Here is a 144,179-nt window from a genome sequence, read left to right on the forward strand (position 1 = left end):
TGTCACTTAACCCTCCATTGCCCCAGGTACAAACTTAGATTAAGAGCCAACTAGTGACAGAAAAAGTACCTGCATATAATATATGTAAACTGCTTTCGTTGTACCCACAGAAATGCGGTCTATCCAATCCATGACCCTTTAGCATAGATAAAAGTGGAAACTGTAAATTTAAATAGATAGTCCATATGTCCAACATGTTTCAGCACCACAGTGCCTGCTTTAGGGCATTTAAAAAAAATTGTAGACAGTAATTCCATCATATTGCACATAAGGCTTTCTCAAATCCCAGACATAACTTTAAAAGAGGTCCCCCTAGGACTAGGGGGCATGCGATGAAGCTACAATGTAGTAAATTTAAAACGAATCAGAGAAAATTTTTCTTCACTCAACGTGTAATTAAAATCTGGAATTCGTTGCCAGAGAATGTGGTAAAGGCGGTTAGCTTAGTGGAGTTTAAAAAAGGTTTGGACGGCTTCCTAATGGAAAAGTCCATAGACCGTTATTAAATGGACTTGGGGAAAATCCACTATTTCTGGGATAAGCAGTATAAAATGTTTTGTACATTTTGGGGATCTTGCCAGGTATTTGTGACCTGGATTGGCCACTGTTGGAAACAGGATGCTGGGCGCGATGGACCTTTGGTCTTTCCCAGTATGGCAATACTTATGTACTTATTTACAATGGGGGTAATATTCAGCCCGCATATGCGGTTTCAGGCATCGAATATCTGGGTTTGTGCGGCAATCCGGAAGTTAACTAGACACTGGTCGATATTCAGACCAGTGCCTGGTTAACTCAAGTGAAAGCCTGGCTCTTCTCCCAAGCCTTTAATACATGCAGCAGCTGACTACCCACCACTCTGCACCTGGACAATCTTGCTGCAGACCCTGTAGCAGACCAGTTCCTCATATCTTGTTCAACTGTGCATATAAACTGCCATATCTTTAGCCACTTATTTGTTTATCCCAATAACTTTGTATTTTTCATCTTGTCCTATCTATGTGTCTCAACTGCATTTGCCCCCCTCAGTTACCTATTAAGATATTTGATTGCATTGGATGGAGATAATATTTTTTGTATTGTAAGAACAGCATTAGCATCATATCTATGTTATTTGAATACTCTAATGGGTGCCTGTTAGTGTTTCATTTATATTGTGCTGAAAACATATCCATCTCTTTCAATTGTAATCCCCCAGTGAAGTAATCCAAAGAACTCTTCAAAGGTGAGATTCACTCATGATTATATTCATCTTTGGTCTATGATTATCGAACTTCTTTAGGGCAGCTCTCAATTTCTAGAATGGAAACAAAAGGGGGAAATAAAGCACAAATATGTCAAAAAATGTTTCAGCAAAAAACACTTAATATATGTTATACAAAATTCAGTGGCTGAGTGGCCTAGTGGTTAGGGTGGTGGACTTTGGTCCTGAGGAACTGAGTTCAATTCCCACTTCAGGCACAGGCAGCTCCTTGTGACTCTGGGCAAGTCACTTAACCCTCCATTGCCCCGTGTAAGCCGCATTGAGCCTGCCATGAGTGGGAAAGCACAGGGTACAAATGTAACAAAAAAAAAAAAGACACAGCTCTCAATTGCAGAAATTGTGAACTTTTCTTCACTCTCCGTCCATATGTCAGCACTTACATAACTAGGTTCTGAAGTGACAAATGATAGACGTGTACATTGCCAAGTGACAATGCAGGAGATTTGCATACCTACTGCCTCCATTGTATGCAAATTTATCTCATGTATATTCATTAATCCCTTGTATGAGCTCTCCTTTTTTACTTTGGTCACACGATTAGACAAAATAACACTCTAATGACCATTCAATCATATATTAACTCCTTTAATTACAACAAATATGTACAACAATCTTTTTGATTGAAGTCGAATAGCCCAGTTGGGATACAAAGAAGTTATTGAGGGAATTAAGCATTACAGGAATGTAAGAAGTTAATTCTTCTTGGAAAAACCAGGGAGAAGTGCAAGCACGAAATTGACTGATTGTATCGTATGGAAGGTGTATAAGCAATTTGAGATACTATCACTGGGGCGTCATGAACCTCAGTAGAGACATTGCGTAGTACATCTACAGGTTGGAGTAACAACATGAAAGAATATCAATAATATTGTTTTGTAATTGCAATTGTCCGGATAATACTTGGTCCCCATGGTACTAGGTTTGTGATGAAGAATAATTGAATGCATGAGTTAGATGAATGCAAGCATCTGAACCATAACATGGAGTAAAATTATTGAAATAATAGAGAAAAGATTGTTTTACATATTTGTTGTAATTAAAGGAGTTAATATATGATTGAATGCATATTCGTTAGGGATATCCTAAAAACCTGATCTGTTTGCAACCCTTGAGGCCGGACCTCCTGCATCCCTGGTCTTTCATAAGTGCCTAAGGTGCCCAGTCATAGAATCAGACTACTAGGTTCTCATTCATCTAGGACTTTCTCCATAGATACAGGAGATCAGGCCTTTAGAGTAGCTCTCTTAAGTGTCTGGTGAAAAAAATCAAGAGTAACGATGTAGGCATAATTTACAAACTAATATTTTTTTCAGCCCACTTACAGTCATTTTATGGTTCACCATTACTATGGGGAAGTTTTGCCAGAATTTCAAGTTGGATTTTCATAGACTGCATGCTTCCGCTTCCACTTCTGCCCAGACCATATCCATCATCCGTTGTCATTAAGTCTTTGGCTTCCTTCAGTGCTGTTTCCTTCTGCTGCTGCTGCTGTTCTTTCTCAATCATACGATAATTATAATAGTTCATGACGAAAAGAAATGTCCCAGCAATCAGCATAACAGCTCCACATTTATAAAACATGTACTTGTAGTCACTAAAAGTGTCTACAATGATTCCTGTGAATCATAAAACACAAAGGTCATTTTTAAAATTCAAACAAAAAAATTGAAAAGGACAAAAAGATGGATAATTGAGGTTGAGCTCATAAACTTCTCCCATCAACTGGGTATTTATCATTCAATGGAATGAAGTTTCCTAGATTGTTGGTCCAAGATCACTTGATAAACATTTACAGAACAGCTGTGGAAATCACTTCCCTGAACAGTATTATTAGCAACACCTTCACTATCTCAGATTGTGACACAGTAAACCCTGGCAAACATTTAATCACCAACTAATGGGCAAAGTTTGCAATCATAATCCTCCCGCTATTTTAACTGAAGCAGACAGCATTTAGGCAAAATACCAGCCCTCGCAGTTAAAATGAAACAGGGTATTCTGCGGTGGCACTCGGATATCTGGTTTCAGTACCCACCTGGAAGTGCTTTCTGATTAGCAATCATATTCAGACCACTAACCAAATAGCTTACCAGATAAAGCTGGGACAGCCTTTCTTGCAGTCCTAACTTCATCTGGCTTGTTTTCCGGTTAGTGGCCTGAATATGGCCACTAAGAGAAGAATTCTATAAATGGCACTCAAAAATGGGCAATGGAAAAGTTCAACACTAAGCCCTATTCTATAAAGGATGTGCGCCCTTTATAGAATAGCGCTTAGCACCAGTTCCCACACCCAACTCTGAGTGCCAGATTTATGACTCCTGAAACCTGGTGTAAATCCCGGTGCCCAAGATGGGTGTGGAGACTCATTATTTATAACACTGTGTACAACCTTTGGAGCACCCATGACCTTCCCATGCCCCTCTCATGGCCATGTCCCCTTTCGGGTTGCACGTTAGGGGGTTTAGGTGCCCAGTGTTATAGAATAGTGCTCAGCCAGATGTGGGCATAAATTCTAACTGGTGCCAATTAATGTCAATAATTGGTTGTTAACATCCAATTATTGATGGTTAACAGTTTGTTAGCCAATTAAGTTGCGTGCACATCTCGACAGCATGCCCAAATTTGGGCACCATATATAGAATCTAACTGGATAACCTCCTCCTCCATGCAAGTTCCGCCCACAGACCTCCCTATCTCTGTGCAGATAGTGCCAAGGTGTTCAGAGGAAACATTCAATGACACTGCCCGGTTAGTTCAAAAAACAGAGGAATGCGACCTTTGCAGAATTGGTAAAGGGCACAAAGACAGCAAAGGTGGTCTAGGAAGAAGAAACAACCAATGATGCAAGTTAAATATTTTTACTGAAGAAGGACCCGACTTGGCCAAGTTTTGACAATAAAGCCTTCATCAGGGGTCATTAGATTCTTCAATAATAAATACAATGGACACACGATAGGAAACAGTCATCTGTGAATGTAAGGACACTGGTCACACAGAAGAGGTTAGCAAAACTGGATCCTTCAATAAAAATATTTAACTTCCTTCATTGGTTGTTCCTCCTTCCTGGCCCACCTTTGCTGTTAGTGGTACATGGGTAGAGTATGAGTTGGGTCCTAGGTGTGTCTCTGGAATACACACATAACTTATAGAATATCGTAACATATGCACATTTTAGGGCACAATTAGGTGCCAACAGTTACAATTGCCATTGACTTGGCATACCTGTTGATGCTTAACTTTATGTGCAACAATGCCGACTTATGCTAATATTACTTATTTATGACATTTATATCCCACATTATTCAAATAGGATTCAAGTTCAATGTGGCTCACAATATAACAAAAGTAGAACTGACAAGGTGTTCTGATTACATAGAACAAAGTAGATAGATATAAATACAACATAACTAATAGCAGAATAACATCGCATAGCATTGGGGTGCCTAAATCTTGGCACCAATGTATAGAATTGTCATCATCCCCCTAATTCTATAAAAGTCACCAAAATTTGTGGAACACATATTTGGGTGCACACCCAATTTGCGCACGCAATTCAATTGAATAATGAGCTAATTAGTGCCAATAATTGGCTTTTCTAACAAGAATCATTGGAACTAATTAGATTTAATTGGCATTTACGCACCTAAAATTTACATACGATCTGAAAAGGGAGCATGGAAATGGGAGGGTCATGGGCATAACAGGGGCATTCCTAAAACTAATGTGTGTTGTTATACAATAGCAGGATACGCACCTAATATAGGAGTGAATATTTGCACGACATTTCAGTTGGCGCAAAAGGCTGTGCCTAAAGTTAGGTATAAACACTATTCTATAAACCTCACCTAAATTTAAGCGCAGCTTATAGAATAGCGCTTTTTTCAGTACTAATGTGCCATATACAGAATCTAGCCTCATAGGCTTTAATAAAGCTGGACATCTACATGTCAGTGAGTGGCTTGTTTGGACCTGGGCTTTGCACCAGTGAACATGCGTATCTCTCTGGTGTTAAAAACCACCTCAAAATTCTTCTTTAATCCTCAATTGGTTATTTCTGAACTTCCAGTTTTATGAAATCGGTAACTTACATATGTAAATCCTGGCACTTATAGGATGGAGAATCAGCACTTAACCTGAGCAACTGAAAAACCACTTTGTTATACCCACCAAAGGCGGTATAGTAAATAGAAATATTTATTTAGTTTTTGTTCACACCTTTTTTAGTGGTAGATCAAGATGAGTAAATAGAAGAAAGTAGAGGCGTATCATCTACATCAGGGGTCATATAGATAGCTCTAAACAAACAATATAATAAATATATATTCAAAAAAACAGATATCACATCTATAGAAAAACCAGATAATGAATATGTATAAAAAAACAGATATTACATCTATGGTATATAAAATATGTGTAATGCCTATCCATATGACCCCTGATGTAGACGTACGCTGAACACGGACCGTGTGGGTCCCTTAAACAATTGCATCAATAAAGTGTGTCTTCATAATATCTCCAGTGGTGGAATTGTCTTTTGATCAGCTTCTACTTTCTTCGGTTTAGTCTTCCTGATATAGAGGTTTTGTCATGTTCATGTTTTAGCTCAAGATGAGTTACATTCAGGTACACTGGGGTATTTCTCTGTCCCTGAGGGGCTCACAATCTAATTTGTACCTGAGGCAATGGAGGCTTAAGTGACTGCCCAAGATCACAAGGAGCAGCAGTTGGTGCAAGTGGCTGCACCTAAAGATAGGCTTGAGTCACAAGGGTAAGCGCTACTCTATAAACCGCATCTAACTTTAAACGCGGCTTATACAATAGTGCTTTTTTTTCCAGCACCAATTTTTTCATCGTTCATGTATAGAATTCACCTCCTTGTGTGCTACCAGATACAAGTGTACTTAGTAACATGTATATGTATTTTATAAAGACTCGACCATCTTTAAGCCTTTGTAAAATACCTTGTTTATTGTAAACAACCTGAATTGAATGTCTCTTGGCCTACCTAGCCACTTTGGGCTTTTTGTCAAACAAATTCTTATTTTCCTCCCTTCCTACCTTTCAAGGACCATAGAAACAGTGGTACTTATACATGTAAAATGTCTTACCTCCAACAGGTGGCCCAAACAGAAGTGGGAAGCACTCAGATAAAGTTACAATCCCAACAGCACTTCCAAAGCGTTGTGCTCCGACAATATCCATTAAGGCTTCAAACAACAAAGCACACACCATACCAAAAGCTAGACCAAAAACTGCAGAGTAGATTACTACACCTGTATAACTGGAAGTAAAGGGGCACATAAGGTGACAGAAACCATTAAAAATAATAGAAAAACTTAAAAAATATTGAACTCTTGGCCTCATCCACTTGATATTTGCAATCAGTCCAGTAGTAGGTCTGGAAATCATATCAACTATAGCCAGCACCGACAAGAGGAAGGCCGATGAATATTCATCAAACCCAAGATGCTTTCCATATTGCACTAAGAAAACAATAGGGACAAAAAACCCAAAAAACAATATCACATTTCCAAAAAGGTATATTAAGAAACCTCTGTGTTTAAGAAGTGAAAAATCAAGATATTTATTCAGCTTGTCACAACAGTTTCCTTTCTCTCATTTTTGTTTGCTGTCAGTAAATTAGTGGCTTGAGCACCGTCAAGTTTCAAGGATCTTTCCTGGGCTTCCTCTTGAATATATTTGCTTATCTTCTTTTTACTGTTGCCCATCGTTGGTTGAATGGGTCTGAAGAGGGCGCCAGCCACACAACAGTTCAATAAGATTCCTCCCAATATTAAAAAACTACCCCGCCAGCCAAATAAATCAAAGAGAAACTGATTGAAAAGAGCAAATGTACAGAGCAGCACAGGGCTTCCTGCCATGGCAAGACCAATAGCCCATTGGCCTTCGGTTCAAGAAGTATTTCCCAATGATTATCAATGAAGGCTGTAGATTGAAAGAAGGCCAAGACCTGCAGCAAAAGAACAGAAGCTTTAAAGTCATCCAAAATTTATAGTGGAGTCTGTAAGTGCCAAACAATATAAACAAGTCATCAGCTTTTAACTACATGTGTGTATGCTTTTGTGAGTTCAGGGACGTATTCCGTCCACTGACCAGACAATTAGTGTAGCTTTATCTGGATATCAGGTTGAATATCCACCAATATCTAGATATGCCAGTCTAAATTAATTTTTATAGGAATTTTCTTGCATTGAATCCATGTGAAAGCACAAACGTTGGGGCCCTTTATAAGCAGCTTACAATGTGGCCTGCTCTATCCCCAGCGCGGATCTTTCCCACGTGCTACGGCCACTTTTAGTGCTAGCTGGTAATGGCCAATTTTTCTATTTCTGAAATAATGGCCATGCGCTAATTTTCCCATTAGAGCATGGCCATTACACGTGAGCACTTAAGGGCCCTTTTACTAAGCCGTGGGTAGGCTCTACGCACATGCAGCACATGCCAAAATCAGACTACCACAGGCCAGCGCACCCTCCTGGCTCTAATTCCAGATTTGGCAACACGCCCATAATGCCTGGATGAATTATTTATTTCCTCCTAGGCACGCTGGTTCTGACGGCAATTGGCAACTTGGCACGTGCCAACTATTCACCGTGCGTTGTAGTGCATGAGCCTTTACCGCTATATCAATTGGTGGCGTTAAGGGCTCAGGCCCAGTTTTGGGCATGCGCTGCTTTCATATTTATTATTACTAGTAAAAAAGGCCGTTTCTGACACAAATGAACGGGCACTAGCAAGGTTTTCCTTGGAGTGTGTATGTTTGGGAGAGTGTATGTGAGAGTGACTGTTTGAGAGTCAGAGTGAAAGTGTGAGTGTGTGAGAGAGAGAGTGAGTCTGGGTGTGAGTGTGTTTGTGAGAGAGTGTGTGTGTGAGAATGAGAGTGTGTGCAAGTGTTGTATGTGAGACACAGTGTGAGAGAGAGTGTGTGTATGAGACCAAGCGGAGTGTGTGAGTGACTGTGTGGCACATAGAGAGTGAATGTGATACAGTGTGAGACAGAGTGTGTGAGAGTGAGAGTCAGAAAGACATTGTATATGAGAGAGAGAGTGTGAGCCATGCCCTCCCAATCCATGGCCATCTGTCCCCTGCCCCCTCCATTCATCCTTTTCCAGCAATTCCCCTCTCTCCCTGAGCCCTGCCCTCCAATCCATGGCCCTCCCTGTTTCTCTGTCACCTGCCCCCTCCATTCCTCCCTATCCAGCATTTCCCCTCTCTGCCTGAGGCCTGCCCTGCAATCCATATCCATCCATGCCCATCTGCCCCCTCCATTCATCCCTATCCAGTAATTCCCCTCTCCCTGAGTCCTGCTCTTCCAATCCATGCCCATCCATGCTCCTCTGTCACCTGGCCCCTCCATTTTTCCCTATCCAGCATTTCCCCTCTCTGCCTGAGGCCTGCCCTGCAATCCATATCCATCCATGCCCATCTGTCCCCTCCATTCATCCCTATCCAGCAATTCCCCTCTCCCTGAGTCCTGCCCTTCCAATCCATGCCCATCCATGCTCCTCTGTCACCTGGCCCCTCCATTCATCCCTATCCAGCATTTCCCCTCTCTGCCTGAGGCCTGTCCTGCAATCCATATCCATCCATGCCCATCTGTCCCCTCCATTCATCCTTTTCCAGCAATTCCCCTCTCTCCCTGAGTCCTGCCCTTCCAATCCATGCCCATCCATGCTCCTCTGTCACCTGGCCCCTCCATTTTTCTCTATCCAGCATTTCCCTCTCTGCCTGAGGCCTGCCCTGCAATCCATATCCATCCATGCCCATCTGTCCCCTCTATTCATCCCTATCCAGCAATTTCCCTCTCTCCCTTAGTCCTGCCCTCCCAATCCATGCCCATCCATGCTCCTCTGTCCCCTGGCCCCTTCATTCATCCATTTCCAGTAATTCCCCCCTCTCCCTGAGCCCTGCCCTCCCATTCCATGCCCATCCATGCTCCTCTGTCCCCTGCCGCCTCCATTCATCCTTTTCCAGCAAGTCCCCTCTCTCCCTTCCATGACCCCCCCCCCTCGCATCCATGCTCCTCTCTCTCCCATGTCCCAGCCTGGCCCGCCCTCTTCTCCCCCCCCCCTTCGCATCCATGTCCCCCCCTTCGCATCCATGTCCCCCCCTTCGCATCCATGCATCCCCCCCCCCCTTCGCATCCATGCATCCCTTTTTTTTTTTCTTCTTCGTTTTAACTTTACCTCCGTGGCGGTTCGTGCAGCGAAACGTCAGGGAAGGAGGCGGCGCTCCCGACGTCTTGCTTTCCCTTCGCTGTCTCCCGCCTTCTTTTGAAGGCGGAACACAGCGAAGGGAAGGCTAGACGTCGGGAGCGCCGCCTCCTTCCCTGACGCTTCGCTTCCGGATTTGTTTGGTTTGAGGCGAGGGCGGGGCAAAGACGGCTGGCTGGCTTGAAGGCTTCACACCACGAATCCGGCGCGAACCCTTCAGCCTGGGAGTGACGTCAGATGGCTTCATGGCTTCAAGGCTTCAAGGCTTCAAGGCTTCAGGCTTCAGGCTTCAAGGCTTCACAGAACGTTGTCCTCAGAACGTTGAGGGTGCGTTTTATTATATTAGATTTATTACATTTGTATCCCACATTTTCCCACCTATCTGTAGGCTCAATGTGGCTTACATAATGCCGGAGAGCTGTTTGCAGACTCCGGAGTAAACAAATACAAGGTGATGTTGTGGAAGGAAAAGGTTCATGTTGTAGGACCACATAAAGGAATCGTACAACGGAAGAGTTATCTGATGGCCATTACGAACTTTAGTGTTGTTGTGTCGCTGAGATCAGGCGTTTGTTGGGTCAGTAGGGTATGCCTTTTTAAACAGGTGGGTCTTAAGTGATTTTCTGAAGTGTAAGTGGTCGTATGTGGTTTTCAAGTCTTTTGGTAGTGCATTCCACAGTTTTGTGCTGATGTATGAAAAACTGGATGCGTAAGTTGATTTGAATTTGAGTCCTTTGCAGCTTGGGTAGTGGAGATTTAGGTACATTCGTGTTGATTCGGATGTGTTTCTTGTTGGTAGGTCAATCAAGTCTGTCATGTATCCCGGCGCTTCACTGTAGATAATTTTGTGAACCATAGTGCAGATTTTTGAAGGTAATGCGTTCTTTGATTGGGAGCCAGTGTAGTTTTTCGTGGAGGGGTTTTGCGCTTTCAAATCTTGTTTTTCCGAAGATGAGTCTTGCTGCCGTGTTTTGAACTGCACTTTTCTCGTCCCATTAAAAAAAACATTTTTTGTAAATGTGGTAAAAACTGGCCTGGTGCGCACCTAATACACGTGTCTACACTACCGCAGGCCACGTTTTACCATGACTTAGTAAAAGGACCCCTTGCTGACACCGAGGGCTCCCATACTAACTACGCGCTAATCAGTTAGCACACGGTGATGTAACTGTGCAGATTAGCACTGGACATACCTACCCTCCGCCCCCAGACTCAGCCCCAGTGCTAAAAAATATTTTCTAATTTTTAGCGCATGGGAAGCGTGTGCCAAACAGAAAACTACCGTGGGACGCCTGAGCGCACCCCACGGTAATGCCTTCTACCCTGTGGTACACACGTGTTAATGCTTATAACAGCTTAGTAAAAGGGCCCCTGTCCTGTGTAAGTAAATAAAATAAATTTATGTGCCCAAATGGTACATAACTGTGGATGCAGTTATAGAATCGCCCTTCACATTTCTAATTTTGAAATTAGGCTTCTAAATGATTCAAAGAAGAGGCTAAAGAGGTTAGGGCTCTTCAGCTTGGAAAAGAGACGGCTGAGAGGGGATATGATTGAGATCTATAAAAATCCTGAATGGTGTAGAACGGGTAGAAGTGAATCGATTTTTTTCTCAGTCTTTCCAAAAGTACAAGACCAGGGGACACTCAATGAAATTACTGGAAATGCTTTTAAAACAAATATAGGAGGAAATATTTTTTTCACTCAATGAAGAGTTAAGCTCTGGAACTCTTTGCTGGAGGATATGGTAACAGCACTTAGGCGTCCTTCTATGAAGCTGCGGCAAAAGGGGGCCTGCGCTGGCGTTGGCGTGTATTTCGATGAGTGCTAAAAGCCCCTTTTACTGCAGCAGGTAAAAGGAAGTTCTTTCTTTTTTTCAAAAAATGGCGCCGCACAGCCATTTCGGGGATGAGCCACTTACCGCCACCCATTGAGATGGCATTAAGGGCTCCCGTGCTAACCGGGCATGCAATGCAGCACTGCCCGATTACCACGGGTACACACTGGCGCTACAAAATTGAAATATCTTGCAGCGCCAGAAATGGCATGTGCTGGGGGAGGGAACTACCGCTGGCTGCAATGGTAGCCTGGCGGTTCTTCCCTTCTAGCGAGCGGTAAGCCCTAAATGATTCAAAGAAGAGCGACCAAAATGATAAAGGGGATGGAACTCTTCCCATATGGGAAGAGGAAAGGCTGAAAAGGTTAGGGCTCTTCAGCTTGGAAAAGAGACAACTGAGAGGGGATATGATTGAGGTCTATAAATCCTGAGTGCTGTAGAACAGGTAAAAAAGAAGGGCGATGAAATGATAGCGGGGATGGGAAGACTTCCCTATGAAGAAAGACTAAGGAGGCAGGGCTTTTCAGCTTGGAGAAGAGACGAATGAGGGGAGACATGATAGAGGTATATAAAACTAGTAAAAAAGGCCCGTTTCTGTTTGAAAGGAAACGGGCGCTAGCAAGGTTGTTTGTGAGTTGTTTTTTTGTTATGAAATAGTTATAAAAGTGTTGTAGTTGTAATCAGAAGGAATGTATTTTTAGTTTGTATAATGTAGATGATGCTCCATGTTTTTTGTGTGTTTTGTTTTCTGTGTGTGTATGTGTGTGTTTGTTTGTGTGTGTGAGAGAGTGTGTGTGACAGTGACTCACAGAGTGTGAAAGACTGTTTGTGTGTGTGTGTGAGAGAGAGAGAGAGAGTGTCTGTGTGTGACACAGAGCTTCAGTGAGCCAAACTGTGTGTGTGTGTGTTTAGCCTAAACAGTTTGGTTTCCAATTCTCAGGGTGTGTGAATTAATTGCCCCCCCCCCCCCCCTTCCATTCGTTGCTGCACTTGTGACTGTTACCCTGGTTAGTGTCGTTTTCATTTTGCAGCTGCCTGTCAGGTGCGATGCCCCCCTCCCGGCACCATCCCACCCACGGCGATGCACCCGGCCGCAGCCATCCCACCCACAGTGCCCATCGCACCCACCTTCGCGTTGCTTTGGCCGGTCGGGGGACCCGGAACCCCGCCAGCACAAGTCCTTTGTGCTGACTACGGCATCATCTTTGGCATTGGTAGCCTGTGCAGGGCGGAGTTCTGTGCATCTGACGTCCTGCACGTGCAGGATGTCAGACGCACAGAAGCCCTGCATGCACAGGCTAGGAACGCCGAAGATGACGCCGTAATGAGCAGACAAGACTTATGCTGGCGGGGTTTCGGGTCCCCCGCCGGCAAAGCAACGTGAAGGTGGGTGGCTTAGGAGGGGGTTGTTGCGGGGGGGGGGGTGTTGGAGGTCCTTGTTTTGAACTGCAGCTTTGAGGGGGGTCTACGAATATGTGGGAGGGGCTTGAAGTTTTTGAGGTTTGGTGCGCGGGGAGGGGGGGGTATTGGATGTGGGAACAGTGGTCTCTGGAGTCATTTGCACTCCGGAGCTTTGGAGGTGCGTCCCCTTTCCGCGGGCGGGGGGGGTGTTGGATGTGGGAACAGTGGTCTCTGGAGTCATTTGCACTCCGGAGCTTTGGAGGTGCGTCCCCTTTCCGCGGGTGGGTCGGCAGGGGGAGGAGTACTCCTCCTCCCCCTGCGTGGGTGCGATCCGTTTGTTTAGTTGCCTTTTTTTTCCTACCCTTGACGTCATGACGTTTGACGTGAGGGCGGGGCACGGGTCAGTGGGGTGGCTTCACCACCATGAATCCACGAACCGTTCTGGGAGTCTGACTGACTTCAGTGACGTCAGTGTCCTCAGAACGTTGAGGTTGCGTTTTATTATAGTAGATAATGAGTGGAGTGGAACAGGTGGATGTGAAGCGTCTGTTCACACTTTCCAAAGATACTAGTACTAGGGTGCATGCGATGAAACTACAGTGTAGTAGTAATTTAAAACAAATAGGAGAAAATGTTTCTTCACCCAACGCGTAATTAAACTCTGGATTCGTTGCTGGAGAACGCAGTGAAGGCGGTTAGCTTGGCAGAGTTTAAAAAGGGGTTGGGCGGTTTCCTAAAGGACAAGTCCATAGACCGCTACTAAATGGACTTGGGAAAAATCCACAATTTCGGGAATAACATGTATAAAATGTTTGTACGTTTGGGTAGCTTACCAGGTGCCCTTGACCTGGATTGGCCGCTGTCAGGGACAGGATGCTGGGCTCGATGGACCTTTGGTCTTTTCCCAGTATGGCATTACTTAAGTACTTATGTAATTTTTTTAGTCTTTCCAAAAGTACAAAGGCCAGGAGACACTCAATGAAATTATGTGGAAATGCTTTTAAAACAAATAGGAGGAAATATTTTTTCACTCAAAGGATAATTAAGCTCTGGAACTCTTTGCCGGAAGATGTGGTAACAGCAGTTAGTGTACCTGGGTTTCAAAAAGATTTGGAGAAGTTCCTGAAGGATAGGGTTACCATATGGTTCCAGAAAAGGGCTGAATCTGTCCTCTCTTTTCTGGAGCCATATGGTAACCCTACTGAAAGAAAACTCCATAGTCTGTTAATGAGATGGACATGGGGGAAGCCACTGCTTGCCCTGGGATTGGTAGCATGGAATGTTGCTACTAATTGAGATTCGGAATGGAATTGTGCTACTTTTTGGAATTCTGGAATCTTGCTACTATTTGGGTTTCTGCCAGGTACTTGTGACCTGGATTGGCCACTATTGGAAGTAGGATACTGGGCTAGATGGACCATTGGTCTGACCCAGTTTGGCTATTCTTATGTTGTTATTGTTATTTTGAGTTTTTCAGTGGAAGTAGCACCTCTTGCTCATTTTTAGGTTTGTACAATAAAAGCTTGAGTTCTTCTCACTGGCCAAGTTAGCATGGAACAATGAGACACTCTCTCCACCACACAGAAAATAATGACAGTGGAGGCAGGGTAGAAAAATTATCAATTAAAACTCCTTATTAACTGATCATTAATTTTGAGAGTGACACAAACCTAATTTAATATAATCTCATCCTATTACCGTTAATTAGCGTCTGATGGCTTTCAACTGACTGTTCATCTCACCGACTGGCTAGTAAAATTGCTTTATTTTATGTTTCTAGCAATTTTATGCTGAAATCTTACATCTAAGCCATTTTTTTCCTGGTTTGCAGCCGCTTTAATGGGGCTCTTGAGGCCTACATCATTAAAAACAGTTAAGATCAAATTTCTGCATTTTCCCTTGGCAACAGTTTTGTTTGCTACCATAAAAGAAAATGTGAGGGTGACACCGGCTGGATAAGACAAAAAAAATCATTTACAGTAGTAAGTCTGAATAGGTGAAATATTTTGCAGTTAGTTATGGAAGTGGCTGTATAAGCTGATAAGGAGGGGCATAATCGAACGGCGCCAGTCATCTATATGGGCAGCCATCCATATGACTGGCGCTGCAAAAGGCGGTCCCGAACCATATTATCGAAAAAGATAGCCGGCCATCTTTCGTTTCGATAATACGGTTGGGGCCGGCCAAATGTCAGAGATGGCCGGGTTTGAGATGGCCGGCATTGGTTTTTGCCGAAAATGGAAACCGAGTCCGGCCATCTCAAAGCCGGCGAAATCCAAGGCATTTGGTCATGGGAGGAGCCAGCATTTGTAGTGCACTGCTCCCCCTGACATGCCAGGACACCAACCGGGCACCCTAGGGGGCACTTCTAAAAATTAAAAAAAAATAATAAAAATAGCTCCCAGGTGCATAGCTCCCTTACCTTGGGTGCTGAGCCCCCCAAATCCCACCCAAACCCCACTCCCCACAACTCTACACCATTACCATAGCCCTTATGGGTGAAGGGGGGCGCCTACATGTGGGTACAGTGGTTTTGGGGGGGGGGTGTTGGAGGGCTCCCATTTACCACCACAAGTGTAACAGGTAGGGAAGGGATGGGCCTGGGTCCACCTGCCTGAAGTGCACTGCACCCACTAAAAACTGCTCCAGGGACCTGCATACTGCTGTCAGGGAGCTGGGTATGACATTTCAGGCTGGCATAGAGGCTGGCAAAAAAAGTGTTTTTGGGGGGGTGGGAGGAGGTTGGTGACCACTGGGGGAGTAAAGGGAGGTGATCCTAAAAAAAATGGACCAAGTGAAGCTGGCGAAATGCTCCTCAGAGCCGGCTTTCTTTTCTCCATTATCAGCTGAAGCTGGCCATGTCTTAACAACGCCCCCATCCCGCCTCCCATACCCTTCTGAAACGCCACCTTTAACTTTGGTCGGCTCTGCGACGGAAAGCAGTTAGAGCTAGACAAAATCGGCTTTCTATTATACCGATTTCGCGGGCTTCAGGAGATGGCCGGCCATTTCCCGATTTGTGTCGGAAGATGACTGGCGATCTCTTTGAAAATAAGCAGGAAGGGTAATTTTGTAAAACATATTCTTGTGTAAAACACTGATTTATGCACATAAAAGGCATCTTATAAAGGAGCCCTTTTACTAACCTGCACCAACACGTGCCTAACACAGCTTAAAATGGCGTACCGTGGTATGAGCACAGGCATCCTGCAGTAACTTCCAAATGTGTATGCATTAACGGGCCCTTTTACAAAGCTGCATAAGAGGCTAGCGTGTACAGCATGCATCAAATTGGCATTACCGCCCAGCTAGCGCATGCACCCGGTGGTAATTCTGAGTTTGGCGCAAGCCGAAAACACGTGGTAGAAAATAATTTTCTATTTTCTACCACAGGAGTGTTCCTAGCGGTAATGAGCAGTTGGTGCGTAATGGACGGCTATTGCATGGGTAACCGTGAGGCCTCAACAGGTGGCGGTAAGGGCGCCTTCTTAAAATGGCCACATGGGGACACAAGATGAAGCTAGAATATGGTAGAATTAAAACAAATAGGAGAAAGTTTTTCTTTACTCAGCATGTAGTTGGACTCTGGAACTCGTTGCCGGAGAATGGGGCAGCGGCTGGCCTTACGGAGCTTAAGGGGGGTTTGGACAGATTCCTGAAGGAAAAGTCCATTGAACATTATTAAAAATATTTTTTTTTTGGGGGGGGGGGGTTGCCAGGTTCTTGAAGCCTGGATTGGCCACTGTCGGAGACCCCTTGGTCTTTCCCAGTATGGCGGTGCTTATGTGCTTATGGTAAGTGGTTCACTTACGATTTAGTACTAAAGGATAAGAGCATACAGTATATAATATATAAAGCAGAAAAACTTCTCTTGTATACACTGCAAGGTATCCTGGTGGACTGAAGATGGATTGTGCTCAGCTCAGCATTACTGATTGGTCACGCGTGCCTTGATACAGCTCACGGTAGCGAAACTTTGACCACAGTCGGTGTGACTGACTTTGTTTGCACGTTTTGCCTCTATTGCAACCCAGAAGCTAAGTGTTTTCTTTATGTTTTTGGACCGGTCCTCTCATAATTAGAACTTCCTATGGAGTTTTGCAAGAGTTAAAAGTTTTTTTTATGCCGATGAAGAAGTTGGACCCATTTATTTCCTCTTTATCCTATTAACATATGTAGGGTGGAGGTTGGGGCACAGAGGCTTTTTCCCTTTCTCGGATTTTGCACTCCACAGGAATACTAAAGTGCATTACGTGTATACAAGCAGTGGCATTCCTAGGTCGGCTGCCACCCGGGGCGGATCGCCGCTGCGCACCCCCCCTGGGTGGAGCAGCGTCTGTCCCTCCAGGGTGCAGCACAACATCCCCCTCTCGGCGCAATGACACCCCCCTCCCTGGCGCATCAAGCCCCCCCCCCCCTCGGGTGCATTCTTAGCTGCTGGAGGGTGCAGAGAGCAGCTGCGCGCCTGTCGGCTACACTGGCTCCCTGCTCCCTCTGCCCCGGAACAGGAAGTAACCGCACGGCTGCTCTCTGCACCCCTCCAGCAGCGTGCACCCGGGGCGGACCGCCCCCATCGCCCTGCCCTTGCTATGCCACTGTATACAAGAGAGGTTGTTGTGCTTTATGTAAGTGGTTCACTTACCACGTGGCCATTTCTTTTTGAGAAAAAAGAACAGCCTTTCACCCGCCGTCGTAAAAGGGAACCTCAGCGCGCATCAGAAACAAGCTCCGACGCTAGTGCAGGCCCCCTTTTACCACAGCTTAGTAAAAGGGCCCCTCTATGAACAGGTAGGCCCAGACTTTTCAGTAAAGGTCCCCCTATGGGGATATTTGATAAATAATGTTCATACTCACAAAAATATTTAAAGTGGTGAAGGCAAGAAAGAAAGATGATACCACACAGGGCGTAGCCAGACTTCGGCGGAGGGGGATCCAGAGCCCGAGGTGAGGGGGCACATTTTAGCCCCCCCGGCACCACCGACCCCCCCGCCATTGATGACCCTGCCGCCACCACCAACTTTGGCCCCCCCTGCCGATGACCCTCTCGACCCCCCCTCCTGCCGCCAACCCACCGTCGCCTACCTTTGCTGGTGGGGGACCCCAACCCCCGCCAGCCGAGGCCCTCTTCTCTCGCAAAAGGCTTCCTTCTGTTTCTGACATCCTGCACATTGTACGTGCACATTGTACGTCAGACTCACAGAACGAAGCCTGTACGTGCAGGACATCAGAAACAGAAGGAAGCCTTTTGCGAGAAGAAGAGGACCTCGGCTGGCAGGGGTTGAGGTCCTCCGCCAGCAAAGGTAGGCGACTGCAGGTTGGCGGCGGGAGGGGGGGTTGAGAGGGTCATCGGCAGGGGGGTCCAGGGCCAAATCTACGGGGGCCTAGGACCCCCTGGCCCCACGTAGCTACGCCACTGATACCACATAGCCTTTGTACACAGCTTTAGTTCAGGCAGTAAATACCTGCAAAGACTCCAATGCAGATGTAGAGCTGTAAAATATTTGTGCAGAACGATGCCGAAATCATCCCTATCCCACAAAGAAGCCCTCCAGTGATGACCACAGGCCTGCTGCCGTACCGATTCACTAACATGCTGCTAACGAGACCTACATCAAAATTTAAAAGAAAATAGCTTTTTAAAATATGTCACGACTATCATGGCACATTACTTTATACATTGCTTTTTCTAACGTACTCTTTTTGATGCATCTTGTGTGTACTGTGCACATGTAAAAGGTTAGGAGGACAAAGCCACAAGCGTAAGACGATAGAGCTTCATTTGCATAATCCGATGTGATATTTTATATTAGATGCAAAAATAAAATAGAACTTTCTGTTTAGCATTTTTATTTTTTAAGCGAATGAAACAGCCCCTGGCAAACCAACAAACTGTACTATATTTTTTATGTAGAGAGATCTGACGGGTATCATGCCTTTTTTGTACACATGTAATCCGGACCCCCTGCTCTGGGAAGCTTGATCTTTAGCTTTTAGGTGACAGAGTTCCCCTTTTTCCTGTAGTCGAGCCAGGAGAATGTCAACCACCCCGGAGCAAAGGGACAGGATAGTTCACTATCCTCGTCCAAAGTCTATGCTAGAGATGGGAGGAAAAAAACTAATTTGTTGGGCTCGGTCAGATTTGAAAGAAGCAAGCTTCGGTGTTTAAAATAAATTTGTTTTATTCAGTTAAAAGTTAAACAAAACAGGAAAATATAACTCTTTAAAAACCCTAAATTAAGATCCCTTATTTATGCTACAATATCAGGCTATTATTATACAGCAATGTCAGATTCATTCAACTTGTGCTTTTGTTGTCAACAGGTACCCTTCACCTCTCAGCTGCAAGATATCAGATAAGTATTATCAAATTAACTCTCACTTCTAAGAAAAAATGTGGAATAATGTTTCTCTCAAATTCTCAAAGTTTTCAAGAATTGATACTTTGTGTCAACCTCTTTTGGTTTTTCAGAATTACACTTAACCCTCCCGAAGGATCCAGGTAAGTACCCCTCTTTTCTACCCTTTTCTTTCTTTTTGAAAGTCACTTCCCTTTCAGTGCGTAGCTCAATCCCACTTCTTGCTTCACACCAAAGGTCTTTCTTGCGTGGGGGCCTGTTGTTTTTAGATGATGCAGCGTCATCTGTGTCTTCTTCCTAACCTATCTTAAATAACTTAAACGGGAGCAAAACCCTAGCTCCTTATCTATATTCCAGATTTCCTTCTCCTGGTGACCTTAACACTTTCTTTATTAAGGAATACTGGGACTCAAACTAGCTTAAAAAACAAAATAATCAAACTTCCCTATCTTGGATCCCTAATCTATGTACTTCTCGTGCCCTATTCTATTAGAGGAGTATCGGGATGTTTCAGGTCTTTACTCATCACACGCTTGTACTAACCTACTCCTACTCAGTCAAACAACTTTCAATTCACATCTTATCACTCAATAGATATATTTTCAATAATCATTTAAAAAACATTTAACACGCGAACTTCAAAGCATAAAATCACACACTCAAACAAATTCTAGTAAGCCTCACCCCAACAATCCTATTCCCAATCTCCCCCCCCCAACCTTAAATTTCCTAAAAATCCCTAAACCCCAAAACAGTAATACAATCACCCCTTCTCCTTTTATATTCCTTCACTGAACTCCCTTTTAATCAAACACCCCTTCCCAATCCTATCCTAACCTAACTATCCTCCTCTACCTCAATCAATATCCACTCCCACAACATGCATCCGCTCTCTCCGCTGTACCAACTCCTTCTGCCAACTGCCAGAGACTCGTCTCCTAGGATACGGAACCCTCCGGCAGCATTCCGGCCACCCCTCAGCCAATCAGATACTTCCCTCAAAATTCTAAGCTTCACTACTGACCAACGGAATGTTGGCCAGCAGTGCTAACTCTCCATTTTAATCAATGATTTTCCATAGGAAATAATAGGAAAATCATATAATTAAAAACCCTACTAAACATTATCCAAACTACCCCAAAATTCCCATATATAATAAACCTACCCCCTACCTAGCTATATTTTTTAAATTTAAATTTAACCCTTTAAAATACATGCCCTAACATCTTCCCCCAAAAACCCCTTTTAAAATTCCCCAAAAATAAAACTCACCTCAAAATTCAATCACACCCCCCTCTACCTACCACGTCGAAATTAAAAATTTAAACAACAATTAACTCCTTAAAACCAGCACCCCTCCAAAAGACCCCTTTAAAAAATTAAAATCAAAAACTAATCTGACAGAAAAATCAAGAAAATATCCTGAACCCAAATATGCAAAAAAAAATTAAAATCCGATAAACCCCTGATTTTTAAAAAAATAAAAAACGTAATTTACACAATTTAAAAATAATTAAATTGAAATTTTGGGTCAACGGACCCCTTACCTTGTCGCTGATTTTCTCCTCACCCGATGACTATCATTGGTTCTGGTCCCGGACATCCCAGTCCAAAAACGGAGCCAAAACCGAAAAAAACAAAAAAAAACCTCGGAGCTCCGTCCGAAAATTTAGGCCCCGGCTTGGGCCTAAACGGAGCTCCGGTTCAGCGCACGGCCCCGATCCGTGCATGTGGCGTGCACCCCGATGGGAGCGCGCCCGCACGTTTTCCACAGCGCCGGCCATCTTTTTTAATCTTCGGGCCTCAGAACGGGCCTCTCCCACTTCTTTGGCACCTCAGCGCCCACAATCGGACCTGGCCCCATCTCTCCTGGTCTGGGGACGTCCCCGATCGTCCCTGGACATGGTAAACAACGGCGCTGTCTGCCCTATACACAGGCCCGCGCCGCCCAACCCCCGAAACGTTTCCCCCCCCCCCAACTCCCGCTCTCTAAAACGGGCCTGCCATTGACCCCGAAACCCACGGCCATCCAAAATTACAGCGCTGACCCCTGCAACGCCACCGACTCACCAGGACAGCCCCCAGGGCCCCAGAACAGCCCAAAAGTCTCCTGAACCCGTGCTGCCTGTACCTGCGGCACCTGGAGCTCCCCCCAGGTGAGTATTAAATTTTTTCCTCCTTTCCCTTCCCCTTTTCTTTTCTTTAACCCCTTAGTTACACACAAATAACATGTTAGTTAGGAATGCATACAAATAAACACTACAATATATTTTGCTTTGTGTTTCCTTTACTTAGTGTATCTTTAATTTCATCTTGTTTGGAGGGGGGTTGTTGGGTTGGTGGTTTTTTGTGCATGCTATTTGCAAGAGTCCAAAGAACTTCAAATGGTTGTTCATTATGGGGGTCTTTTACAAAGCTTCGGTAAGCCCAATGCGAGCTTACCGAACAATAAATCGGGACTACTGCCGGCCCAACGCAGTCTACTACTACTATTAGCATTTCTATAGCGCTACAAGGCATACGCAGCGCTGCACAAACATAGAAGAAAGACAGTCCCTGCTCAAAGAGCTTACAATCTAATAGACAAAAAATAAATAAAGTAAGCAAATCAAATCAATTAATGTGGACGGGAAGGAAGAGAGAAGGGTAGGTGGAGGCGAGTGGTTACAAGTGGTTACGAGTCAAAAGCAATGTTAAAGAGGTGGCTTTCAGTCTAGATTTAAAGGTGGCCAAGGATGGGGCAAGACGTAGGGGCTCAGGAAGTTTATTCCAGGCGTAGGGTGCAGCGAGACAGAAGGCGCGAAGTCTGGAGTTGGCAGTAGTGGAGAAGGGAACAGATAAGAAGGATTTATCCATGGAGCGGAGTGCACGGGAAGGGGTGTAGGGAAGGATGAGTGTGGAGAGATACTGGGGAGCAGCAGAGTGAATACATTTATAGGTTAGTAGAAGAAGTTTGAACAGGATGCGAAAACGGATAGGGAGCCAGTGAAGCGACTTGAGGAGAGGGGTAGTATGAGTAAAGCGACCCTGGCAAAAGACGAGACGAGTCCTTGATGGTAGTTCTGCCACAAGCCCGTCATTTCCAGGGGAAAAAGAAAACACATGGAAATGACTTGTGTGGCAGTAACCTAGCAGTAATCAGGCATCGCTGCACACTGCCCGGTTGCCACCAGGTTACCATGGGAGCCCTTATCGCCACCTCAATGGGTGGCGGTAAGGGCTCCCAGCCGCGTGGCCACGCGATGAGTTTTCTTACCGCATGGCCATGTTTGTCCGGGGGCTTTTTACCCACTGCGGTAAAAAGGGCCCTGGAGCCCAGGAAAAACGGCCCCACCAGTAGCGCAAGGCTCTTTTTCCCACAGCTTGATAAAATGACCCTTGTGTTACATGGTAACATAGTAAATGACGGCAGATAAAGACCTGTACGGTCCATCCAGTCTGCCCAACAAGATACTTTATATGTATACCCGAGCTTGATTTGTCCTTGCCTTTCTCAGGGCACAGACTGTAGAAGTCTGCCCAGTAATGTTCTTGTACTAAGTTCTGAAGTTAACATCGAAGCCCCTTAAAATTTATACTCCAGCCCATCCCTATCTATTCAGTGATGATCAGGGCATAGACCGTTTTGTTTCCCAATTACTGGCGTCGCCACCCAATCTCTGCTAAGATTCCGTGGATCCATTCCTTCTAAACAGGATTCCTTTGTGTTTATCCCACACATGTTTGAATTCCATTACCGTTTTCATTTCCACCACCTCCCGTGAGAAAATGTTCTTCATTTCACAAGGACTCTAACACAACACAGGAAATGCTGAATGACTGCATTCCTATTTATCTCTGGTGCAACACAAAAAACATACAATCTCCTTAGTTAAAAGGGCCATTTGGCTCACTCAGGACTCAATTTACTATTTGTAGCGCCGTGATTTCATTCCGGCGCTACAAAATAGGCATGATGGTTGCTGTCCCCTCCCCCCCCCCCCCCCCCCCCCCCACACACACACACAAAAGTGAGAATGAAAGGGATACCAAGCTCTACGACAGCATCAAGTATTGTGAGCATTCTGAGCAAAGCAGAAAGCAGATCTGAAGAGTTGCCTAGTGGTCAGTGCAGTGGACTGTAAACTGGGAGGGACCCCAGGTTGAATTCCCTCTTCAGCTCTCTCCCCCACCCCGCCATTTTAAAATAAAGAGTTGCAAGAGGATAAAACTGGGTGCCCTGGTTTACAGTCCCCACACTGACCACTAGGCTGCCCCTCTGCTCTGCAAGGACGCCTGTGTGGCCATTTCTATAAAAATGCTGTCAAACAGACATCCTTTTCCCTGGATTTTTGTCGTTCCTAATTTCAATGGTTTAGTTTATAAGATGGTTGTTCATTTTGGACATTCTTATGCATATTCAAACAGGAAACACCGACGTATTTCCTGTTCAAAAATGGCTGTGAGATGGACTCTTTTTTTTAGTGGATGTTAGGAACGGGACATTCCAATTCTGACTTGGACGTACTTTCGAAAATACATTTTTATAAAATAAGCTCATTCCTGCTCTATAAATCTAGGTGCCCTGCTCTAAAATTAACCCTCTTGTTGCTGAAGGCAGCTGCTTGTGCCTAAATCCAGGCCTCTGAGTGGCTAGAAAACAAAATGTTACAGTTACAACAAAGGAGAATTCATATGATTTTGGAAATTAAAGGAACGCAAGAAAAACTGTCATTTGGGCCTATTACAGGTTACTTAGTGGTAAAATCAATTTTAATCTCTTCCCCCAATAAATGCAAACACTGTACGACCTCACTATTTACCATTCAAGACTAGCTCCTGTACTATTTAAATGGATATTTGATTGGATGCATATCATATCTGTATTCATTATTTGTTAGCACATTAATGTTATATCAAGTGATCACAGCTCATGGCACAAAGATTGCAGTAGCTTCCGCCGCTATTTCATTTATTATGCTGTTCAATTAGCACTTTGTTCAAAGCGATTCTAATTTGGGTTTTCAAAATAAAGCGTTCCTGTATAACAAACATGGAGAACCAAACTAACACTCTTAGGAAGCCTCCAGTTTTTGGTCCATTACCCCTTGCACCAATTATCACTCCCAGAGCTTCAATCCCATTCCACAACATTCACTACCCTTTGATTAAAGAACTTGCTGTTGTACTTTCAATTTCTCACCATATTGCTCCTGATGTTGCAACGCTCAATCTAATGCTCATTACTAGACAACTAATTAAGAAAGAACTATGGGATCTATATTCAGCGGGACTTACCCAGTAGGAATGACACCTATCCAGAGAAGGCCCACTCACCAGGTCCTTAACTAGATTGTCAGATACATTATCCAAATAGTGCCACTGAAAATTTGGACAGACCACCTCAGCACAATTGGGTAGTGCTCAGAAAGGCTGGGGACAGAGCTGAGGTGAAGCCAAGAATCACCTGGTTAACGGCTCAAATTCAATTAAGACAGCGAAGAGAATTTATGCGGGCTGCAAAGTCTCTCTATTAAAAAAGTTCCAGACAGTCCAGAACACAGCCGCGAGACTGATTTTGGGTAAACAACGATTCGCACATGCACAGCCTCTGCGCTACAACCTCCATTGGCTACCTGTACAGGAACGTATCACTTTTAAAATCTGTGCTTTAACCCATAAACTTATCTATGGGCTTGCCCCGGACTATATGCTCAACTTGATTGATCTTCCACTAAGGAATTCTGTGCCTGCTGTACGGTCATATCTTCAACTACATTTTCCTAACTGCAAGGGCGTCAAATACAAGATGATTTTTTCCTCTTCTTTCCGCTATTGTTGCCCAAAATTCTGGAATGCTCTGCCAAAGCACCTCAAATGCAAATGGACCACATCCTCTTCAAGAAATTGCTGAAAACTTACCTCTTTGTTAAAATGTACTCTCCTAGTTACTCTGCTGATTAATATTTCCCAATACATTCCCCATCTTGCCTAGTTTTCCACTATTAGTTAATGCTCCCCTTGTATATCCTTTGTTCACTTATCTGTATCTTCACAATTGTAATTTTTCCTAATTTTCTGTAAGCCACATTGTGCCTGCATGTGTGGGAAAATGTGGGATACAAATGAACCATAAATAAATAAATAAACAAACACAGAAAATGATGGCAGATAAAGACCACATGGTCTGTTATTTCTGATCTCCTGGGGTAAGGAAGTCCATACAGATGGCTCTATATAACTAAAAGATGTTCACTATCCAGCTTATTTTTGAAAGAGAAAAACGCCTATAGTGCGACCTAAATCGGGAGATAGACGTTTGTCTCGCAAAGGCGCCCAAATCGGTATAATCAAAAGCCGATTTTGGGCGTTTCCAACTGCACTCCGTCACGGAAACGAATAAAGTTGATGGGGGCATGTCGGAGGCGTGGTGGAGGCGGAACTGGGGCGTGGTTATCAACCGAGGAGAAATGGGCGTCTTTAGCTGATAATCGAAAAAAAAAGGCATTTTACCGCGATTTGGGTCACTTTTTGGACCCTTTTTTTTCACGAACAAGTCCCAAAAAAGTGCTCCAACTGCCCAGTTGACCACTGGAGGGAATCGGGGAGGACCTCCCCGGACTCCCCCAGTGGTCACTAACCCCTTCCCACCAAAAAAAACCCCACTTTAAAAACTTTTTTTCCAGCCTGTATGCCAGCCTCAAATGCCGTACCCACCTCCATGTCTACAACACAGAAGAAACCAGTCTTTGCAGAAAAACAATTGCCAAAAACAGCGAAGATGACACCAAAAAGGGAAAAAAATAATAAAAAAATAAATATCAACAAGGAAAAAATTAAAAAATAAAAAATAAAACAAATAGAAACCAAAAATAAAATCAAAAACAGACGACACAAAAATAATGATAAAACTTTGAATTTATTAAGGTGATATGACTCGACACAGCTGTGTTTCGGCCTAGCTGGCCTGCATCAGGAGTCTGTTACACCATGCACATATTCTCTGGTTGTATCAATATTTATGTAAAGAATGTTCTGTCAAATGATACCTTATTGCAATAACTCAACCTTTAAAAAGGCTGTGTGCACAATCTTGCAACAATTGCTATGGAAAACTGTAGCTGGAAAACCTTCAAATGGATTTTCAGTGAATGAGAGGCTGATTCACTGCTACTCTAGTTTGAAGGTTTTCTATGAGACAATAGATCAAGCCAATGACTAGGGGTACTTCTGTAAGGTTCATAACATGGAATGTGGGGGGCATAACCACCCCGATAAAACGGGCTAAGATCCTAATGGTGCTGAAGAGGCATAAGGCAGATGTAGTTTGCTTGCAGGAAACCCGACTGTTGGCAGAACACCAAAAACTGAAACACACTTGGGTGGGTGAGGTGCATGCCGCCTCGGCAGAGGGGCAGAGGAGAGGAGTGGCCATTTTGGTTAGAAAAGGCCTAGCGGCTAAGTCACAGTTAATTGAAGGGGATCCTCAGGGGAGATATGCGATTGTTCATTTATGGTTGTAACATAAAGAATATTTGGTGGTAGCACTATATGGGCCTAATCTTTATGATAGACCCTTTTATGACCACATAGTACAGCTATGCCTTCCTCACAGATCCCTGCCATTGCTAGTCCTAGGAGATTTTAACTGGTAGTGGATCCCTTATTAGATTGCTCATCGCCCAGGCGAGCTAACAGAGGAGGGCCAGGGTCGAGAGCTCTCACACAGTTTATGCACTCACTCAATACAGTGGATGCGTGGCAGACTTTACACTCAGACGAACGTGACTTCACACATCTTTCACGTGCCCATGGCACCCTGTCACGTATAGATGACATATTAGTAGACTGGAGATTGTTTCCACAAGTGAGAGCAGCGGAGATTGGGCCGGAGGAGATAACAGATCATGTGATGGTGTGGATAGACCTGACAGGCCCAGATTCCTGTCAGAATAGGGCAGGATGGCGTTTCCCCTCCTACCTGGCTTCTGACAGAGAATTCAAACAATATATACTAGAAAGATGGGAGGAATATGTGACATTCAATGAGGATTATAAGAATCGGCCCTTTATATTTTGGCAGGCTGCTAAAGCAGTTCTGCGGGGAGCAGTGATGCAAAGCGTGAACGACGAATCACGGGGCTATAATCAATTTGGAAAAAAGATTTCAAAAAGCAAAGCGCAGGTATGTTCACTCACCAAGTACCTATTTTAGGGAACAAATGCAGGTAGCGCAATTAGCATTAGACACACTGCTCCATGAGAGAGCTTCCAGAGCATTAGTGTTTAGGAAATATAAATTGCAGAGATATGGAAATAAAACAGGGGCCTTGCTGGCACGTATAGTTAAAACTTGGGGAGGAACCAGAGTGATTGCAGCAGTAAAAGACCATGAGGGCAACATACAAAATAAGAGCGAGAGGGTAGCACAGGTATTTCAAAAATTATTTTGTGCCATGTACGAATCGCAATCCCCCCCTCCCCTCTGAGAGAAGTGGAGGAGTACTTAAACAATGCTGGAATGACCCGACTATCTGAGATAGAGGTGGGAAAGCTTAACAAACCTATTAAGGGGAAAAGAGTTGCAAGAAATAATTACATCCCTGCCCACTCACTCCGCTCCTGGTCCAGATGGATTCACTAGTGAGTTCTATAAAATGCTGGGCCCGTCAGTGATAGGGACATGGCAAGCTTACTATGAAGAGGTGGTGGAGCTCGGGGAATTCCCTGCTTATGCAAATGAAGCTTTAAATTACTTTACTTTTAAAACCGGGGAGACCTGAGGTACAAGCAGATTCTTATAGACCAATATCCCTAATAAATGTGGATATAAAAATCTTGGCCAAATTGCTGTCTAACAGATTACAAGATTACCTGCATGGGTTAATTGAGCCAGAGCAGGTAGGGTTTGTTCTTAATCGACACTCAGTGGTGAATGTGAGACGCTTGTTGTTGGCAATGGCACAATGTCAACATACAGTCTCTGAGGCAATGCTGGTCAGCCTGGACGCTGAGAAAGCATTTGATAAAGTGGGATGGGAGTATATGTTTGCAGTGTTGCGATATATTGGTATACGGGGTTGGGCGTACCAGGCAATACAAGCACTCTATTCAAATCCCAAAGCCTCTGTGTTGATTAATGGAACAAGAACTCGGCAGTTCCCTATAGCACGAGGAACAAGACAGGGCTATCCCTTGTCCCCAGCACTGTTTCTGCTCTCAATTGAACCCCTACTAAGATGCTTGAAAACGGAGAAGGGAATAGCTGGGGTACAGGTGGGGGGGGGGGGGGGGGAGAGTGAAAACACTGGCATTTGCAGATGTTCTTTCGATAGTATCTACTAGCCCAGATTCCTCCCTGCCGACATTACTAGACAAAGAATCCCAATTTAGCAGTATTTCAGGATTTAAGGTTAACCTGGAGAAATCACACATAATGCACTTGCAGCCAGAGTTAACTATCCAGGGGGCTGAGGATTTCTCCTTGCAGAGAGCAGAGGCGGTAATTAAATATTTGGGTGTGCAAATCCCCCGAGATTTGTCCCGACTCTATGAATTTAACATTCAAAAGCTGTTAGTTGAGACGGCAATAAAGCTGAGGCAGTGGCAGGTGTTTCCTATTTCCCTCTTAGGGCGTATAGCATTGTACAACATGATGATTATACCGTGTTGGTTATATGTGTTTCAAGTATTACCACTGTATCTTACTAACAAAGATGAGAGAAAGTTGAATGCAATGTTACATAATATTTGAGGCAGGGGAAGAGACCGAGATTGCCCCTGGATACGATGCAAATTCCAAGAGACTATGGAGGCCTGGGCTTGTTGAGTGTGCAACACCTAACAACTGCTTGTGCCATGCGCCACATTAATGACTGGTTTCACAATACTTCAGACTTTTCAGCAACCAACATAGAACTGCGGCTGTTTGACCCTTACCATTTCAGCAGCTCATTACACGGGCTGAGCAGTGGTGTCTCCTCTGCTTTGAAAATCTTCAACATTCTGCAACCCGCTCAAAAAGCTTGGAAATGGGTTTGTAAACTGCACCACTTCTCTCCCAGAATGACTCCATACTTGGCACTGTGCGGGAACCCAGACTTTCCACCGGGACCCCTTTACAAAACATTTGGAAGATGGAAGGGTCAGGGCATAATATACTTACAACAGATAATTTCCGAAGAGGGGAAACTCAAACCATTTGCAGAACTTCAAAGACTCCAACTGCTGACGCTGAGGGACTATTTCCACTACTGGCAACTGCACCATTACTTGACTAGTTTGCCGTGGGAGGCGCTGGCAGAGGATGTACAAGAGGAACTAGCCACGGCTTTCTCCCTGAACTCCCAGCAAAAGATCCCCTTGATGTTTCACCATAGACACATCAAAGATACTAAGCCAGAGTTGGATTATGCAAAATATGCTGGGGAATGGGGGAGAGACCTCCTAGTTGATGTGACTCCAAGTTTGTTCAAGGAACATGTGCTAGCTTTACGTCAAGTAACTCCACTGTCGTCACATTGAGAACTACAATACCGTTTTGCTCTTAGACTCCACATCCCACCACGCCGGGCATTCTACATGGGCACGTCTCCGGATGGTGCTTGTCCTAAATGTAAGGGGGATGGAGCGACGTTGGGTCATATGTTTTGGCACTGTCCAAGAGTGGCAAGGTTTGGAAAAGCCTTCTTAATCAAGTCTCCAGAATGTGGGCGGCGGATTGGTACTATTCCCCACTACTATTGTTTGGTAAGCCCAGTCTGAGCCCTCCAAAGCCAAAGGGATAAATAGACTTTGTGAAACGAGCTACTATGATAGCAAAGAAAACTATACTTTTGGACTGGCTCTCCTCAGGCGGACCGTCAATTCAGAAATGGAGATTTCAGATGGTGACACTTTTGCGCATGGAGAGACTGATGTTCCAAGAGAACTCACATCCAGAACTCAAAAATTTCCAAACAGGGTGGGGCTCATTTTTGGAGACGCTTCCTCCTAGCACCCAAAGCCAATTGTTGAATATATAGTGTGTTGAGAAATTAGGGATATCCAGTCTATTGAACATAATAGAAAGGAAGAGTGGGATAGGTTTAAGAGAGGGGTGGGGTGGGGGTGGGGGGCAGAAGGGGAAGGTATAGGTGGGGGGTAAGAGGGGAAGGGGGGGGAGTTGTTGGAAATATTGAAAATGGCTCAATACACAATTGTTTGCAATGTTCAAATTTCATGTACTGTATGTATTGTGGCATTAATAAAAATAATTTAAACATAAAGTTACACAATCAAAAGTAACAGTGTGCAATGGGAATGCTGCATGGCCACAGGATCGTTTTTGTGAATAATAATTATCTAAAAACTCTTTTGGTACAGTTGACATTAAAGGGCTCATGATAAAGTGCTGAAATCATCCAGAGGAAAAGCATGGAATAGTATCTAGTGTATTTAAAATAATTAGAAATTCAAATTATGTTTGCTGAATAAAAGAGGGGTGGGGTATATAACTCATGCAGATTCATTGTGTGGATCCTGAAAAAAACAGACTGGTTAGTGCTACTTTGAGACTTATGGAATACTAAAGCTCATTAAAATTGGTCAACTGTGAATAACTTATAGAAAAATTAACTGCAATCCCACATAATTTTATTTAAATTTTAACCTTATGTTTTTTCACAAGCACAGCATCATACACACACACACAGCCCCCCAACACACGCAAAGAAGCTGAAATGTCAACATTCTGCATGTGTGTGGTATGGGGGGGGGGGTGAATGAACATCATTGGCCAAACAAACCCCCTCCCCCAACAGACAAATTTTGGCTCTTTTCAGTAGTGTTTATACATAGCCTACTATGAATTTAAATCAACTTTTATATGTAAACAATAAGCAAAAGCATGCAGTGCATTTTGAAACATAGAAGTATAGAAAAATAAAGGCATATAAAGACTATACAGTTGGTCTGACCATTGCTGTAAGCTGTAAAGTCACTTCCTCTCCCCAGTGGCTATAAAGTGAGGATTGGGAGTCAATTTTGACAGTACCTTGAGGGGTGGGGGCGGTTTGCAAACTTAGTACACACAGAGGGGCATAATCGAAAGGGACACCCAAGTTTGCTGAGGACGTCCTCGCAAAACGTCCCGGTGGAGGGGGGGATGGGCCTGGGTCCACCTGCCTGAAGTGCACTGCACCAACTAAAACTGCTCCAGGGACCTGCATACTGCTGTGATGGACCTGAGTATGAAATTTGAGGCTGGCATAGAGGCTGGCACAAAATATTTGTAAAGATATTTTTTGAGGGTGGGAGGGGGTTAGTGACCACTGGGGGAGTAAGGGGATGTGATCCCTGAGTCTCTCCAGTGGTCATCTGGTCAGTTTGGGCACCTTTTGTGGCTTGGTCGTAAAAAAAACAGAACCAGCTAAAGTCGTCCAAGTGCTTGTCAGGGACGCCCTTTTTTTTCCATTATGGGCATCCTTCTCTTTTGAAAATGAGCCCAACAGTATGAGTTTACTTAAGCATGCCCTATATACATAAAACTCGCACACGATTTGAAGAAATTTATGAATGGAGAAACTATATTGAGGATAGTGATATTTCCATCATAAAGATGAACTGTCTCCACTCAGTTGTGTTCAGTGCTCATTTCATGGTGTACTCAGAACAAAAGCCAAAAGAAGGTTCTATTTTTCTTTGATTTTTGGTACTTTAAAACATGGCCAGCATTGTGTTGTGTTAAAGGTGGAATTCCATAGCCACTTCCCAAAAACACTACACCGGTTTGGAGCCAAATCTGCAATTCACAAAATTGGACTAGGTCCTTATATATTTAAACACCATCAAATAAAATTTTTTAGATACTAAAATCCATGCTGTTACAGGTGCACACCCAGTCAATCCAGGTTTCAGGATATCCACACTGAATATGCATGAGAGATTTGCACGTACATCTATATTATGGACACCCCTTATGGACATCCTGAAGACCAGAGTGGCTGGGTATGTGCCTACAATTTTAATCTCATTGGATCTCCTTTGATTGCTATTATAAAACAGTGGTATTTGTTCCTATTACTCAAGATCCACCAAAGAGTCAGATCCCCAAGATCCTGCCAGTAAACACACGAGAGATTTACATGCATCCTACTTCCACTTCTATGCAAATCTCTCTTATGCATATTCATTAGCAATATTCTGAAAACTTAACGCATTGGCTGCCCTGGAGGACTGGCAGTGAATGCCACTGCAATATAGTTTTAGAACATAAGAAAGGCCATACTGGGTCAGACCAATGGTCCCTCTAGTCCAGCATCCTGCTTCTAGCAGTGGCCAATCCAGGTCAGAAGTACCTGGCAGTATCTCAAACAAGATATAGCGGAATTAGAAAAGGTTCAAAGAAGAGTGGCCAAAATAATAGAAGGGATGGAATTCCTCTCATATGAGGAAAGGCTAAAGAGGTTACAGCTCTTCAACTTGGAAAAGAGATGGATGGGGGGGGGGAGGAGGAGTATGATTGAAGTCTACAAAATCCTGAGTGGTATAGAACGAGTAGAAGTGAATCGATTTTTTATTTACTCGTTCCAAAAGTACAGAGACTCTGTACTTTTGGAACGAGTAAAAAAAAAAATCGATTCACTTCTACTCATTCTACACCACTCAGGATTTTGTAGACTTCAATCATAATCCCCCCCCCCCCCCCTCATCCATCTCTTTTCCTCATATGAGAGGAGTTCCATCCCTTTTCTCATTTTGGCCACTCTTCTTTGAACCTTTTCTAATTCCGCTATATCTTGTTTGAGATACAGCGACCAGAACTGAACACAATACTCAAGGTGAGGTTGCACCATGGAGCGATACAGAGGCATTATCGTATATTCCCAGTCCTCTCTCTTTTACTGTAGGCAATCTTTTTTATGCATGTATTTTAGAGATACCCTAAAAACCTGAGCCCTTGTTAAAAAGCCAGTTATTAGCTCATCACTCAATTAAATCGTGAATGCCCAAATTTCTGCACGCAGTTTTTGGCAACTTTTATGGAATTAGGGATTTATGTGTATGTATGTACCCTGCCCACATCCCACCCAAACTCTACCCCTGTGAATGCTCCAAAGTACGTGCCATCACTTCTAGGTGTGTACTTACAGAATACACTTGTGTGTTCTTTGCTGTTGCATTGTGGGTCCATCTGCATACAGCTTTGAGAATGAGCCCCATAGGAATAAGTACTTTGGGTTAGGGAATGGGCATAGACTGCACCTGTCACTTTACACAGAAGTAGTCACTGGACATTATTTGTTAGCTGGGAAGATTATACAGAGCAGTAATCACAGCTCCAGAGGTGTAGGTAACTAACATGTGTTATCTGATGTAGAATTAACAGACAGCAGCTACTTTTTCTCTGTGTTATCCACACAAGAGCCCTCCCAAAAAGGCTGGGAATGGCCCTAACCATTAACTCGGAATTTTTACAGTAACTGTGTGTTAATTTTGGCAGTTACCATGCAGTAACTGTAAAACCTTAATACAGTGCGGGCACAGTTTGTCCATTTTTAACTATAAAAAGAAAGGTTTAGAATTAACTCATTCTGAATAGCAAGTGCATCTCTTGAAAACCAGATGCAAAGGGGGTAATTCTCTACTCAGGTTGCTGGGATGAGGCATGCTGATTAAGCTCATTTTTGAACAAAATAAAATTTTCATGCTTTCTTTCATTCCCGTTAAAAATGAATGCTTCTCCCCATCAAATGCTACTAAAATGTCCCGTTTCATTTCCAAGGAATGCTTATTCTTACTCCTCATCTCTGTCATTGAGTTCCTGCAGACTACGCCGGTCTTGTATGTTAGTTCCAGGAAGGGGGTCCCTGTAGTAAGCCAAGCTAGAAAGCGACCATCGCTGCAATTAGCATGTGGGTTTGCCACGTGTTCTGGCCACATTCTAGAGTGGCTGAAAAACAGCCACGTTTCTTTTAATGGCCACGTACTAATTTCCCCATTAGCGCATAGCTATTACTGCTGGAAGCCCTGCAACCTATTTAGGAGTTGGAAAGGGTAATGTGCCCATGCTACCCGATTATATTTTCTACCACAAGGATTGGTGTACGCTGATCACAGCAATACCACTGGATACCTCAGCATGCCCCACAGTGGTGCTGCTTTGGTGTGCGCTACCCCTGCGGTAAAAGGACCAAGGAATTATTAAATATGCAAATATTGTAAGCAGCGATCCATACCCACCATGGAAAGTACAGACACTGTGTCATGGGCATGAGTCAATCCATGGGACTCAACACTGATCTTTGCCAGTAGGAAGGGAGAGAGAGCCGGGAATCTCAAGGGCTGATACATCAACTGTATTTGCATGTTTGAATTGCCATTAAACTGATAAACCCCTCTAATAAAGTAGTGATAGTAAAGGTAGGAAATATACTGAACTTTTGAAGGTCAAGTCCTCTGTGCTTGTCTTTTAAAATAGCAATTGCTGTAGTGAGCTGCAGTACAGCACTTAGATGTCCAGGTGACACACGACTTTGGATTTGGACTTAGTCACAAAGCTTTATCACTTTGTCCTTTGGTTCTGTTAACAAAGTCACCCATGAGGAATAATGAAGTGGTAGAAGACAAAGAAGTAGAGAGAAATAGTGTGGGGGGGGGGGGGGGAAGGGGGTTGCCAGAAAGCAAACAGGCAAGCAAACCGCAAGATCCAGAACTGCAAAATGATAGGACAGACCAGCATGTTAGAATTAAACAAAATGTGACAGTATTTCTGTTTATCGATGGTGAATACATTTTGTTTAATGCTAAGACGCTAGGTTTTTTGCTACATTTTTATCTCCTTTAAGAAGTCCTTCAGCCAGTTGCTAAATCAATTCCAAAGATAATTTAATGATTAAATGTTGTCCGTCCCCCCCCAGAAAAAAAAAACAAATCTAACTCTGTGTTGAATGTGGCTTAGATGTCTCCCTGCTGAATGATTGGACATTTGGACTTGATCGCAGTCCACGGGATTGAATATAGGTAACTTACCAGAAATACCTTCTGAAAATATTTAACAGGAATTACGACTTTAGCACTAACATGAATCAGAACAGAACTGCTCCTTTAGTGATAGGAATAAAGAGAAGTGTTATAAGTGGAAACCAAGATGCTAGTTTTGAGATCTCACTTCCTAGCAAAGTGGACATTAACTTCAGAAATTTTAGTACAAAAATAATGCTGGGCATATCAAACTGGGGTATACATATAAAGTATCACATACCATGTAAAATGAGTTTATCTTGTTGGGCAGACTGAATGGACCATTCAGGCCTTTATCTGCTGTCATTTACTACATTACTATGACCTGTTTGAAGGAATTCAAGTAGAGCAGCTGAGGTACAGCCATTTGACTCTGCACATCAGCTGCTCCATTCAACTAGCCTAATCTGAACCAAGGAACCCCCTCAGTAAGTCCTGAGGTGGTTTTCACGAGCTGAAGGTGTTTGATCTCTTCTAAGAGAGGGGAAGGAGCAGAATAACAAAGCTTGTGAGGTTGACCGCAAGTTGCATTATTCATTTGCCACTGGAGTTATTAAATTGCGGTACTGTGCTGATTACTTACTCCCACGGTACACGAGTTGTGGAAAATGCAATATGTAACCACAGTTTAGCAATTTCTCTCACCTCTCCACCAACTGTGGTTAAACTTCAGTTGAACAAATTGGACGCAAAAAGCGATAAGCAGTTAAATATCAGGAAATCTGGCATCACTTCACTGTTAGGAGCACAGTAAATAAGCCCACCAAGGTAGAATGGTTCCTGAAAACCTGGGATTGCAACACTGGAGAAAATGACCTCAATTATGAGAGCATCCATTTACGTTTCAGGATCTTTGGTGTCTTTTTCTATCATATATGGATCTCTAAGAAGGACAAGGGGAGCTATGAAATGTTCCTTTTGTATTGCTCCTTTTTGGGCACCTTTCCATTCTCTTTTTTTTTTCTTTTGTGCAGTTTAATACAGCACCTGTGGGGTGGCAGTGGGTGGCCAATTAAGAGGGGTGTTCATACCCTCTTTGTGCTCTCCTTCAAGGGTCTGGTATGTCAATGTCACTGTCACAATCACACATCCACCCTCCCTTTGATCACAATCCCCCAAGTTCAACACCCCAGTATATAAGCCCCCTGCAATCAACATATCCTACTATGTAGAAACCATCTACTGATCAGCAACCAACCCATGATTTATACCCCCCTTCAATGACCCCCCCTCCACCACACACATCAGCCTCCCAATCAGAAGCACCTCCAGTTGATCCCCCCCCCCCAAACCAGCTTCAGAGCCCCTCTCCCCAGATCCCCTGGAGGTGGCCTCTTGTGGTCTAGTGTCCACAGACAGGAGAAGACTCAGCTGCATTCCTGTCCTGTCCAGGCTCTAAAATGCCAGCGATTACTGCTAGGGGAGTCATTGATGGCATTTTGGAGCTGGCAGAGAAAGGGACAGGAGCAGAGCAAGTTCCGCACATGCTCGTGAACACTAGAGCACTAGGAACCAACTCCGAGAACATCTCGGGGGTGGCTATGGGATCCCAGGGCAGGGGGGGGGGGGGCTTGGAAACAGGTTGAAGGATTGGCTCCAAAAAAGGTGAACCATCCAGGGAGGGGGCGCTTTGGTGGGGGGATGTTGATTGGGAGAGGGTTTATTGCAGGGGGAAGGGGTTATGGTGGAAGGGGGATGGATGGTTGTGTGATTATGACACTGACCTCAGTGAAAGAGAAATGTGATCAAGGGGTAGCCACTAGCTAGTAAGATACTGTTAGAAGGTTAGGGTTCTTCAGCTTGGAGAACAGACGGGTAAGGGGATATGACTGAGGTCTATAAAATCCTGGTCTGACCCAGTATGGCTATCTTATGTACCACAATTTACTGTCATTTGGCCTACACTTCATGTGAAAGGGCAAATTTAACTTGATCTACAGCTTTGCTGACACTGATGTGTAATCTCTATTTCATTCAGGGAACACACATTTAGATTTCAGTCCTGTCCTAGCCTGACCTACAACAACTCCCATCCAAGTTCGAGGAATTTTACACATTATGCTATGTGTAAATACCATTACATGTGCATACCATGACTAGGGCTTCTACAATAACTACCACCGTCTCTTTCTACATGAAATAATTCAGTTTTCTGAATAACCTACCGTATTATTTTAGTTTTCCCACTTACCACCACCATACATAAAGGCCAACATAATGGAAGAAATCCATGCAATCTCGCTGAAAGATGTGTTGAAGACAGTCTGGATTTCTTTGAAGAAGATGGTTATAGATCTTGGAAGAGAATATGAAAACCCAATGGAAATAAAAGCTCCACATACAACGACCCATCCCCAGCCCCCATCCGGAGGGGTGTAGCCCAAGTCTGTGGCAGCATGAGGTGGCATAATTAGAATCTGCAAATCGAAGCGTAGGATGTGATCAAGACTTCAGCACAACAAGCACTTTGGTTAACATTAACTTAAAAGGCAATTTGTTTCATTATATTTCCAAAAGATAGAACAGTAGAAACAATGGATTTTAAAAAAAAAAAACCTTTTTCTATGAACTGGATATTATGTTTATTGTCTGACTTCCAAAAAACTGTACAAAATCAGATTTCTAAAAAAATAAAACTAAAAGGACTTTTAACTGATGGTTTCTTGCTACTGATAACTAGAATCTGACCACAATCACTATTTAAATCTGTATGTTTGGCAGTAGGTTGAGATCCTGGGGAACCAGGTTCAATTCCCTCTGCAGCTCCATGTGACCCTGGGCAAGTCACTTAACCTTCCATTGCCCAGATACAACAGTAGTACATATTTAGATTGTGAGCCCAGTAGGGACAGACCCTAGTACCTGTAAATGAAAATGTAAACCAATATGATAAAAACTTAATGCTGAAAACTGTAGAGTTGGCATTTAAAATGGATCACAACTGTAACTGGCTATGAGTTTTCATTCTCTTTTCTTGAGTCTGAAGGAGAGAGAGAGAAACAACTTGAACAGTATAAAACCTGTAACCGCTAAGATTAAGGCTGGTGTGACTTTACACAGCACTTTTACATGAAATACAACAAAACTAAGTTTTATTAAAAGAAAATATGAGGGCAAGAAACCTCAGTATTTTTCACTTTACAAAGGAAAGCTCAACATTCTGGAATCTTATACCCATGCCAGATTCAGGAAGCTGTGTGTAGTTGAGATGCAGACAAAGTAAGTCCAGACAGGAGAAAACTTACCAGGACCTCCTGTTTCGTCTTTCCCAGATACGGACAGTCATTTAGAGATGGAAGAAAGCAGAAGAGGGAAAGTTTAGTAAGGTAAGATAACTCCCTTTGAAGAGGTAGAGCCAAAAGGGGTGGAGCCAAAGTCACCACTTCACAAGGAACGCAGCTCCATGCAGGCTGCTGAAGGCTTTTATTCACAGCCAATACCAGAATGAAACTAATCACTAAGCAATTCAGGTGACAGATCTAGGAGGGCTGGAAAGTCCAAACTTACTGATACAAGTGGGAAGCCACGTATTCTTTGTAAGATACCACAGCTTTGTGTGTGTTAAAGTTTGTGCATTAAAAATTTGTAAAAAAAATTCTGGTAATCAATAGAAATAGAATAAAATAAAACATATGATACCTTTATTTATTGGACTAACTTAATACACCTACCCCACCCCTTCCTCATCCTGTCAGACTGTCACTGAAATACTTAGATGTTTCACTTATATATGCTGTTACTTATCAACATTTGCTTATTTCTGATCTGAGGAAGGACTACCTTCAAAAGCTAATCAAAATATGTATTGTTAGTCCAATAAGAAAGGTATCATCTTATTTCCTTTTTCTCTGATTTATTTTATTCTGTTTCTATTGATTACCTTTAAAAGTGGACTAACACGGCTACCACATCTCTCTACTAAAAAATTCTGAAAATGAGCTAAATCATGATCCTACACCTATATCAGAGAAAATCATGTGTTCTGCTTGGATTGTTCACATCTCTTGCCAGCAGGGGGAAAATGTTTAGAATCCAGATATGGATACATACTTAGTAAGCATTTTCCTATAGATACAGGATGAGAGAACATTTTGTTAGGATTGATCACAGCAGGTGAACACTGGGACAGACCGAAGGTCCCTCAATCCAGCATCCTGTTTCCAACAGTGGCCAATCCAGGTTACAAGTACATGGCAAGAGCCTACTACTACTACTACTTATCATTTCTATAGCACTACTAGACATACAAAACAGTACAATACATTTTATGTTGCTTATCCTAGAAATAAGCAGTGGATTTCCCCCAAATACATCTTAATAATGGCTTATAGACTTTTCTTTTAGGAAGCTATCCAAACCTTTTTTAAACCCTGCTAAGCTATCTGCTTTTACCACATTCTCTGGCAACAAATTCCAGTAATTACATGTTGAGTGAAGAAATATTCTCTGATCTGTTTTAAATTTATTACTTTGTAGCTTCACTGCATGCCCCTAGTCCTAGTTATTTTTGAAAAGAATAAGCAAGCAATTCCAGTGGCGTAGCGGGGGGGGGGGGCTGCCACCCGGGGCGGGGTGGTTCGCCGTTGCACCCCCCCCCCCGGGTGCAGCACGATGACACCCCTCCCCTGTCCAGCTCCCACACCCTACCTTTAAAAAGAATGTCGGAATCCAAGGCGAGGCGCAGCCCCTCGCGCCTGCCCTGCACGTAAAAGAAATGAGGACCGTCGGGCCTTCTCTCGCTCTGTCTGTCCCACCCTTGCGGAAATAGAAAGTTGCGTCAGTGGAGGGTGGGACAGAGCGAGGGAAGGCCCGACGGTCCACATTTCTTTTACCTGCAGGGCAGGCGCAAGGCGCCGCCCCTCGCCTGGGATTCCGATATTCTTTTTAAAGGTAAGGTGCGGGAGCTGGTCGGGGGGGGGGGGTGTCGATGCGCCAAGGGGGGGAACTGGCAGGGAGCACTCCCCCCAAGCTGACACCCGGGGCAGACCGCCCCTCCTGCCCCCACCTTGCTATGCCACTGAGCAATTCACATCTACCCGTTCCACTCCACTCATTATTTTATAGACCTCTATCATATCTCCCCTCAGCCGTCATTTCTCCAAGCTGAAGAGCCCTAGCTGCTTTAGCCTTTCCTCATAGGGAAGTCATCCCATCGCCTTTGTACCTTTTCTAATACCACTATATCTTTTTTGAGATGCGGTAACCAGAATTTTTTTTTGTTACATTTGTACCCCGCGCTTTCCCACTCATGGCAGGCTCAATGCGGCTTACATGGGGCAATGGAGGGTTAAGTGACTTGCCCAGAGTCACAAGGAGCTGCCTGTGCCTAAAGTGGGAATCGAACTCAGTTCCTCAGGACCAAAGTCCACCACCCTAACTACTAGGCCACTCCTCCATTCCTTGCACACAGTATTCAAGGTGTCGTCACACCCTGGAGCAATAAAAAGGCATTATAACGTCCTCATTTTTATTTTCCATTCCTTTCTTAATAATACCTAACATGGTATTTTTCTTAGCCACTGCCACATCCTGAGCAAAGGGTTTCAACATATCATCAACGATGACACCTAGATCCCTTTTCTGGTGACTCCTAATGTGAAATCTTGCCTCACATAACTATAGTTTGGGTTCCTCTTTCCCACATGCATCACTTTGCAATTGCTCACATTAAATGTCATCTGCCATTTGGATGCCCAGGCTCATAAGGTCCTCTTGTAATTTATTTATTACTAGCCGTTGAGCCCGTAAAAACGGGCTGGTATTGGGTTTTCCTTCCCCCTCCCTCCCCCCCTCCCTGCGAGGTCGCCACCGCTACCGTCCCCCCCCCCCCCCCCCACCCCCAGAGTTGCCGCCATCCCTCCACCTGGCCTGGGCCTTCTCTCCGCTACTAAACTTACACATTCATTCGCCGGAACGCAGCACGCACATCAGCTGAGCTGCCGTCGGCCCTTCCTTCTCTGCCTGTGTCCCGCCCTCCTGTGACGTAACGTCAGTGAGGGCGGGACACAGGCAGGGAAGGAAGGCCGACAGCAGCTCAGATGATGTGCATGCTGCGTTCCGGCAAATGGATGTGTTAGTAGCAGAGAGAGGGCCCGGGCCGGGTGGGGGGGAGGAACGGTAGCGGCGATCTCAGGCGGGCGGGGGGGGGGCGGTATCAACCTCGGCGGCGCAGTTTTCCTCTCTGTCCCACCCTCATCATCACGTATTGACGCGGGGGCGGGACAGAGAGGGAAGTCTCTACTGCGCATTTGCGAGTGAGTCGGTCACTCGCCGTTTATATGTTTGATTACATTTGTACCCTGTGCTTTCCCACTCAAAGCAGGTTCACAATCCTCTTGCAATTTATTAACTTTGTGTCATCAGCAAATGCAATTACCTCACTAGTTGCTCTAGATCATTTATAAATATGTTAAAAAGCAGTGGTCCCAGCACAGACCCTGGAGGAACCCCACTACCTACCCTTCTCCATTGAGAATACTGACCATTTAACCCTATTCTGTTTTCTATCTTTTAGACAGTTTTTAATCCACAATAGAACACTACCTCCTATCCTATGACTCTCCAATTTCATCTTTCATGAGGTGCTTTGTCAAATGCCTTTTACCTTTGTCAAAGGGGTTTGGGCTCAGGGTGTGAGGTAGCTAAATTCCCTGGAGAAGAGTGGTTCAGGGCAAGATGTCTCCAGGAGTGAGGCCCTGATACAGAGGTCAGAGACAGAACAGAGATCTCCTGGAGGGAGGGCTCCCAGGTAAAGAACCTTTCCTAAAGTGTGGCTGGGCTACTGTACCTGTAGGGGAGAGCGGCCCTAGCTCAGAGGCTTGCACCCTATAGAAGCCCAGGGACTGCATGAAAGAGGAACTGAAGGCTATGAAAGTGTATCTTTATTTGCTATGAGGACTCCAGGTACTGAGCGTCAGAGCTGGAGGCAGCCCTAGACCTACGAATGAGTAGTTGGAACGGTATTGAAGCAGCTGGAAGTGGTAGAGAAAAAGGAATAATTGGGATATTCTGAAAACTTAAACCCACTGGCAGCAAATATACAGTGGGGGAAATAAGTATTTGATCCCTTGCTGATTTTGTAAGTTTGCCCACTGACAAAGACATGAGCAGCCCATAATTGAAGGGTAGGTTATTGGTAACAGTGAGAGATAGCACATCACAAATTAAATCCGGAAAATCACATTGTGGAAAGTATATGAATTTATTTGCATTCTGCAGAGGGAAATAAGTATTTGATCCCCCACCAACCAGTAAGAGATCTGGCCCCTACAGACCAGGTAGATGCTCCAAATCAACTCGTTACCTGCATGACAGACAGCTGTCGGCAATGGTCACCTGTATGAAAGACACCTGTCCACAGACTCAGTGAATCAGTCAGACTCTAACCTCTACAAAATGGCCAAGAGCAAGGAGCTGTCTAAGGATGTCAGGGACAAGATCATACACCTGCACAAGGCTGGAATGGGCTACAAACCATCAGTAAGACGCTGGGGCGAGAAGGAGACAACTGTTGGTGCCATAGTAAGAAATGGAAAGAAGTACAAAATGACTGTCAATCGACAAGATCTGGGGCTCCACGCAAAATCTCACCTCGTGGGGTATCCTTGATCATGAGGAAGGTTAGAAATTAGCCTACAACTACAAGGGGGGAACTTGTCAATGATCTCAGCAGCTGGGACCACTGTCACCACGAAAACCATTGGTAACACATTACGACATAACGGATTGCAATCCTGCAGTGCCCACAAGGTCCCCCTGCTCCGGAAGGCACATGTGACGGCCCGTCTGAAGTTTGCCAGTGAACACCTGGATGATGCCGAGAGTGATTGGGAGAAGTGCTGTGGTCAGATGAGACAAAATTGAGCTCTTTGGCATGAACTCAACTCGCCGTGTTTGGAGGAAGAGAAATGCTGCCTATGACCCAAAGAACACCGTCCCCACTGTCAAGCATGGAGGTGGAAATGTTATGTTTTGGGTGTGTTTCTCTGCTAAGGGCACAGGACTACTTCACCGCATCAATGGGAGAATGGATGGGGCCATGTACCGTACAATTCTGAGTGACAACCTCCTTCCCTCCGCCAGGGCCTTAAAAATGGGTCGTGGCTGGGTCTTCCAGCACGACAATGACAAAAAACATACAGCCAAGGCAACAAAGGAGTGGCTCAGGAAGAAGCACATTAGGGTCATGGAGTGGCCTAGCCAGTCACCAGCCCTTAATCCCATTGAAAACTTATGGAGGGAGCTGAAGATGCGAGTTGCCAAGCGACAGCCCAGAACTCTTAATGATTTAGAGATGATCTGCAAAGAGGAGTGGACCAAAATTCCTCCTGACATGTGTGCAAACCTCATCATCAACTACAGAAGACGTCTGACCGCTGTGCTTGCCAACAAGGGTTTGCCACCAAGTATTAGGTCTTGTTTGCCAGAGGGATTAAATACTTATTTCCCTCTGCAGAATGCAAATAAATTCATATACTTTCCACAATGTGATTTTCCGGATTTAATTTGTGATGTGCTATCTCTCACTGTTACCAATAACCTACCCTTCAATTATGGGCTGCTCATGTCTTTGTCAGTGGGCAAACTTACAAAATCAGCAAGGGATCAAATACTTATTTCCCCCACTGTACTTTTGGTGATAATGAGATTGGAATTATAGTGTGTGTTTTCCCTTCCCTGTCTGTGGTTGTTTAATTCATTTGCTGTATGTTCAAGTCATTTTTATTGAAAATACAAAACTCAGATACAGTTACATGGGTTATTTAACACAGTTCCCACTGACGTTAAGCATCCAAGAATAACTAAACAAGTATGCAAAAACCTGCAGTTCAACTCTTCTATCCCTTCCCCCCCCCCCCCCCCCCACTTTGCTTAGCACATGACATTCTACCATCTTAACAATTCCCCCCACCTCCTCTCCCTCCCCATCCACAGCCCATTAGTATCCTTCATCCTAATTAGAAGTTTAGCAAATAGCTTCTGCCTGCTGAGGGAAGAGTAGCCCATAACAGTTCCCACGTTTCACGAAATTTGCGGCCCAGGGCACTGTCAAAATCCACAACGCCGCACCGGTCTAGTCGCATGTGATGAATTAACTGCGACCTCCAGGCTTGGGCCATTTGTTGTAAGTATAAAATGCATAATAATGAAACTTTAAAATAAAATAGAATATGATGGTTAAGTTCTTAGTCCCCCACTCCTAATTTTGGGATTGTTTTGCTGGTCTATGACAAAGTCTGGGGTCTAGGAATGCAGTTAGGATTCCAGTTTATAATGAGAGATTCGATCACAATGGTCACTCAAAAAGCTTATTTGCAATCTATGGATCCTGTATTCGTCATGATAATCTGGCAATTATGAAAGCCAATAGCAATTTTAACACCTAAACTAGCATAATGCAACACACCCAGAAAGTCAGATATCCACATATTCTACAAGAGAGGCACTGCTTGCAGATCTGGCTCCTGCATATTCACTGTGGATATCCTGAAAACCAGACAGGCTGGATGGGGCACAAGGACTGGCCTGAGAAACCCCCTTTTTTAACACTTTTCTATAGGAGTGGCCTAGTGGTTAGGGTGGTGGACTTTGGTCCTCAGAGAACTGAGTTCAATTCCCACTTCAGGCACTGGCAGCTCTTTGTGACTCTGGGCAAGTCACTTAACCCTCCATTGCCCCATGTAAGCTGGATTGAGCCTGCCATGAGCGGGAAAGCACGGGGTACAAATGTAACAACAAACAAAAAGAAAATAATTTCAACATCTACAACCTTGGAATTCATTCCCAGTCCTTGAGGGCAACCTCTAGCCTCCTTTATACACAAATCTCTTTCATGCATATTTTTTTGAGGGATATCCTAAAAACCTGATCCCTTGGCTACTCTCTGACTGGGCATTAAATACGACCCTGGTCTACAAAATGATGCACCATTTCCCCACTACTGCTGGATGGAAGGATCATATCACAGGTACACCAGTAGTATTCAACCCAATCTTCAGGATACACCTAGCCAGTCAGGTTTTCAAGATACTTGCACTGAATGTGCATGAGCTACATTTGCATACAACAGAGATAGTGCATGCAAATTTAACTCATGCGTATTCATTGTAGATATCCTGAAAACCAGACTGGCTAGGTGCGGCCCAAGAATCCCTGTATTACAGTAATGCTGAAAAAGTCTGCAGTGGCTACAAGTTGCTAGTTTAAGCTAATGCTCTTGAATTTCACAACCAGGCCTGGTTTAGGCTACTTAGGTTTTCACAATATCCACAATGAATATAAATGAGAAGTTTGCATGCAAATTGCTCATACATAGTTATTCTGGCTATTTTGATGAGTCTTGAGGCCTAAGTTGAGAACTTTGTTAAGCTGAGAATACTCACCATCCCTGGTCCATCCACATTAGCTTAGGCCTAGCAAGCATGTGTGGGGAGTGGGGGGAAGACTAGTGATGACCCCTCCAATTACATAGCCATCTCCCACTTACACAGTCAAGTATATTCCATTTTTACTTCAGTTATGTATAATTCCATTACCATAAAAGTAAAAATATAAGACCCCCCCCACCCTAAAGCAGAAGACTATCAGGTGGGGGAGGGGTGTGGGAGTAGACCCAGATGCTGGACCGTTGCTGCTTGCGAGGGGCTCACAAGCAGAGGTATTTCCGACTCAGGGTTCAGGAACCTGCAATACCAGGCTCCCCACAGGTTTGCCGAATCCCATGGGAAATCAAGGTGCGGTTAAAAGGCAAACTTACCGCACCTTCACGAATTCCCCCCTCCCCATGGCGCGACATAGGCATTATAATAGTTTTGGAATGGTAAACAAAAATGAGGACGTTATGCCTTTGTATCGCTCCATGGTGCAACTGCACCTCAAATAGTGTGTTCAATTCTGGTCACCATATCTCAAAAAAAGATATAGTGGAATTAGAAAAGCGACAAAAATGATAAAGGAGATGGGACGACTTCCCTATGAGGAAAGGCTAAAGTGGCTAGGGCTCTTCAGCTTGGAGAAAAGACAGCTGAGGGGAGATATGATAGAGGTCTATAAAATAATGAGTGGAGTGGAAAGGGTAGACATTTATTTATTATCTCATTTGTACCCCACAGTTTCCCAACAGTGTCAGGCTCAATGTGGCTTACAACACACCACAGAGGCAGACGCCAATGCAGTAAAATGAAGCTAATACAGCAGAAAACCTACAAGAGATACTGGGGAAAAGTAGGAATGGATGGAAGGAGTAGGGAAACTTTGAGGGAAGAGGGATGTGTCCAAATGTCTCTAGATCGATGCGCTTCCAGCAGTGGAGACACATGAAGAGGCCGTGGAATAAGCACTTCCAAATAACAAGGGCTTCAGAGATTTCCTGAAAGTTAGATAAGCGGGGATGGTTTTTATGGTCTTCGACAAATGAGGAAGGAGGTTGCCGGCAAATAACAGCTGACCAGCGTCGAAGACGGGGCTCCTCCTCAGAAACACGGAAACAGAAGTAGAAAAGAGGCAGCGCTGGGAACCACTCTCAGGCAGCGAAACTCCAGTAGGGATCAGCTGAGAGGAAGGAGGTTGCTGGCCAACAACAGAGGTTAACGGATACGAAGGCGGGCACCTCAGGGAAGGCCCGCTGTGCGGGAAAAGTTAACAGCCATGCAGACTCGCTGGTCGTGTGGTTGGAAAGGCTGAAAGCAAACCATGCATCTGTTCACTCTTTCTAAAAATACTAGGACTAGGGGGCATTCGAAGAAGCTGCAAAGTAGTAAATTTAAAATGAATTGGAGAAAATTCTTCTTCACTCAACATGTAATTAAACGCTGAAATTCATTACCATAGAATGTGGTAACGGCGGTTAGCTTAGCGAGGTTTTTAAAAAAAGGTTTGGATGGCTTCCTAAAGGAAAAGTCCATAGACCATTATTAAGATGGACTTGGGGAAACTCCACTGCTTAATTCTGGGATAAGAAGCATAAAATGTTTTGTACTTTTTGGGATCAAGCTAGATATGTGAGACCTACTACTACTACTACTACAAATCATTTCTATAGCACTACCAGTTGTACGCAGCGCTTCACAATTGAACATGAAGAAAAGACAGTCCCTGCTCAAAAGAGCTTACAATCTAAATCAGGACAGACAGACAGGACAAATGATAAGGGAAGGACAGACAGGCAAAGGGGATGGCAGCTGTTGGAAACAGGATGCTGAGCTTGATGGGACCTTTGGTCTGTCCCAGTATGGCAATACTTACGTACTTATATCTTGTTTTGCATCTCTCTCAATTATTCCTAGCATCCTGTTTGTATGAAAAAATATTTTTGGGCTTCCATCATACTAAAAAGTTTGGGACGCACAGCCCTAGTTAGAAAATGCACTGGAATACTACTACTACTACTATTTAACATTTCTAAAGCGCTACCAGGGTTGCGCAGTGCTGTACAATTAACAAAGGACAGTCCCTGCTCAAAGGAGCTTACAATCTAAAGGACAAAAACTGCAGTCAATCAAGATTGAGGCAGTCTAGATTTCCTGGATAGAGGTACAATGGTTAGGTGCCGAAAGCGACATTGAAGAGGTGGGCTTTGAGCAAGGATTTGAAGATGGGTAGGGAGGGGGCTTGGTGTATGGGCTCAGGGAGTTTATTCCAAGCATAGGGTGAGGCGAGGCAGAAAGGGCGGAGTTGGCGGTGGTGGAGAAGGGTACTGAGAGGAGGGATTTGTCCTTTGAGCGGAGGTTACAGGTAGGAGCGTAAAGGGAGATGAGGGTAGAGAGGTAGTGAGGGGCTGCAGATTGAGTGCAGCATTTGTAGGAGAAGCTTGAACTGTATGCGGTACCTGATCGGAAGCCAGTGAAGTGACTTGAGGGGTGATATGAGCATATCGGTCTAGGCGGAAGATAAGACGCGCAGCAGAGTTCTGAACAGATTGAAGGGGGGATAGATGGTTAAGTGGGAGGCCAGTGAGGAGTAGGTTGCAGTAGTCAAGGTGAGAGGTAATGAGAGAGTGGATGAGAGTTCGGGTGGTGTGCTCAGAGAGGAAAGGGCGAATTTTGCTGATGTTATAGAGAAAGAAGCGACAGGTCTTGGCTGTCTGCTGGATATGGGCAGAGAAGGAGAGGGAGGAGTCGAAGATGACTCCGAGTTTGCGATAGATGAGACGGGGAGGATGAGGATGTTATCGACTGAAATAGAGAGTGGAGGGAGAGGAGAAGTGGGTTTGGGTGGAAAGACAATGAGCTCAGTCTTGGCCATGTTCAGTTTCAGGTGGCGGTTGGACATCCAGGCAGCAATGTCGGATATGCAGGCCGATACTTTGGCCTGGGTTTCCGCAGTGATGTCTGGTGTGGAGAGATAAAGCTGGGTGTCGTCAGCATAAAGATGATATTGGAAACCATGAGATGAGATCAGCGAGCCCAGGGAAGAGGTGTAGATTGAAAAAAGAAGGGGTCCAAGGACAGATCCCTGAGGAACTCCAACAGAGAGCGGGATGGGGGTGGAGGAAGATCCATGAGAATGTACTCTGAAGGTACAGTGGGAGAGATAAGAGGAGAACCAGGAGAGGACAGAGCCCTGGAACCCAAATGAGCATAGTGTAGCAAGAAGAAAATTATGATTGACAGTGTCAAAACGCGGCGGATAGGTCGAGGAGGATGAGGATGGAGTAGTGACCTTTGGATTTGGCAATGAACAGATCATTACAGACTTTAGTGAGTGCCGTTTCTGTCGAATGTAGAGCCGGTCCCTCCCAGTCCCACCCCAAAATGCCTAACGAAGATAATCGGGAAAATAAGTATGTGCATGTATATATGCTAGCAGTATTGCAAGTGTGTAAATATCTTGTGTACAGATCTCAGCTTAAAAAGAAACATTATTCTGATCTAGTGAATTAAGTTCTTTTCTAAGTAGCGAACACACAAAATGTGCCCACAGCCTAATTAAAATCTAATATCCTTTAATCTCAAATAAGATGGTGTTAGTTTAAATGAAAGACTTTTACAACTTTAAAATGGGTAAGTCAATTTTTCAACAAAAAAAGTTTCACTTTATTATACGAAACATGACATAACATCAAGTAAAAATGCAAAATGTGCAATTATGGCAATGTTAACAAAAAAAAAAAATACACAATACACACAGTTGCCCTCATAGGACTACAGTACTTACTAACAAACCTGAGCACTGAACATTTAATGCTATTTAACAGCTGAAAGACATAGGGCACACTTAAATATGCAGGTAAATGTATCAATACTCCAAGAGCATAAAGCCTTGTTAGGGTACATCTGAAAAAAAATTGCTCAAAACAGGAAAACAGATTTTTAAAGAGAAATTACAATTCACCACCTCCAAAATAAAAATCCTTCCTGCAGCTCGGGTTAAGAATTCTGATGCAAGCCAAACCCACACTTTCAAATGCATACTTTGCCATGGTTTTGAGAGAGAAAATACAGTTTTCTATGAACTATCACAACATTATTGTACCTTTGGTGCAGTTACATTGCTTCATATTGTGCAACTTCACTTTTAAAAATTTGAGGCAAGTGCAACAATCCAATTTATTTTTTCACTTCAAAGTGGCAAAATGTTCTAGCTTTATTACTGTTCAAAGTTATTTGTGCATAAATTCAGTATAGTCTGCTCCCACATTAAGTTTCAGGCTTTCAAAATACTAGAGATATCATCCAGCTCAAAAATGACTCAACAAAATGGATCAGCTCATACTTTAGTGCAGTTTAAGTGAATGAACAAATTCACTGCAGAATGAACCACAGTGTTTTTACACAACACAGCACCTGTCAATTACTAATTCAATATTCTAGTTCCTGTTTTCAAGTAAGATTATTGAAAAAAAATATGCCTAATAAATAAATACAGAAGATTGTCAGAAAGCAAGAAATTCTAGTAAATATTCAATCTTTTAAACATAAGGGAAAAAAACAGTAAAAATTCATTTACATATGAACACAACACTGTGTAACAAAGGAAGGGTGCTTCAAGGTTTGCAGCTGCAGAGCACTACAAAATTATTAAAAGGTGTCTATAAATGACAGATGAAACTGAGAACTGAAGCATTGGCTTTCACATCACTTAACAGATTTACACACAAAAAAACAGCCATTTCATCCTTACTTCAAAATTTCATCAGCATTTAACATGAAATAATTTAAAAACCAGGATGAAAAATATGTACATAAATATTCCTAATAAAATGCAATCAGACATCCCAGTGCTGAAACCTGCACAGAGAAGGTTGCTTTCCCCTTAAAAAATGGAGTCTTTCTATGATGAGGTATGTGATTTAGCTGGATTTCTTTTATTAGTTGTTTCACAGTATTATCTATTTTGTGCAAAAGGTACAAAAAAATAAGTCACTTGCTGCAAAAGCTCACCTGTCATGAAAATCAAACCATACTCTAAGACAAAATGTTGTTCAACGCTCCTGCCAGTATCAGGGGCGTAGCCAGACTTCGGCAGGAGCAGGGTCCAGAGTCGAGGTGAGGGGGCACATTTTAGCCCCCCCCCCCCCACCCCCCATTGCCGACACCAAGACTTTAACCCCCCTGCCGACGACCCTCTCAACCCCCCTACCCGGCTGCCAACCCCGCCGTCACCGTCGCTACCTTTGCTGGTGGGGGACCCCAACCCCCGCAGCGCGACGTCTTCCTTCGTGTTTGTTTCCGAGTCTAACGTGCAGGACGTCAGACTCTGAAACAAAACGAAGGAAGACGACTTCGGCTGGCGGGGGTTGGGGTCCCCCCGCCAGCAAAGGTAGCAGACAGGTGACGGCGGGGTTGGCGCGGGAGGGGGTGTTCAGAGGGTCGTCGGCAGGGGGTCCAGGGGCCAAAGTCAATGGGGGCCCAGGCCCCCGTGGCCCCATAGTAGCTACGCCCTGGCCAGTGTTAAACAACCAATATATTTAAACCCCTCACACTAATAAGAATGCTGTGTTCTAATTATTGCTTTTCAAGAGTACAAAGATATTGCTGGTAGGATACCTTTACGGTTTCGATTTATAAACCTTGGTCCAGCAATTATAAAAGTAATGGCAAAATGGTACTTCAGTTTGGAAGGATTATGGTTTCATGTAGTAACTGGCTCACGTTATACTGAAGCAAAATAAAGTTCATAACAGTTCACTGCAAATGAACATCTGATATCTGTTCAAAAGTGAACTACTTAAAAACTCTTAGAGGCAAAACATTTCCACAATTATATCTAACGACTAGGTGTCTGCTCAAGGCCCAACACAAACTTACACTAAGCATGCATCTGTCAGGGTTTTAATGCACTGAATAAACTGACCGAGTTCCACTGGCGATTCTGTACATTTCTGGAAAACAGTAAACACTTTGACCATGGCAAAAAATACAACACTCAAGTGGTTAGGAAGAAGTGTTAGTGGAGTGTGTGTGTTGCATTTGAACCTCAAATCAGCCAAACACTCAACCTGGAAAAAGAACAAAAAGTGGAATATTAGAGACATACCAGAGAGTCAGCACCAGATGCTGATACTCCTGGAAGGTGAACATTAAGGACATGTTATTTCAGAATAGATTTTATAATCAAAAATTACTTGCTACTACCACCACCCTACTAAGATCTCAAATTGGACAACTTTTTAGAAAGCTACTATTCACTGGTGTTACAAAAATTCATGTTAGTGTTTTCCAGGCAACCAAATTAGAGAGCGAAAATTCACAAAACAAACAAAACAAAAAAAAAAAAACTCAGTGGTCCTTTTATCAAGCTGCGGAAAAAGGGGGCCTGTCTGTGACACACTGAGGACACCTTTTTACCGCAGTGGGTAAAAGGTGGTCTTTTTGTCTTTTAAGAAATGGCCTTAGGGGCAAGTGACTACTTGCCACGCAGCCTTTTGAGAGTGGGGGCCTTACCACCACCACCCATTGAGACTGGTGGTTAAGGCTCCCAACTAACCTGGCAGTAAGCAGCGCACAGCACTGCCGACTACCGCCGGGTAAAAAATCAATGCTACAATAAAATAAATATTTTTGTAACGCCAGAAGTGGCGCTCACTGGGTGTGGAAATACCACTGGGCTAACTGTGGTAGCCCGGCAGTAGTTCCGGATTAGCGAGCGGTAAGCCCGTGTTTGGCTTACCGCTGATTCGTAAAAGATCCCCTGAATGTGACATACCACTGAAGATACTTTGTTTTGGAAATTATACACATTTGTTTAAAATTCTAAAAAAAAAAACAAAAAAAAACAACTTTAGTTTGGGAATAAAATCTAGAAACTAAGCCATTAAAAATAGGATTATACACATCAAAACCATGTGCAACACAAAAACAAGCCCAGAATCTAGTGTTACTCCGGGCATTTTTTTCTACCTACTTTAAGACCTAGTGACACGGCCACAGATTTATTTTTACCCGTAGTCAAATCCCTTTATGCAAAACTAGATATTTAACTCTTGTCCAGTTAATGCTAGGCCTCTCTCACTATAGTGCATAGTAATCTTGGCTCTGCTAGTCTTAATTTATTTTTACCACTACCTAAAAAACTAGCACAATGACATGATTAAATGCACATTGTGAAAAATTGTTGATAATTAGCACTTTGTAAACCCCAACACCACCATCAGTTGATAAAAATGAACACATCAATCCTCACCCCATACTGCAACCTTTAAAAAGCACCCATCCACAACATGAACGTCCAGCTCAAATAAAAATATAGATATATATACTGACAGTTTTCCTCCACCTTTGTACCATCAACAAAAGCAACACAAAAGAAGTCAGAGAAACTCTTAGGAGACACTGTGATACAATTTAGCAACAGCACATTCAAAATTCCGACCAAAGGTCCCAGAGCTTGTCTGGCGTTTCATAGACTTTATTCCATTGGTCAGACACGTCATCATACTGGTAGAGTGAATTCTTCCTGCTGGTTCGGAAAACGTGTTCTTCCACGCTGACCTGGGTGGCTCTAACAAACAAGTGAAGTTTATTCTTGAGAAGCAGAAGTTTAATGTAAGGATTTGAAGACTGCTCACAAGGAAGGTCTCTCTTGCAAGTCCATTTGTTCTGCTCAATGTTATAGGCCTCTACTGTAAGCACACGCTGATGGTTTCCACAGGTTCCGGCTATATAATAGATTGAGTCTTTGTACACTGCTGCCAAGCCTTGGATTCTAGGTACAGCCATTGGTGTTAAATAACCCCAGTAGTCTTTCTGAGGATCATAGCAGAGAAAAACTTCTCCTAAATGAGGTTTAGGGAAAAAAAAAAAAAAAAAGCACGTTTTAATAATGAAAATATATTCCATACACCACACAATTCACTGCAATAGATGCAAAAAGTCAAAATGTGAAATCTTCGGGGGAAAAAAAATTAATTAAAATAAAAAATATCTATACAAAACTCAAGAGATCATGTCTCCATAGTGATTATATCATATCAAAGCATTAAAAAACATTTCAACTATATACTGAAATACATCTTTATCATATTGCATTTTGCAGGCATGATCAAGATATTGGAGAATAATGCAGCCATACTTACATGAGATCCAAAACCAAATTTAAAGTTGAGAATAAAAAGGAGCTTCAATGTAAACCATTGTGACCCATCTGTACGGAAAGGTGAGTAAAAAGTTACCAGAAACAAAAAAAAAAAAAAAAAAAGTTTCATGAATTCTGCAATAGACAGTCCAAACATCATCCTTTATGTGGGGGAAAAAAACCACCTACAGAAGTTCAAACATGATAACTTCTGCAGACTGCTTATAGGCCCATGAAATGAAAAACCAAACAGATATTCAACGTTTTGCCTTCTGCTACTTAGTCACCTTTTCCCTCCAGACAGTCACACTTGACACTAAAGTCCCAGAAATTCAATGTGGTCATTCACAAAACTGGCTAACAAGACGGGTTCCTCCATTGGATTAACTCATTACAGAACAATGACTCCATGCAAAAGCATACTAAAACCCTGTAATAGGGATTACGTGACCTACTGAAAGTCATCAGTTTACATTAGCACCAACATGGAAAACGTGGAGAAACAGGCCATATTTAAAGAGTCATTAAAAGAAACAGGGATTGTTTTGCCAAGAACAGGTGGAGGAAAAGCCAGATAATCAACGGGGTTTGATACTGTAGACAGGAAGACATACTGGCAGACTATATAAGATCTCTGATCTTTGTCATGTTTCTTTGAAATATTTACGAAATGAGAAATTGTTCTAAATAGTATTCCGCACGCTGCTTTGACGTTGGCTACAAACCCAAGGGGAATGTGTTGACTAGAACACACACACACAAAAGGCTACCTGTAAATATAGATTTTATCCTTGCTGCTACAAGCACTATGAAACTCCATTGCCGTAGGCATTAGGCTTACAGCTGTCCCAACAGTTGTCTCTGGGTATCATAGCACTCAAACAGATTTTAAGGGGTTTCTTCCATCACCTTCATAAACACGACCACCGATTGCATAAATTTTAGGCACAGCAGTAAACTAATTTGCAGCTATTCGGGCTCATCAGCAAGGAGCTGCTAGGCAACCACCCTATTTTAGGATGATCATACATCCAAAAGTCACTCGCTCTGCTTTGTGATCTAGTGCAGATAGTCACTGTTACTTGGCCGACAGCCCTCCAGCAATGTAGATATCGTTATCTGGTGTCACAAGAATAGCCAACTTCTCTCAATCATTTGTGGTTTGCATAGTTAAACAACCTCGTCCTGTGACAACATCGAAACAAGGGCACAGTTGTGCTTCTTCCCCTGAGTGGTTTGTGGGGCCGCTTCAAAAACACATATCATGTTCCGATGCAGTCATTCCAAAGCCGCTGCGTACAGTCATTGGCGCTGCTTTTATTCCTTTGTGCGCACAGTTTTTTGTCCATTGCCTGTGCAAACATGTAGGAATCTTTTCCAAAAAGACTCGTCCATTAGAGGCATACGAATACAGTTGGCAAATATTTCTGGAAGGTGCTATCTCTTGGTCCTTTCGGTCGATTCAAACCACCTGATGGAGCAAGCTCTCATAAACGTACTCTGTCTTTGTCAACATTTAGGTCATCGCTATCCAAAAGGCTCACCAGCTGGTCCTTCGTTACGCTGCAAAAACTCATTGCTCCTTTGGTGACGCACAGAAGTTTTTTACGAATGTAGTCCCGGGATCGATCTTTCAGTTCTGATGCCCATAATGATCGGCCAAATATAAAACTCCAGTGCAGTTTTGAGGATCTTAAGCGACTGAATCATGAACAAAGCACACTGGTCCTGTAAGGAGGGGATTTGGAAGATGCTAGCTGCAGTGAACAAAGCCTGGACATTAACCTCTGTCAAACCAACTCTGGAGGTATATGCATAGTTCAGCACTAAATGCATGGACTCGGCTTCAAACCGCCAATTATACTGAACTCTTCTTTCTGTGTACTCTCCGTAAGGCCACTAGTGAACATAGATCTAAAAAAAAGACACATAAAATTCTTAAGGACCTTCTATGAAAATTTTTATGGGTCATTCACAGGGCATAAAAATGTTGACGTAATGAGTTATATTTTACTCAAGCATGAGAATGAATGTTAGTAAACAAATACTACAATGAACTATTTTACTCTATTTTAAAGCATACCACTGGGGCAGTGGTTCCTAAACCTAATCCTGGAGGCACCCGAAGCCAGTCAGGTTTTGAGGATATTCACAATAAAAATTCATGAGAGACTGCATGCAAATCTTTCATGAGTATTTACTGTGGATATCCTGAAAAACCTGACTGGCTGGAGTGCCCCAGGACCAGGTTTAGGAACTACTGCACTAGGCGTCCCAGCCATGCCCTGGTGAGCCCCTCAACCAGTTAGCCATCAGAATATCTGAGTAGACAGAAAATATACAGTGGAGACTCTGTAATAGAAAATCTTCCTTATTCCACAGTCATCGTGGATATCCTACAAAACCAAATAGCTGTATGATCACCAAGAAGCCTGCCATACATGCGTTGTCTCTGGGAAAACATGAAACAAAGTCACCATAAATAAAAATGAGGTGTTTAATGAATTCTATTAAAGCAAACAATGTGTATTACAACCATCCAAAACCCTAAGTGAAAATTTGTAAAAAGGTACAGTCTGTTATTGAGATGGACATGGGGGAAGCCACTGCTGCCACCGGGATTGGTAGCATAGAATGCTACTACTAATTGGGTTATGCTACCAGGTACTTATGACCTGGATTGACCACTGTTGGAAGCAGGATACTAGGTTAGATGGACCATTGGTCTGACCTAGTATGGCCAAGATGGCACCGTGAATGGATACTATGAGCAACTATTTCCCGTCTTACAGGCAGGCCTTCCCTGGGAAGCATGGGAAGAAAAATGAGACGAGCGCCCCTTGACCACTGACCAGGTGCTTACTTCAGCTCAGCCTACCTTGGAAGCATTTGGGGGTCACTCCTGTAAATGTGGCACAAGCTTCAGCATTTCCCTTGTTAACAGAATAGGTGCGCTGGGTTTGTTAAGCCCTGAAGTGAGTATGTCCCCTCCCCCCCTAAGCATTGCTGATATGCTAGAGTGCACCATCTGACACAAGCTTTGGACGCCAGACTTAGGTGGAGAGGGAGACCCAACAGCATCCATCCACCCTTCAAATTACACTACCTGGAAGAACATGGGTAGTTAATGGAGGTGTGATAACTGCTAGCAGAGAGTAAGGAGATACAGCCACTATGACCCTCGGAGCTTTAAGGGACACCATTAAAGGTTGGAAGCTCTGTATTAGGCATAGGTTTCTATGGAACTTTGGAAGGCTACGTGCTTTGAAATATGCCTCTATGTAATCTTTCCTTAAGTGTCTGAAAAACTTGAATAAAGTCAGTGAATGGGTTTGGAAGCAGGCGGCAGGTCATTCTCAGCAACCAAAGTGAAAAACAGGCCTGAAACATCTGCAGTCTTGTGTCAAAAACACAGGTTTCTGTTAAGATGTGTCTGTTGAAGGAAAATGGAATATCTGGAAAAAAAAAAATCACAGTATTCAATCTGCGCATTCTTGAACTTTCCTAAATCTCCAGTGATTATGTTACGAAATATCCGATGGAAGTTTAGGAATTTTCTAAGTATAATTTACCACCAGTAAGCCAAAGCATATCTTATTGTCTGGAGAAGCAATACAGAAGAAACTTCACGAGCAGCTATGGGACTCAACAGCTTTTTTAGGACAGTTCTTAGAACCTGAGACCGAGAGACCCGTTGATAGCTTTATTTGCACTAGAACAATGATCGGAATCTTGTTTTGCGTTTGTACATCAGAAAGATGGATGTAATGATTTTAGAGACAAAAAAAAAAAAAAAAAAAAATCAGGATTCATCATGATCTCTCTAGAGGAGTATTCAAACCTTAATCCTGAAGGACCGTAATCCAGTTTGGTTTTCAGGATTTCCCCCAATAAATACACATGAGATCTATTTGCATACAATGGAGGCAGTGCATGCAAATTCATTGTGGGGAATCCTGAAACCTGACTGGGCAAAGAGGCATAAACAGTTCTTGGCCTTGAATTCTAGCCCCGAGAGGCAACATTTCCATATTGCTTTGTCTCTTGTGGTTCTACAAGTTTTTGTTTATGAGCCTAAGCAGTTAACCGATTTTTCTCGGTGTTTAGAGAAGGTATATCTAATTCTTTTTTTTCTTTATTCTTCTTTTTTTTTTTTTCTCAGATCTTAATGATGAACTAGATTTAGTAAAAATTTCCCTGATTAGAATTGTGGTATTTATTTCTTATTTCCTTAGTCATATACGAGCTGTATAGTGAAAAGATTCTGTTGAAAATTACAATTTTAAAAGGAGGGTCACAGAAATTCAAATATGTGACTACTTTTAGACACCATGATATTATTTTTAAAAATTGGACACTCAACATTTTGGATCTGACCTTTAATCATGTTTTCGCAGAGAGGGGTCACAGTTAATTCAAAGATTAAGCAGCTCTAACCTGTCCAAAAGGAAAGGGGATTCTATTTATTTTTAAAAAGTAAAATTAAACAACTGTAGCACAGGCAACTAACCAAGGCTACACATCCATGTTCAGGTTTATCAGAAAGCGACGGTATTCCTCTGTAAACCCACCCTATACCAAGAAGTACAGCTGTTTTAAACAGCATTTTAAAACAGCAAGGAGTTGGGGGGTCTTGGTAGTTACAGCTTAAAAAGAGCTACATTAAGAATTGGATAAATTTTAGCATCTTTTGCATCATGGCTGTAGTTAAGTGATCAAGGATTGTGTACACCAGCCCTGAATGAAACTGGTCACATTGCCCAACATTGAGTTAATCCACAAATGTTTTTTCAGTCCTAAATTGTACACCAGATTATGAAGTCTGATATTTCAAGTCACATGAAGGTTCTTACTCAGAAGAAAAGGAGTATTAAAGTTTTTTTTAAAAGCCCTATTGACAGAAGCCAAAGCTGCAAGAATATATCAAGAAAAGGAGCCCAGGGTAACTTTCCATTAGACTAAATAGAATCTATTTGTAGGAGTGACTCAAAAAAGAATACCCTTGTTAACTACTGTTTACATGCTTCAGTGTCAAAAAATTTTCAATGTAAAAAATTCCTTAATATGGTTGGAGTTCTTACCTAAATGGGTGAAGAAAGCACAAAATCCATGAACTAGAAACAATGATACCCAAACTCTCAGGTCACAGTGACCCTAAGCTCCATATTTCCTCAGAGGTCTCCCCTGCCTCACCCCCCCAACAGTCTTGAGTCCTATCTTTGCTGACGGAGATGCCCAACCCCCAGCCAGGTCTACTGCCTGAGGCCCAAAGCTCCAATGCTGCTTGTGCAACAAGGCAAAATCGGTGACATGCCTTCAGCCACTGTCACCTGCATTCCCACACACACCCTCCTCATCCCCCTTTCATTCAGCCTCTGCCCACCTCTAACCCCATTCCACCGCAGTTTCAGTCCCGTATCTCTCCCCTTCCATCCAGCCTAAGCCCCCTATTTCTCCCCCCAATCCAGTGTCTGCCTCCTCTGTCCCTTCTTCCACCACACACCCCATCCCTGCTGCTGCTGTTCCTATAGACCAGGAGCAGCGGCAAACCAAGCTAGTCACTGCAAAGCAGGACTCTTCATTCACGCAGCTGGCCGGCAGTGCAGAAGTGATTGTCCGAGGGGGCAGGATCATCAGCCACATGTATAAGAGTCTGTCCCCCACAGTGGTTATTGCTTGTTTTGCCACTGCTGCTGCTCATCTACAGAAACAGCAGTAGCAGCTTGAGTGCCTGCGGGAGGAGAGGAGAGAAAATTATGCCGCGGCCCCCCCGAAAGTTCACTGTGGGGTCTCAGGGTGCCGAGGCACAGTTTGGGGACTGCCTGAACTTGAAAAAACTGCTTATGAATTGTAGAGAAACACACGGTTACCATTACTGCGGATTTACTGTGGTAAATCTGCTGTAACAGTAACACTACAATTAGAATTACCATGGATGCAGAAACAAAACTTTTTACCACCCTACAGAACGGTAAAAAGTCTTGTTCCCGTGGTTAACTAAAAAGGTCCTTTGCTCCATTCCCATCTTCCTCCCTGTGGTGTCAGTCAAGCTCTTTCTGCCCACGCTTGTAGCTTACATGTTCCTAGCAGCAATTCACACAGGTCAGCCCTGTGGCCTTCCTTCTGCCGCATCCCGCCCTCTCTACTGCAACTTCCTGTTTACAGTTGCAGTACAGAGGGCAGAATGTGGCAGGCCATGGAGCCAGTTTGTGTGAATCATTGGGCCACAGGAACATGCACGTTTACAAGCAGCGAGTAGAAATATAGACAGACAAGCAGGGAGGAGGATGGGAAGGGAAGGGAGAGGTGCTGGCTGGACCCATGTGTGGGGGGGGGGGGGGGGGGGGAGGAGGAGGGGATACTGGACCCAAAGTAAGGAGGCAGGGAAGGAAAGGGAAAGATATGCCGGAACAAGAGGGAAGAAGGAGTCAAATACTGAACCCACAGCAGGAAGGAAAAAGAGAAGGAGGGCAGCCAGGTGAGCGAGGGAGAGAGGCTGGGTGAGGTTGGAGAGGAGAGACAGATTGGAAGATGAAGAGGGGACAAGCTAGAACACAGAAAGCTAACAAAGGAGGGGGGCACAGGGATGGTATATGGACACGCGAGGCAAAGCTGGACACAGGAGAGGGGTATATGGACACAGAAGGGAGATGGGGGGGCATAGGGACGAGGAGTGATGTTCGACACGGGGAGAGGATAAGGAGATAGAGAGCAATGGATGCAGGAACACAGGGGAGATACTGGGACAGGCAAGTATAGAGAGGACACAGAAGGGAGAGAGCTGAACATGGGGGACAATAGGGACACAAAGATGGAATATGAATGATGGACATGGAGAGAGAATGGACAGGAGACCCTGGAGAATGGAATAAGACAAGAGGGAAGCAGAAACCAGAGAATGAGACCAACATGATTTGAAAAATGACTAGACAAAAGGTAGAAAAAATAATTTTATTTTCTATTTTGGAGTACATCAGATTTGAAATGTACATCCCGCCAGAGCTGGTGTAGATATAGCTGGGACCCAGGTCTGAAATTTGGGAGGTGAACCAATGCCCAATACCATGCAGCACTTTTAAGCTTCCAGCAAGCTTGGTGTTATCTGGTCAAGGGCCAAGGGCAGTTGCCATAGTCACACTTCCCCAACACCATCCTTGGCATGCGCCATCTTTATATTTTGCACAGTACAGCAATAAATGCATCTCTTAGCCTACATCTCTGATGTTTTACTACATAACTATTTAAGGTTTGTGCAGATGGGATCAGAGCTGATGGGGATGGGGACAAACCTTTGTCCCCGTGTCTCTAATGAATAGTACAAGTGCATCAGTATTATACAAATTCAGTAGTTGTGTTATTTATACATGCACACTGGTTATTTCAGAAGGGTTATTCACACATGCATAAGCCAGAACTTAGATGTTTATGCAAGGTAAATATTTTAAAGTTCCCACTTTACAAAGTCGGATATGCATAGCAAAAGCAAGGGTTGTGGTCTGGGCATGTTATGGGCAGGACTAGGGTACGGCAAGTTAGACATTTATTCCCATTTCAGAAGGGGAACAAACATCAATGTCCTACAGATCAAAGAAGGTGTTAATCCCGAAAACCAAGCATACTTAGGTTTTGGCAAACTGCTCCAATTGAGCAGCACTCCACTGGAGGAATATGGGGAGGCTGCCCCTTTAATCCCCCAGAAAACTTCCACCCAGAAAACCAAACTGGCAAGGGATACCAGTCTGATAGCATCCGGAAAAAAATAAATTATATTTCAAAACTGGCTAAGATAAACATGTAAGTGCCAAACATACATGTTATGTGCTGGTTTTCAATCCCTGGAAATTGAGGTTTCTTTTCTAAATGTTTACGTCCATTTCTTCTGTATTTTAGAACAGCCTCTACGTCAGTAGATGCTGTTCTAAAATTCTTGTGCAACTTGAGGTGTCCCCCAAGTAAGGACATGTCAATTCTGACCTTTACATCCTTTCTAAAATGGGGCTGTAAATGACTAGCTTCAATTCCTAAAACATGCATTATTAGAGAAGACAGTCATACCTGAAGTAAGGACTGATTGCAGCAAGCACGTTTCTATGACAGGAAAATGTTTTCCCCGTTATCCAACCTGCACTACTATATCCGTCAGCTGTCCTTCATCATACATAGTCTTGAGTTGTTGGAGAAGACTGCAAGCATGGAAGGGATCCATCCCACTGCTGGCTGTACTATGACGGCATTCCATTCTGAATGTGTACAACTTGCCTAATTCTAGGGGAAAAAAAGGAAATATACATTGACATGCTTGTTGTACTATACGATTCAATGCATCTTTTGCCTAATTACCTACTGTGTATCACATAAAAAACAACTATTTAGAGAAAAATTAAATGATGCTAAAAGCTACTACATGTAGTGCTATTCCGATTTCTATAATGATGAAACCAAACAAAGCTTGTGAAGACCTTATATAAATGTTTACGCATTTCTTTTATGCTAGTAGGTCTCAAAGCTCCTGCATAAACATCGGGGTTTGTAACTGAAAGGAAAATTGTTTTTTTGAATACCAAACGTTAACAGAAAAGTAAGACTCATCAACTTTTAAGATCTTACAGGCATGTTTACTATATTACACTAAGTAACTACTGCACAGAAAAGAGTAAGTATGGTCAAAATTCTCTGCTAGCTGCTTAAAGAGGGTAGGAGCTGGATCTGGGCAGGTCATGGGCAGAGATGGAGGTGACCAGTATCGACAGCTAATGCAGGACAGTTCCACATGCTAGCTGACAACTGCCAACAGCGCAACTTCACTTAATGCTGCCTCAACAGGTGGTGTTACATGCAGCCACTGCCCAAAAATATACAGGCTGAACCCCTGAACTGATGACCCAGCACCTAATGCAAGCTGTTCCAACAATGGCACTGACAACAACTCAATGCAGCAAATATAAGAGGATTTAAAAAAAAAAAAAAAAACATGGGTGGGGGGAGGTGCCAGCTTGAAGGAAGAGGTTTACGTGGAGGCAGGATGGTGAAGGCTGACTACTGCAGATAGGGGCTGGGACTACCCGGAATAGAGTTAGAGCAGAGTGTGCTGGGGAACAGGAGATAAGAATGTTTGTGCAGGTTGACGAAGAGAAAATATATGGGGAACAGAACAGTCAGGCCAACCATGTCAGAAGGGAAATGGGAAATGATATACCGCCTTTCTGAGGTTTTTGCAACTACATTCAAAGCGGTTTACATATATTCAGGTACTTATTTTGTACCAGGGGCAATGGAGGGTTAAGTGACTTTGCCCAGAGTCACAAGGAGCTGCAGTGGGAATCAAACTCAGTTCCCCAGGATCAAAGTCCACAGCACTAACCACTAGGAAGGGGATCTCCTCAGGACAGTTGTCTTCTGAGGACTCCCTGCCCACCCACTGTGCTTTGTCCAGCATTGTTCTTACCTCACACTGAAGCTTTGTTTTTTTGTTTTTTTTGTAGGAAGCCTTTGAAAACTGCATTATTTGAGAAATCTTATGTTTGACTCCGATATCTTTTGTTACTCACTTTGATTCCTGTGGAATAATAGTGGGTTATAAATCCAGGGAATAGAACAGAATAGGGAGATATGGTAGAGATATTTAAATACCTACGCTGCATAAACGCACAGGTGAGTTTCTTTCATTCAATTAAAAGGAACCTCTGGATTGAGGGGGAATAGATGAAGGTTAAAGGGGATAGACTCAGAAGTAACTTGAGGAAATACTTCAAGGAAGGGGTGGCAAGTTTACTGAACCGTCTTCCAGTGGAAGTGGTAGAGACAAAACAGTATATGAATTCAAGAGAGCTTGGGAAAAGTACATAGGATCTCTAAGGGAGCAATAGGGAGAGTAGATCGCACGCATGGACAGACTGGATGGGCCATATGGTCTTTATCTGTTTACATTTTTCTCTGTTTCTATGAGACAATGTTCTGTTGTGAGTTAGGAAATGGATATTGGACAGAAAAGGAAATTTTTCTCAATGGAGAAGGGTGAATAGTGGAGTGCCAGAGGGATCTGTACTGGGACTGGTGTTATTTTAACATATTTATAAATGATCTAGAAAGATGACAAGTATTCAAAGTTGTTAAAACACATGCATAATGAAAAATTGCAGGGAGACCTTAGGAAATTGTAAGACCGGGCATCCAAATGGCAGATGAAATTTAATGTGGACAAATACAAAGTGATGCACATTGGGAAAAATAATCTAAATCATAGTTACCTGATGCTAGGGTCTACCTTAGGAGTCAGGACTCAAGAAAAACATCTAGGTGTCACTGTAGACAATATGCTGAATCTTCTGCCCAGTGTGGGAACACCCAAAAAAGCAAACAGGATGCTAGGATTATTAGGAAAAGGATCGTAAATAAACCAAAAAATACGACAATGCCTCTATATCGCTCCATGGTGTGACCTCACCTTAAGTACGTGTTCAATTTTCGTCACTGTATCTCAAAAAAAAGATATAGCGGAATTAGAAAAGGTTCAAAGATGAGCGACCAAAATGATAAAGGGGATGGAATGCCTCCCATATAATGAAAAGCTAAAGAGGTTAGGGCTCTTCAGCTTGGAAAAAAAGATGGCTGAGGGGGAGATATGATTGAGGCCTATAAAATCCTGAGTGGTGTAAAACAAAAAGAAATGAACTGATTATTTATTTACTCTTTCAAAAACTACAAAGACCAAAAGCAAAATAGGAGGAAATATTTTTTCATTCAATGAACAGTTAAGCTTTGGAATGCATTGCTGGAGGAGGTGTTAACAGTGGGGGTTTTTAGCGTATCTGGATTTTAAAAAGTTTTGGACAAGCTCCTGGAGGAAAAGTCCATAGTCTACTATTGAGACACAGGAGAAAGCCACTGTTTGCCCCGGGATTGGGAGCATGGAGTGTTGCTATTATTTGGGTTTTAGCCAGGTACTTGTGGCCTGCATTGGCCACTGTTGGAAACAAGATACTGGGCTAGATGGACCATTGGTCTGACCCAGTATGGCTATTCTTACATAGTCTGTTTATGCGCTAGTTATGTGTGGCAGAGAGTATCCATTTTAGAATCAAAGTATAAAATAATTAACAGGATCACCGCATTGCTCTCAACACAAACACATGTTGGTATTTCAGAATATATATGTTTATGTCAGCCTTTAAACATAACACATGTATTTTCTCCCAACACTGAAACAGTTTAATATCCTTTGCCAGTATCACTTTTTTTGCAGTGGGAGGGGGGGGGGGGGAAGAATACAGTGATGGATCAAGGGTGCAAACAACCCTAATCCTTCTAATAGGGTGCTGCACAAAATGATCTTTCTTAAATCTAGGTATCCCTGGGACAACATGCAAATCCTAACCCTTCTAATAGGGTGCTGCACAAAATGATCTTTCTTAAATCTAGGTATCCCTGGGACAACATGCAAATCCTAACATTACATTTCCTTTCTGAAATAGGAAATGCACCTGTCTTCTTGGTCCACCCTAGTCCTGCCCAAAACATGCCCAGACCTTGTCCCTCTGCCAAATGCACATATTCAAGTTTTTGGATGTGAATATCCTAGCTTTCCAAAATCAGGACATATTTATTGTTCACTTATATCCCACATGTTCCCACTCATACAGGCACGTTGTTTTGTTACTCAGCGGCTTTATGCATGAGGAGACAAACGAAGGATTTTGTTTGCAAGACTAGCGTGTTTGTTTCTCTCCAGTGTTGAATATTACACTGCAACACCAGAGATTGATCAAGACCCCTGAGGCAGGCATTAGGGCCGAAACACGGCCGTGTCAGGTCGTTTTTTTAGCATTTTCAGTTTTTATAGTTTTTTTTCTATAAAGACTTTTTGTTATGCACTAATTGCTAACATGCCCCTAGATATAAAAAGGGTTTCTTAGTATTTAGGGCATGCTAGTGTTAGTTAGCACACACTAAACTTTATTAAGACAGCCCCTTTGTTAGTATTCTCCCCCAAAGAGAGGCACTGTAGCCCTGCAACAGGGAAGAAAGAGTTCATGGCTACAGATGTAGACAAATGCAGTTTTAATGTCATTACAAAATCTGTGCTGTCCAAGTTATTTGGGGCAATTGGAGACAATATTACATGTCTCTTCTACATAATTTAAGAAATAAATACAACAGCAGCTTTAAGACCTCTCTTATAATTCATTTCTAAAGATACATTTAAAACAAATCCATAAGGTGCACTTTCTGACATGTTAAATAATGGGAAAGGTTATGTAAATTGATTGAAGACAGACCTGCTCCTTTACAAAACTAAAAAAATTTCTATTAGGCACAAAGCATGAGCAAAATTGACATCTGAAAGGATGTGAGAAAGAAACAGCTTTCAGAACCAGTGTCCATTACAAAAAAAACAATGTAAACTTTTCTTTAAAATTAGCATAAGCAACAATAAAATTCCAAGAAAGCCAACAGAAAACGCTACAAGGAAGCCAACCTATTACTCGAAAACCATTATCAGGCTTTTATTTTAACCACCAGAAATATTTACAGCTTCCAGCCAGCAAGACACTTTCCCTGGGATTCTATATATATATATTTTTTTTTGTTACATTTGTACCCCACGCTTTCCCACTCATGGCAGGCTCTATGTGGCAGGCAATGGAGGGTTAAGTGACTTGCCCAGAGTCACAAGGAGCTGCCTGTGCCGGGAATCGAACTCAGTTCCTCAGGACCAAAGTCCACCCCCCTAACCACTAGGCCACTCCTCCACTCACTATATAGTGCCTTAATTTCCACACAGAAATCAAAGAGTATTCTATAACGATGCATGTAACTTAATTGGTTAACTAGCTAATTGGTTAACTAGCTAATCAGCCCTGTTAATTTGATGTTAATAAGCAATTATCTGCACTAGTTGTCATTAAGATATACACACACAACTCACTGTGCATATTCTGTAAGGTGGTGCACCTAAACTCTAAGTTACATGGTTGAAAAGGGGGCATAGGCATTTCTAAAATCCATGCACGCTGTTATAAAATACACTCGCTCTGCACCTAATTTTAGCATCAGGATTTATGCCAAGTAAAATGGCATAAATGGTCACGACTTCATTTGTACTAGTTCAGAGCTGAATGAGGCTTAGCTAACCCAAAATGTTAAAAGTATGTGGAATCAGTTTGGAGACTTTTTTCTTTTGTTTATAGTGGAAGTAAATTCACTCAATGCCCGCATTTCATTGACTCTGTTATCATCACTGGTCATAAAAAACTCCACTTGTATGTAAATATGGGCTAAGAATGAAATAAACTATAACCCATCAGAAATAGAATCGTGATGCTTAACGATTGCTTAAACAAATAATTGCTTTCACTACCGGTGTAACATGAGCAGAGGACGCCATTGCTTAAGGCATCGTGATTTGCCACGGGTTACTTGGCCCCCTGAGGAAGCTATATTGCAGAGTGAAACGGAGAACCCCGTTGGGCAAAATTGCAAAAGCTAAGTAACATTATTTGTTTAAGCAATCGTTAAGCATCACGATTCTATTTATTTATTGCATTTGTATTCCACATTTTCCCACCTCTTTGCAGGTTCAATGTGGCTTGCAATTATCATGAGTAGTGGAGGTATACAAGAAATAGCTTTTAGTAATTACAGAAGGATCTTGGTAACATGATAATGAAAAAGCATGATATTAGAATAACAAGCAAATAATATACGATAATTCTGGATCTATATAGAGGATTCACAATTGTTGGTCTGTGCGGAATGCCTTATTGAAGGATTCCCATTTGTTGATCTGTGTGGTATGCCTTATTGAAGAGATGGGTCTTCAGTAGTTTGCGGAAGTTGGTTAGTTCGTAGATTGTTCTTAGGTTGCGCGGTAATGCATTCCAGAATTGTGTACTCAAGTAGGAAAAGGCTGATGCGTGCATTAGTTTGTATTTTATACCTTTGCAGTTGGGGAAAATGAAGATCAAGGAATGTGCGGGATGAGTTTTTTAGCATTCCTGGGTAGTAAGTCTATCAGGTCTGACATGTATGCTGGAGCGTCTCCGTGAATGATTTTGTGAACTAGGGTGCATATTTTGAACGTGATACGTTCTTTGAGAGGGAGCCAATGTAGCTTTTCTTGTAGGGGTTTAGCACTTTCATATTTTGATTTGCCGAATATGAGTCTGGCTGCCATATTCTGGGCTGTCTGAAGTTTCTTGACAATTTGTTCTTTGCAGCCAGCATAGATTGCGTTGCAGTATTCTAAATGACTGAGTACCATTGATTGTACCAAATTACAGAAGACATTTCTAGGGAAGAACGGTCTTACTCTTTTTAATTTCCACATTGAGTGGAACATCTTCTTGGTTGTATTTTTCATGTGGCTCTCAAGTGTCAAGCAATGGTGACTCCAAGAATTTTTAGGGTGTCAGAAATTGGGAGACTCAATGTTAGTGTGTTAATGGTGGTGAATTTTTTTGTGTTGAGAGGTAAGTATTAGGCATTGGGCTTTTTCTGCATTGAGTTTCAACTGAAATGCATCCACCCATGAATGCATGATATGTAGACTTTGGTTGATGTCATTGGAGATTTCCTTTAAATCTTGTTTAAATGGGATGTAGATCGTTACATCATCTATTCTATTTCTGATGGGCTATAGTTTATTTCATTCTTAGCCCACATTTACATACAAGTGGAGTTTTTTATGACCAGTGATAATAACAGAGTCATTGAAATGCGGGCATTGAGTGCATTTACTGTTCTATAGCCACGCAGTGACTACGGCGGTCTTTTAAACAAAAGAAAAGTCTCCAAACATACCACATACTTTTAACATTTTGGGTTTCCTAAGCCTCATTCAGCTCTGTACTAGTACATTTGTTTGCTGAATTTGTGTCCAGTATTATCTGTATCCACGACTTCATTTGGTCAGGTGGAGAGGACCTCAGTGTTATTCTATATTCCACATGGAAATTAAAGCCTATTCTGTAAAATGTAGGCCTATTTTACAGAATATTCCAAGGCATATAGTTTTTCCACACGGAATTTTCAGGCACCATATATAGAAACTAGCCCTTCATCTTTTCATATCGTTCAGCTTTCCATCTAAAGTACATCCCCAAAATATGAGCGCAGACCCACTGCACTTATTCAGAAGTACTCACGCAACAGTCCGTGAAAGTACAGCAAAATACAATTAAACAAAAGCGCAAGTTAAAAAGAAAAAAAAGATAAACAAGGCCGGCCAGGAGGGTCACCCAAGTTTATAACGACTAAACAAAGAAAACCACGAACATGGTGGACGAAGACCTACTCCAAACCCTCACAACCATTTGGCTCAGTCCTCTTTGTGTGGCTCGCGGTGTCGCCTTGGAGTTGGAACTGCCCGCAGAATAAGGGGAACCAACTACCCGGATACGGGCCCTGCCGGTATCACACAACACACACCCGACCTGTCCGTCCCCGAAAGCTCCCCCCCCCCCAACCCCGGCGGAGGCACCCTACACCCGTCCCACCCCGGCTTCACGTCCCGAAGAAGGAACCAAAGTTTTTTAAAAAAGCGCCTCCGTTCGCCCCCTCCACTCCGCTTGCGCCCGAACTGCACCAACCTCCCGGCGCCGCCATCCTTGGTCTCTGGTACAACAAGGCTGGACCGGAAACAGTAAGCGCTCGCCTTGTTGGAGACCGGATGTTCTACGCAACCAATCGCGTGCCGGGGAGCAGGGCGGGCACAAGTGGCTTTCAGTTCTGATTGGGTGAAGCGGGCTGGCTATGGGGAGAGCACTCGTAAGGTCGACCGGGATTAAAGAGTGAAAGAAACAAGGAGGTTTAAAGATGAAGTGACGTCAGAACGCTGAAACCAATTAGGTCAATCTAAGTTTCCCCTTCCCGGAGCAGCCGTCATCCCCGTTCACTCAAAACTAATCAAGCAAACCTATGAGCTGCTGCATCTACCTTGTCGTTCTTTATTGTTGGTAGCATTTTTATTTAATCTCACTTACTACTTGCTACTTACTTACTTACTACTGCTACGTCCAGCTTCTCATACATGAGTTCGCAAATGTGGAACGCATTGCCATTTGACCTGGTTATCAATAGAAATCAAACAAAATAAAACATGGATAAGAAAATAAGATGATACCTTTTTTATTGGACATAACTTAATACATTTCTTGATTAGCTTTCGAAGGTTGCCCTTCTTCGTCAGATCGGAAATAAGCAAATGTGCTAGCTGACAGTGTATATAAGTGAAAACATTCAAGCTTTACTATGACAGTCTGACAGGGTGGGAGCATGGGCGTAGATTGGGGGGGGCGAGGGGGGGCATTGCCCCCCCAAACGAGTCGCACCGGCGAACTGGCGGGGCTTAATTGTGTCTTCCCCGCCGGTGCTGCCTCGGTCTCTGACTCCCTGCAGCATTTTTGTCCGTCGCCGTCAGCGCTGCCATTCATTCTCACAGGCAGCCTCGTTCCCGCTCCCCTTTGCCGCGTCCTCCGGCTCTCTCTGATGCACTTCCTGTTAAACAGGAAGTGCATCAGAGAGAGCCGGTCGGAGGAGTGGACGCGGCAAAGGGGAGCGGGAACGAGGCTGCCTGTGAGAATGAATGGCAGCGCTGACGGTACCAATGACATAGGAAAATGTGGGAGAGTGGTTCTGGAAGCCAAATTTAGGCTCTTAGGTAGAAAGCTCAAATCCAGATCCTCTAGGACAGGCAGAGCTCCAGAGTCTCAATGCGTGGATGAGACGATGGTGCAGGGAGGAGGGTTTTAGATTTGTTAGGAACTGGGCAACATTCTGGGGAAGGGGGAGCCTATTCCGAAAGGATGGGCTCCACCTTAACCAGGGTGGGACCAGGCTGCTGGCGTCGGCATTTAAAAAGGAGATAGAGCAGCTTTTAAACTAGAAATGGGGGGAAGGCCGACAGTCGCTCAAAAGCGCATGGTTCGGGAAAAGGTATCTTGCAAAGATACCTCACAAACAGGGAAGATAGGGTTTCTGGATAGTGAGGTTACACAACAGACCGTGGTAGGCCAGGTGCCCTTAAATACAACTAAAGATCAGACAAAAGATGTCAAATCAATAGTGTCAGGTACTAAGCATCATGCAAATAAGAACAACAAACATACTCTGAAATGTCTATATGCAAATGCTAGGAGTCTAAGAAATAAGATGGGAGAGTTGGAATATATTGCACTAAATGAAAAATTGGATATAATAGGCATTACTGAGACCTGGTGGAAGGAGGATAACCAGTGGGACACTGTCATACCGGGGTACAAAGTATATCGTAATGATAGGGTGGACCGGACTGGTGGAGGGGTAGCATTGTATATTAACGAGAGCCTTGACTCAGATAGATTACAAATTCAGCAGGACACAAATCACACCTTTGAATCACTGTGGGTTGAAATTCCATGTATAAAAGGGAAAAAAATGGTGATAGGAGTGTACTACCGTCCGCCTCGCCAGGATGAGCAGGTAGACACAGAAATGATAAAAGAAATCAGAGACGCGAACAAAATGGCCAATGTGATAATAATGGGTGACTTCAATTATCCAAATATAGACTGGGTAAATGTAACATCGGGACACGCTACAGAGATACAATTCCTTGATGAAATCAAGGACAGCTTTATGGAGCAACTGGTGCAGGAGCCGACGAGAGAAGGAAAAATTCTAGACTTGGTCCTTAGTGGAGCACATGATCTGGTGAGGGACGTTATGGTACTGGGGCCGCTTGATAACAGTGACCATAATATGATCAGTTTTGACATCGACCTTGAAGTAACTGTACACAGAAAGTCAAATACGTTAGCGTTTAACTTTAAAAAAGGAGACTATGATAAATGAGAAGAACGGTAAAAAAAAAAACTTAGGGGGGCAACTGAGAGAGTAAAAACTGTACAACAGGCGTGGACGCTGTTCAAAAATACCATCCTGGAGGCCCAGGCCATACATATTCCGCAAATTAGAAAAGAAAGACGGAAGTCCAAAAGACACCCGGCCTGGTTGAAAAGTGAGGTGAAGGAAGCTATTAGGGCTAAAAGAAACGCCTTCAGAAAATGGAAGAAGGAAACCGTCTGAAAATAACAAGAAACAGCATAAGGAGTGTCAAAGCAAATGCAAGGCGCAGATTAAGAAGGCCAAGAGGGAGTATGAAAAAAAGATAGCATTAGAGGCAAAAAAAACATAGTAAAAATTTTTTTCGGTATATTAAAAGCAGGAAGCCAGCAAAAGAATCGGTTGGGGCCGCTGGATGACCGAGGAGTAAAAGGGGCGATCAAGGAAGACAAAGACGTAGCGGAGAGAGAACTGAATGAATTCTTTGCTTCGGTCTTCACCGAGGAAGATTTGGGTGGGTTACCGGTGTCGGAAATGGTATTTCAAGCGGACGAGTCGGAGAAACTTACTGACTTCACGGTAAACCTGGAGGACGTAATGGGGCAGTTCGGCAAACTGAAGAGTAGCAAATCTCCTGGACCGGATGGTATTCATCCTAGAGTACTGATAGAACTGAAAAACGAGCTTGCGGAGCTACTGCTAGTGATATGCAACTTATCCTTAAAATCGAGCGTGGTACCGGAAGATTGGAGGGTGGCCAATGTAACGCCCATTTTTTAAAAAGGCTCCAGGGGAGATCCGGGAAATTATAGACCGGTGAGTCTGACGTCGGTGCCTGGGAAAATGGTAGAGGCTATTATTAAAAACAAAATTACAGAGCACATCCAAGGACATGGATTACTGAGACCAAGTCAGCATGGCTTTTGTGTGGGGAAATCTTGCCTGACCAATTTACTTCAATTCTTTGAAGGAGGTGAACAAACATGTGGACAAAGGGGAGTCGGTTGATATTGTGTATCTGGATTTTCAAAAGGCGTTTGACAAGGTACCTCATGAAAGGCTACAGAGGAAATTGGAGGGTCATGGGATAGGAGGAAATGTCCTATTGTGGATTAAAAACTGGTTGAAGGATAGGAAACAGAGAGTGGGGTTAAATGGGCAGTATTCACAATGGAGAAGGGTAGTTAGTGGGGTTCCTCAGGGGTCCGTGCTAGGACCGCTGCTTTTTAATATATTTATAAATGATTTAGAGATGGGAGTAACTAGCGAGGTAATTAAATTTGCTGATGACACAAAGTTATTCAAAGTCGTTAAATCACGACAGGATTGTGAAAAATTACAAGAGGACCTTACGAGACTGGGAGACTGGGCAGCTAAATGGCAGATGACGTTTAATGTGAGCAAGTGCAAGGTGATGCATGTGGGGAAAAAAGGACCCGAATTATAGCTACGTCATGCAAGGTTCCACGTTAGGAGTTACGGACCAAGAAAGGGATCTGGGTGTCGTCGTCGATAACACACTGAAACCTTCTGCTCAGTGTGCTGCTGCGGCTAAGAAAGCAAATAGAATGTTGGGTATTATAGGAAAGGTATGGAAAACAGGTGTGAGGATGTTATAATGCCTGTTGTATCGCTCCATGGTGCGACCGCACCTTGAGTATTGTGTTCAATTCTGGTCGCCGCATCTCAAGAAAGATATAGTAGAATTGGAAAAGGTGCAGCGAAGGGCGACTAAAATGATAGCGGGGATGGGACGACTTCCCTATGAAGAAAGACTAAGGAGGCTAGGGCTATACAGCTTGGAGAAGAGACGGCTGAGGGGAGACATGATAGAGGTATATAAAATAATGAGTGGAGTGGAACAGGTGGATGTGAAGCTTCTGTTCACGCTTTCCAAAAATACTAGGACTAGGGGGCATGCGATGAAACTACAGTGTAGTAAATTTAAAACAAATCGGAGAAAATTTTTCTTCACCCAACGTGTAATTAAACTCTGGAATTCGTTGCCGGAGAAAGTGGTGAAGGCGGTTAGCTTAGCAGAGTTTAAAAAGGGGTTGGATGGTTTCCTAAAGGACAAGTCCATAAACCGCTACTAAACGGACTTGGAAAAATCCAAAATTCCAGGAATAACATGTATAGAATGTTTGTACGTTTGGGAAGCTTGCCAGGTGCCCTTGGCCTGGATTGGCCGCTGTCGTGGACAGGATGCTGGGCTCGATGGACCCTTGGTCTTTTCCCAGTATGGCATTACTTATGTACTTATGTACTACTACTACTACTATAAATCACTTCTATAGCGCTACCAGTCGTACGCAGCGCTCTACAATTGAACATGAAGAAGACAGTCCCTGCCCAAAAGAGCCTACAATCTAAATCAGGACAAACAGACAGGACCAAAAAGGATAAGGGAAGGACAGACAGACAGAAGGACACATAAGGATAAGATAAAAGTTACAAGTCAGGAGTTGAAGGCAGCATCAAACAGGTAGGCCTTTAGCCCGGATTTGAAGGCAGCCGGGGATGGAGCTAGACATAATGGCTCAGGAAGCCTATTCCAGGCATAAGGTGCAACGAGATAGAAGGAGCGGAGTCTGGAGTTAACGATGGAGGAGAAGGGTGCAATTAGGAGAGATTTGCCTAGTGAATGGAGTTCTAGGGAAGGAGTGTAGGGAGAGATGAGGGTGGAGAGGTAGTGAGGGGCTACAGAGTGAATGCACTTATAGGTCAACAAGAGGAGCTTGAATTGTATACGGAAACGGATAGGGAGCCAGTGAAGTGATTTCAGGAGTGGGCTGATATGGGCATAACGACATGCTCCATATGTAATATCAATTGAAAGTTTTCTCTTTTACCTGACTGTTTCATTTTATTATGTCATCCATGTTCTCCATATAATATCAATTGTATCTTGTCTCTGGTATGGTGAAAGCCATGACAGAAATTGTAAGCCACATTGAGCCTGCAAATAGGTGGGGAAATGTGGGATACATATGCACAAATAAATAAATACTACTACTACAAATCATTTCTATAGCGCTACCAGTCATATGCAGCGCTTCACAATTGAACATGAAGAAAAGACAGTCCCTGCTCAAAAGAGCTTACAATCTAAATCAGGACAGACAGACAGGACAAATAATGGATAAGGGCAAGACAGACAGATAGGACACATAGGGAAAAGGGACTATTGAAGAGAGGAAGACAAGATAAGGTTACGAGCAGGTGACAAGTTAAAAGCAGGAATTAAAATATAATCTCACTTATATTTTCAAACATGCCAATTTGTGCAGCATACGGATGTACACAGAGGAAGTACAATAACAGAATACCTTTTCAAAGGTAGAGTACTAATTTGTTGTAAACCTTAATCAGTGGTCAGTTGGAGGGGCTGGTTACAGGTACACCCTAGCACGAGTTATATTCGTGCAAAGATTTTTTTTCTCTTGGCAATGGGCCACTAAAACAGACATCATGTTGTGAGAATCAGGTGCTCAATATTCAGTTTATATCTATCTATTTGTTCATTTATTTATTTATTTATTTATTTATGACATTCATATCCCACATTTAATTTGTATTAGGTTGAAACCAGGGTTTTCCCTGTGCCTAGATCAAAAGACAGTCAATAGAAACAGAATAAAATAAAACATAGAAAAGAAAATAAGATGATACCTTTTTTATTGGACTAACAATACATTTTTTTGATTAGCTTTCAAAGGTAGCCCTTTGTCAGATGAGAAATAAGCAAATTTTGATAAGTAACAGCATATATAAGTGAAACATCACATGCTATTCTTGACCCACTACAATCTGTTTTTTTTTCCCTCTCCACTCCGCTCAACCAAAACACCAATGACCTATTACTGGCTAAATCCAGAGGTCAATATTCCATCCTCATTCTTCTTGATCTTTCCGCTGCTTTTGACACTGTTGATCACAGCATACTTCTCGATACCCTGTCCTCACTTGGATTCCAGGGCTATGTCCTTTCCTGGTTCTCTTCCTACCTCTCCCTCTGCACCTTTAGTGTTCACTCTGGTGGATCCTCTTCTACTTCTATCCCTCTGCCTGTCGGCGTACCTCAGGGTTCTGTTCTTGGTCCCCTCCTCTTTTCTATCTACACTTCTTCCCTTGGTTCACTAATCTCATCCCATGGCTTTTCCTACCATCTCTATGCTGATGACTCCCAAATCTACCTTTCGACCCCTGATATCTCACCTTGCATCCAAACCATTAAATATTTTGACAACCACCAGACAGGACTTAACAAAGATCTGGGTTTTCTAGCCCATTATAAACCATGAAATTTCACTGCTTTGTCACCCTCTGATCACCATGCATATCTCCCTGTCCCCCATCATCTCAGCCCTCTCTGTTTCTCACCTAACCCACCCCTCCCTCATCCTTTCAGACTGTCACTGAAATACTTTGATGTTTCACTTATATATGCTGTTACTTATCAAAATTTGCTTATTTCTGATCTGACGAAGAAGGGCTACCTTCGAAAGCTAATAAAAAATGTATTAAGTTAGTCCGATAAAAAAGGTATCATCTTATTTTCTTTTCTATGTTTTATTTTATTCTATTTCTCTTGACTGGCTTTAAAAGTGGACTAACACAGCTACCACATCTCTCTACTCTAGATCAAAAGAGAAAGATGGTTTGTGAGAACTTGCTCCTTTTGTTTTGAAGAATGCAGTGGTATATTATAAAAATGCACTTAATGTTGTTTATTACTATTATTTACTACTGGTTGATATACAGCAGAAGTTAACCAAGTCAACTTCATGCTTTGTAATTTATTTTTAATAGCATTTTCTCAGTTATTACCCAAATACAAGTACAATTATAATGTTAATTATACGACTGTGCCTGACTCTTATGGTAGTTAGGATAACCTGGTCCTGGAGTTACTCAATATCCTTGAGTTTGTCAGGATATTGACAATGAATATTCATGAGAGAGATTTGCATACAGTGGAGACAGTGCTTTCAGTCTTACTGATCTGTACATCTGTTGTGTTATTTTGGCGGGTGGAAACAGGTGGGCTTATAGGGAAGGAGGGGAGTACAGGAAGGGAAGGATTCTTGGGGTATGTTCTCTGTAAAAGTGTTTATTTGCCATGTTGGATGGTTTACTGTTTTTTCTTGTTCTGTGTGAAGCTTATCAACCAACATGTTTTGCTTTTAATAAAGATGATTAAAACATAAGAAATAAGTTTTGGATGTTACTGAATTCTATTATTCTGTCTCACTGTATTTCCAGTTTTGGCACAGTATAAGTCATCACAAGAACAAACTATAACAAAACCAATGGACTGCATTAGGGGCTTATAGCCCATTTAGATATGTTTCAACAAATGAGAGATCTGTTTGACAGAAAAAAAATTTATTATTTTGACTTATAAACCACTTGTCCTTGAAACATGCTCAAACAACAGAATAATCCATTTGTGTATCTAAAAGATAAACTTCTACAAAACAGATGAAGATGTGATTCCATGTGCCCCAATGAAAGGAGAGTTTAATTCTACTTTCATTTAATTTCAATATATTCCATCATCTTTATAACACCAGGCTTCCCAAGGCAGATTACAACAACATTTAAGATGAACCCATCAGGAAACAGGATATTCTCACTGAAATTTGGCCATCTGTATTGTATACAGTGTATTTATTTAGTTTTTAGTGTAGAAAAATGAGCACAAAATAGAGTTTAAAATTGCTGTTTCTACCGGCTATAATAATTTTTAAGCTATTTTAGTGATATTCAATTGTTATTTCATGATATTTATATCTACATATAGGAAGCTTTCAAATAAATTAAAAAACTGTCCACCTTTTAAGGCACTGCTTATCCAATTGAAACAGCTTTAGACTTGTTACAGATGGACCAGCAATTAAAAAAACAGCAATGTAGATGCAGCAGCTCATAGGTTTGCTTGCTTTGTTTGAGTGAACAGGGATGACAGCTGCACTGGGAAGGGGAAACTTAGATTGTCCTAATTGGCTTCCTTGCCTAGACTAGATAGGCTCACTTCCACTCCTGTTTATTAAACCTCCTTGGGAAGAAAAGAGCATAACCAAGCCACTCGTGCTGAGTTTCTGTTGACATTCCCTCAGTTGTGTTCTGGGAGTTGTAGTTCTCTTTCATAACCAAGAGCCGGGTTCTTGGTTTCTTTTCTTTTCTATGACTTAATTATGAAGAGCTTTTTCTTATGTAGATTTGGACTTCAAATAGGAAAACAGTTTTGATGCTGGGTCTTTCTCTTCAGTATGTAGCATTTTCTTGTTAATTCTTATACCTATTTTTCTCTCTCCATAATGTGAGCTGGAAATGTTATACAGGGAGGTAGTTACGAAGCTGTGTTTTGGCTATAACAAGTATTATTTGCCCCTTGACGCATGTTAACGGACACTAATGCAAATTATATTACTGTAAATCACAGTAGTTAAATTACTGCAGGTTACATAAAACCAGACCTAAGTCTCCCACACTCCCCACTGGTGTGCCAAGAACGCCTGCTGGGCTGCCTCCCCTTCCATCCTGTAGGTGGCAGTAGGAGAAGGGGTTGATGCTGAGGAAGTAAAAAATAAGAGGAAGACTGGGGCATAGATGAAGTAAGGGCATGTGAAGCAGAAGGTGGAGATGGAGGTGTAGAGTAATCGATGTTGGGATAAGCAGGAACAGCAAGGTAAATTAATATTGGAGAAGGTTGTAGGTGGGCAGATGCTGGAGAAGGGAGTATGAGGGAATGAGTGCTAGGATGGAGGAGAGAGTAGGGTTACCATATGGCTCCAGAAAAAGGAGGACGGATTGAGCCAGCCGGGTTTTACTTCCATTGCTTTCCATTGAAAGCAATGGAAGTAAAACCTGGCTGGCGCAATTGCTTTCCATTGAAAGTAATGGAAGTAAAACCCGGCTGGCTCAATCCGTCCTCCTTTTTCTGGAGCCATATGGTAACCCTAGGAGAGAGGGACAATAGATTTTAGGGAAGGGAGAAAGAGGCAGAGAGCCATGAAGAGTGTCAGACGCAAAGGAAAGGGACAGATCTTTGAGGGAAGTGAGAGAAATAGAGAAATAAAGGGTAAGACATAAGAAAAGGACTGGAGATGGAGAGAGGATGAGTGACAGGGAAGGAAGGGGAGTTGATGAAGGCATGAAAAGCAGAGGTAGATGAGGCTGGGAAGTCTGTGAATACTGAAGGTGGACATGGAGAACTAGATGTTCAGCTTATGCTTTCTTCCCAACAGGAAGTGTACTGCTGACTTATCATAAGTAGGGTTGTTGCATTCTCTACACCACTACCATAGCCCTCACGGGTGAAGGGGAGCACCTATATTTGGGTACAGTGGGTTTGTGGTAGGTTTTGGAGAGCTCGCTGTTCCCTCCACAAATGTAACAGGTAGGGGAGGTATGGGCCTGGGTCCGCCTGTCTGAAGTGCACTGCAGTACCCACTAAAACTGCTCATGGGACCTGCATACTGCAGGTACATACTGCTGTCATGGACCTGATTATGACATCTGAGGTTGGCATACAGGCTGGCACGACATATTTTTAAAGATGTTTTTTGAGGGTGGGAGGGGGTTATTGACCATTGGGGGAGTAATGGGAGGTCATCCCCGATTCCCTCCAGTGGTCATGTTGTCATTTCAGGCACCTTTTTGTGCCTTAGTCGTAAGAAAAACAGGTCCGGGTGAAAACGTCCAAGTGTTCGTCAGGGACGTCCTTTTCTTTTGATTATGGGTCAAGGAGTACAAGTGTTAGGCACACCCAAGTCCCACTTTCGCTACGCCTCCGACACGCCCCTTGAACTTTGGCCGTCCTTGTGATGAAGTGCAGTTGGAAACGTCCTAAATCAGGTTTCGATTATACCGATTTGGACATCCCTGGGAGAAGGACGTGCATCTTCCGATTTATGTCGAAAGATGGACGTCCTTCTCTTTTGAAAATGAGCCCCAAAGTGACTCTTTATTGAAGCACCAGGGAAGTGACCCGACAACGGGCTGTGTTTCAGCGGTCGCAGCCGCCTGCCTCAGTGGTCACAAATAAACACTCGATAGCGGTGGCGTTTGTTTGCTTGTTTCTCTGCATTGCGCTCTGGTAGTAGTGCTCTGGTTCAGTTTACATTAAGTAAAGAACATATAGCACCAGTTTCCATATATAGTGCTTTACTGTTTAGAGTGTTTATTTGTGACCCCTGAGGCAAGCGGCTGCAACCGCTGAAACACAACCCCGTGTTGTGTCATTTTCCTGGTGCTTCAATAAAGAAAGTCCTTACTAACTACTCCTGGCTTGGAAGTCACTTTGTCATCCTGTTCTTCTTTGCCTTACCTGCTGGATTTCCATAGAAAGAGTTTTCTGTGCCTGCTAAGCAGAGGTAAAACATATAGACAGGAGTTAGACAGAAACAGAGGTGATATATGTTCTGATTTTTAAAAATGTAGTATATTTTCTCCATTGCAAAGCTCCAATGCACTCCTTGTTCTGGCTTTTTCTGGAGAATGGCTGATGACTGTTGCTGTGATGACTGGGGTACAGAGGAGGGAAAGACCTAATCGGGGAAAAATCCTTGGCTCTGATGACTCCACAGTTTCATATTCTTCCTCGCATTTATAAATGGTGCTTAGCGGAGCAACACTGAGTTTGAAAATTACATGTGGAGAAAGGGTGAACCGCACCGTGCCTAATCCTTCTTAAAACAAAAAAGAAAAAGAAGCGTGCGCTGAGGCATTGGAAGCCCTGGTTGAGCGGACCTTTAAAGGATCATGGTATGAGCCACATCAGAGCATAGCCGGAGAGAGTAAAACCAGTGGGGAAATGGAAAAAAATGTAAAAGCAAGTAAAATATTTAAGAATACTAGAGGGGACAGGAAGGGTAATCTGTGCTGCTGGGCTAATTTTTCATTGCACATGGGACGATGGTTTATTCCATTAAGAATAGCAATCATATTGTGTTTTGGATTTTCAATTAAGAATGGGTACAGAGGCAACAAATCTAATTTAGCAGACAAATGATTGCTTTGCTTCTATTGACCTCAGACAAAATGTGAACTGTTTGCAGGATAGCTTTTGTTCTCTGTTACCAAGCAAATACACCAAAATAAACATAAAATTAAAGATGTGTCTCTAATGATTTGATGCTGACTACAGAGTACAGTAATTCATGAGTTCTAGCCCACAAACATGACACTCAGCGCTAACCCTAAGAAAGGATGTCATCCCCTGAGATCTTTGCATTCTCTTTCATAAATGAAAGGATCAGGTCATGTTGGGATTTTTAATTTTATTCCAGCTAAGATGGCGTGGAGCTGGGGTAGCCTGAATCAAATCAAGTGAATTGGAATTAGATTTTCAAAACACAAAGGCTTCACCATCAAATCTTGGCAATATCAAAATTTTTAGGACACATTATTGGAGTCCTAAAAGAAGCATGATTGAGAGTTAAGAATATCACCTGCCTATATCATCTGCTGCTGTTGCTCCCGCTTTAAAGGAATGAGTTGCGCCTCCATTAGCAATTATGAGCAGTGCCCCAGCTTCTGTCGATAATAATCCTGCACAACAGAGGAATGATAGGAACACTGATGAAAGCGGTGTAAAAGAAAATAGAACTTCGCTTCTGTAAATCGATTCTGCAGTTTTCCAATTTCCCCATTCAGTGCCAGTATGAGCTGTGAAATTGACCAAAGCTACATAAAATGAAAGTGGAGGGAGAATGCCTATGACTCTTACCTGTTAACAAATGACACTCACATAGATTTGTCCTTCAAAGACTGCAAATCCAAGCTGTCTCCCTCAGTGTGTGATTCCTTCTACTGAAGCCAGGTTTTGTGGCCAGATTAGCGCACAGAATGGAATATAGCAGCCAACTGTGTTTTTAATGCAGATCCACTATTGCATCACGAGAGGATCATACAGAGAAAACTGTGAAAGTGAGCAGATAATTCATGAATGTAGTTCCAGATGCTTGCCAGCTTGGGATGAGTTACACGTTTAATTCCCAAAGGCTTATCTTTTTCTCATTAAAAAGCACCTTGAAAGTTTGAAATTCAAAAAAGCAGCTTACTTTTTTTCTATGTGTAGTACCCAATGGTATGGGTATTACTGAAACAGTAATGTCAGATTTTTTCCAGACGTCCTGAGTGGGGAGGTGTGTGGTCCCTGCCAGTGGGCTGGGGAGTGAGATTGTGAGGTCTGCCCAGGAGAGATGTTGGTAGAAAAGTTGCATAGTAACATAGTAACATAGTAGATGACGGCAGAAAAAGACCTGCACGGTCCATCCAGTCTGCTCAACAAGATAAACTCATATGTGCTACTTTTTGTGTATACCTTACCTTGATTTGTATCTGTCATTTTCAAGGCACAGACCGTATAAGTCTGCCCAGCACTATCCCTGCCTCCCAACCACCGGCTCTGGGACAGACCGTATAAGTCTGCCCAGCACTATCCTCGCCTCCCAACCACCAGCCCCGCCTCCCACCACCGGCTCTGCCACCTAATCTCAGCTAAGCTTCTGAGGATCCATTCCCTCGGAACAGGATTCCTTTATGTTTATCCCATGCATGTTTGAATTCCGTTACCGTTTTCCTCTCCACCACCTCCCGTGGGAGAGCATTCCAAGCATCCACCACTTTCTCCGTGAAAAAATACTTCCTGACATTTTTCTTGAGTCTGCCCCCCTTCAATCTCATATCGCGCCCTCTAGTTGCAGAAATAAAGAGAGTCCCTGTAGCGATTGACAGCATGAGTGGAGTTTGGGAACTAATAAAATAGTCAACAGTGAGGTACATGAGGTCTTTGGTTGTCTGTACCCCCGCCAGCACCCTTGGGAGCATTGGGGGATCCTGGAGTGTAAGAGATAACTGCAGAGTAAATTAAGGAGTAGCTTCTGCCCCTTTAAGTAGCAAATGGAAAGGAATAAGAGCTTCAGGTGGATAAGGGGAATCCAGCCTGGAAGTGGTACCAGGACAAGGGAAGCCTGCCCAAGGCCGGAGTGTAGCCCAGCGAGGTGCACTGCTGGAAGGAGAACAGCTTAAAGGGTCTGTGCCTGATTGAGTTCGGGTTATTGTTGGCCCAACAGGATGGGTAAAGGACAGGAGTGTGTGTAAATATGTCCAGTATTGAGTATCTCCAAAGAGTAAAGTGGAGTGGCTAAGATTATCACCAATAATCCAAGATGGGCATTATATATAAAGAGTTTCTTAAGAGTTGGTTGCTGGTTGCAGAAGTGTCAGTAAAGTTGGGTTTGCATTTCATCAAACGCCTGGAGTGCATAGTGATTTTTGGAGACAGAGAGAGAGTAAGAGCGCTTGTTCCTGGACTGAGAGTAAAACAGCATTATAGAATTCCTCAATCTCTCAACGCCCTGAATCACCATTCCAGACCACTGACCAACTCCCAAGCTCAACTGCAGGCGAACTGGTACTGGAACACTCCATCCATGTCCAGCATTTCTCCTGCCCTTCCCGCCATCCATGTCCAGAAACTCTGCTCTCTCCCCTGCCCTCTCTTCCCATCCATGTCCAGATTCTCCTCTGCCCTCCCATCTGTGTCCAGCGATTCTCCTCTCTCCCCTGCCCCCCATGTCCAGCGATTCTCCTCTGCCCTCCCCTTCCATCTATGTCCAGCGATTTCTCCTCTCTTCTCTCCACTGCCCTCCCCTCCCATCCATGTCCAGCGATTCTCCTCTCCTCTCCCCTGCCCTCCCTGTCCAGCGATTCTCCCCTGCCCTCCCCTCTCATCCATGTCCAGCAATTCTCCTTTGCCCCCTATCCTCCCCTCCATGTCAAGTAACTCACCCCAGGTCTCCACCTGCCCCCCTTTTAAGCCCCCGTTGAGTTCCAGTGCCCCAGCCCCACCTGCCCACCCTTAGCTTCCCGACAGCCCCCCCCCCCCACAACACGTTTAAATCTTTTATTTTTTTTTTTTTACGTGAAGTTGCAGCACCAGCGTTAGTGAGAGGATCAGGCTCGCCTCCTCCTACCTTCCCTTAGTTTCCTGTTTCCGCGAGGGCAGGACACAGAGGGAACGAAGGGAAGGCAGGAGGAGGTGAGCCTGGTCCTCTCACTAACGCCGGTGCTGTGACTTCACGTAAAAAAAATAAAAGATTTAAATGCGTCGCAGGGGGGCTGTCGGGAAGCTAAGGGCGGGCAGGTGGGGCTGTGGCACTGAAACTCTACGGGGGCTTAAAAGGGGCATCGCGGGTGGCAGGAACGGAAAGCAGAGCTGGGGAGCTAAGGGCAGGTAGGTAAGCCTAGGAAAAAAGGTGCCGGTATGCTGTACCGGTGCGTACCGGCACAAAAAAAGCACTGATGCCATACTTTGTATTGTTATTTGAATATTTTTACTGCTGTAATTGTCTATTGCTCATGTTTGATCTATTCTTACTGTACACGCCTTGGGTGAATTCCTTCAAAAAGGCGGAAAATAAATCCTAATAATAATAATAATAATAAATTAGATTAAATTCGAATTTACATGTCTAATTTTTATCTACGAGTGAAAGGGGGGTGCAGAAACAGGAGGGTCATGGGCAGAATGGGGGTGTTCCTAGCATTTACACACGTTGTTATAGAATAAGGGAGATACGCGCCTAATTTAGACATGCACCAACTGAAATGTGGCAGAAATGTACAAATGGCCATGTCTAAAGATAGGTGTGCTTTCCGGACATAAAGTGTTGTTCTATAAACCGAGCCTAACTTAAAGCTTAGCTTATAGAATAGCACATTTTTTGCACAAATTCTTTGGTGCCATATATAGAATTCACCCCAGAGGGTTTAATTCTTTAACTGGCCACCTTTGGGAGCAGATGGCACCTGGTAGGAGCCTGTTCTATAAAGGAAAGTGATATTCTGCATGGAGACTAATAAATGTAATCAGAGATAAGAAACTGTGACAAAGATACAGAAATTGTGTCAATTATCTTGGGTGCTACCGGCTTAATTAAAGAAGAATTTCTAAATGCACCTTGCTGTGCTGCCTGTGCCTGTTACACCTTATGAACCCCAGAAGGAGACTTGAGATAATTATTAGCCGTGAATCTGAGAGACGGATCATTTCCAGCATAATCCAACACAGGCATGAGGTTCATTCCTGTCATGGTATGTGCAAAGGGAGCCTATTCAGAGACAACCAGTCAAAGAATAACTTTCAACCCCACTTTTCTGTATTAGCCGTATCCCCAGTACTCTATGGCCACTGGAATAAAGCTGCTGCTTTCGGAGACCCTGATCACACCTAACATAATGGAGCTTAATAAAATTCATTCTTGTTTTAGTGTATACAAAATAAACTAACCTGGAGACACTGTCCCTGAATGAAGCATAGCTCTGTCTCTTGCCGAGGCCGTATAACCATGACTTCTGCAGTACTCTCAAGTGTGACCCGTTAAAAGAGCGGAAAGCTGAAGTGGAAGCTACAAACAGGTCTCCTGTAAAGGAGGGGAAGTTATCAAGTTGTGTTAGGGCCTTAAGTTGCGCTATTTGCTCCTTAACGTGACTTAAAGGGCTCTAACACAGCTTCTCTTGCCTTACCACAGTGATATTTAGGTCACCGCAGGTTACACAGTAATGAGATGTAAAACATGCAAATGCATGCAAAGCAGCTCAATACTATGTAAAAACCAGAACACGATATGTGATGTGCACCAGGTGTACACTGCAAGCTGCATTCTGGGCTTAAAATGATGATCTGAAAATCTCTGCAAAGTTATAGTTACTCAGGTCGGTGCACTGACAGAGAGAGAGAGAAGGGACAAGCCTGCATACCTGTTACAATTTTTTAAGCTCTCCTCCCAGTGCTTCAGTTTTTCCTTTGTTTTCTTCTATTTTCCCACATAGCTGTTCTTGAGTTTGTTTTAAACCTACTATTTCTTCTTTTATGAGATTGTTACCTTAGTAAGGCTGGTGTTCATCCCCTGTATGGCATCCCACAACGACTCTAGCGTTATCACAGCTGGTTTTATTTTAACACCGTTCTTCATGGAAGACACCACCAGGACAGGAGTAACTGCGGGGCTCACTGCCCCTGAGCCTGTAACCGATAACTTCTCTGTGGTCGACGCTTCCTCGAGGCCTCCTCCGGCTGCTTGTGCAGACAACTCTTCGGATGAGTGCAGTAGCTGCCCCTCTGATAGAAGCTGAACACTTCCGGGTCCCGGTGGAGCTGTAGTTGGAGGCGGGCTGAGTGACACCGCCTCTATGCTGCGGTCCGATAGACCGGCTACGGACCCCATCGACGCAGGTACCGGCATTTTACCTGTCTGAACGCCGTACTTATCCAGCGTTTGCTGCCGGAGAGCTGGGTTTCCAGGCTCGGAGGAGGACTGACTTCCTGTTTTCCCCTTCCTTTTCCCCATGAGTCCTCGTGGGGGAAAGTGCCGCTCTTTCAGGTAGCTACGTCGGATTTCAGGAGCTCAGACACTGCTTCCTCTCAAATCGCCATCTTGCCTCCCCAGCTTGACAGAGTTTAAAAAGGGGTTAGACAGTTTCCTAAAGGACAAGTCCATAAACCACTACTAAATAGACTTGGGAAAAATCAACAATTCCAGGAATGACATGTATAGAATGTTTGTACGTTTGGGAATCTCGCCAGGTGCCCTTGGCCTGGATTGGCCGCTGTCGTGGACAGGATGCTGGGCTCGATGGACCCTTGGTCTTTTCCCAGTGTGGCATTACTTATGTACTTAAATTTATGCTAGAAAAATAATCAAAAAACCTGCGGTCATCTTATCTACAGGTGCTAGGTTAAATAAATGATTTTGTACCTTGGGAGGGGATCCAACATATGGAGAGGCTCTCAGGATAGCTGCAAGCGATAGTCACAGTTCTTGCGTGGACCGTGTAACTGCCGATGTTCCATGACCGCCTCACAGTACAGGGAACCATGGAAGAGTGCTGCAGGAAAGGCCCCAGCTCTGCTGGAGCTTCAGGGTTGTCTGGGCTGCATTGCCAGATATGCATGTGACATCATCATCACATATGTGCTGCAATGCAGCCTAGTTGGCCTTGAGGCTCCAACAGAGCCAGAGATGTTCCTGCCTGTGCTCGACCCAAACTACTCCAGAACACACCTAAACCTTTGTATAGCAGTGCACAATGTTTTCTCACCATATGTAATTATTTTTATAATATCTGCTTGCTTTAAACTTCTACCATGTTACTGAAAACCTCTATGTAACAATAACTGATTACGTTCTAATCTAGTACCACCAAGCACAATACATTGTAAGCCACATTGAGCCTGCAAAAAGGTGGGGAAATGTGGGATACAAATGCAATAAATAAATAAATGTACTTTTTACATGTGTAACCCCCAGGGTAGTTTTATAAAAACTTCTTTTTACACGAGTATAACAGGGTTTTACATGCCACAGTTTATCAGATTAACCCCTTTATGGTTTCAAACTTTAAGGTAAACGATGACAAATTAAGGGGCCCTTTTACAGAACAGTGGTAAGCCTAACGCGGGCTTTCCACTTGCTCTTCCAGGACTACCACCGGCCCAACGTGGCCACCAGCGGTAGTCCCGCCCCGAGTATGCGCCATTTCCAGGGGAAAAAGAAACCCCCCGGAAATGGCTTGCACAGTGGTAATCGGGTACCACCGTGCACTGCCCAGTTACCACAAGGTTAGCGTGGGACAGGGGCATAGCTAGACTTCGGTGGGAGGGGGGTCCAGAGCCCGAGGTGAGGGGGCACATTTCAGCCCCCCCTGACCCCCCTGCCACTTTTGGCGCCACCCTCCCTCCCGCCGCCGCCAATGCTCCCCAACCCCTGCCAGCCGAAGTCCCCTTCAGTGCCGGTCTCCGAGTCCGGCGCGTTCGCTGATCTGGATTCTGTTTCTGTCAGGAATCACAGAAACAGAATCCAGATCAGCAACGCGACGGAGACCGGCGCTGAAGAGGACTTCGGTTGGCGGGGGTTGGGGACCCCCGCCTGCAAAGGTACCTGACGACGGCAGCGGCGGGGGAGGGGGGGTCGAATGTGGTGGGGGGTCGGCGGCGGGGGGGGGGGGTAAAAGCAGGGGGGCCAGGGCTAAATCTGTGGGGGCCCATGGCCCCACCTAGCTACGCCCCTGGCGTGGGAGCCCTTATCGCCACCTCAATGGGTGGCGATAAGGACTACCTGTCACATGGCCATGTGGTAAGAGTTCTCTTACCATATGGCCATGTGTGCCTGGGGTCTATTTACCCGCTGCAGTAAAAAGGGCCCTGGCATGCAGGAAAAACGGTCACCCCCGCCGCTAGCGCAGGGCCCTTTTTCCTGAAGCTTAGTAAAAGGACCCCTAAGCAAACTGGTATTTGTTTTAGGAAATTCAACAAAAAGGAATTACATTTTTGTCAAACATTTCATCTTACAGAAAAACGTTTAGAAAGACTGTTTCCGCAAGGGCAGGACCAGAGCTGAGAGACAGAGAAGGGTCGAGCCTGCATGCCTGTTACTGCTGCTGCTGTCGGCCGCCGTAAACCTGACTTCGCAAGTGAAGTTGACTTTTAAAATTTGGAGGTAGGGGGCCTGGAACTGGAAGGAAGGGAGGGAGGTAGGAAGGGAGGGACGACGACACCCTCATGCATGTGACATCGCGTTCCGTTGCCTGGCAACTCTGCAGCGTTCCCTTCCAGTGATTGGTCTTTATGAACACGGAAGTATGTGATGTAATTTCAGGAGATGGATACAGCAGGAGCACAAATGCTTCAAGGCTTCACTTTCTCGGAATCAGCTTCAGAACGTTGGAGGTGCTTTTTATTATATAGGATGATAATCATTGAAAGAGATTTAATGGGGGGATTTCTTTAATTCACCACACTCGGATACTAACAGCACTGCCTGAAGTCTTCAGAAATATATCTTTTATTGTGTGGTACACTAAGAATGCAAGTTCATTGGAATGCTACCCTTGAAGACAGATTAATTTAATCATATCGAGCACAGGGAGTGTTAAACTAGACTAGAGTACAACCTAGCAGGGGGTAATTAATGGGGCAGATATTGGCCTGCCTTTTTTGGTTACTTCATACAGTATGGTGGATTTGGCCCTGCTGTGTCAATCTGCTCGAAAGAAGAACCCTGATGGGCTATGGATCTGCTCATATGAAGATGTGACATTCCTTTGCAGCAGGAATTACTAGAAGCCTGTGTTGTTTTAGAAAGAGATAAAATTACTTAAGCTTTTAAGATAGTACAAAATTATACTTAATTTCTTATGAGACCTTCTACAAACCTACTTCTTAAATCCCTGGGAGAAAAAAACAGATCTACATCTTGGGATCTTGGACACTTCCTAGTGACCCAGGTTAGCCACTGTTGGGCATTCTGTAATAGTCTATATTTACCGTAGGTGCTCGGAGGGTGCCTATGTAGTACCTATTCTATAAAGGAAAAAGGTGGGTAATGGACCACGGGATCTGGAGACTGGAGTTGTTCATTTTCCTAAGCTTTGTTTAGAAGGCGCGTATTTGCTCACACCCAAAGGTCTTTTTTAAGACCAATCTGCTCGCTTAATTGAAAGTTCTTCACATTCATCCATTCCTTTTCCACATACAGACTCCTGATGCAGGCCTTATGACCGAAACACAGCGCTGTGTTGGGTTTTTTATTAATAAATACTTTTTAACTCAAGATTGCGTCTCTCCAGTCTCTGGAACCCGTGGTCCACTACCCACATTTTTCCTTTAACTGCACATTCCCATGGGGCTACAGAGTTCTCTGTGCATGCAGATTTCTTTGGACACCTAATCTATAAAGGAAAGTACCCTTTCTAGAGTAGTATTGTAACTGGGTATATAGAGGTATTTTTTTAAAGCACGCAGACTTAACAACCTATGGAACTTTGTAAGTCTAAGTGCTTTGAAAATGAGCCTCGCACCAAAATGGAGTTACCGCCTGGCTACCACGTGGCTCTTGCGGTAATTTCACTTTTGGCACACATCCAAAAAATAATTTTTATTTTCGGATGCACGTATCATAAGTACATAAGTATTGCCATACTGGGAAAGACCAAAGGTCCATCAAGCCCAGCATCCTGTTTCCAACAGTGGCCAATCCAGGTCCCAAGTACCTGGCAGAAACCCAAATAGTAGCAACATTCCATGTAGAACCCCAAAGAGTAGCGACATTCCATTCAGAATCTCAAAGAGCAGCAAGATTCCATTCAGAATCCCAAGTACATAAGTGTTGCCATACTGGGACAGACCAAAAGTCCTTCAAGCCCAGGATCCTGTTTCCAACAGTGGCCAATCCAGGTCATAAATACCTGGCAAAATCCCCAAAAAGTGCAAAACATTTTATACTGCTTATCCCAGAAATAGTGGATTTTTCCCTAGTCCATTTAATAACAGTCTATGGACTTTTCCTTTAGGAAGCCATTCAAACCTTTTTTTAAACTGCTAAGCTAACCGCCTTTACCACATTCTCTGGCAACAAATTCCAGAGTTTAATTACACGTTGAGTGAAGAAACATTTTCTCCAATTCATTTTAAATTTACTACATTGTAGCTTCATCGCATGCCCCCTAGTCCTAGTATTTTTGGAAAGCGTGAACAGACACTTCACATCTACCCGTTCAACTCCACTCATTATTTTATAGACCTCTGTCATATCTCCCCTCAGCCGCCTTTTCTCCAAGCTGAAGAGCCCTAGCCGCTTTAGCCTTTCCTCATAGTGAAGTCATCCCATCCCCTTTATCATTTTCGTCGCCCTTCTCTGCGCCTTTTCTAATTCCACTATATCTTTTTTGAGATGTGGCGACCAGAATTGAACACAATATTCGAGATGCGGTCGCACCATGGAGCATTTGACGCATGTAGGTCATTACTACCTGATTACCGTGTGAGACTTTACCGCTAGGTCAATGGCTGGCGGTAAAGTCTCAGACCCAAAATGGACGCGTGGCAATTTTCAATTTGCCGCACGTTCATTTTCGGCAAAAATTTTAAAAAGGCGTTTTTTTGTAGGTGCGCTGAACAATGATTCTGCACACACCCAAAACACATGCCTACACTACCACAGGCCATTTTTCAGCGCACTTTAGTAAAAGGACCCCTAAGTTACCTGCCTGTGACTCCTGCCTCTGCTCTGCATAGACTCCGCCTATGTGTATGCATATCTGTCAAATACATGCAATATAAGATGTGCAAATATTTACAGAATAGCGCTGAGGCAGAATGTTTTGCATTTTTTATGCATGTGTGTACACCCTCCCCCCCCCCCCCCCCGAATTTATCATTAATACAAGTAAAGAGTGCAAAAATGATGGCACCAACTTTTTAGACTTACCCCATACATGCATCACAATATCAGGTGGGTAATTGCAGTTCTCTAAACAAATTATAGATCACATGCAGGGAGATTCAAGAATCATTCATTTTGAATTGGCTGTTCATTAAGTGTCCATAAGAAACTACAGTCCCAATGGAAAACATGGCACAGTACTCTGTACTAAGCAAAGCTCTCATCCAGTTAATAAAAAGCATGGATTTTCTACTCCCTGCAGTGCCTTTTAAGCAGGTTCCTGGAGGGGAAAAACATGCTAATAAAACTGATGAATCTGTTTAACTATGTATCATAATATAAATCCATCCTCCAGAAAGCCCATGTGAAAGTATATCTGACAAATAAATCAAAAGACAAGAAACACTGAAAGCAGAGCAGACAGATTGTTCTGCCCCAGCTGTTTCTCATCTCCCAACACACTACTTCATCTCCTGGTAGAAATTAAAGAAACAAATCATCTCCTTTTCTGTGCAGATAAAGGATCAGCTACTGCAGACATAGGTAAATTTTCATAGACTTTAGGGCATCTTAGTAAGTGCAGAAATTATGTCTTAAATGTTGGAGGCGTGGCGTACTGGCAAGCATCTGCCTCATACATAAACCAACAACTCCATCCCTTGCATCAATGGCTTCCTCCCTCAACCTGTACCTTACACAGGACATAATCCAGAACTCTCCCTTCCCTCCAGTCAAGGAAACCACCCCTCCCCTGAAGCATATAATCCAGAATCCACCTCTTTCCCCTCCACCCCTGCACAGCCCATATTCTGGATTCCTCTTTCCCATCCCCTGAAGACCCTTTGGGACCTACCAGAGAGTTCAAACAAAACTTAAACCACTGGGGGGAAAAAATCATGCAACTTCTCTATTAAAGTTCTGTTGTAAGCTCCACATGAAGAAATGGAAAGAAAAGACTCAGACCCTAGCCCAGAACCTTACACATTCTCACAGACTTCAAATAGGGCTCCTAGTAGGCATAAAAGCCTTCCAAATATATAAATGTTATTGTGACATTAAACATCTACTTTCTTCTTTCATTATTTTTTTATTTCTTTTTAACCAATAAGAAAATGTTCCAAAAATAGTTCATGTTCCTGCTTATCCCAGAAATAGTGGATTTTTCCCTAGTCCATTTAATAACGGTCTATGGACTTTTCCTTTAGGAAGCCATTCAAACCTTTTTTTAAACTCTGCTAAGCTAACCGCATTTACCACAATCTCTGGCAGCAAATTCCAGAGTTTAATTACACATTGAGTGAAGAAATATTTTCTCCGATTTGTTTTAAATTTGCTACTTTGTAGCTTCATCGCATGCCCCCTAGTCCTACTGTTTTTGGAAAGCGTAAACAAGCTGAAGCGTCTACCCATTCAACTCCACTCATTATTTTATAGACCTCTATCATATCTCCCCTCAGCCGCCTTTTCTCCAAGCTGAAGAACCCTAGCCGCTTTAGCCTTTCCTCATAGGGAAGTTGTCCCATCCCCTTTATCATTTTCGTCACCCTTCTCTGCACCTTTTCTAATTCCACTATATCTTTTTTGAGTTGCAGTGATCAGAATTGAACACATTATTCGAGATGCGGTCGCACCATGGAGCTTGCCATAATTGCTATTATATAATAAATTGCTATTATATAATAAATAATATATATTTCCATCTTCGCATTATTCATTCATTGTGGACAGCCTAGCTTGAACCAGAAGGCCAAAACTTTGCGTACTGTGATATCCCTAGCCAAATGTGTAATTGCTATCTGAGTGATTACCTGTCTGTAATAGTGCCAACAGTGGCCAGTGTTTTGCTACAGAAAGCTGCTTCAGGGATTTAGAGACCAGCAAACTGTTATGTCGGCACATCAGCTCATATTTAACTACTCCATCTACTCTGTTTCAAGAGCTTTTTGAAGAGAGACGAGTTGAAGATTTTGTATGAGAAAACTGAATTGGGTACTTACCTTACCTATACCTAAAGACGCAAAGAAAAGCACAAGCGACTTAACCAACTACCGCCCAGTAGCATCTATTCCACTGACAACCAAACTAATGGAAGGCATGGTGACCAAACAACTCACCAACTACTTAAATAAATTTTCAATACTTCACGACTCCCAATCAGGATTTCAGTCTAACCACAGCACTGAAACAGTACTAGTTACTCTCCTGACTAAATTTAAACAAACGATCGCAACCGGCAATAACATACTTCTTCTACAATTTGACATGTCCAGTGCTTTCAACATGGTTGATCATGGAATAGTCATAGTCATAGTAGATGACGTCAGAAAAAGACCTGCACGGTCCATCTAGTCTGCCCAACAATTTAAACTAATATGTGCTACTTTATGTGTATACCTGACCTTGATTTGTTTCTGCCATTTTCAGGGCACAGACTGTAGAAGTCTGCACAGAACAAGGCCCACCTCCCAACCACCAGCCCCGCCTCCCCCTACCGGCTCTGCCACCCAATCTCGTATTGTCTAATGTGGCGAAGCTGAAGTAATTAAAAAAAAATTGAGTTAAGTGATTTACTTGTGGTTCCAATGTAAGTGAAGAATCAAGTATAATTCCAAGAATCTTAGAAGTCAATATTACTGCACATCCTAGAATACTTCGGAATCGTAGGAAATGTTCTCAATTGGTTTAAAGGCTTCCTAACCAGAAGATCATACCAAGTGATATCTAACTCGACTACATCAGCCACATGAATACCTAAATGTGGAGTCCAAGGATCCCCCCTCTCGCTGACTCTCTTCAACCTAATGATGACACCCTTGGCCAAATTATTATCCAATCAAAACCTCAATCCATACATATACGCAGATGACGTAACGACAGTGGCATAGGAAGGGGGGGCAGTGGGGCGGTCCACCCCGGGTGCACGCCACTGGGGGGTGTCGGCTCGCTGGTTCCCTGCTCTTTCTGCCCTGGAACAGGTTACTTCCTATTCCAGGGCAGAGAAAGCAGGGAAGCAGCAGAGCCAACGCAGCTCCCAATGACGTGCACTGGGGGCGGATCGGCCCTCCCGCTGCAAGGTAAGGGTGCGTTTCGGGGGGGGGGTGCGCTCCAGAGGGGGGGTGCGCCGTGCCCATGCTGCATCCGGGGGGTGCGCAGCGGCAACCCGCCCTGGGTGTCAGGCACCCTCGCTACGGCACTGCGTAACGATTTACATCCCGTTCAAGCACGATTTAAAGGAAATCACCAACGACATTATTCAAAGTTTCCATATCATGCATTCTTGGGCAGACGCATTTCAGTTGAAACTTAATGCAGAAAAAACACAATGTCTTATACTAACCTCACAACACACACGAGCAAATTCACCACCATAAACACACCAAACTTGTCCCTTCCTGTTTCAGACACCCTGAAAATTCTTGGAGTTACCATTGATCGAAATCTTACACTTGAAAGTCATGTGAAAAATACAACCAAGAAGATGTTCCATTCAATGTGGAAACTAAAAAGAGTAAGACCTTTCTTCCCAAGGACCATCTTTCGCAACCTGGTACAGTCACTAGTGCTCAGTCACCTAGATTACTGCAATGCACTCTACGCTGGCTGTAAAGAGCAAATCATCAAGAAACTTCAAACTGCCCAGAACACTGCAGCCAGACTCATATTTGGAAAAGCAAAATACGAAAGTGCTAAACCCTTAAGGGAAATGTTACACTGGCTGCCACTTAAAGAACGTATCGCGTTTAAGGTATGCTCTCTAGTTCATAAAATCATACACGGAGATGCCCCAGCCTACATGTCAGACCTAGTAGACGTGCAACCCAGAAACACTAAAAATCATCCCGCACATTCCTTAATCTTTACTTCCCCAGCTGTAAAGGTCTAAAATACAAACTAACTAACGCATGCGTCAAACTTTTCTTACCTGAGCACACAGTTATGAAACGCATTGCCGCTCAACTTAAAAACTATCTTTGAACTAACTAATTTTCGTAAACAGCTGAAGACCCACCTCTTCAACAAGGCATACCACAATGATCAGCAAATGCAAATGTAACACATCTCCACTTTACCTATAATCAGAACTGTTTTTCTCTTATATCTGCTTATTTAATTTCTTGTTTAATTCAATTGCTAAATTTCTACTATGTCATCCATGTGCTCTATGTAACACTAATTGTTATCTTCTAATCTATTATCTACCAATAACAATATATTGTAAGCTACATTGAGCCTGCAAATAGGTGGGAAAATGTGGGATACAAATGCAACAAATAAATAAATAAATTTTGCTTTCGGGTTTCCTGAAGCAGCCTCAGACAAAACATGGCCCATGTCTGAATCTGGGCCAGCTTTTAATTTGTTTCCAGAAAAATACAATAATACAACTTTAATTTATTTTGAAAAGAAAATTTTTTTTAAATCATTAAAAAATGTTTACAATTGTTGAAAATATTAAGAAATCTATCCTGCTTATAATCGAAAGAGAAAAACACCTATATTGTGACCCAAATCGGGAGATGGGCGTCTTTCTCCCGTGGGCGCCCAAATCGGTATAATCGAAAGCCGATTTTGGCCGTTTCCAACTGCAATCTGTCGCAGAAACGGGTAAAGTTGACGGGGCGTGTCGGAGCCGTGGTGAAGGCGGAACTGGGGCGTGGTTATTGGCCGAGGAGAGATGGGCATCTTTAGCTGATAATCGAAAAAAAAGGCGTTTTTACCGCGATTTTGGGTCACTTTTTTTGGACCCTTTTTTTTTCACAAACAAGTCACAAAAAAGTGCCCCAACTGACCAGATGACCACTGGAGGGAATCGGGGATGACCTCCCCGGACTCCCCCAGTGGTCACTAACCCCCTCCCACCAAAAAAACCCCACTTTACAAACTTTTTTCCAGCCTGTATGCCAGCCTCAAATGCCATACCCACCTCCATGACAGCAGAATGTGTTCTATCCTCTGACAGCCTTTCCCTGGTTCTGATGTGGCTCTCGGGTGAGTGTGACACCTTTTCTGTTAAGGGCACTGCAGAGTCACATCAGCAATGCATTGTGGTGGGAGTAGGGTATTGGGCTCTGTGATTCCACTAGCTTGTGCCACATGCTCACGATGTTGGTAGTTGGTAGGCTCTACTCCCATGGTACTTTTCCCTCTGCTGGGTCAGAGTGTGCCCTGTTTTGTTTCCGGTAGTCCATGAGGTAGTGGCCATTTTCGTAAGCCAGTTTTAGATCCCTTTCACGTGTTAGCCATGTTAGAGAACTTAGTTCTTACCTTGAATGTGGCTGAAAGAGGGCATTGTACAGCATTCTGCCAGCTCTGACCTACTGCTAATCTCAGTACCAGCGAGACTCGTTGCCAGTGGGGCACAACCTCTGATCTGCAGTTAACTGTGAGTAAGCGTGCTTATTCCAATAAAGGACGTTTTCGGAGAGCTTAGTCATCAGGTGTCAACTGGTGTGCCAATGTTATATCGCAGCAACAAGTCCTAGAGGCCTGCGTGTATGCAGGTCCCTGGAGCACTTTTAGTGGGTACCGCAGTGCACTTCAGCCAGGTGGACCCAGGCCCATCCCCCCCTACCTGTAACACTTGTGCTGGTAAATGGGAGGCCTCCAAAACCCACTGTACCCAGATGCAGGTGCCCCCTTCACCCCTAAGAGCTATGGTAGTGTTATAAATTTGTGGGTAGTGGGTTTGGGGGAGGGGGGTTGGGTGCTCAGCACCCGTGGTAAGGGAGCTATGCATGTGGGAGCGTTGTCTGAAGTCCACCGCACTGACCTCTAGGGTGCCCAGTTGGTGTCCTGGCATGTCAGGGGGGCGAGTGTACTAAGAATCGTGGACCCTCCCACGACCAAATGGCTCGGATTAGGACGTTTTTGAGCTGGGCGTTTTTAGTTTCCATTATCGCTAAAAAAAACAAACGCCCAGCTGGAAAGCGTCCATTTTTTCGAAAATACGCCTCTTCACGTACCCATTTTCGGACATAGACGCCCATGGAGATAGGCGTTCGCGTTCGATTATGCCCCTCCACATGTGCTATGATTATAGTGTTGAAGACGAAGTTCCCAATGGGATCAGAGAAATTTCGTTGTGATCCATGACAGTTCCTCTTTATATATGAGCACATATTTCATTGACTTTTGATTAACAATTTAATATCATTGATACATTTTATGATAATAAATACAGACTCTGTGGGTTAGTGTTATGGGACAAAGATTTTTCCATGCATTATCCATTAATTCAGATCCACGCTAATGGCAACAGCATAAAAACAGTCATAATAACTACTTAGTTTAGTAAACATACTCCTTTGTTATCTGCTGATGATGGGTAAAATACTTAAACCATGTAAATCGGCAGTACATGGGTAGGAGGAATTTCAGTCTCCTAAAATTATGTATATTTATTTATTTATTTGTAGCATTTGTATCCCACATTTTCCCACCTATTTGCAGGCTCAATGTGGCTTACATTTTTCTGTAATGGTGATCACCAATTCCAGAAGAGAAATACATATTTAAGGTGAAGGAGACAGAATGGATTAGGTATACAGATAAAGAAAGTACATTTTCGTAATCAGAAATAAAAGGTATTGGATTAACTTCAATCGTGATAGATTAACTTGAACAATCAGGAATATTAAACTTCAATCTTGTTAAATTAGTATGGACAATCTGGAAGTACAGAATCACATTTAGTGAAGATTCGGTGTAAATTTTGTTAACTGGTATTTAGGATGGATTATTGTAGTATGCTTTTTTGAATAGGTTAGTTTATATTTCACTCCTTTGCAGCTGGGGTAGTGAAGGTTCAGGAACGTGCGTGATGATTTAGTTCCTGGTTGGTAGGTCTATAAGGTCTAACATATATCCCGGAACTTCACTGTGTATGATCTTATGAACCAGAGTGCAGACCTTGAACGTAATGCGCTCTTTTAGTGGAAGCCAGTGTAGTTTTTCTTTTAAGGGTTTAGCATTTTCATATTTCATATATAGATTCATAACATATACAAACTTGTCTGCATAAGTTAGCCATTAATCCCCAGATTCTCTTGTAACCAGGTCTCCCTTCCAGGTGGAAGCCGGGGTTGACCCTGCTTAGCTTTCACCAGCTTCCGTCTGCTTTCCTAGCCAGCCACCACACTTTTGCTCACTCTCTCTCTCCACCTTGCCAGCTTCTCCTTCTACCTCTTCTTTATTCCACTCCATCTCCTCCTCCTCCCCAAGCTCCACCAGCTGTTCCCCATCTCCAGGATCAGACCTCATCTCCCAATCAGTCATTCCACCCTCCCCCTCCTGAGAGTTCAGCTGACCCTGCACTGGCTTCTGGGGAGTGTAGTTTTTCTCCTGCATTACAGCTTTCCCTGGCAGTTTGATCCCTAGAGGGCGCCCTGCTCTCCTAGCTGGGCTGAATGACTGGGGATGATGCCGGCTGAAAGAACCACTATCCCCTTTCCCTCATACCAGCCCTCCAGAGTGCTCACACACCCCCCTGCTCAAACGATTGCCAGTCTTCTCATGTCCTGCACTGGCAATTCGAGAAAGAACATCCGCGTTTGTCAGAAATTTGCCTGATCTATGCTCCACCTTGAATTGATAGGGCTGTAAAGCCAGATACCACCTTGTGAGACGACCATTACTATTTTTCATCTGGCCTAACCACCTCAAAGGCGCATGATCAGTAACCAGAGTAAATTTACGCCCATCTAAATAGTAATGGCACATCTGCACTGCCCATTTTATCACTAAACATTCTCTCTCTATGGTCGAGTACCGGACCTCATGGGGGAGCAGTTTCCGGCTCAGATACATCAGGGGATGTTCCTGTCTCTCGTGTACCTGAGACAACACAGCCCCCAAACCTACCCCCCGAGGCATCAGCTTGCAGTACAAAGGGCTTATCAAAATCCACGGCTCTCAGCAGGGGTTCCTGACACGGGGCCAATCTCAATTCATTGAACACCCGAAGCCCTCCCTCCTCCCATCGTAGACTGTTGGGGGGCCCCTTCTGAAGTTTATTAGTGAGGGGTGTAGCAATGGAGGCAAAGTGGGGTATGAACTTCCTATAGTACCCCACTAGACCCAAAAGCTCCTTAACTGTTTCTTATTTTTGGGGCAGGGAAAGTCCCGGATACTCGCTACCTTATCCCAGAGCGGAGTTATCTGACCATTCCCCACCCGGTATCCCAGATATTTAACCTTCTCCTGCCCAAAGCAACACTTTTGAGGGTTCAAAGTCAAACCTGCTTGACGGAAAGCCTTTAATACCGCCCTCACTCTTATCATATGAGAGGGCCAATCCTCACTCTGAATGATAACATCGTCCAGGTAAGCCACCGCATATTGCTGATGTGGTCTTAAAACCTGATCTAACAACCGCTGGCAGGAAGCTGCTGCGGAATTAAGACCAAACGGCATGCGTTTAAATTGATAGAGCCCCATGGGTGTAGAGAAGGCTGTCTTAGGCTTGGCCTCCTGAGTCAGAGGGATCTGCCAATACCCTTTGGTCAAGTCCAGGGTGGACAGATATCGGGCAGTACCCAACCGATCCAATAGTTCATCGATACGTGGCATCGGATAGGCATCGGAATCTGACAGCGCATTAACTTGTCTAAAGTCGATGCAAAACCGCCACGTACCATCAGACTTGGGCACTAACACCACAGGACTCGACCATGGACTGATAGATTCCTCAATGACTCCAAAATCCAGCATCTCCTGTACCTGTCGGACCACCTCTTGTTTCTTTGGGGGTGAGAGACGGTAAGGTCTCTGTCTGACCACCCGGCCCGGCTCCGAGATGATATCATGCATGATAAGGTGGGTTTCCCCTGGGCAAGGAGTCAGGACATCCCGAAACTCCTCCACAAGTGCCTGAACCTCTTTCTGCTGACTCCCTGGCAATGTAGTCGCAATCTGCGGTTATCCTGCCTTAAATATCTCCGTGATCTGTGGTCCTAATTCTTCCTCAGCTTCTATCCTAGACTGACCAAATAGTCCCCTTCTCTCCTGCCAAGGTTTAAGCACATTAATATGATAGGTCTGCTCATTCCTTACTAAGTAGGTGACTGGACCTAACTTCTTTTCTATGACAGCAGGACCCCTCTAGCGTCCCGTGAACTTATGAGGTGAGTCTGAAACCATGATCAACACTTTGTCCCCCACCTCCAATGCCCTCTCCACCCCTTTCCGGTCATAATAGGCTTTCTGGTAATCCTGACTCCTCTCCCAGTGTTGCTGAGCCCTGCGACTCAATTTATGCAACCGTTCCTTCAGCTTCACTAGATAGTTCACTACATCACGATCCTCCTCTTCCGGAGGAACCCACTACTCCCTTAACACGTCCAACACTCCCCGGGGTGATCTCCCATACATCAATTCAAATGGCGAGACACCCAGAGAGGCCTGAACATTCTCCCTGCACACATACAAAACAAATGGTAACAATAGATCCCATTCCTCATGGGAGGACCCTAACCCTTTCCTCAACAACATCTTCAAGGTTTTATTGAACCTCTCCACCAGGCCATTAGTCTGAGGGTGGTAAGCTGCGGTCCGAATATGCTGTATCCCGAAGGCCTCCCACACCTGGGCCAGGGTTCGTGACATGAAATTGGTCCCCCGGTCGGTAATCATTTCCCTAGGAAACCCCACCTCACAAAAGATCCGAATCAGCTGGGCCGCAATAACTTTAGCTGAGGTGGAACGAAGCGGCACGGCCCAGGGATACCTTGTGGCCATATCCATGATCACTAGAATATAGGAATACCCCCTTCAGGACTTATCCATAGGCCCGATCATATCCATTGCCATACGGGTAATAGGAGTCCCTATACGGGGAAGGGGTCGTAGGGGCACTCTGCTCGGTATTTGCTGCGATACCCTCTGACACTGACTACAGGAGCTGCAAAATTGTTCCACCTCTTTATACACCCCGGGCCAGTAAAATCTGTTTAATACCTGCCGGAGTGTATTCTGAGCCCCCTTATGTCCCCCCAAGATATGATCATGGGATACCCGCAACACCAGGTCCCTGAACCCCTTCGGTACTACTAACTGTTTCTGAGGTTCCTTCCCCCCTTCTAAACAGGACAGCCGATATAGCAACCCCTTGTCACTAACAAACTGAGGGAAGCTGGTTTCTCCCTCCTGATCTACCCGCTCCCACGCATATTGCAATGTCTGGTCATCTTTTTGCTCTTTGGAAAAATCAGGGAATCTCTCTAACACCTGTTCCGTATCCCCTGGGAACCTCCCCTGATGAAGGAGCTCTTGGCAATGCTGCCGCCTTTGCTCCTGACCTCGTTTCTTTTGTTGAGAGCCTTTCCTTGTCTTCCCTGGCCGCCCCATAACCTCTCCCTGGAAGGGAAATACTTGTGCCAGGGACAGTTCCTGCTCCTTCTCCTGCCTCTCCTGGGCCCGGGTAGATACCAAGGCTTGCTTACCCCCAAGGCAGTATGTGAATGGAGCCCAATCTCATCCCAAAATTAGATCCTGAGGAAGCCTAGGAAGTACAGCCACCCACACCCAATGAAGCCCATCCTGGTCCTGTATGTCTACTAACCGGACTGGATACCTTGAGGAGGCCCCGTGTATGCACTGAATAGCCACGGACCGGTCTCCCTTCCTAACCTGCTGACCCCCTTTCCGGGCAATCTGCCCCCACAACTTCTGGGAGCACATTGTCTGGTCCGCCCCTGAGTCTAATAGTCCTTCCACCGGGACCCCTCCTATCTTAACCCAATGCGTAAACTGGGGTTCCTTAGAGGGGGTTACCTGAGATATGAGCCCCAACTTGGCCCTACAATCCCTCCTCACATGTCCCGACTTCCCACATCGGTAGCACATTCTATCATCCTCCTTAGGACCTTCCTCCCTCCACCCAGATCCTTTGAACATTTTACCCCGACCACCCCGCCAGACCCCCTCTCCCCCCTCTGAGTATTGTGACTCCAGGAAGTATTCAAAGCCTTTGATAGCTTCTTCCAGAGTCTCACATCCCTTCCTGATCAAATTAACCCTGATACTGTCCGGTAGAGCCTCTAAAAACTGCTCCAGCACCAAATCCTGCATCAACTGAGTCACTGCCCTCTTATCAGGTTCTAACCATTTGGTAGCCAAGTCCATCAGCTTCTGAGCCAAGGCCTTCGGAGTCTCCCCCTCCCTCCACCTCCAACTCAGAAAGCGCCTGCGATAAGTTTGTCTGCTTACCCCATACCGGTCCAAAATAGCCGTTTTCAGCTTCTGATAATCCACCACGTCCCCTGGCAACAGGCTCCAAAAAGCTGCCAGGGCTTCCCCAGACAGGGCGGGAGCCAGTCTAATGGTCCATTGCTCTTGAGGCCAGGCAGCCGCCAATGCTACCCTCTCAAAAGTCCCCAGATAATCCTCTATGTCGTCCTGCTCTGTCAATTTGCCCCAAGGCAGCCAATTAACCCGTCCAGGCTCCATGCTTCCAGGCACAGCTCCAGTAGCTGTAGACTCCAACGAAGTACTCTCCTTTCTCGGTAGGGGTACTGCCCATAACAATTCCTGCACCACCTCCAGCACCGGTTGTATCTGTGCTCGAGAAACAGCCAAGGAATCCTCCAGAAGTCTCTGAGCCATTTCCTGCTGCTTTTGGAACTGGTGGGCCATAAAAGACAGCAGCTCCTTCGACTCCATGTCGTCTTAGCCACTGGTACCTGAGAGAAAGGGAAAGACAAAGAACACTCTCCAAGTGCGGTATTACCATAGCTCTGGCCCTCTATATACCCCTCCTCCTGGTTACCCGTCCCGTATATGCTTCCCGGAACTCGGAGTAATGCATGCTTCTTTATCCGGCGGGTCGTTCAGATGATCCCACCACTGCCACCACTTTGTAACCAGTTCCCCCTTCCAGGTGGAAGCCGGGGTTGACCCTGCCTAGCTTTCACCGGCTTCCGTCTGCTTTCCTAGCCAGCCACCGCACTTTTGCTCGCTCTCTCTCTCCACCTTGCCAGCTTCTCCTTCTACCTCTTCTTTATTCCACTCCATCTCCTCCTCCTCCCCAAGCTCCACCAGCTGTTCCCCATCTCCAGGATCAGACCTCATCTCCCAATCAGTCATTCCACCCTCCCCCTCCTGAGAGTTCAGCTGACCCTGCACTGGCTTCTGGGGAGTGTAGTTTTTCTCCTGCATTACAGCTTTCCCTGGCAGTTTGATCCCTAGAGGGCGCCCTGCTCTCCTAGCTGGGCTGAATGACTGGGGATGATGCCGGCTGAAAGAACCACTATCCCCTTTCCCTCGTACCAGCCCTCCAGAGTGCTCACACTCTATAGTGCGCTTAGATTAGGCATTGAATTGGTGTGGATTCTATAATACCACGCTTAACTTAATTGACTTAACAAGCTAATGAGCGCTGATAACAGCATTTAACAAGCAATAATGAACACTAATTGGCACTGATTAGAATTTAGATGCACAAATCTCTAAGCGTAAGTACACCAAACACGCAGAGGCAAAAAAGGGTGTGGTTATGGGTGGAGAAATGGGTGTTTCATGGGTGTTCTAAAATTTAGGCACCTAGTTATGGAATATGGCCCAGTGCGCCTAAATCTATGCGCTGAGATTTACACCAGGTTTTCGTTGACGTAAATGCGTGCAGATATCGGCGCTGAAATATCAACTAAGCGTATTCTATAATCGGTGCCTAAATCTAGGTGCCGATTATAGAATATGCTTAGTCCGTACCGATTTCAGCACCAATTTTTTAGGCGCCATATCTCTGATATCGAATTTTATAAATAACAATCTAGTGACCACTCTTTTACAGTTTTCATACACTTTATTACAATCCTCACCAAAATGTTATAAAAATCTAATATTTTTTAATTTTTCAATTTTTATGGTTTTCTTGCATCCTTCCATTCAACCACTATCATTCTACTACTGCAACCTCTCTTCTCATTCAATTACTCAATTCATACATAAGATCCAAGGGAAATGCAAAATACAAAAAATTCAATATTCCCTTATGTTTTCAGGATAAAATTACAATTTATCTCATATGCAACCTTTTCTCTATGCTGTATAGGAAGTCCTCCTTTTCTCTGTATTATTCCTTTCAAACAGGTTCTATATCCTCCGATCCAGACTAGTTATTCCAAACTGATAACTTTCTGGTTAGATTTTCCCAAAGTACTTATAAGTTGTTTAATATAGTTCTTTTGACCATCCGATGACTTATTGGTCAGATTTTCCAAAATACTTATATGTTATTGAATACTAGTAAAAAAGGCCCGTTTCTGACACAAATGAAACGGGCGCTAGCAAGGTTTTCCTCAGAGTGTGTATGTTTGGGAGAGTGTATGTGAGAGTGACTGTGTGAGAGACAGAGTGAAAGTGTGAGTGTGTGTGTGTGAGAGAGAGAGAGAGTGAGTCTGGGTGTGAGTGTGTGTATGAGAATGAGAGTGTGTGCAAGTGTGTATGTGAGACACAGTGTGAGAGAGAGTGTGTGTGTGTGTGCGAGAGAGAGAGTGTGTGTGAGACACAGATTCTCTGTGAGAGTGAGTGTATGAGATCAAGCGAGTGTGTGAGTGACTGTGTGGCACATAGAGAGTGAATGTGATACAGTGTGAGACAGAGTGTGTGAGAGTGAGAGTCAGAAAGACATTGTATATGAGAGAGAGAGTGTGAGCCCTGCCCTCCCAATCCATGCCCATCTGTCCCCTGCCCCCTCCATTCATCCTTTTCCAGCAATTCCCCTCTCTCCCTGAGCCCTGCCCTCCCAATCCATGCCCATCCATGCTCCTCTGTCACCTGCCCCCTCCATTCATCCCTATCCAGCAATTCCCCTCTCTCCCTGAGCCCTGCCCTGCAATCCATATCCATCCATGCCCATCTGTCCCCTCCATTCATCCCTATCCAGCAATTCCCCTCTCTCCCTGAGCCCTGCCCTCCCAATCCATGCCCATCCATGCTCCTCTGTCACCTGCCCCTCCATTCATCCCTATTCAGCAATTCCCCTCTCTCCCTGAGCCCTGTCCTGCAATCCATATCCATCCATGCCCATCTGTCCCCTCCATTCATCCTATCCAGCAATTCCCCTCTCTCCCTGAGCCCTGCCCTCCCAATCCATGCCCATCCATGCTCCTCTGTCACCTGCCCCCTCCATTCATCCCTATTCAGCAATTCCCCTCTCTCCTTGAGCCCTGCCCTGCAATCCATATCCATCCATGCCCATCTGTCCCCTCCATTCATCCCTATCCAGCAATTCCCCTCTCTCCCTGAGCCCTGCTCTCCCAATCCATGTCCATCCATGCTCCTCTGTCCCCTGCCCCCTCCATTCTTCCCTTTCCAGCAATTCCCCTCTCTCCCTGAGCCCTGCCCTCCCAATCCATGCCCATCCATGCTCATCTGTCCCCTGCCCCCTCCATTCATCCCTTTCCAGCAATTTCCCTCTCTCCCTGAGGCCTGCCCTCCCAATCCATGCCCATCCATGCTCCTCTGTCCCCTGCCCCCTCCATTCATCCCTTTCCAGCAATTTCCCTCTCTCCCTGAGGCCTGCCCTCCTAATCATGTCCCATCCATGCTCATCTGTCCCCTGCCCCCTCCATTCATCCCTTTCCAGCAATTTCCCTCTCTCCATGAGGCCTGCCCTCCTAATCCATGCCCATCCATGCTCCTCTGTCCCCTGCCCCCTCCATTCATCCCTTTCCAGCAATTTCCCTCTCTCCCTGAGGCCTGCCCTCCTAATCCATGGCCATCCATGCTCCTCTGTCCCTTGCCCCCTCCATTCTTCCTTTTCCAGCAATTCCCCTCTCTTCCTTCCATGACCCCCCCTCGCATCCATGCTCCTCTCTCTTCCATGTCCCAGCCTGGCCCGCCCTCTTCTTCCCCCCCCCTTCGCATCCATGCTGTCGTTTCTCCCCTGCCCTCCTGCTCCCATTGTTGAACTTTACTGCCCACCCTCTTCTCTCCCCCCAACATCCCTTTTCTTTTTAAATTTACCATCCTTGACGTCAGAAGAAGGCGGAACACAGCGAAGGGAAGGCTAGAGACGTCGGGAGCGCCGCCTCCTTCCCTGTCGCTGCGCTGCCTGAACCGCCACCACGCTGGTAAATATAATATACTAAAACGCACCGTGCCTGGGTGCGATCAGTTTTTTTTTTTTTTTTCCGCCTTCGCGATCCGTTTTTTTTGTCCCGCCCTCGACGTCATGACGTTTGACGCGAGGGTGGGGCAGAAACGGCTGGGAGGCTTCACACCACGAATCCACGAACCCTTCAGGAAGTGTTTGAGTGACTTCAGAACGTTGTCTTCAGAACGTTCACGGTGCGTTTTATTATATTAGATAGTCCTTCCAACCTGGTTTCACGCTCCTCCCTCGGTATCTCAATGAAATTTTCTCAACGTCCTGAGTTCCAACTTTACTTCCATTGGAAAATATAGATGAACAGCATCTTATTACGACAAACCCTATGCAATCGATGCGTTTCCCCAGTGGCGTCTTCAGGGGTTTGACTATAAGTGAATAGACACAAAACCATATATGTATCCTATACCACAATTGACTCTTCAACCTTTTAATTTTTTCTAATCAAACCGCTATATAACAATACCTTTCTTTCACAGACCGGCTGCTTGCACAGGATTGATCTCCCACAGGAGTCCCAGACTAATGGCGCTGCTGCTAAAAGACACCAGCGCACGCGCTCTCTTTAAATGCGGTGGAAACATTATGCAGCCAACCAGTATCAAGAACTCATATCCCCGCCCATCCTCTTCTTTGTTGAGGCCAGTTGTCATTACCGTGCCCCATTCAAAAATCAATCTTTGTTCTCTAAGCAGCATTTTCTGCAAAATATTTCCCCTATTGGCCACCTCAAATTGTATTAGAACCACAAACTGAAGCTCAGTTACAGCATGGTTCAGGGTCAACCAGTGCTCCATTAACGGAGTATCCGTTTTAGACAGCCTGATATTACTGAGCTGTTGGGCCAGACGAAGTTTTACTTTTTTAACAGTCTGCCCGATGTACCACAGTCCACACGGGCATATGATCGCATATACAACCATATCCGACTCACAGTCTGTCCTGCTCTTCAAATAAAACTTCTTACTTGGCTGATTTGGAATAGCTACCTATTTCGTCTCCCAGGCGTATTGACAATAAACACAGCCCTTGCACTTGGTATGACCGCCTTCCAAATTATGATTGCTTCCCCTGCTTGCTAATCGTTCTCCTATGTTTTGACCCCTAGAGTATGCATACCTAGGCTTTCTTTTAAACCCTTCCAGAATGCCCAACATTGACCAGTGTTTATTTATGATGTCCCTAATCCTGAAGATACTGGGACCATTTGGTAACACATAGGTAATTCGATTCTCTTCCTCTCTTTTGTGGTCTCTTGGATTTCACAAACAAGTGCGCTGTGCATTGAATGCTCTCTTAATAGCCCTTCGAACCACTTTCTTGGGATAACCCCTCTGTAGGAATCGATTCCTCATATCCCCTGCCTGATTAATAAAGTCCCCTTTATCTGAACACAATCTATGAATTCTCAAAAATTGTCCCACTGGGATACTATTCTTTAATGTTCGCGGATGATAACTCTCATAATGAAGAAGGGTATTTCAGTCCGTGGGCTTCCTGTAAGCTCGGGTTACAAACCTCCCTCTAGTGTAAATGATATGTATATCCAAAAAACAAGCTTCTTCGCCTCCCACCTGGCTAGAAAAAGAAATATTCCTATCTACTTGGTTCAAATACAATAAGAAGCCCTGCAACTCTGCCTGATCTCCTTTCCAAATTAATAAAACATCATCTATATATCTCCACCAGGAGACAATAGAAGAACTATATATACTGTTGTTTACAAATAATTCCTCAAAGGAGGCCATATAGAGGCATGCCACCATGGGGGCTACAGTTGCCCCCATGGTGACCCCCCTTAATTTGCAGAAAAAATCTTTGTTGATACATGAAATAATTTTTAAAGATGACTAACTTAGCCATCTGACTCAACAACGACACTTGAGCTGCTGACAGGTCCATAGACATTAACCTGTTATCTATTATATTTAATGCATCCCTCTGTGGTATATTAGTATATAACGCATTCACATCTAAAGTGGCCAATGTTATTGGAAGATCATCTGGCAATTGAAGGTCTTCTAGCTGTACAATAAAGTCTGTAGAATCTTTAACATAAGATGGAATCTTCTGTGCCACAGCTCCCAAATAAAAGTCCAAATACTGGGACAAAGGAACCCATAACAAACCCTTCCCATTCACTATTGGACGTCCTGGAGGATTGTCTAAATTTTTATGGATTTGGGGGATGAAATAAATGTGGGGAACTGCCGGATATTGTTTATACAAATATTTATATTCTCTACTTGAGATAGTACCTGCTTGATTGGCCTGTTTCAATAACGCCTCTACTTCTTGTTGAAATTCTGCAGTGGGATCATAACACAATTCTTGATAGAATTCCCTATCACTCAATTGATGCTCTGCCTCTCTATTGTATTGCTCACTATCCTGAACTATAACTGCGCCGCCTTTGTCTGCCCTGGAAATAACCAGCGACTTATCTTGCTGAAGTTGTTTCAAAGCATTCCACATATCTTTATTCATATTCCCATATCTTTTCCCCATATTTTTTTCAAATTGTTCAACATCTCTCAATACCCACTGTTGAAATGTATTTATAATCGGATCTATGGGTCCTGGAGGTACCCAGACTGAAGGGACATGATATTTGCTAGAAAATGTGGGTATTACCCCTTCATGTGTATTCTCCAGTGTATTTCCTCCAAAGTGCTTACGTAATCGCAACTTTCTAAAAAGTCTATGTAATGCTTTACGCACTTCAAAAGAATCATGTGCAATGTGCAGTTGTCGGAACAAATTACAATCCTCTAGACAGTACTAGTTGTTGCTGATTCGTCAATATTTTGGACGAAATATTGAACACATTCAATATTGTTTCCTCTGTTGTCTCTTGGGTCGAGCGCCCCCTATCTGGGGATTGTCTATTGTTGCTACGGGCACCGGAGCCACTGCTAAAAAATCATGAGACTCTGTATTTATTTGGTTTCCCACTTTTTTATTACTAGTACTCTTTTCCTCTGAAGATTCACTTGATGAGTGTCACGTTTTCAAGGCAGAAACTAGGTTCGTGAGCCCTTGGGCCACTGCCGAGGAGCGGCAGTGGCAGGCAAAACCACCCCACACCAGAGACAAGGCAGAACTCTTACAGAAACAGTTAGACTTCACCTGCGCTTGACCGCCCTTCCCCAGGAATTGAGCCCCTGGGTGCAGGCGGCCGGCAGGACTTACCGGACAGGGCAGGCACTGGATACCAACTAGGCTGAACAGGGACTAAGGGTCAGAGGGGCAAGGAATATATATGGGCAGCAAGGCAGGAAACTGGGCTAGGACTCACAGACAGACAATACTACACAAAGCAGGAAATGGACAAGCTAAAGGACAGGAACTGAAAGCTGCCACGCAGCCACTGAGACAGGGTACAAATACTGACAGACAAGAGACAGAACTGAAAGCTGCAGAGCAGCCAGTAAGCAAGAGACACAGACAAACAGAAACTAGACAAGGAATACAGAAACAAGACTAGGGAAATAAGCAAATAAACCTAAGCTAAACTACACACAGACTAACTAGAATCAGACAAGGAACTATACAAGAAACCAGACTAGGCAGAAGTGCAACAAAGCACCAACAAACCAGGGACCTTAGACGATGCAAAGGCAAACTCAGAAGGTTTCCAGGTGGTAATAAATCCATCAGCAGCGGAAACTCAGCTGCAGGAATCATGAGGCAGCTACGGGTGAGGCTAGCTGCCAAACTTCAAACCAAGTCTGGAGGGCTGGAATATATGGACCGGACTGGACCAGAAAGAAAGTCTATGGCAGCCACCGGTTCTGGCCACCAGAGGACAAGAGGAACGCAAACCAAGACACAGGCAGAAAGCATACTGAAGCACAGAGAGGCTTAACACACACAGGTGCAGTATAGTGGAGTAATCAGAGCCATGCTGGAAGCAGCCAGCATACAGAGACAGAGACAGAACTAACTCAGGAAAAACAGACAGAAGCCAGCTCAGAAGCTGACCGCCGGAAATAAGGTGAGTCTGAGAGGGGTCACGACCACAATCGTGACAATGAGTTCATGAAACCTACTCTTTTTTGACGTTTATTTCTCCTAGATTTATTATTGTTCCAATCCATCCATGGATATACGAATCCACGGGTATAGTCCTGCTCATCTTGTTTAAATTTTGATATCTTCTGTTTCCTAATTTCCACTATATATTTTTCCATCAACTGTTTGTGTTCTTCCCACTTTTTTCCAAATTCCACTTCTGAGCACCTAATTTTACCTCCTGCAATTTCTGATCTACTCTTCTTGTGCTGATCGAACTATGGTGTTTAATTTCTGAATCGTTACCAACATCAGATCTAGGGAACACTGAATATCGAATTTTTGAGATTCTTGAACAGGACTGTGCAAAATTTCTTGCACCTGCCAGAGATCAACCAAGGAAAACATGTCGTGCTGGATTATTTTCTCTAGCAGATTCTGGGGAAAACCATAGCAAAAGGATGGAAAACCATTACAGACCTGATAGGTCCTATTAATCCTTGGTGAACGTTTTGAATTGACAGCTCCAAGGCACTTTTCCCAGATCCAGTGCAGACTTCCAACTGAAATGACATTTTTCAAAGGACTTAAAAATGGTTGTATGAAAAATGTTCAAAAACCACTTAGAAAGAAGTTCCTATATCCTTGTTCTTCAACATTTGTGTTAAGCAGATACATAGTAAGAAAAGTGGAAACTTGCTCAAATCTGTCTCCTTACGATACAATTTTAGGGTAAGGATTAGATAAGCATCCAAAGTCTAAGCTGCAGCTGGTGTGCTCTACCGATTTATTTGATGGATTGCAACATGTAATTTCACAGTCCAAACGGAAGTAAATTGATGTTCTTTCTTAGCTGCAGCAGGAGGCTGACAGGCAGGCATTTGACTATTAATGGGTCTCATCAGCTCCTGCAAAGATTAAGGGAGTTTTGCAAAATGATGTTAAGCAGAAGCAAGGCTGTTTGCAGTTTCTTAAGAAATCCTCTCTCTGTAAAATTGGGCTGGCTTGGGGTCTAAGTAACTGGGGTGTAAATCTACTGCGGCTCTTTGTGACTCTGGGCAAGTTACTTAGGGGTCCTTTTACTAAGGCTCGCTGAAAAATGGCCTGTGCTAGTGTCGGCACATATTTTGGACACCCGCAGAATCATTTTTCAGTGCACCTGTAAAAAATGCCTTGGGGGGGGGCAAAAATGGATCCATTTTGCATCTGAGACCTTATCGCCAGCCATTGACTTAGCGGTAAGGTCTCATGCGTTAACCCGGTGCGTCCAAATGTCGATTACTGCCCGTGTGCCAGAAAATAACAATAGTTTCTGACGAGCGTATCGGACGCACGTTGAAAATGAAATTACCACTTGGGCCACGCAGTAGCCAGGCGGTAACTCAGGACTGGCAAACGTTGGGCACACATAGGCGCTTGCATGGCTTAGTAATAGGGCCCCTTAACCTTCCATTGCCCCAGGTACAAAAACTTAAAAAACAAAAAGGTGTTCAAAAAAAACTTGTTATACTCTGTCCTTAGAAATGTAAACTCAGGCTTTGACTGTTTTCCAAAATGTAGGCTTTGCTGCCTGTGGAAATTATTTACAGCGATCCTGCCTAACAACCTCTGAAACAAACCGTCTTTGATCGAAATGCCACATATTCCCTTCTGGATGGCGGGTGTTTGAGAACTTTTTCAACGCTAAGAGTGTGACATCAGATAAGTGATCATTTTCTTTCTCTTTTTGGTTTGCAGAGCATGGTGTTAGAATATATATATATTTCTTGTGAAGTCATACTTACATTTCTAAGGCCTGAGTATTAAAGGTTTTTAAGGAATGAGTATGATTAAAGGTTTTTTAACAACGTTTTGTTTTTTAAACACACTGCAGCGAATTGGGCAAATGATTGATGCCTTCATATAGGCTGGAATTTGAAATGGTGTAGGCCATAAGAGAACCAATGGAGTGAAGGAGTAGCCTAATGGTTAGTGCAGCAGACCTTGATCCTGGGGAACTGGGTTTAGTTCCCACTGCAGCTCCCTGTCACCCTGGGCAAGTCACTTAACCCTCCATTGCCCCAGGTACAAAATAAGTACCTGTATATAATATGTAAACTGCTTTGATTGTAATCACAGAAAGGCAGTATATCAAGTCCCATCCCCTTTATATAAATACATTTCTGATGCCCTTTCGCTTTGCAAGATTGTATTTGCTGTGTTGTAACTACAGAAAGGCGGTATATCAAGTCCCATCCCCTTTCCCTTTATAGAAATAAAGTGTGATCTGTGGAAGTAGTTTTTTTTCCCTTTTGGGCTCTGCTCAGATGTGGCAGGGTCATTGTATATTCTTGCAATAATCTTAATGTTCAATAAGGAGTAGCCAAAGAATAAATATAAGGAGGTTGTCTGTACTCCAAACTGAAGAGCCCTAACTTTTAGCCTTTCTTCTTCTTAGAGTGGAGGAGTAGCCTTGCCATCCAGAAGTGCCCAGTTGAAATCCCACTTGGGCAAGTCACTTCTCCTCTGTTGTCTCAGGTACAAAATTAGATTGTGAGCCCTCCAGGAATAGGACAATACTCAGTATACCTGAATGTAACTTACCTTGAGCTGCTACTAAAAAAGGTGTGAACAAACTCGAGTATACATATAAAGTATCACATACCATGTAAAATGAGTTTATCTTGTTGGGAAGACTGGATGGACCGTTCAGATCTTTATCTGCTATCATTTACTATGGCCCCTTTTACCAAGCTGCAGCAAAAGGGGGCCTGCTTTGGCATCAGCGCGTGTTTTACATGTGTGCCGAGGCCCCCTTTTACCGCAGCTGGTTTCGCTTTCCTTCAGGAAATGGCCGGGCGGCAAGTAAACCACTTGCCGCACAGCCATTTTGAGGGAGATCCCTTACCGCCACCCATTGAGGTGGCGGTAAGGGCTCCTGCGCTAACCCGGTGGTAACCAGGCAGCAAGCGGCATTGCCCAATTACCGCCAGGTAGTATCTGGCGCTACAAATATGTGTAGCACTGGAAATGATGGGGCAGTGGGGGGGGGGGGGGGGGGGGGGGGAAGTACTGCCGGGCTCTTGCATTAGCCCAGTGGTACTTCCTAAATAGCAAGTGGTAAGCCCGTGTTGGGCTTACCGCTGCTGAGTAATAGGAGCCCTAAGTTACTACTACGTCACTGTACTTTGCTCAAAACTGCAATGAAAGTTTGTTTGTTAAGTTCCAGATGTTGTGAAAACACATTCCATTCAGAAATAGGCTCTGTAAAAGTGAAATAACAGCATACACATAGTCAGTGTTTAAAGAAATCTTATATTGCTTCCTAGCATCTTAAATTCTCTACAAACAGTCTTATATCTCTAACATATTGTTCAGCATTGCATAGAGGAAAGCTGCAAGATTTGTTCCACTCTATGAATTTAATGCATAGCAAAGATTACCTGATGTGGCTTGAGGGCACATACCGAACAGGGAAGACTGAGACCGAACAGTGGAACAGGAATTCAGAAACTCCCCAATGTCTTCAGTGCACCAGCGTGTGAAAGGCCTGAGCTGTCATTTCAGCTTGTCATATTATGGTTTTGGGACTGGTCTTTGGCAATCATCCATGGCAGAATGATCTACAGTTTCCAGTAGAAGAACTCCAGACAATACCAGGACAGATAAACATCAAATATGTAGGAATTGTGGAAAGGTACTGTTTAAACTACCTTCATTTAAATAATCTGTATGATCCAGTTTTCCTACTATTAATTTTAATGTAAGTATGCATACACACAATACCCACACACATATATAGGAGAGGTTCCCATTGTTTAAAATAAGTTCCTGAATCTCTGTATAAGTCCCTTTACTATCACACCATTTAATTTACCTTATATATTTTATACAATAAATAAAAAGCTACAAACTCTTCAATTATCAACAAATAGCAATACAAATACTGCATGTTTTGATGACTCTGAATTCACTTAGAAATATATTTAAGAACTCTCACTTATAATTACAAACATTTTTATTAGATCCAAATAATCAAATTATAACTCTAATATATTAATATTCCACCCACTCCTACCAAACATACATAAAATCTTCACTTATCTTATAAGCCCACTCTGTTGGAATCCCCCAGATCTGCTCACGATATTCAATACTATTCTTCCACTGAATCAGCACCTTCCCACTTGACCAGAGGAAATAAAAATATGTCCAAAACGTCTTCCTAGTAATCCAATTAATATTGCTGATGTCAGTTCCAATATACTTACAATGGCAGGATCTTGTTGCACCACTGCAAAATAAGACCAAAAATATTATAAAGTATCTGTATCGCTCCATGGTGCAACCTCACCTTGAGTATTGTGTTCAATTCTGGTTGCCATATCTCAAAAAAGATTTAGCAGAATTAGAAAAGGTTCAAAGAAGAGCGACCAAAATGATAGAGGGGATGGAACTGCTCCCATATGAGGAAAGGCTAAAAAGGTTAGGGCTCTTCAGCTTGGAAAAGACACGACTGAGGGGGGATATGATTGAGGTCTACAAAATCCTGAGTGGTGTGGAGCATGTGGAAGTGAATCGATTTTTCACTCATTCAAAAAGTAGAAAGACCAGGGGACACTCAATGAAATTGGAAGAAAATACTTTTAAAACAATAGGAGAAATATTTTTTCACTCAAAGAATAGTTAAGCTCCGGAACTCGTTGCTGGAGGATGTTGTAATGGCGGTTACTGTATCTGGGTTTAACAAAGTTTTGGACAAATTCCTGGAGGAAAAAGCCATAGTCTGTTATTGGAATGGAGATGGGGGAAGCCACTGCTTGCCCTGAGAGTGGTAGCATGGAATGTTACTACTCTTTGGGATTCCGGAATCTTGTTATTCTTTGGGATTCTGGAATGTTGCTACTCTTTAGGATTACAGAATCTTGCTACTCTTTGAGATTCTGGAATCTTGCTACTCTTTAGAATTCTAGAATCTTGATACTCTGGGTTTCTGGAATCTTGCTACTCTTTGGCATTCTGGAATCTTGCTACTCTTTAGGATTCTAGAATCTTGTTACTCTTTGGGTTTCTGGAATGTTGCTACTATTTGGGTTTCTAGCCACTATTGGAAGCAGGATACTGGGCTAGATGAACCATTGGTTCATTGTTCTTATGTTCACAAGACATAAAAATACATGCAAAGGTATGAATGAACACATGTATTTTTACTGTAGGCATTGCAGAGACACAGTTTGGGTGGAGCACAGGGAGAACCAGAAAGTACACATAGATTACAAAGGGGTCCTTCTACTAAGCTAGCATATACATATCACAGCTTAAAAGGGTTTACTTTGGGATGTGCTTTGGCGACCTGCGGTAAAATGTACATGCGCTATCTGCGCACTAAAAAATGTTTATTTTTTTGTTGATGGGGTGTGTTTGGGGTGTGGAAAGTAGGTGTGTCAGAGCTAATCAGTTCGTGCATCTACATTACTGTGTGCTAACTGATTACTGCTACTACTATTTATCATTTCTATAGTGCTACTAAACGTACGCAGCGCTGTACACTTGAACATGAAGAGACAGTCCCTGCTCGACAGAGCTTACAATCTAATTAGGACAGACAAACAGGACAAACAAGAGATAAGGGAATATTAAAGTGAGGATGATAAAATAAGGGTTCTGAACAAGTGAACAAGGGTTAGGAGTTAAAAGCATCATCAAAAAGGTGGGCTTTTAGCTTAGATTTGAAGACGGCCAGAGATGGAGCTTGACGTACCGGCTCAGGAAGTCTATTCCAGGCACAGGCACAGGATTACCATGTGAGCCCCTTACCACCTACAAAATGGGTGGCCACAACATTAGCACATGACCATTAATACAAAATATAGAAAAATCTCTATTTTACTACTGCAGTAAAAAATTACTTTAGTTTGTGGGAAAGACCCACATAAGAGTATGATAAGGCTAACTTTTACCGCAGCTTAGCAAAAGGACCTAGGAATACTTTACTGTACACACAATACTCCAGTAATCTAAGCACACTTACACCTGTTGTCAAGCAGACGCTATGTCTGTGCCTGAGATTTAGGCACTATCTCTGCAGGATTTACACTGCTATTTTATAAAGACAAATAGGGGCTTGGATTCTATATATGGCGCAGAAAAAAAGTGCTATTCTATAAGCTGTGATGCAAATTGTAAGAAGGAAGAGGCTGTCCTACCCTGGTTAGGCCCTAGGGGGCGTTGTCCCCCCTAAAATGTCCAGGGAAAAGGGCTGGGTGAGTCGCTGAAGGGAGCCAGAAAGGGGAGGTAGAGCTGGAGGTCGCTAGGACCTGGGGCAAGTCCTGGAGGATAGCTGGAGGTCGCTAGGACCTGGGGCGAGTCCTGGAGGATAGCTGGAGGTCGCTAGGACCTGGGAGAGTCCTGGGGATAGAAACAGGTGCAGCAGGTTATGGGCTGGGGCCTGTTTGGCTATTAACTACTTATACTCCTCCTGAGTTGTGAAGGGAGAAAGGAGAGCTGGCAGCTGGAAAAGAGAGCTGGTAACTAAAGCAAAGAGGAATCCCCATGAGAAGTACTGGCTGTGCCCTTTGGACTGGTAGTAGAACTGGGTGTTCCCAAGAAGGAAGCTGGCTGGAGGAAGAAGGCCCTAGAGTGCCAGGTAGAAGAACTATGGGTTCAAAGAGGTATTGTGTGTCCCAGCTGAAAAGCCTGTGTGTCTAGAACAGTGAAGAGGGACTGTGTGTCCGGGGACTCTGTGGCCGGGGACTGTGTGGGTCCGGGGACTGTGTGTCCAGGGACTGAGTTAGTGCTGAGCCCAAATGGATGTGTGAGAGGGCTCAGGGGGAAGAAATCTATGGACATTGAACTGTGCAAGAAGAAATGTTTAAAATGGAAGATTGCACTGAGTAGGAAGAAATGAAATGGTTAAGCTGGAAGAACTGTTTAAGCTTGTGAAAGTGTTTTAAGCTAAAAGAAGTGTGCCCCAGAGGCTGGAATAAAGATGGGTATGAAAATAGCCTGAGAGGTGAAACCTGACTGTGTTTGCTTTTTGGAGAAGCAGGTCACCCTGAGCAGAAAAGGGTGGTAGATTAATTTGCATAAATCTGCATACTGAGAACCAGCTCACCCTGAGTGAAAGAGGGACCTGGGATCCTGAGGTGGGAGCTTCATCATCACAGCAGCCTCATCATTTTCACAAATGGTGGCAGTGGTGGGATCTTCACTGAACATCCATGCGGGAGCAGTGGAGTCCAGATCAGACCAGATGAGGGGTCGGCGTGAGATGGAGGTGTCCCTGGAGGTTCCAGAAGCCCGTCGAGGGGGCCAACACTAGCAAAAGCGCTTTGCTCACCTACCCCAGGTAAAGGGTATTTAGGGGGGAGGTGAGAGTGGATACGTAAGTGAGAACTGGAGGCTTGGGAGTGGCTGTAGGGGATGGAGGAGGCCACAAACCCCTTCCCAGGAGGGGGGGGGCGGACACACAGGGAGGTGCAGCACAAGTGAGGGGGCCAGGAGAGAAAACAGGCCACACTTGGATTTTGTTTTTGTGATTGCAGGCTGCACCCCAGCGGACGGCCAGGAAGGATGGAGGCCTGAGAAGCCGGAGAAAAGTTCAAGCCGGAGGGGAGAAGTCCAGAGCACTCACCGGAGTCAATTACCGCTGGAGAGGATCTATTAAAGCTGGACATTAAGAACCAGGTTTTGGGACTTGCAGGGGGAGGGTCAAAAGGGACCTACTGCAGGGGTCCCAGCCTGGGGGAGCATGGTAGCGGCGGGCACCCTAGTGAGAGGGAAGGGCCCAGGCCATGCGAGGTGCTAAGAGAAGAGTCGTCAGGTGACCCCTTTCTCGGAGGGATCGTGGTGAGGTCGGAAGCCCCAGGCGGTAGGAGGTGGCTGCAGTTGGAGGGTCAGACAGGACCTGCTGCGGTTAGGCACCTCAGGTCCCCGGGAACGGGGGGATGGGCCGAAGCCATGTGAGGTGCTAAGGAGAAAGATAAGGGACCTAGGCGAGCTAGGTGACCCCTCCCTCGGAGGGCTCATGGTAGCAACGGGTGACCCAAGAGGCGGGAGGGGGCTGCAGGAGAAGGGGGTCAGGAAGGGCCCGCTGCAGTGGAAACCCCTCGGGCCTGGTGAATGGGAAGGGCCCGGGGCCATGGGATGTGCTAAGAGGGGGATGAGGAGCCTAGATGGGGGGGGGGGGTGGTGAGACCCAGGGATAGAACAGGGATGAGCCTGGAAAAGGGTATGCCCTCTTGGAAGAATTGCTGCTCCTCAGTGGAAAAGGCTTACAGAGTGGCTGAAGTTGAGCAGCAAATATCTTAAGGGTGGGGGTATGTAAGAAGGAAGAGGCTGTCCTACCCTGGTTAGGCCCCTAGGGGGCGTTGTCCCCCCTAAAATGTCCAGGGAAAAGGGCTGGGTGAGTCGCTGAAGGGAGCCAGAAAGGGGAGGTAGAGCTGGAGGTCGCTAGGACCTGGGGCAAGTCCTGGAGGATAGCTGGAGGTCGCTAGGACCTGGGGCGAGTCCTGGAGGATAGCTGGAGGTCGCTAGGACCTGGGAGAGTCCTGGGGATAGAAACAGGTGCAGCAGGTTATGGGCTGGGGCCTGTTTGGCTATTAACTACTTATACTCCTCCTGAGTTGTGAAGGGAGAAAGGAGAGCTGGCAGCTGGAAAAGAGAGCTGGTAACTAAAGCAAAGAGGAATCCCCATGAGAAGTACTGGCTGTGCCCTTTGGACTGGTAGTAGAACTGGGTGTTCCCAAGAAGGAAGCTGGCTGGAGGAAGAAGGCCCTAGAGTGCCAGGTAGAAGAACTATGGGTTCAAAGAGGTATTGTGTGTCCCAGCTGAAAAGCCTGTGTGTCTAGAACAGTGAAGAGGGACTGTGTGTCCGGGGACTCTGTGGCCGGGGACTGTGTGGGTCCGGGGACTGTGTGTCCAGGGACTGAGTTAGTGCTGAGCCCAAATGGATGTGTGAGAGGGCTCAGGGGGAAGAAATCTATGGACATTGAACTGTGCAAGAAGAAATGTTTAAAATGGAAGATTGCACTGAGTAGGAAGAAATGAAATGGTTAAGCTGGAAGAACTGTTTAAGCTTGTGAAAGTGTTTTAAGCTAAAAGAAGTGTGCCCCAGAGGCTGGAATAAAGATGGGTATGAAAATAGCCTGAGAGGTGAAACCTGACTGTGTTTGCTTTTTGGAGAAGCAGGTCACCCTGAGCAGAAAAGGGTGGTAGATTAATTTGCATAAATCTGCATACTGAGAACCAGCTCACCCTGAGTGAAAGAGGGACCTGGGATCCTGAGGTGGGAGCTTCATCATCACAGCAGCCTCATCATTTTCACAAAATGTACACGCCTACATTAGGTACATATCCACCCTTATTCTATAACAAGTAAATGTCAGGAATGCTCCTGTTCTGCCCATGACCCTAGGCCCATTTCCATGCCCCCTTTTTCAACTCACATGTAAAATTTAAATGCCAATTAAATCTAATTAGTTCCAATAACTGGCTGTTAACAAGCCAATTATCGGCACTAGTTAGCTTGTTGTTCAATTAAATTGTGCGTCCTCACCTTTATGCTGTCTTTTTATTCCCTGGTTGGGTTGAAGGGGGTGGGGGTTATGGAAGCTACTGGACCTGGGAAGGGAGAGGAGGGAAGGACGTTGCTGGACTAGATTGGTCTTCTGTTCAAGGTCGCTTTTACTTACGGGCCCCCTGTTAAGCTTGGCCTGAGCCAGATGCCCCTTTTGCCCATAGGTAAAAGCAGTCCTGCTTCAGAATATAATCACTAAAAAGAACCTGAACCAATAATATTTGGTCAGACAAACTGCCCGATACTCAGCACTGTTTAACCAATCAGAACAGCTGCTAATCGGTTAAACAGCGCTTAAATTTCTATCCGCCAGTATTCAGCATATAGTAGATAGCCGGTTATATAACCGGCTGTCTGCCAATTTTTAAAGTAAGTTTAGTGACCCTGGAATATCTTTGGCCAGTTTGAGGATAACCAACTAAGTCTGAATATCGACTTAGCCAGTTACATTCAAACCGGCCAAATATAACAGGATATTCCATGCCGATCACTGGAAACAACTCAGCATCGAAAATCAAGGTTTAGCACCGACCACGGTCTGAAAATTGGTCCCAAAATACTTAACTCCATCTCTCAATGAATGCGACAGACAAGATTTTTATCTCCTGATTAACTTTGACTCAGGACATAGGAAGCCCTGTTAATGTGTTCAGCTCACTCTAGGGTTTGCCTTAGTACAGCATACATAAAATTTGCCCCCTAAGAATGACAATGAATATCACTAAAACCAATTTCAGAATAAGAATAGTATTAATTTTGATGCAAGAGTCTTTCAGCCTTGCTGAGATGGCATTTATTATCTGTCAAGTGACGCCAAAGTCTTATCAAGCATTTATACTAGAAAAGTTGATTTGATTCAGTCAGTAAATAGCACTTGATGAAAGCAAAATTAGATGATAAAAGGACCCATGAGAAATTGGATAATCACTTTCCAGTCTTTCAATGTATTCATGATTTTCTGGAAATATATTAGATCTCAGAACTTGCTAAACATTTAACTTTGTCTTGCCTCCAAATGCACCTTGACTGTGTCAATATACCAGTTCTTGAGTTAAAATAAGAACCTTTGATCGTGCAAGTAACAAACATGCCAATCAGCATTGGTTTAACAGGACAGCTTCAACAGAATTGTATTAACAATTCCCCAAATTCTACATATGGCACCTTAAGTGGATTGGAGGAGTAGCCTAGTAGTTAGTGCAGTGGACTTTGATCCTGGGGAACTGAGTTCGATGCCCACTGCAGCTCCTTGTGACTCTGGGCAAGACACTTAACCCTCCTTTGCCCCTGGTACAAAATAAGTACCTGAATATATGTAAACCACTTTGAATGTAGTTGCAAAAACCTCAGAAAGGCGGTATATCAAGTCCCAGTTCCCTTTCCCTATTTGAGATTCTACATGGAATGTTAATATTGCTATTCCACTAGCAACATTCCATATAGAAGCCTGCCCTTGCAGATCAGCAACGCGGCAGCGCAGGCTTCTGTTTCTGTGAGTCTGACGTCCTGCACATACGTGCAGGACGTCAGACTCACAGAAACAGAAGCCTGCGTGGCCGCATTGCTGATCTGCAAGGGCAGGCTTCTACATGGAATGTTGCTAGTGGAGGAGTAGCCTAGTGGTTAGTGCAGTGGGTTCAGTTCCCACTGCAGCTCCTTGTGACTCTGGGCAAGTCACTTAACCCTCCATTGCCCCTGGTACAAAATAAGTATCTGAATATATGTAAACCACTTTGAATGTAGTTGCAAAAACCTCAGAAAGGCAGTATATCAAGTCCCATTTCCCTTTTCCTAAATTGGGCATATATCTCGCCTCATTCTATAACAATGCACATAAATGTTAGGAATACCCCTTCTCCAGCCATGACCCTCCCATTTCTGCACCCCTTTTTCATCCTGCACCTAAATTATTATATATTTTAATTAAATCTAATTAGTGCCAGTAATTGGTTGTTAACAAGCCAATTATCAATGCTAATTCACTCTTTATTCAATTAATTTGCACATGCGCCCATATTTGCATATGTAATTTTAGTGACTTTTATAGAATTAGGGGATAAGTGCCATGTGGCTCATAGATATTAAATAGGACACACAACATTAAGGTCTAGATTCTATATATAATGCCTGAAATTAAATTCATTTAAGTGCATTCTATAAAGTACACCTTAATTTAGGTGTACTTTATAGAATAAACCTAAATTCCTGTGCGATATATAGAACAGGGGTGTAGCCAGACCTCAAGGTGGGAGGAGGCCAGAGCACATTTTGGTCGCCCCCCCCCCCCCAACACTCCCACTTTGTACTCAGGCCTAGTGGAGGAGTAGCCTAGTGGTTAGTGCAGTGGACTTTGATCCTGGGGAACTGAGTTCGATTCCCACTGCAGCTCCTTGTAACTCTGGGCAAGTCACTTAACCCTCCATTGCCCCTGGTACAAAATAAGTACCTGAATATATGTAAACCGCTTTGAATGTAGTTGCAAAAACCTCAGAAAGGCGGTATATCAAGTCCCAGTTCCCTTTCCCTATTTGAGATTCTACATGGAATGTTAATATTGCTATTCCACTAGCAACATTCCATGTAGAAGCCTGCCCTTGCAGATCAGCAACGCGGCAGCGTAGGCTTCTGTTTCTGTGAGTCTGACGTCCTGCACATACGTGCAGGATGTCAGACTCACAGAAACAGAAGCCTGCGTGGCCGCATTGCTGATCTGCAAGGGCAGGCTTCTACATGGAATGTTGCTAGTGGAGGAGTAGCCTAGTGGTTAGTGCAGTGGACTTTGATCCTAGGGAACTGGGTTCAGTTCCCACTGCAGCTCCTTGTGACTCTGGGCAAGTCACTTAACCCTCCATTGCCCCTGGTACAAAATAAGTACCTGAATATATGTAAACCGCTTTGAATGTAGTTGCAAAAAAAAAACCTCAGAAAGGCGGTATATCAAGTCCTATTTCCCCCCCCCCCCCCCCCCCCACTGCCCACTGCCACTGATGTAACATATTGGCTGGCAGGGGTCCCCAACCCCTACCAGCAGAAGCACCACCGCCGCAAATACCTGAAGACTTCATCCAGTGCTGGTCTCCGGCGCCGCCACATTGCCTACCCTGCTCTCTCTTCCCCTCATGTCCAGCATGCTGCTTTTAGTGAAACTGAGCATGCTCAGTTTTACTAAAGGGAGCATGTCTGACATGAGGGAACGAGAGAGCAGGGCTGGCAAAGCGGTGGCCCCGCTGTACACCAGCATGGGACGAAGTCTTGAACTGGCAGAGGTTGGGGAACCCTGCCAGCCAACCAGGGGCCCAGACCAAATTTGGGGGCCTAAGCCCCCATGGCCCCATCTAGCTATGCCACTGATATAGAATACGCTGAGCAGCCATGACAGAATCTAATTCTAGCACCTAAAACTTGGTGTAAATAGCAGCTTTTAAGTTAGGTGCAGAGCAATTGTATTCTATAATCCTGTGTGTAGCTTTCCGGAGCACCCACAGCCAGCCCATTCCACACTCATTGCCACGCCCCCTTTTCAGCAATGTGCATTAGAAACTACGTGCACTGCTTTGCAGAATTTGCTTAGTGGGTAGTAGTGGGGATGGGATGACTTCCCTATGAAGAAAGACTAAGGTGGCTAGGGCTTTTCAGCTTGGAGAAGAGACAGCTGAGGGGAGGGCATGATAAAGGTATATAAAATAATGAGTGGAGTGGAACAGGAGGATGTGAAGCATCTGTTCACGCTTTCCAAAAATACTAGGACTAGGGGGCATACAATGAAACTACAGTGTAGTAAATTTAAAACAAATCCAGGAAAATTTCTTCACCCGACGCATAATTAAACTCTGGAATTCGTTGCCGGAGAACGTGGTGAAGGCGGTTAGCTTAGCAGAGTTTAAAAAGGGGTTAGACGGTTTCCTAAAGGACAAGTCCATAAACCACTACTAAATGGACTTGGGAAAAATCCACAATTCCAGGAATAACATGTGTAGAATGTTTGTACGTTTGGGAAGCTCGCCAGGTGCCCTTGGCCATGATTGGCCGCTGTCATGGATAGGATGCTGGGCTCGATGGACCCTTGGTCTTTTCCCAGTGTGGCATTACTTATGTACTTATGTTTCATTTCTAATTAATGCCAATTGCACTGATAATTGCTTGTTAACATCCAATTATCAGTGCTGATTAGCTTATTATCTAATTGTTATGCACATTATTATGGAATATGCTTTGATCTCTGCCTTGAAATCTTGGCTCGATATATAGAATTCAGGGGTAAGTGCACTGTCTGTTAGCATGCTAAGAAGGTCTTTTACAAAGGCATGCTAGCGTTTTTAGCACGCACTAAAAATTCACATGTGCTAAACACTAAAATGCCCTTAGGAATATAATGGGCACCATACCATTTAGTGTCATTTTACTAAGCTGCGGTAAGCAACTTAAAAGGGCTTACGGTGGGATGCGCTGAGGTATTCTATTGTAATTTTGCACTCTACGCGCATACACCATCCCCAGATTCCATATAGCACAGCTAGCGTTCCACAGCAAAATCCAAGTGTATTCTATAACACTGCACATAACATAATTGGCTCACTTAACAAACCATAATAAGCACTAATTGGCAATAATTAGAATTTGTGCGCATAACTCCCTAAGTGTATTCTGTAATGCACTGCGCCTAAATTTTAATGTATGCAGGCAAAAAGGGGCATGGTTATATGTGGGGAAATGGGCATTTCGTGGACATTCCACGATTTGGGATTTACACCACATTTTTGTTGGTGGAAATATATGTGCATAATTTTAGACGCTAAGATATCGACTATGCATATTCTATATACTGCACCTAAATCTAGGCACCGCTTATAGAATATGCTTAGGCAGAAATGTTTTTTGCACGGATTTTTTAAGCGCCTTATATAGAATCTGGCCCCATGCACTAAAAAGTCTTAATTTTTTTTTTGAAGAGGGGGGCGTGTCTGGGGAATGGAGAGTAGGCATTTATATGCCAATTATTTAGCAAATTGGCAATGCCAACACGTTAAGGGCCCTGTTTATTAAGGCATGCTAGCATTTTTAACGCACGCTAACTGCTAGAGACGCTCATATATTCCTATGGGCGTCTTTAGTGTTTAGCGTGCGCTAAAAACGCTAGTGTGCCCTTAGCGCAGCTTAGTAAACAGAGGCCTGACTTCTTAGTACGTGATTAGCGTGTGAACCCTTATCGCGCTAATGGCAACCTTTGCGTATGGCCATTAATGACAGAAATTGGAAATCATCCATTTTCCGGCTACGGGAAGAAATGGCCACTTTTCCCGCCCCTTCGTAAAAGGACCCCAAAGATACTGAGCAGAATCAGCTTCTCTTGTTGCATCTATTTATTTTGCAAGATTTAAGTTCTGCTTTATTACTGGGTGATTTATTTTGGATCTGACATACAATATTCCAGTAGTCTGCACACTCAAATCACTGTGGTTTCTACATAAATTACTACTCAGAACAGCAGGAAACACCGTTATGAAAATGACTAGTGGTTTAAAATCAGCACTTACAAGCAAGGAGTTCAGTGTGAGTCCAATTTTACAGCCTGCCAAGCACTTCCTTATTGAATCATGATACTTATTAGGAAACATTTGCTATCTATTTGCATAATGTAGGTAGACAAATAATCAGAATCATTAAGATTAATTACTTGGTTTGAATGGTGCTTTAGATTTAAATATGACAGTTTATTTTTTGAGTCTTCTAGTTTGCCCAGTACACTTATTACTCAAGCAGATACACAAAGGGGGGGGGGGGGCAATGACATTGTGGAGGAGGGACCAGAATTGAACACTGGTACATCTTAATGAGCCACCTGTTCATTGGTTTCTTGTAGCATGGATGATTTCAGGTGCGCAATTACACTGAGGTCAATTATTAATAGATGTGTTGCCATGGGTTAATAGGATACCAACAAAACGAGTTGGCTGGTGTAATGGAAGTGAATTTTAAAGATTGTTTTTCATTTCTGTCTTGATTGACCAGTGAACTCGGGGTCTGTATTGTTGATTAGAAGTAATTCTGTTTAAAAATCATTGTAACTTTGATTGTGTGAAAATAAGTTGGAATGCAGAAGATAAGGCACAGCTCTAATTCATTTGGTATGTGAAGGGGAGGATGGCACTTGTTTTCCAGGCCCAGCTTGGCCACCTGGACTTGGGAAAGCATGTGACCACGTTCCCACAGTATGGCTTGTTTACCTAAGCAGATAAGCATTCTGTAACTTTCCCTAGCTCTGAACATGAGCTCAGAGCCTAATAAAAAGGGAGGGCTTGTCACAGCAGAGTGGGAGCTCATCTGTGAGTAATGTAAGTACTGCGCAGAGGATCTGTTCCTGGTCTAAAAAGCTCCTGGCTTTCGCTGTAACGGGCCCCCTCACAGCTGATGTTAAGAGCCTGGATGATGTAAGGACCAGTGATGTAATAATTGTTTATAGATAGGTATTGTTTCTTTTCAATTAGTAACATAGTAACATAGTAGATGATGACAGAAAAAGACCTGCACGGTCCATCCAGTCTGCCCAACAAGATAACTCATATGTGCTACTTTTTGTGTATACCCTACTTTGATTTGCACCTGTGCTCTTCAGGGCACAGACCGTATAAGTCTGCCCAGCACTATCCCCGCCTCCCAATCACCAGCCCCGCCTCCCAACCACTGGCTCTGGCACAGACCATATAAGTCTGCCCAGCACTATCCCCGCCTCCCAACCACCAGCCCCGCCTCCCGCCACCGGCTCTGGCACAGACCGTATAAGTCTGCCCAGCACTATCCCTGCCTCCCACCACCGGCTCTGGCACAGACCATATAAGTCTGCCCAGCACTATCCCCACCTCCCAACCACCAGTCCCGTCTCCAACCACCGGCTCTGGCACAGACCGTATAAGTCTGCCCAGCATTATCCCTGCCTCCTAACCACCAGCTCCGCCTCCCACCACCGGCTCTGCCACCTGATCTCGACTAAGCTCCTGAGGATCCATTCCTTCTGCACAGGATTCCTTTATGCTTATCCCACGCATGTTTGAATTCTGTTACCTTTTTCATTTCCACCACCTCCCAAGGGAAGGCATTCCAAGCATCTACTACTCTCTCCGTGAAAAAATACTTCCTGACATTTTTCTTGAGTCTGCCCCTCTTCAATCTCATTTCATGTCCTCTCGTCCTACCGCCTTCGCATCTCCGGAAAAGGTTCATTTGCGGATTAATACCTTTCAAATATTTGAACGTCTGTATCATATTACCCCTGTTTCTCCTTTCCTCCAGAGTATACATGTTCAGGTCAGCAAGTCTCTCCTCATATAGGTATTGTTTCTTTTCAGTTATATAGCTAATCATTGTGTATAACTAATCATTGTATATACCTTAATCATTGTAGAATTTAGCTCCTCTAATAAAGGTTTCATTTATCTAATACGAATCTAAAAGAATCCACAGTAATTATTGAGTAGTCTGTGTCAGTGAGACGGGCTGTAAATCCATAGCAGTTCAGCTGGTAAAGGCACATTTTGGAATCTTGTATTACACAACTGGTAACTCGTATGGAAACATGAGAAGCGCCATGCTAGGTCAAATCAATGCTCGATCAAGCCCAGCAGCCTCTCTCTTACAATAGAAACCCAAAGGGTGGTGAATACATGAAATGGCCTCCCAATGGAGGTGGTGGAGACCGATACTACATCTCAATTCAAGAAAGCTTGGGACAAGTACATAGGATCTCTAAGGGAAAGGAAGGGATAGTAGATGGTTTGGATGGACATAGGCCACTTGGGGGTAGATTCAGTTAATGGCACCTAAAGTTAGGCGCTGGGAATTTTCATATTAAATTCTGTTACGGATGCTCTGTGCAGAGTGCCCTTTGCAGAGTACAAGCTTAGCGTGGATCTTATGCCTAATTTTGGGTGCCGCGCTTACACTTGTTGAAACCAGGGGTAAATACTGGCATGCAACTAATAGCAGTTGGGCTTGGAAATGACCCTATCCTATAACAGGAGGGACCACACAAAGTGTGGAGGTGCACTTAACCCCCACGAAACAAATATAGTGTAAAAAGAAGAAAAGAGTGGGGGAGAATAGGCTCTTTCCAATCAATGGGGAGATGTGCAGTTAAATAAAACGTCATGTTTATTATAACGCCACGCCTAAATCCTGGGAATGCCCCTGACCTGACCGTGCCCCACCCATGGCCATGCCCCATTTTCAGTTGTGTACAGTATAAAATTTAGGCATTCATTTTGTAGAATAGGGTGCAGGATAGATCCACACAAAAACCCAAATTAACACCAATTATTGTTAATGGCTCATTAACTAATTTGGGCAACCTATATAGAATCCGGGGGAATCTGCCTTCATTATTTGACGCTTCTATGTAATATTTTTCTAGCAAGTACACCAGACTATAAATTCCCAAAATCGGTAACTATATTGTATTTTTTTTTTATTTTAAATAGCAGTGCTCAGTAATGCTGTAGATCCCTTTAAACCAATCATGTACTGGAATAGGTTACAGCCGCCTTACATCACAGCACTTGCCCTTCCTGCCTGCCTTTTGTTCAAATATTTAATTCAAACTTCAGCGCTAATAGATGAAAACTTTACTAGTCTTGAATTGTTCTCTTCCTTATCTCTCGAGTACAAGACTCGAACTTCAGCGCTAATGTATGAAAAATTTTTATAGGCATCAGTTCATTACTTATCTTGATTGTTTCAGGCAAATGCACGGTCTGTAATCTCCAGAACACCCGTGTTCAGTGCATAGTGATTTAAAACCTCATACTCCGTCTTTATCCCCAACGCGAAGCCACGTTTCACTTTGTTTTAGCTTTTTCAAGGGGATGTATCTTAATCTGTTAAACAAACTACAGGCATATACCAATTAATCATATTGAACTTCTTATTTTTTCTTTTAATACTACTCAATAAGTAGTAGCCTAATTACTACTACTTATCATTTCTATAGCGCTACTAGATGTACACAGCACTGTACACTAAACAGTTACGGTCCTAGAAAGGGATCTGGGAGTCATCGTGGATAAGACATTAAAAACTTTGCTCAGTGTGCTGCGGCGGCTAAGAAAGCGCACAGAATGTTGAGTATTATTAGGAAAGGGATGGAAAACAAACACGAGGATGTTATAATGCCGTTGTATCGCTCCATGGTGCAACCGCACCTTGAATATTGTGTCCAATTCTGGTTGCTGCATCTCAAAAAAGATATAAAGGAATTGGAGAAAGTGCAGAGAAGGGCAACGAAAATGATAAAAGGGATGGAACGACTTCCTTATGAGGAAAGACTGAGAAGGTTAGGGCTCTTCAGCTTGGAGAAAATGCAGTTGAGGGGTGATATGATAGAAGTCTACAAGATAATGAGCGGAGTAGAGCGGTCAGATGTGAAGCGTTTGTTTACACTTTCAAACAACAATAAGCCCAGGGGACATAACATAAAGCTAGAATATGGCAGATTTAAAACAAATAGGAGAAAGTTTTTCTTTACTCAGCGTGTAGTTAGACTCTGGAACTCGTTGCCGGAGAATGTAGTAACAGCAGCTGGCCTTGCGGAATTTAAAGGGGGTTTGGACAGACTCCTGAGGGAAAAGTCCATTGAACATTATTAATTTTTTTTTTTTTTTTTTTGGGGGGGGTAGGGGTTGCCGGGTTCTTGAAGCCTGGATTAGCCGCTGTCGGAGACAGGATGCTGGGCTTGATGGACCCTTGGTCTTTTCCCAGTATGGCGGTGCTTATGTACTTATGTAAGAGACAATCCCTGCTCAACAGAACCTACTATGTAATCAAGATAGACAAACAAGGAATTAGAGAAAATGAATAGGACTTAATATACCTCCTTTCTGTGGTTACAATCAAAGTGGGTTTACATGCTATATACAGGTACTTATTTTGTACTTGGGGCAATGGAGGGTTAAGTGACTTGCCCAGAGTCACAAGGAACTGCAGTGGGAATTGAACCCAGTTCCCCAGGATCAAAGTCTGCTGCAGTAACCACTAGGCTACTCCTCCACTAGCAACATTCCATGCAGAATCTCAGATAGTAGCAACATTCCATGTAGAATCTCACATAGGGAACGGGGAATGGGACTTGATATACCACCTTTCTGTGGTTTTTGCAACTACATTCAAAGCGGTTTACATAGTATATACAGGTACTTATTTGTACCTGGGGCAATGGAGGGTTAAGTGACTTGCCCAGAGTCACAAGGATCTGCAGTGGGAATTGAACCACTAGGCTATGGTGGGAATGATAGAACAGACATGGGAAGTGAACAAGTGAATAGGAGTTAGGAGTTAAAAGCAACATCAAAAGGTGGGCTTTTAGCCTAGACTTGAATACAGCCAGAGATGGAGCTTGACTTACTGACTCAGGAAATCTACTCCAGGTATACAGTGCAGCAAGATAAAGGGAACAGTTATTTTCAGGAAGCTACCGCTAGGTGCAGGAGCAAGGGGGTTTCGCTCCTGCCCACAACACCCTGCTGGACCACCAGGAAGGTCAGGTAGGTTCCGGGGGAGGGTCCTATCCTAAGCGGGAGGTGAGGGTGGAATGGGGCTGTTGTTGGGGGCCTGGGCGAGCAGACCTAAGCTGCCGGGGGGGGGGGGGGCAGAGCTGAGCTGAGCTGAGCTGCCCAGTGGCAGTCTTTATCTGCCTACATTTTTCTCTGTTGCTATGTTATTAGTCATTTGTGTAGCACATAACAATAGCACCACAGATCGCTAAACTGAAAGGGCGGAGTCGGCACGTATGCAGTCTGCCCATCCATGCCATCTACTCTCTATCACTCCCTTAGCGATCCTATGTAGTTGCCCCAATCTCTCTTGAATTCAAATACTGTTTTCATCTCTACCACTTCCACAAAAGGAGGCCATTCCACAAATTCACCACCCTTTCCATGAACAAGTATTTCCTTAAGTTACTCCTGAGACTGTCCCCTTTCACTTTCATCCTATGCCCCCTCGTTCCAGAGCTTCCTTTCAATTGAAAGAGACTCACCTCCTGTGCGTTTATACCACGTAGATATTTAAATGTATTCTTCATACCTCCCCTCTCCCACCTTTCTTCCAAAGTATACATACTGAGATCTTTAAGTCTGTCCCCGTATGCTTAATGATGAAGACCACTGACCATTTTAGTAGCCACCCTCTGGACAGACCCCTATCTTTTTGAAGGTGTGGTCTTCAGAATTGTACACAATATTCTAAATTAGGTCACACCAGAGTCTTATGCAGGGGCATCATCACCTCCTTTTTCCTACAGGCCATTCCTCTCCTTATGCACCCAAGCATCCTTCTAGCTGGGATGCAGGTTGTCGCATTATACTTTAGCTCATAAAGCTACTGCTTAGTAGCAAGTCTGTGATACAAAGCAGATTGATTAAGCAATTTTTAAACAACTTGGTAGCACATAAAAATTTTAGTAAAACCGGCAGTGTTAAATTTATTCCTTTGATTTGTCACAGCTTTGTTCTCCATTTACCAGTGATAATTACCACATTAGAAATTAAATGAGTCTCATAGACTATACCCAGAAGACCTCCACAAAGAAGAAAAAAATTCCTATTGTGTCTAATTGACGAAATAGTCACCTATATTTTTTACTTGACTCGCCTATCCTGACCACGGGATAAGAAAGCACAATAGAATTCAGAGACAACAAAAACATCCTCTATAGAAATATGAAAGTATTATATGAGTGCTTCATGCATATGTGACCCTTTTCTGCGAAAAGGAACGTCAACATTTTAGACCGTAAAACGCCTGTCTAACTAGACTGTGTCCAAGTAGAGCATAAAAGCAATTGTATAAGCTGAACTCAGGTTAAATAATAATTAGTGCACTTATTGGCATTGATGGCTGACAGTTATCTCCTTGATTCTATAAAGATCTGCAAAAATTGTGCGTGCAAATTTAGGCGCGTTCCTGATTTGTGTGTGCAATTAGAATAATGACCCAATCAGTGCCAATAATTGGCTTGTTTGTTAACAAGCAATTATTGGCACTAATTAGATTTAATTGGAACAAAAGTGAGTAAGGTTAGGTGCAGGATTCGCATCTATAATTTATGCATGATCCAAAAAAAGGGGCCATGGGAGGGTCATGTGTGTTTCAGGGCAGAATAGGGGCGTGGTTTTGAGATACACACGTAATTACAGAATATGGGAGCTCCACACATAAATTAGGCTTTGTTATTTGTTGGTGAAAATGGCCGTGCCTAAATTTACACACAACTTCTCCGCTTAAGTCATGCCAAACTCTAGGCGTGGCTTATACAATACCACTTACACGGGTATTTTTCAGCGCCAATGTTTCAGACACCATGAGGCATATTTTCAAAGCACTTTGGGAGGCTAAGTTCCATATGTTTCTATGGAACTTTGGGAGGCTAAGTGCTTTGAAAATAAGCCTCCATGTTTCTTTATTATGATTTATTTACCACCTTTTGTAAGGAATTCACTCAAGGCGATTTACAGCAAGAATAAGTCAAACATAAGCAATAGACAATTACAGCAGTAGAAATATTCAAACAACAGTACAAATTAGGCATAGTACTCTACTTATAATGCCAACACAATACGCAATAAAACATTTTAATACACAGCATAGGGTGTTAGGAAAGATGGACCATATAGGTAGACAAGATAGAGTAACAGGATTAAGAAAATAAGGGAGTAGTTTGAAGAAAGTTACTTGAACGTTATCTTGACTACGGTAGGGGTGGACAAGCATGGCCTGCTATACCATGTGCAACTGGTATCATTTACTTCTTCTGTTTGAAGAGCCAAGCTTTCACCTGCTTCCTGAAGTAAAGATAGTCTTGTGTTAAGTGAAGCCTTTCTGGGAGTGCATTCCAGAGCTTGTGGCTACTCCGGAGAAGGCTTGCTTGCGGACATTACATTGTGTGATGTCCTTTGGAGAGGGTGTGGTTAGGGAAATTCCTTGGGAGGACCTTAGTGCGACTTAGAATTTATGTGCATCACATTACAGAATACGCTTAGATAGTTGTACATGTAAATTCTAATTAATGCTCCTTATATGGCCCTTAGCCCTGCCCACTACATCCAAGGATGCACCGGGCTGGGCTGGGCTCCACCATTTTGGAAGTGGAAGGCCCAAGGCAGGAGGGTGGGAGGTGTTGCTCCCACCCTCCTGCCTCCAACGTTTTAAGAAGGTATGGGGAGAGGGGGGATGGGATGGTGCTGGGGGAGGTCACTAGGCCACCAGGGAGAACAGCTGTAAAATTAGCTTGTTAGAGCTAGGTGCTCTGGAGCTGTGCATTGCCCAGAATACTCATTAAAATACTAATGAGCTCATTTGCCTGGGCTTCTTGGCGACTGCTAACAGCAGATATTAGAGCCACGGAAAGCCCCTTTTTGCATTACTCACTAAATAATGTTTGCTTTAGACTGGCTAGAACCAGTCTAATGCAAATGTTAACAGCACAGTAAGCTTTGTGCATCGCACCCGAAGTGAAAGTTCAGACTTTCACGCCCTCTAGCCGATGTAGATTTGGATTTTAGATTTTACTTTCAAGCTCCCTATTTTGATAAAGGTGAAGAGCTTTCAAAAGAGATTTATATGGTCTGTTGCATTAACCACTAGGCTACACGTACATTCAAATTTCAGTTGGTGCAAATGGCTGTGTCTAAAGTTAGCTGTGATTCCTGGGTGTAAGCACTATTCTATAAACCACACCTTACTTTAAGCACATTTTATAAAATAGCATTTTTTGGCACCATATATAGAATTTACCCCTTAGTGCACGCTAATATCCGTTAGCCTACACTAAGCTTTAGTAAAAGAGCACCTAAATAAGGATATAGGACTTGATGTACCTCCTATCTGTACTTACAAAGTGGTTACAGGTGCTTATTTGTATCTGGGGGAATAAAGGGTTAAGTGGCCCTTTTACAAAGGTGTGTAAGGGCCTACACGCGTGCAGCGCACATCAAATCAGCATGCACCTGGCGGGATTGCGAGTTTGGCACGTGCCAAAAAGCCGCAGTAGAAAATAATTTTCTATTTTCTACCGCGGGGGCATTCCCAGCGGTAATCAGCAGTTGGCACGCGTGGACGGTTACTGCGCAGGTAACACGTAAGCCTTTACCGCTAAATCAATGGGTGGCGTTAAGGACTCAGGCCGTAAATAGGCGTGCACCAGGGGCGTAGCTACGTGGGGCCATGGGGGCCTGAGCCCCCCCCCCAGATTTAGCCCTGGCCACCGCCAACCCTTTCGACCCCCCTTTCCCCCCATCGCCGCCATCAGGTACCTGTGCTGGTGGGGGTCCTCAATCCCCGCCAGTCAAAGTCCTCTTCAGCCGGTCTCCAGGCCGGCATGTTGCTGCAGCTGATGTGGAAGGCTAGGATTTGTTTCTGTGTGAGTCGTCCTGACAACAGGACAACTCAGAAGAAACAGAATTTTGTTTCTTCATTTGGTTGCACATCCGTTTCCGACCAACCCTCCCCCCCCTTTTTTTTTTTCCAGAGGCAGGCCACATTTTGACTCACCTTTGTAACAGGGCCCCTTAATGACTTGCCCAGAGTCACAAGGAGCTGTAGTGGGAATTGAACACAGTTCCCCTGATTCTCAGGCCGCAGCACTAACCATTAGGCTACTCCTCCCATTTATAATTATATGTAATCTGATACTATTTATAATGCCCTGAATTACTTTATTCCTCTGCTGGTTTGTTTGTTAGCTGTCCTTACACCAGAGGCTTAGGTTGCTGAAACACTGCTCAGATTTGCAAAGCAATAAATCATTACTTTTAGTACTGTGTGTTTGATCAGCTATGCTAATAACTTCGCTAGTGACCCAGAGACAAACCGGTAACTTCGTGTGCCAAAAATCAATATGGAAGCCAATAAATTTGGGGGCCTGATTGCAAACAACACCTATTCGTGAGATTAAAACACTAGCATTCCTGATAAAATGAAGGTACACAATAAATTGCTGACTAGAATTAACAGAACTTTTCTTTGATTGATTAATTTCTAAAGCAAGCTGATTGAGCGATATTGCAGCAGGATGCACATTAATATGCTTTGCTTGCAGTCACTGCATTCTGGTGAAATATATCCAGTAGCTTTTACTGTGTCTTTTGCCAGTCTGTGCTTTTTATAATTTTCCTGCTTGAAAATGTAGACAGTGCTGCTGAATAAGCGAGTAGGCTATGATGCGGCTCCCAGTGTACTGCTCACAATCTATGCAGGCCACAGCAAGGATTATCTTGCAGCTTTCTCACATCTGGTGGCTGTGGCCACACTTTGCAGAAAATTCATTAACCTTTGTGCACCTCAATGACATCGCTACAGGTAGGCCTGGGAGGGCACATGCCCACCTATTCTGGGCTCAGGCCGACTCTATCTGACTCCTAAAACAGTTCGGCAGGTACCGCCTCGCACCCCTCTCTCCTCCACCCCTAGATCTAGCATTACCTCAGCACCTTCACTGGCAGCAGCGATGCCTTCCCTCTGCTATGCCCTGGCCATGCTGACATCACTTCCTGTTTCCTCTCTAGTGGGATGCAGCAGAGGGAAACCCATGCTGCCAGTGCAGGCAATGGATGTGCATTGCTGCTGCCGCCGGCACAGGCGCTAATGTACAGCGAGGGGGGGGAATTGCCAGGCCGCAGGTGGGGGGGACACAAATGCTGGATCCGTGGGGAGAGGAGAGGGAGAGAAATGCAGGATAAAGGGGGGAGAGTTTAGGAAGGCCCACCCAACTTAACTCTGGGCCCACCCACAATAACATGTCTGGCTATGCCCCTAGTTCACCTCTATTATATTTTCAAAAAGATGCCTTCCAGTATATTCTTACATTAAAAGGGCAATTCTATAACTGGATGTCTTCAGTTACTCACAACTTGCGTGCATAAGAGCCAAGAACATTGGAACACCCATAAGTGCAGTATGCACTGTCCTACACTGAAGCATGTAACTGCAAGGAGAATGTGCACATGGACAGAGCATGGACGGAGCATGGCTATGGCTCCAACGTACACACATAACTAATAAAATACTGCAAGTTGCACACATTTCATGATACACAGAGTTGTGCTCATTTCCGACTGCCGTTGTTCAGTAGCAATAACGCCATTGTTTGGCTACGATTCACAGTGCAGTATATTTAACCAGATCCCAGATTTTGTTCCAGCGCTTTTTGGTGTCTCCTTTTTTAACCCATTAGTGTCCAATGTTCCCATAATAAGCTCCCATATGGGAACGTTGACCACTAATGGATTAAGCTTCTTGCGGACTGTCTTTTTTGAGACAGGTTTGTTTTCTGTCTTTGGACCATTTGTGTCAGATATCAAATATAAACCCCTGACGCAGGCATTATTGTCGAAACGCGGACTATGTCGGGTCTGTCCTAATAAAGTGTAGCTGAAACGCTCTCCATTTTGAAGGCTCCTTGTGCTTTTTTGCTTTTGCGAACATTAGCACTAGCCATTGGCATATGTGCAATTGCAATAGAGAACTGAACTTAGTGCGCAGCATCCCAGCGCCTAATTTTAGACAACCTTTTCAGAATCAGCCACTAACATATTTATAAATAACCTAGAGATGGGAGTAACTAGTGAGGTAATTAAATTTGCTGATGAAACAAAGTTATTCAAAGTCATTAAATCGCGGGAGGATTGTGAAAAATTACAAGAGGACCTTACGAGACTTGGAGACTGGGCGTCTAAATGGCAGATGACGTTTAATGTGAGCAAGTGCAAAGTGATGCATGTGGGAAAGAGGAACCCGAATTATAGCTACGTCATGCAAGGTTCCATGTTAGGAGTCACGGACCAAGAAAGGGATCTAGGTGTCGTCACTGATGATACGTTGAAACCTTCTGCTCAGTGTGCAGCTGTGGCTAAGAAAGCAAATAGAATGTTAGGTATTATTAGGAAGGAATGGAAACAAAAATGAGGATGTTATAATGCCTTTGTATCGCTCCATGGTGCGACCGCACCTCGAATACTGTGTTCAATTCTGGTCGTCGTATCTCAAAAAAGATATAGTGGAATTAGCAAAGGTGCAGAGAAGGGTGACGAAAATGATAAAGGGGATGGGACGACTTCCCTATGAGGAAAGGCTAAAGCGGCTAGGGCTATTCAGTTTGGAGAAAAGGCGGCTGAGGGGAGAATTTGTACAGCGCTGCGTAACCCTAGTAGCGCTCTAGAAATGTTAAGTAGTAGTAGTAGTAGATATGATAGAGGTCTATAAAATAATGAGTGGAGTTGAACGGGTAGATGTGAAGCATCTGTTTACGCTTTCCAAAACTACTAGGACTAGGGGGTATGTGATGAAGCTACAATGTAGTAAATTTAAAACGAATCGGAGAAAATGTTTCTCCACTCAACGTGTAATTAAACTCTGGAATTCATTGCCAGAGAATGTGGTAAAGGCGATTAGCTTAGTGGAGTTTAAAAATGGTTTGGACGGCTTCCTAAAGGAAAACTCCATAGACCGTTATTAAATGGACTGAAGAAAATCCACTATTTCTGGGATAAGCAGTATAAAATGTTTTGTACATTTTTGGGATCTTGCCACATATTTATGACCTGGATTGGCCACTGTTGGAAACAGGATGCTGGGCTCGATGGACCTTTGGTCTTTCCCAGTATGACAATACTTATGTATTTATGTAACCACCCCAATTCTATAAAAGTCGCCAAAAATTGAGCTAATTAGCTCACAATAATAGGCACTAATTAGAATGCACACACATACATTTAGGTGCGGGATCCAAGCCTAAATTTTACATGTGAGTAAAAAAAGGGGGCATGGGCGGAATGGGGGCGTTCCTAGCATTTACATGTGGGATTTAAGGTGGGATACGAGCCCAATTTAGGCGTCTACCTCAGCTCTAGCCCCATGGTTAGCATGACCCCTTCTTTTTTCTACTTCTCTTCCCCGTGGCCAGCATCCCCTCTCTACCCCACCTCCCAAGGTGGCTAGCATCTCCCCTTTCCTTCTAACCTCCTCTCGCCATTGGCTAGTATCTCATTTCTCCTCCCCTATTCCGCCCCATGTCCAGCATTTCCTCCCATGCCAGTCTCGAGATTAGAAGGATTGAGCACTGCATGAACCCTGTAGGTACAGCCCCATGCTGAAACACTGGCATGTCATGTCCCCCTCCAACAGGAAAGGAGGGCAGGACAAGACAGGTCTGTGCAGCAATCAGTGTTCTTTAACTTGGGACTATCATAGGAGGAGATGGGAAGGGGTGGCAGTCCCAACAGGAAGAAAGATCTGGTGTGCACTGGAGCTGCGTTGCTGCCCCTGAACTCTGTCACCCTAGGCGGACGCCTCTTTTGCAATTTAAGAAGTTTTACTGTATTTACATTGCTCATTCACATGATAGAGTTGTTGCTACGATTTGCATAATAATGAACACATTTCAAATAAATGGATTTCAGTGTTATTGGACTTCAAGGGTGAAACAGCCTTGAGCCACAGTGCTCTGCAATGAATGCTTATTGTTCCATGGAAAATCCTATTTCTTGCTTATGAAAGGTTTTACACTGATCTAGTGAAAAGAGCACAGCTCTCAAAAGCTACTCACAAATGTACAGTGTTAGTCCAACAGAGATATATCCACTACAACTTGTATGCTGTCCTTTTATTTCTAGACATCCCAGTGCAATGAGCACATGACCCTTTTCTTATTAAAGGAAAAGATTCATTTTTTGTTTTGTCTCTCAATCATTTTGTTAGCATTAGGCAGCCCTGGAACTTGCTCAGAACTGCAGCAAATGCTGGGAAAATCAGGCAGAGCACTGCAATAGCACTGCAGGGGCTGACTGCCTGTTCTCCATAAGGGTAATGAAGCTTTTTATTACATACCCTTTAATAATGTTTGTGGAGCAGGAAATATGAATTACGTGCTAAGTTCTATTAGGGAAATACATGCAGTGATGGATACCGCCTGCAAAAACAGCCAGATCATTAAAAACACCTCTCTTTCTTGTACAGGCTGCCCATTTGGAACATTTTTATACTGCTTTGTGCTGGAAGCGCATGACTGCCATCTGCTGTCCGTAGGGAGAACATCAGGAAAAACAAAGGGGTTAATGCAGAGAGCTTCCTGAACGGTTACCGCAGGTTTAACTCCATTTTACCGCTAGATAGCGATGCAGAAAGGGTTTCAAGTGCGGGTGTTAACTCGCACAGTGCAACTGCATTTAAATGAATGCAAATGTGGTGCGTTTGCTATCCCGTGGCATGCAAAAGTTTTTAAAAAGCTGTGCCCTTGCAAATACCACAGAAAAAAAATAACACCAGGGTCTAGGGCAGCATAGAAGGTATCGGTAGCATGGAAATATTACCAAGATTGCATGCTATGATGATCCCATGCATATAGTTGAGGTACTATCCATGCAGTTCTATCTCATGCATATTCATTGGGTATAAACAGAAAGCAGACACTGGAAGTCCAAACAGTTTCTTTATTCATACAGACCCGACGTGGCCACGTTTCGCCAATTAAGGGCCCCATACAGAGGATTAAAGCTGCTGCTCCACTTCTGTGAAGGAACCACTGCTGAAGTCATCTCGGATTATTAGTTGTGCTATCTGGGCTAAACCTTTCTTTGTCCCTGGTTAGCTGTTTTATGTTACTACCCCAGAAGCAGCCTTAATTGGTGAAACGTGGCCACATCGTGACCTTATTTAGCATATTGTATGTAATTCTGAAGACTGCACCTTCAAAAAGACATGAGCAGGATGGGGGGTCTGTCCAGAGGGCAACTGCTAAAATGGTCAATGGTCATTGTCGTAAAACATACGGGGGCAGGCTTAAACATCTCAGTACACCTTAGGGGCGTAGCCAGGCACCCAATTTTGGGTGGGCCTGGGCCCAACATGGGTGTGCAGAAGAACTCCGCCCTGTCCCACGAGTGATTTGGTTTCTCCCTCTCTTGCCTGCATGCCATATGGTCTCTCAAACATCCCTCCTCCCCCGCATACCTTTTAAGTAGAAGGTTTTCACCGGCAACGAGCAGCAACTAATACATACTGCTCATGTTGGTCCCACAGCCTTCCCTCTGATGCAACTTCCTGTTTCTGCATAGGCGGGAACATATCAGAGGGAAGACTGTAGGACCGGTGCATGTATCAGTCGCTGCTCGCTGCAGGCGAAGATCTGCTATTTACAAGGTATGCGGGAGGGACAGCTGTTGGGAATTTTTGGCTGGTAGGGCTTGGGGATCCCTGCCAGCCACTTCATAGGTGTGCTGCTATTTCGGGCCCACCCTTGGCTACGCCACTGGTACACCTACTTTGGAATAAAAGCAGAAGAAGCCTGAACTCCTGCATCCTTGCACTATCACCTCCTTTTCCATTGTTCTCCCTATGCCTGAGTATCCTTCTGGCTTTTGCCTCTTAGTTTTTCAGCTCTCTGGGGACTGGGAAATACTTACAGTAACTGGATGTAACTTGCCTTGAACCAGTAATGAAAAGGCATGAACTACCCATATATGCTCAATTACAAGTCAATCTCATCTATAAGTTGAAGGCATTTTTAGAACTAAAAATGGACAAAAATGCTGTGACCCGTGTATAAGTCAAGGATCCCCTGCAGTCCTCCCACCCTCACCTAGTCCAGCACCTCTCTTTCCTTCCCTTCCAGTTCCGGGGTCCAAAATTGTTTCCTCTCTCCTCCTCCCCTCCTTTCACCAGTCTGTAGGTTCAGCATCTCAGTCCCCACCCCCTCTGTGCGTACCTTCAAAGGTATCTTCCATAGAGCTAAGTAGTGCGGATACTCTTAGGCTGCCTCTGGCCTGCTCCAGAGCACTCTTCTGTTCTGTCCTGCCCTCTCTGACTCAACTTCCTGTTTCTGCAGGGATGGGACAAGTCAGAGGGAGTGCTTCGGAGTAGGCCTCAGGCAGCCAACAAGTATCACTGCATTGCCACTGCTCTATAAAAAATGCATTTGAAGGTGCATGGCAGGGCAGGGAAAGGGATCAGGATGCTGTGAACCACAGGCAGGTGGGGAAGAGATGCAGGATTGTGCTGCCGACAGGGATTGGGGGGGTGATTTTTTTCAGCCACTATTTATTTATTTGCTGCATTTGTATCCCACATTTCCCTACCTATTTGCAGGCTCAATGTGGCTTACAATGTTCCTTCATGGCATTTGCCACTCCAGTGTAGAAAGGTACAGTTGATATTTTATTTTTGTTACATTTGTACCCTGCTCTTTCCCACTCATGGCAGGCTCAATGCGGCAGGCAATGGAGGGTTAAGTGACTTGCCCAGAGTCACAAGGAGCTGCCTGTGCCGGGAATCAAACTCAGTTCCTTAGTTCCCCAGGACCAAAGTCCACCACCCTAACCACTAGGCCACTCCTCCACATATGTATTAAATAGAGAACAAGGATGATGTGTTATGGAGAAATGACTCATAGATAAGATGACTATGTTTTTAAAAGGCAGTTTTGAGTCAAAAGTTCTGGACTTAGTCGAGCATATATGGTAAATGTAAAGCAATAATAATAATTTAAAGAAAAAATACTATGCTGTGCATAGCCTATGTAGTTTTACCACGGAGGAGGGCAATTTTCAGAGAGCCTTTCTCCACAGGTAAACAGTTTACTCATGTAGAATGTCTTTGAAAATAGTCTCCTAAAGAATTTGTTTTCCAGTTTATTACAGTATTTTTCAGTTTTCTTGATGCAGCTTTTCAATCTTCCTATGTGAGCTTTGCCTTCCCACTATACAAGGTACAATAGAACCTTGGTGGCATTTCCAGGATTTTCAAAATAAAGGGAATATCCTGATGAACCCAGAGGACTTGATTCAAACCTCTCATCTATTCTTGTATCAAAAGAATAGAAAGGGTTTCTATCCACCAAACTCGTGACCGGATAAAAGATTTCAAACAAACAGAGAAAATAATGGTTGGTGAAAGCAGATGTGTACACCACAGAATAAGGCAAGCAATGGAATACAACTTATTACATTACATTTACCTGAAGCTTTTAAGATTCAAAGCAAAGTACAAACGCTTTTCTATTGAAAAGAGAGAAAGTAGGAGAATGAATAATGCAAATATCTATTAGCGCTCAGGTCTAGGTCTTGATGCATAGAATAAATGCTCCAACTACACTTGAGATTACAAACAGAGTGGGCATATGGAGCCGGATTCATGAGGAGAAACCCATCTCGACTGGCAAATGCCAGATCATCTTAGTCCTGATAGCTGAGGATCTGGGAAAGAGACAGCACCAGATGCAGTCTCGCTGTTCAATTCCTTCAACAACAAGGGCAATCGCTGGCCGGAGTGAAGCACTAGATCTTTTGAGAGGGCACCATGGGATATTAGCCGCATTAATTAGCTGACTATAACCAGCTGTCCTACACAGTTTCAACTAGCCACCACGTGTTAGCCTGATTATTTTCATTTTCTTTTAAGATCACAATAAACAAAATGTAGCTTTTTGTCTTTAAAGGCATTAGTTGCATGTCATATTGACTATAATCCTAATAAAAAGTACAACTGAGTTATTTAATGAAGCTGGTAGTGTCCCCACATCCTCAAGGGAGGCTCAAGGTCCTAACCCCTTCCCCCATAGTCTAGCATGTTTCTTTCATCTACGTACCCTCATCCCATTTAGCTAGCATCTCCCCTTCCCTTTCCTACCCCCAGGTGCTCAGCATCTCCTCCTTCCCTATCTATTACCCTCCTTGCTAGGTGGCCAGCATCTCCCCTTGATCTCTGTACCTCCAGGTAGTCATTATCTCTCCTTTTCCTATGGCAAGCATCTCCTTTCTCCTCTTCTTAACTCCCCCTCCTCCCAGGCCTAGCATCTCATCTCCCCTTCATTGCCCTGGTCCCCATATCCAGAATCTCCCCTCTTCCCCTTCCTCTGCTGGCCTTTTGACCTGTGCGGTAAAAATGGCTTTTAGCACACAGAAATGACCCACATAAGCTCCATGCTAAGGCCACGTTTTACCCCAGTTTGGTAAAAGGGTGCCAATGTACAGTCATTTTTATGTCAACATAGGAAGGAGCAAAGAATGAGTGGAGAAGGGGTGGGGACTGCCAGAGGCATAGCCAAGGGTAGCACCAGTGGAGCGGCCGCTCCCCCAAATGGACTTCCGCTGGCGCCTATTTTTTTCGCGATCTGTCACATTGAAAACACGCGCCAGCACCGTCAGTGTTCTGCTCTCTGCTTCCTCCGCACCTTCAACCTGGCTACGCTTTGGGGACTGCAGTTAATGCACAGGAAGTTACTCCATATTAACCGCTAACAAGGTACAGATCACACCACCTGACTACGTGCAGCTAACGACGGGGAAAGATAGAGTACTGCAGAAGGAAGTGCAGCGTCAGGTAGTAGTTTTTCAATGTGTGTGCACTAATCCCTGGATTCTGTATAGCGCGTAGAGCTCTGCTTGTAAATCTAGGCGTATTCTATAACTACGCTCATAGATTAATTGTTTTAACAAACTGTTAAGTGTTGTTATTAGCTCTTAACAATCAATAACGAGCACTAATTGGCAAAAATTAGAATTTATGTATTCTGCAATGTACTGCGCCTAAATTCTAATGCGCACAGGCAAAACGGGGCGTGCTTAGGGGGTGTGGAAAGGGGCATTTCATTGGCATTCCAAAATCTATGCGTGTTGTTATAAAATATGGGCCAGACCAAGTAAATCGACACGCAGAGATTTACACCAGCTTTTCATTGGTGTAAAGAGATGCGCGTAGATTTATTTATTTATTTATTTATTTGTTGCATCAAACATGCGTGGGATAAACATAAAGGAATCCTGTTGAGAAGAAATGGATCCTCAGGAGCTTAGCCGAGATTGGGTGGCAGAGCTGGTGGTTGGGAGGCGGGGATAGTGCTGGCCAGACTTATACGGTCTGTGCCAGAGCCGGTGGTGGGAGGAGGGGCTGGTGGTTGGGAGGCGGGGATAGTGCTGGGCAGACTTCTACGGTCTGTGCCCTGAACATGACAGTTACAAATCAAGGTAAGATATGCACAAAAAGTAGCACATATGAGTTTGTCTTGTTGGGCAGACTGGATGGACCGTGCAGGTCTTTTTCTGCCGTCATCTACTATGTTACTATGTTATTTGTACCCCACATTTTCCCACCTATTTGCAAGCTCAATGTGGCTTACATTGTGCCAGAGTGGCGATCGCCACTTCCGGGTTGAGAAATACATAGCGATATTGCAATAGGGTTCATAAATTTAGTCGCATGATCTACACCTAAGCGTATTCTAAATCCCACGCGTAGATTTACATGTGGTATTTAGAATACTCTTAAGCGTGATTGCTGAACGCGTGGTTAATTTTAGGCAGCATATATAGAATCGGGCCCTAAGTGGCCCTTTTACTGAGCTGCAGTTAAAAAATGGCCTGTGGTAGTTTTGGACGCATGGAATTGGCACACGCTGGGCCATTTTTTACCATGGTTTGGAAAAACGCTTTTTTTTTTATCAGGGCAGTAAATGACTGTGTGCTAAAATTTAAAGTAGCACTCGGCTATTTACTGCCTGAACCCTTATTGTCACCCGTTGGCCTATCGGTAAGGGAGATGAAAACGGTAACTGAATTCAAACATGCGTGAGATAAACATAAAGGAATCCTGTTCAGAAGGAATGGATCCTCAGAAGCTTAGCCAAGATTGGGTGGCAGAGCCGGTGGGGGGAGACGGGGCTAGTGCTGGGCAGACTTCTACGGTCTGTGCCCTGAAAATGGCAGATACAAATCAAGGTAAGGTATATACAAAAAGTAGCACATATGAGTTTATCTTGTTGGGCAGACTGGATGAACCGTGCAGGTCTTTTTCTGCCTTCATCTACTATGTTACTAATCAGCTTATT

At 44.0% G+C, this 144,179-nt stretch overlaps 1 protein-coding gene and 1 pseudogene across 1 annotated transcript; both read right to left on the bottom strand.

Annotated features, from left to right (window-relative positions):
- Positions 1-1,131: 1,131 nt before the first annotated feature.
- LOC115472935 lies at positions 1,132-38,375 on the bottom strand (annotated as a pseudogene).
- Positions 38,376-50,887: 12,512 nt separating this feature from the next.
- KBTBD8 (kelch repeat and BTB domain containing 8) lies at positions 50,888-85,769 on the bottom strand. Its single transcript, XM_030206763.1, is given in 22 exon segments — positions 50,888-52,849; positions 52,852-52,885; positions 52,887-53,289; positions 54,357-54,433; positions 54,435-54,449; positions 54,451-54,465; positions 54,467-54,529; positions 54,531-54,656; positions 54,658-54,681; positions 54,683-54,871; positions 54,873-54,954; positions 54,956-55,062; positions 55,064-55,087; positions 55,089-55,228; positions 55,231-55,279; positions 55,282-55,437; positions 55,440-55,500; positions 61,642-61,700; positions 61,703-61,810; positions 61,812-61,851; positions 84,406-84,530; positions 85,305-85,769. Coding segments are annotated over 22 exon segments (2,466 nt in total). The 3' UTR covers positions 50,888-52,745.
- Positions 85,770-144,179: the final 58,410 nt, after the last annotated feature.

Source organism: Microcaecilia unicolor, chromosome 6 (assembly GCF_901765095.1).
Source record: "Microcaecilia unicolor chromosome 6, aMicUni1.1, whole genome shotgun sequence".
Taxonomy (NCBI): Eukaryota; Metazoa; Chordata; class Amphibia; order Gymnophiona; family Siphonopidae; genus Microcaecilia; species Microcaecilia unicolor.